Source organism: Ptychodera flava, chromosome 10 (genome assembly GCF_041260155.1).
Source record: "Ptychodera flava strain L36383 chromosome 10, AS_Pfla_20210202, whole genome shotgun sequence".
NCBI classification, from domain to species: Eukaryota; Metazoa; Hemichordata; class Enteropneusta; family Ptychoderidae; genus Ptychodera; species Ptychodera flava.
Window position 1 is genome coordinate 31,499,682 of NC_091937.1, and position 119,213 is coordinate 31,618,894.

The window sequence follows — 119,213 nt, forward strand, 5'->3', positions numbered from 1 at the left end:
CGACGCTCACAGAACGCTACTTCATTTCTTCGCATGAATGGCATAAGTATGGCGTTTGGGTCTATTGACGCTGAATTACTTCAAAAAGGTCAAATAAGGTGAGGTCAGGGCAGTGATATCAAAATTATATGACTATACTGCTATACCATTGTAACAACACTGCTATCCTTGACCTTTCACTTTATAACCTGGTTTTAAGAGAGCTATCCACCCCTTACATTACCGTGACAACAATTAAACATATGTTTACTGTAGAAATCGCATGTCAGGTTGACATTTTACAAATGGGAAAATCCAATATAAGCGAATTCTCGCCAATTTTTGTTTGGTTACGGTGGATACAAGTAAATTTGTGTCTCTCGTTACATCTAATTGTGTCTCATCATATTTTATTTTGACAAATCATCTCATTGTTGTCGGGGTTGTCCGGTCACCCGACCCTTTCTGCAGCGCACGCGTTATGCTCACGATTAGGGTCAACCCCAGACGGACCCTGCCCTTAAGTGTTTTACAATTATTGGAGAGCGCATTCACAGCACGACTGCAGTAACACTTGGATAAGTTACGTCGAACTGTCCTCAAGGACCGTTCATAAATACGAATAGAAATCAGGGGTGATCAATACTATATATTATTGCCTGAATACATGGGTTTATGTGCCCGAGAGCAGGGACAATTTGCCCGACGCCAGGAGGGCAAATTGTCTCCTGCTGCGAGGGCACATAAACCCATGTATTCAGGCAATAATATTTTTATTACATGCCTCTTCACAGTCAATGCTATATGCCATTTAGTTACATGCAGGGCATTTTCAAGCAATTTTACGATTATCAACTAGCATCAAACAGATTTTAACGAAAATCAAAATAGAAGTTCGCGCATGGATATTTTACATCTAGCGTTAAGCGTCAACTTTGACGTCGAAAACGTCGAAGGGCTTCACTGGACCGGGTTACCATGGAAATCGGTCAGTACATCGTTCACCGGCCCGCTAACTCCCCGGATGTTCCTATTCAAATCAATGCACTGATTTGCACTCACATCGAGGCATGTAATAAGCGAAAGTTTGCAACTAGACAAAAAATTACCACAAACTTACTCTCTATGTTAACTCCATGGGGAAAATTAAATTTTCATTTTTCACCGAGAAAGGGCGACGAAAACTGAATTTACTTGACAAACCTGAAAATGATTTCACAAAAATAGCATATTTTGAAGCGAAGTATTGTAAAAAAATAAGAGTTCTGTGATCGTGTTGTATTCTTCCCTTCACAAAGTTCATCAGAGCGCACTCAAACTTACTGACGAAAACCAGTGGTCCCAGAAGCGAAAGAAGAAGACTGCAGTCAGGAGAATGAATCATTTCATTAAAAAAAACAGAAAAGAAATATTAAATCACAATATTGTTCATCGAAGGGGACGGATATTTTTCCCGATCGATTCCTCGTAATTTGCTGCGCATGAGCAAACCCCGCACAGCACAGGCACAGATTCTGAAAAAAAAGCATTGGCACCGTCGTCACCATGGAAACAAAAGCGAGCTTCTTGATCAGCTTGGTTCAAGTAGCTAGATATACCAATATTCACCAAATGTACTGGCAAAAAAACGACAGCCTATTACTCTGGCCTTGTCACAAAAAATCAACATTTTATCCTAGAAGACAAATATCATTTTACTTTGGGATGGTTTGTGCACACCTTTTAAGAATTACAGAATTTTGACTTGAACTTTAAAAAACTTCATTTTTACCGGTGTTTTTGTGTGTAGGTGACTTGCCAACTGACTTGCCAATATTTTATACTCTGATCTATTTTACTGACAACCATTTTCTTCATTATATCGCATCTATAGAAATTTGTATTGGACGTACGGAAATCCATTCATGGATGTCTGATTATGAGCAACAAGGTTCTCAAAAATCAGACAAAGCACTCGGCTTCTCGACGCCAGCAAACAGAATGTAAATCTACGGTGAGTCATTTGTAACCACGGAAGGACTGTGTCTTGTACAAAAAGTGCTTGTGGGCGCTCTTGTGAAAGTCCGAACTATTTTATACAATGAACCATTGGCAATCATTCATATTGTATGCAGAGGGGAAGTTCTAGCCTGGCCCTAAGTCGCTTGGCTTGTCTCGCCATAGCAGTTACCGTCCGGTCAAGCATGTGGGCAAGGCGTTCACTCCACGATCTAAGCACCAGACTACCACCCAGCCTTTCAGTCTGCTGCGGTTCATTCCTTGAATTTATCATGATATTTATATGCCCACAGACTTGGAGCAAGTCTAGGGAAGTTCTACAAAACACGCAAATGCACTTAAACTTAATTCGATAAACTTTATTCTACAATTATGAATATATATATATTTTTCATATAGAAGCTCATCAAAACTTTTTGAAAAAGCAAAACTTATACAATGCATATTAAGATAAAATTCGGATAAAGACGTTCCTATTAAAAATAAAAATAACCCTCTTTTCTGATTATTTATATCACATCGTCAGTAAAAATGAAATTAAATTTTTGATATTCGATTTACCGCTACTTGATACAGGAAGACTAATTTTACTTCGACTCAAAAATTAAGAAATGACCGATGGTGGCGCTCAAGTCAGCTACATAGCTATTTTCAGAGGCGGGAAACAGCTTCGCAACTTTATACGAAAACTACATTAATCGTCCGCTTTCTATCAAAAATTTATGAAAATTAGTTTTTTTTCTTACTCGCTACATAACGGCAAAGTTGCTGAAGACACTTTTAAACGACAATGAAGACAAGCAGATGATGTGATTGTCATTAGGAATTGCTGCTGGGGTGGAGAAAATGAGAAAATGCCCATTATGACGATGACAGCGTACAGGCAGGTCCTCTGGTCTTGTATGTCGCGCATGCGCATACATACGATTGATAAGACATTAGTCTCAACCATAGACCCTCGAGAAAAAACTCGAGGGTCTATGTCTCAACGGACGGTAGGTCATTGCAGAACCTCAAGTCTATGGACATAATATTTCGTGGAGAAAAAATGAAAACGAGGGTGGTAAGTATTAAAATTAATCTTGCTATTAGGACAGTCCTGAAAATCCGCGTCATTTGCAGAGCTTTGAAACACTGTGCCTGTAAGCTTGTTACTCGTTGACAACATGATTTATGTACGTCTCTAAGGCGCATCTTGTCGGTTTCTGCTACCATCCTGACAAATTTACGATAAGTGAGTAATCGCATGCGCATATAGTCCTTTTTTCGTTCTGCTCTCTACTTTCTAAACCCGATTCATGTCCTGAAAACAGGTCTGTGTATAGTATCGTTGCTAAAGCATCTAATGTTCCTTTACAGTTGTTCGATGTGGTTAAATATACGCCAATTTGGTTTCCCACGATCGAAATATATTTTTGTCGATCTGGACGCAGAAGGGCAGTAGAGATGAGTGTTCATATACCGACAACGTTGCTCCATTTTAGCTTCTTCAAACGTAGTTTATCTGATCCTAACCTCTTTCAGCTAAGTACATTGATCTAAAGACATTTACAAGTGTAACAATCACTTGCCGCGCAGCGTTTATAACCAATTCAAGTTTTCAACACTAAAGACGGAAATTATGTTTACATTTTCAACAAATAATATTGATATAGAAATGGCAAAAAACCTGAAAAATTAACATTTCACAGCGTCATGTTAAAAATCAACAAGATAGTCTAATTTTATACAGTGATCATTATTGCTGCTACTAAAATGCTACAATTTCAAAAAAAGGAAATTTGTACAAAGAATGTCTTCCCATAGAAACCTCGTTCTCGGATTGTGAGGTTACGCTATGAGAGAGAGAGAGAGAGAGAGAGAGAGAGAGAGAGAGAGAGAGAGAGAGAGAGAGAGAGAGAGAGAGAGAGAGAGAGAGAGAGAGAGAGAGAGAGAGAGAGAGAGAGAGAGAGAGAGAGAGAGAGAGAGAGAGAGAGACAGAGAGACAGAGAGAGAGAGAGACAGAGACAGACAGACAGACAGACAGACAGACAGACAGACAGACAGAGACAGAGACAGAGAAAGACAGACAGAGACAGGGAGAGACAGGCAGGCAGACAGACAGACAGACAGGCGGGAGTATACGGAGAGACAGAGACAGAGAGAGAGACAGGGAGAGACAGGGCAAGACAGACAGACAGACAGACAGGCGGGAGTATACGGAGAGAAAAGACGTACTGACTGACAGGACAAAAAGTACAAATATTTAACTTGTGAAACATATAGCACGACAACACAAACGCATTGTGGTCGTACAAAATTATACATCGACAAAATTATATAACATTCGTACAAATTGCAAACTCTTTGAAGAAAGAAATATTCTGTGCTGGCAACGAGAAAGTTACTTTACGTACTGGAAGGGCATGGCGATTGCCATGTCCTAACAAATTGGAGATCTTCTCTCCGACAGCAATTTCTTAAAGGGGTAAAACGTTCCACTGAAAAAATTTACCCTCTACGAATATAATCAGCCATCAAATACCAAAATATACACATTACAGCTGCACCAGATATCGTATAAACTGTTTTACAAATGCGAAAGTCGATCTCTAAAACAATACACATTGAAATATTTCACAACCTATGAATAAAACACTAAAAGTTACTTATAATCCATCGATGACTTCGGTTTTCGAGGTAGAATTAAATGAACTATATTTTACAAAGCTTGTCTCGAAAGTTCTGCGGTTACTTGTCGTTGGGGGCGCGCGCCCTCCGACGCAAAGTGCTCACGATGATACAAGTTCCGGAGGATAGCTAGACTTTTCTCCGGCAGTTTCTCAACTTTCTTATTTGTGAACGATGAAAGATTTTCAATGAGCGATTGGCAGTGATTGATTAGAAAGAAATTACAGTAAACTATGATTGCAATAAAATAACTGGATATCAGTTCTGAGAGAAAACATAAAGAGTTCAGATACAGATAGCAAAACTGATAAAAAATGAGATTCTGTGTATTGCTGTCTGCGTGGTCGAATGAATTCATGCACTTACGAACACATGTTACAAGACAACTGTTTATACACTGTGTACGTGCAAAGTCAGGTGCATTAACTATTTGTGGAACGAAGAGGCTTTGACCATAGACCCTCGAGAAAAACGTTTTTTCTCGAGGGTCTATGATTTGACGTAAGCTTGTAAGAGAAAAACACTGGAGGGAAAAAATAAATCAGTTTTTGAATTGCACTCTACGGGATGCAGGCGATCAATGGCGTAGTTGTGGTCTATTGTACCATTAACGTAAAGACTAATCACATATTCTATATCTGACCTACGATTTTACTCCGTGTTTTGAACCGTGGAAACAAACAAAAAAGACAAAATTTTAGAAAAGAAAATTTTCCCACTACCTAGAAAACTTCAAACGAGTACGACGCCGCGAGGGTGTGACGCTCCAACCGCGGGTGGAACGAACTCGCCGGTCAAAATTTCCGACTAAACAAAAAAAATTCAGCCTCAACCTTCACTCGTTAATTCGATCAAACAAATTTGCATGATACAACTACCATTGATAAAGTATACGTTTCTAAATAGAGGGCGCTCAATCGGGTACGACTGAACCGCTATCGTTGTTGAGATAACACAAACCCTGCACATCTAAAATTAAGGCTGCTTTCGCCATCACTAGAAGCATTAAGCTACAAACACCGATTTTTGAGTGATTTTGATCAGGCAGGTGTTGCTATTACGAATTTTGAATCGTAGGTCTGACCTTCGCTGCTGAGAATATCTCAGGCGTCTTGAGAAGTGTGTCTGTATGAAAAAAAATTCCTTGATTCGTTATAGCAAACGTGTTTGACACAAAAAGACTAGAAAAAAATAAAAATACATTTGCAGTACATCGTTACTACGTGTTAATACCTTTGTAAGGTATCCGTTCGAAAAATGGTCAAGAAGATAAAACTCGTTCAAGAAGTTCTCGTGTGCACCTACAAGGAAAACGCTATAAGAATAATAAAAAACGCTCATGACTTTTTAAGTCAGTCGTGACATACAGATAGTGTATATACTAAATCAACCATACACTGAGTTAACTTGAAACTACGATGCAGTTAACGAGCCCTCACGGGTAGTAGCGGCGCTACTTTTGTTTTATATTCACTGACAGGTTTGATACATCCATTTCAAGCAGGTGTATACATCGAATTAATTCGTGCTGAATTATATGTGTGTGTGTATGTACGTATGTATAATATGCATACATTACACATACATACACACACACACACACACTATATATATATATATATATATATATATATATATATATATATACATATATATATGTGTGTGTGTGTGTACGTATGTATAATATATATATATATATATATATATATATATATATATATATATATATATATACATATATATATAACATCGTGCTATCACTGTAATATTGATTTTTGATCGCAAATCTGAATATTTACAATTTTAAATTTTCAATGACTGGAAATATTAATTGTGCTTTTGACTTCACAACGTTCGAGTCTGGTTTGGTCTGCCTGTGATAGTGCGTAGTGGACTGATGTCATAGTGGTGCTCCCTAGCATCGCGATTGGTCGGTGACGGCCAAAAAGCCGTTACGCACTTCTTATTGTCCATTGCCCTAAGCTTGGGGCTGCCAGTTATAGGGTTTGGTAGATATCATATTATTATTTACATGGAATTGTTCTGTCGGGTTCATCTGTTTGTCGTATACTGGTTTCAATTGGGAGACGGAGCTTCACTGTGCGTTGGAATGTGGCAACCAGGCCATGACATAGGGAGAGCTGCCACTCGAAGCGGAGCCTGCCGCAACGGCGGGGGTGTGAGGATGCTGGGCCACGGGACTGGTCACAGCCGGTGGGCTTGCCAGATAGATCTGCGGCACCAAAGGGTACGCGTATCTTGGTACGTAGGCGTACATCGGTGTGAGGCTGGGAGCTGTTGGCGACCCAACCGTCGTGGAAGAGCTCGTCGACGAAGCGGGGGACAGAATACTGCTCAGCCGGGCAGCCGATGGTGTGATTGGAGTCGGGGCGGGTAAGCGCTCCGTTGAGCGAGGGTGGCCGGGGCGACTGTATAGAGAGGTCCCGTATCAATCCTGAGTTCGCCGAGGGTCGTGGCGGGCAACGTCCTTTGTGGCTGCGGAACGTGAAGAGGCGGCAAAGGTCCCTGGTCCGAAACAGGGCATTGCCGACGGAGCGTTTCCTGGTGTGGTAATGCCGGGGCGTCGCTCCTTGAAAACGAGAATATACTGGTGTGTTCTTGCATGGCTGTGTTGAACTCCAGCGTACCTTGAAGCTTCTTCAGATGGGCGGAGAGTCGCGCCACCAACGGATGGTCAGGTGAGAGGTGCTCCTCCTCGACGAGAAAGCGAATGGCTTCCTCGGCGCATTCTTTAAAACCCGTCAGCATGACATCGTTGGGGGACAGCTGGAACGGGAAGTCGCTTGTTTTCTCTCGCAGTTCGTCATCCGATGACTTGATTTCATCTGAAAAGCGAAAAATGGTTGAAATGTTTTAGTTTTTTAGGTCCTTAAATCATCACATATTTCAATCGATAGAACGAACATCTCAACTTGAACACCAAGTACGCGCACTACACACTTGAACGCTCACACATTTTCACATTCTCGGAACCATTGCCAAAAAAATCGTTTCATAAAAAAATTGACTTGTCAAATGATCAGACATATCCGGTGATTATTTGTCGTAGCTTGTGAAAAAACATCCAAGCATGACATTGTTTGAGGCGTAAAGAAAACAAATTGTGTTTCTGTTAAAGGTATACAGTCACCTGTAATCTTAATATGCCCATATATGGTCAAAGGGGCGTTCATTGGTATTGCTATTCAAAATGCCCATTTGAGGGTGCTGTTTTTAAAAAGCAGCCACCCGCTGAAAATCTGTGATTGGTTAGATTTTCACTTTTCATTGTAACTGTGGCAAAATTGGAACATGACAGTATACCTTTAACAAGCCCTAGGAATTGGAGTAAGTCGGGAACCAATTTTATTTTTTAATTTTTATCTCACTGTGACCTATTAAAAAAGCAAATTCGGCAAATCATGCGTGATTTTCGAAAACGATAAGAGTGCCATGGTCGAAAGATTCTTGAGGAAAATGTGAGCGAAAGTTTAAGTGTTTTAATTTCGAGGCGCATACTACCTTAACTCCTAAAGTCACGTTGAAATGCGAAGCCTTCGACTGACCAATACAGCCTGTGTCTGCGCCATATGTCTGATGTTATTGTTGACGACTCAATTTAAATCGTGACTGGAGAATTCATTTGTCAACAACAACACCGCATACCGTCAACAATGAATTGTGTTTGAAGGAGGGGGGCTTTAATGCTTTATCGTCGAACGTTAACGATACAAAACTAAGCCAATCATCACAAAAAATCAAGAGTTGCGTGGCGCGAAGAATGGCAACCTACTCTTCGCGCGAGCACATTTTTATCATGACCCGCAAACTACAGTAGCGCGGTACAGAACGCGCGTTGAAGTTGTAGTGGGAAGAGACGACATGGCTGATTGGTTGCTCGCAAACCATAAATCACGGTATTAAACAACCACAAGAACTTGACAGCCTTCTGTCTAATTTTTGACAATTTTAAAACTATTTCGTTTGTTTAGGTAAATATATGCGACACCAAGAATTTTACTTTCTCTACTTAAAGCTCTAAAAATATAATGTCATTCGCAGCTGCCCCCCTCCCGTCCAAGCGCCACCTGCGCCGACGAATTACTTTCTCTTCCCGACAAATAAAAAAAAACGGTTGTCTAGGGGTTTACCGAATCACTGTAGCCGACAATTGTATAGATGTGACGCAACATATGGTCGCAAGGCATTAGCCCAGCACACATCTTTGTTCAGGCATAAAGACAGCCCACTGTTTCAGAAGAGAATCAAATTAGGCCTTTATTTGAAGATTGAGTCTGTCTATAGGTTTCTCATTAGTTTTGTTGTCTGTTTGGGTGCGCTTGTTTGCTTCCTCGAGAGCCAGTAAGCCGTCGCGCTGACGCAAATAGCCGTATACATTCATTGATTACGTTGACGCTGTCAATGGGTGATTGATTTTGAGGTTCTGCGAATCCTACTGACACAAGCGTTGCATTAATTTAAAACTCTTAACTCCGAACAATAAATGTATGTGTCCAGGCACAGATTTAACACTTCAAATAGGAGAGATCCCTCTTCCATTGTCGTTTGAGCAACCGCTTTTCCCGAACGGTAGGAATATATTTCAGAAGACGTCGCTTTCCAGCTGGTATTTTCGTTAAAGCAGAATGCGCCCCCGGGAATTCAAACTTTTTCAATATTTTCTGATCTACCACTTGTGGGGGTTCATTTTGAAGCCCTTTTAGTAAGCAAAACTTTCACCGCCTTTGTTTTTTGAAAATCGAGAATTTGATTTTTCTCCATAGAGTTAACTCAGGGATGGCGGCCATTTTGAATGTCAAATATCGGTAAATCTTGGGTAATTTTTACTGCGATTCCAAAATTTGTACGGTGACCACCAATTTTTATTCTTGATTTTGAAAGAGAATGGTTGAAAGATTCCTTAAGAAAAACTTGAGCAAAAGTTTAAGTCATTATCTTCGAAGCGACTACTACCTTAAGTCACAAGTCACTCGAACTAACGCCTTCAAGATTCCACATCCGCGCTCGTTGTGACTAAGCTAGCTCGTGAGTGTTTCAGATAAACACATTTGCACTCGTTACTCTAAACAACTTACAATGGCGCGCTTTCTACGTCACGCGCTTCCGGTTTTACGGCGCGCTTTACGGAAAGGAAAGTCATTCTCAATGGACGGCGCAGGACTGGTTCACGTTGCCCTGGACATATACCCGCGTGTATTAGGCTTACGTTTATACCTGTACAGAGTTCAAGATCAGTAAACCGGTCAATTTTGAGAGAATTTTATCCAGAGTTGTTCGTTAATCTAAATTTACCCTCCTAAGGGACTGGTCAGTTTCTTCAGCCTGGGGGGGGCCGGTGGATTCATGGGGGGGGTCACCCTGTTTTTGACTTTGGTGATAGGGGGGGTCACCATGTTTTTGAAATACCCAATAGGGGGGGTCAGTGTGTTTTTGAATTTTGACACAGGCTCATCATTGCCTAAAATGCTAGTGTCAGCCACAAATTTCATCATTCAGTTGTATTTTTCGGCGCGCCCTTCGGGCGCGTAACTTTAATAATCAGTCATATTTTTCAGCACGCCCAACTTTAACATATCAAGCATACATACATCAGAGATATCTGTATGTTCAATATTTTTCAGCGTGCTCTTCAAGCTCATTACTTTAATATATCAGACATTTTTCAGCATGCCCTTCAGGTGCATGATTTTAATATACAAGGCATATATATCAGAGATATCACGATGTTTCATATTTTTCGGCGCGCCCTTCGGGCGCCATACTTTAATAAATCAGAGATATCTTGATTTTTACAAAGTGGAAGTGTACATTATGAAATCTGCATTTCATATGAAAAGGATGACAAATTCCTGATACTTTTCTGTTCTCTCTATGAGAATTCAGTATGAGAAAGCAACATGCACAAATATTTCACAATATATATTTGATACAGTGACTTATTTTAGAGATAGAAAAATGACAAGATATCTTTCCTTCTCATTGATGCAATTATTTTCCTTTGTGTCAGAGGTTTTCTGTAGAAAGATGCTTTTTTATGAACAAAATAACAGTTAAAAAAGGCAGTTTTTGTCATTATTAGCTGTGCTTTTATGGTTTCAATGTTACAAGAAAAGGTCCTCTCAGACACTGTACACATCAGATTTGGCTAAAAAAGCTCTCTATGGCTCCTCAGGAGATTTGATTGGATGGTTGGCAAGTCTTAACACCCATCAAAGTTTTTGATTCACTGCTTTTTCCTCTTTGATATTAATGATTGACATCCATTTCTGTACAACAGTTCAGGACATCTGGTTAAGCATAGAAAGTGTGAAATACATTCACAACTCATTCAAAATACAGCTCATTCAAAATGTACTGTATTCAAACTTTAAGATTGACACTTTGAAATTCCTATCTTACAACTGACATGTTAACAATTTCATTATAAAACATAGAATGACTATTTAAATATAAATATATGTAAAATGTAAAATATAATATATATACGTATATATAAATATATATATATATATATATATATATATATATATATATATATATATATATATATATATATATAATTTATGTCCACCTTTTGTTTCACCTATGTCGCGTGCGGGGGGGGGGGTCACCCTGTTTTCGAAATTTGAATAGGGGGTCACCCTGTATTCAAAATTTGGAATTGGGGGGGTCAGCCACTTTTTGACGTCGGCAAAAAATAATCCACCGGCCCCCCAGGCCGAAGAAACTGACCAGTCCCTAAGATATTTTGAACATTGAAGTTGGAAGACAAAGTAAAACTTACTCAGATTACTCTCCCGACAGAAGTTGAAAACTTTGCCACTCGCCATCTAGTTTCCCATCTCCTTAACAGGAAACCTCAGCGCTCCCTCTCTCCCAACTGATGGAAAATCTCCCTACTGCTCCTGACCCGCTACAATATATAGCCCCCCCCCCCGCGCAATGCATTCTGTGTGTCGTGCGGATTTGCCTCACTATCAGTGCACTGATGGCAAACTTAAACGATAAGAAAATTTATAAAATTTATAAAACACCGAACAACGCTCACTGTCTGTCCATATGACTTTGACCGCTGAGCGAAAAGATGCACCCCCTCCCCAATAATAGGGAAAATGCCTGCCTGTCCACCAAGAGATCGCCTACCTACGCCCCCTTTCACGAAGAGCTCATTTTGGCTGACCCTGGAAGCTTACACCGCTTATGATTTGATAGGCCACGAGAAGTCATATTCGTCGCCGAAAAATTCATTTTCTGCTGTCTGGTTGTGATCGTTGAGGCTAAATTACGAAGGAAAAACTAATTCCTTATGGCCCGGACAGGGTAGGACAATGGGAATTACGCGAAAGCCGCTTTTATCAGAAAGTTGCATCTGGTGATGTTATTTACTTGACACAATCAAAAACAGCTCAATAAAGTGGTATTCAATTAGCGATCCGAAAATGATGTCATTATTGCTATAAAACGTTGGTATGGACGAAACAAATTACGAAACGTCGTGATTGCGCGTGATCACTGACAACCGACAATCGAACTCCGAAAGCAACACAAAACTTAGCGCCACTGTGCTGTCGATGCGATAATACACAGTAGATGTCGAGTCTGTCTGTGATGCAATTCCACGGGTCTTTAACCTATTCGTAATCTGAATAATGTATGACAATCAGTTATGCAATAGGCGTCTAAAAGAGCTTTGCACAAATGACAAGATAATTCACTTGACGAAAGTGTCAGTGAGAGAAAATGCGCTCAACCGTTGCATCATCGACTAGAATAAAGCATCGTCTTGGGACGGAACTTGTTTTTCCAGAGCACAAAGTGACATAAAAGGATAAATTGAATAAGTTTTGCACCAAACGCGCCAGAAACTCTCGTCATTGTTTTTCCGCGGACTGCAACGTAACTTTTTTTACTTCGAACTTTACATGATTAGTTGCTGCGGACTATTTCAGTATGATGTTTTTGTTTGGCGCGTGTTGAACGCGACGACTGAAACATTGCTGCTTGAGATACAAGTGAGTCAAAACCGCAACACGTGCACAAACACTTTCGACGCGTGCGCTGTTGCGTAGCTATCACGAGGAAAACCGATCGTCAATTTGCATTTCGAATTAACAGCAATTAGCCATGCAGCGAGGAGGGGAGAAAACGGTTTGGGGGACCGCCCTCTCAAAGGTCATTCACCTTCTGAAAGCTGCCAAAGATGTCAACGGTGTTCATAATTCCTTCTTTGTATGCACTTAATTAGGACCCTAAGCATCGAAGATTTTAAAATCTGATGTTTGCGACCTTGCCCTACAAAACTGCACACCTTGATTCTTTCACCGCCAATGTCCGACAGTCAGCTGCGTTCAATTAGAAATAACTGAGGTTCAATTTCAGCTATCCTCTGGCATTTTAAAATTTGGCACTGCCTTGGAAGGTTGCCCCTATCTACCGAATAGTTGCATTCGTACTTGCTACAGTCAAACAATAAAATAGGGAAGGGCAAAAAACAACCTGAGTAAAAAATTCCTCTACTTCTCATGTTCCCGCTGCGTGCGCCGTCACCCACACTTTCATGTGGCCCGAGCGGGGAAATCAAACTGGCAACCATGCAAGTGTGGCGCTAGCGAAGAACGCGACACACCGCGGGGCGCTGGCCAGTTCCAAACGTTCATACACATTTAGCATCCCTGGAGAAAATCAAAACTAAGCGGGCCACGCCTAATAAAGGAGAGTGGTTATCCGTTTGTTTTTTCACTACTGAAAGACTGGTCAATTGCGCTGACCGTCCTGTGCAGTGTCTACTAAACCAATGCTATTGTCATTCATGCATTCAATGAGGAGAGTGATCAGCCCATCATCTGATTGATGTATTAATAACAATGTATCCAGCTGTCGAATGTGACCAATTGGGCCCTATATCAAAATGCATTCAGTCTGTAGACAGATGAAAAGGTGGGGGGGAGTGAAGAAGAGGCAGGGAAGGAGAAAGAGAGTGAGACCGTTTCTTTACCGGTAATCTTGTGATACACAGGCCTGTGCACATGGAGAGAGACAGAGACGGAGAGAGATAGACAATGTTAGAGATGGTGAAACAGAAACAGAGAAAGATAGAGGTAAACAGAGAGAGACAAACAGACACAAAGGCAAAGACAAACAGGTTTACAAAAAGTTAGGAAAAAGGGCGTAATCTAGAATACACTTTTCGATTATAATCAGAACTGAGACTGGGCTATTGTTTGACCACAGATGAACTAACTTGATATGCGCAGATACATCGTTCCTACAGTTAGCACAATAGATAATTGCACATGTTGATTACGAATAAAACTGCAAGCTCTATTGAGCGACATATTCTGCGAAATGCTCATGCGGTTGGCCGGTACGTAAAGACGAACAACGTCAGGCCTCTGCACAAACCAAACGAGAGTTTGTAAAAGACGGGGACATGCCGAGTTCAGGATACCAAACCATCATCATAACAGACATGAAATGCCTTGAGAAAACAAAGCAATCTGTGACACTATTCTTAACAAGCACGTTTGATCCGGAAATTCGGAAGCTATCGCACCTCGTTATTACTGTCTTCGCGTATTGATGCAGTGTCTCCGGCAAACATGAGGCATTAGGAAAACAATTGTTTGTTTTTATTAACAATTGTTTGTTCCCATTGACGATCAGGACATGGGGTAGGTAGTCGGCACTTTTTTTTCAAATTTCTATTTATCATGCGTTCTTTTTGAAAATAAGACCAAAAAAGTTTCGGGGGGTTAATGGTAGATTAGGTTAATTCAGCGTCTATATCGAAATTTGCCGGACACAAGTTGCGATATAACATTGTGTTTCAGTCAGTAGCATATCATTTCAGGCAAGATTGGGGTACAAGGGTGCATGGTTGTGCAGTCCCCCTCCCTCTCCCCGCATGAGAAAAAATCGGTGTCAGCGATCAGCAGTCATTGTTTGACAAAGTCACGTGCCCCCCCCCCCCCGACTCAAATCGTAAGCCAATTTGCATGACAAGCAAGACAAATTTGCAAGTTTTAGCTAGCACGGCATCAGAATAATTGTACTGTCTGCTGAATTTCGTTGCAAATCTATATATATATATATATATATATATATATATATATATATATATATATATATATATATATATATATATATATATATATATATATATGCGAACTGTTATCATCAATCTCACAAGATGCATACATTTTTACTCAAAATTTTGCCAATCAACGCATTTTTAAGGATCAGATTATCTCAATTCCGAATCAGTAAACAACTTGGCGAAAGGGCGATCCGTCGCATCGGGGTATACCTTACAGCGACGAACTGTCATTTTTCAGTAGGTCTCACAAATCGAACTTGAAGGAAGGGTTTGTCTTTATCGTCATCACACTTAATTAAATACACATTAATAAACAGAAGAGCATCAAAACGTAAAAGTATTAATTGTGACATCCGACGTTGTGACGGCTGTCTGTGTGTTGTGTCGTTCACGCTTTAAAGTGACACTGTCAAACGCGCATGAGACCTGATTCACCTTAGTGACGCACGCGCACGTGCCACGGTCAAACGGACTGAAAAAACGTGCTACGGTTGTCTGGCAACAAGTCGATGAAAAGTTCTGGGCCACTCATTGGTTATATAGGCGCTATGGACAAACAAAGGCGGACGATAAGTTGAGGGTATCGGAGAGACCACGAGTGCATTTTCAATCATATCTTCATTACAACCACATTTAAGACCCCAATGTATACTTTTTGATTGTTTAGCGAGCGATTTTGAAGTTTTACTGTAAATCGCATATTCATGCAGAGTACTTGGTCATTTGGTGTGCTTTGTCCGATATCAGTAACTGTTGTTGGTGTTTCGAAATACTCTATGTGCCTGTCTGTGTCTTTCTATGTGTCTATCTTTTTCTCTATCTGTCTGTTTGTCTCTCTCTCAAATTAGGGACCCTAGAAAAAGAGTCTTTTTGTCTGTCTATCTTTCCCCCTCTCTCCCTCTCTCCCCCTTCTCTCTCTCTCTCTCTCTCTCTCTCTCTCTCTCTCTCTCTCTCTCTCTCTCTCTCTCTCTCTCTCTCTCTCTCTCTCTCTCTCTCTCTCTCTCTCTCTCTCTCTCTCAAATTAGGGACCATAGAAAAAGAGCCCATGATAATCATACCACCTACCATTCTCCTTTTCGCTGTGGTTCCCGTTACAGTCCCCGTTCTTTATCGAGTCGCCGTGGTTCTGCACCAGCTTCAAATACTCTATGGTCATCTGCAGAAGATCAACTTTGTCGTTCTTGACGCCCTGGACGGACAGAGCGTAAGGAAGAAGTTCAATATCAAAACCATTGAACAATTTCAAAAAGTTGAATCACAACAAAAAAGCCATCATATATTGCATATATATAAATTGATCGCCAATTCTGCACAGCGCATGTACGCGTTACTCAGCAGTTGCTAGGCGCAAGCCGCACATCTGATCAAAACGGCGACGCGCATTTTCGCCAAATCGATGCCTCTTCTCTCATAGTCTAGTTTACGGGTAGTTTATTCAAAGGGGGCTCGCATCAAAGAGAAATCTTGCCTATAATTTCTTGTATTTCGTCAGAAATAAATATGATGCTAGTTTTAATTGGCTAGTTTTGAAAGCGACGGTAATGTAAAGACAGAGACGATGGGCGTGCAAGACTTATAAGCCTCCTCGTTCGCGAGGCAAGACTCGATAACGAACGAACACATCTGTTCGAGTCAGACTGTTGATTGGTTCACAACATTCAAGTATTCAAATCAAGTGGGGCTCGGCACAAAATTAAATATGTAACCTTCAATTTAATGTTATGATCAGAAATAAAAAAGTTGTTCGTGGCTAATAACCTATCTTGAAAATGACTAAAATAAGATGACACACTCAGGTTTGAGACACGGGGACACGTCAAATGTTTACCCCCTCGTTCACAAGACAAAACAGGCGTATGCATCTGCCCACGCACAGTGGCCCGCGGTAGCCAAAATTATTATCTCGTTAGCCAAGGGCTGACAATTTAGTATGTAGGTTTTGCGAACTTGGAACGTTCAAAATAAGTTAAAATATAACGCGAGTGGTATTGCAAAACAGATGTACATCCAAAGTGTTTCTTTAAAAAAAAGTTCGATGCCATTTAATCGATTACTTGAACCAGAAAAGACTTGCTTGTAAAGTGGAATTCATACAGTTTGCGCCACGGGGGGCCAAAGCCAAGTGTGGAACGGAGATATCGACCGACCGATACGCAGAGGGGGTTACCGGAGCACATGTCCCTTTCATTCCGATCGAGTGGGCGATCGATTTCTGTTGTCTAAACACGAAACGTGTTTTGCCCCATCTGTTCAAATTTGGTGGTCCCTAGAAGGATGACAGCGGTCGAAAAACGTCTGGAGGCTTTTCTCTCTACTAAATTATCTTCGGGGAGAATGCGACTCAATGATGAAAATAGCGTTTTAGAATATGTTGAGTTTCCGGCCCGCATTACTGTTAGCATGCAGACCATTTACAATCCTATGTTGCATAAGTCATGTGTCGGTAGTGACAGCGGTGTCGCACGGAAGACGCGTTAAAAATCATAAACGACAGACCTATATTTTTTTCTTGGCCGCCTGCAAATGTTAAAACAACCTCCCCGTGCAAGAATCAACGAAATATAGATTCTGGGACGCACAAACAAATTCTCTGAAAAGAGACACAATTCAAATATATCGAGTCGAAATTTTGATTCTCTCTAACCACGGTAATCGATGACAAACTTCTACGGTCTGGTAATCAGCTGACTACTATACAGTGTGAAATTCTCCTGCCATCTAACTTGTTGCTACATCTCTGCGACGATATGCTGGACTATCTCGTTTACTGCAGTTGGATATAGGGGCCCGCTTTCTTAATTTCGTCAACAATTTCTTTGATTTTTTTACAAGGAGCCCACATGTATAGGTCTACTCATAGACAGTCTATGTAGTGGTCTACTATAGTTATTTTTAAGTAGCCTCGCAGTGGTGATCTCATTAGCATATGAATACAGCGTGCGTCTAACCACCTGTTGGCTTATTATGTCTCACATGCAACACACACATATAAGCTTTCTGGTTTTGGAACCAAACTGCTTGATGCAAAATACAAATTATGTAGGCATAATGGCCAACGGTAACTTAAGCTCAAAGAAACTCCCGGGTGGAGATGCAAATATACGGAGAACATATTGAGCTGTTTTTCCAGCCCTTAAAATTGATTATAAGCACGGGTAGTATCAATCCTTTTGAATTTGCCATTTCCTGAACATACTGTCGAGTTCAGGGCCACTTTTAACACTTTAAGCTTGACTAATGATACGTTTGACATTAGGCACTTTGGTTTCTGTCGTCAATACCCGTTCGTCCTTTTCATCGCGGACAGAATCTACGCGTCTCCTGTTACAAAAGTTTATTTTTGTCGTAAACAGTAAACTTGTAAACTGACAAAACGACAAAGGGGTCGGGCAATCTGATTTTTACGATCCCATCAGGCATCATAAACGTACGCTATGCCGAAGAGTGGAATTGGACACTGAACGCGCTATCGGTTCGCGCGAAACTCGCGCCTCAAAATTTGACGATTATTGCTTGTCTGTGGCTGGCTATACCCGGGCAGTTTTAGAGTCTCTGATTTGCTTTAGCCAGGTCCGTTGAATTCACGTATTGCACTATTGCTTGTGAGATTTGCATAAATGAGATGAGAAAGGGAAAAACACCGTGCAGAAACAATGGGATTTTTCCACACATTTGCCGCGTCTCGCGACGGACCATCATCACTAAACCGACCATCATCACTAAACCCCTGTAAACGCCCGCCTTCGCTGCGCTGCGCAGCCATAACGCCAATTCTTTTCAGCATCTCGGCATGGCATTTGAATTGTCGTGCTCCTTGTCCCGTGTAATGACAAAAACAAACAGCACAGCGCGCTGATCGACCCGATTCTCAAAACATATCGATCAATGCCCGGATTTAATCGAGTCTGGACGCATTATGGAAGCGCCGTTAGAAAACAAGAAGAGATTTGACCGCTTTTCATCCGATGTGCGTCATAAGTTCTCTGCTCATGATCGCCTCGTCTCAACACCCGCGGGTACGAAGACCCCACGCTCTCAGCTCATGCTTTGAGAACTGAAGAGCTGGTGGCAACTTTTATTGCATCCGCCGCACGCACAGAAGCGTGTGCAACCAATAATAGCAGGCTCGTGACCCCAGTGAAATGCGTTCTATAGATAGCGTAGACAGGCCTGTCCAATATATCAAAGGCCCGAGATCGTGATCCTACCTGAGCTCTGCGAGCAGCTGGCACCATCGCTCGAAGCTCATCCAGACTTCGGTTGATCCTGTCTCGTCTCCGTTTTTCTATCACCCGGTGTGGGGTGGCCTGTTCCTGGGGGAGGGAGCACAGAAGGGATACGTCTGTATTTATTGATGTCGAGAAAGCTGGCTTTTATTGACACGACACGAGCGCGTCTGGTACCTCGGAGTCTTTTGGAATGCGTGGATAATAGCCTGTGTGCGTTCACCCATTTAGGCGCAGAAGCTGCTGGAGGAAGTGGACACAAAGGGCCACGGAGGGCTGCATAAAGGAGGCCCTGTGAATGTTGCGGCATGTAAAAAAAGTATAAAAACCAAGTTGTTGTTTAAAAATGTTCGCTGTACTCACCCCTGCCCTTCTCTTCCTCGTTGGCTTCATCCTACCGACCTCAATCTCGCCGTCAAAATGTGAACTATAAGAAAAACATATATGTATCAAATATTATTATTTTTTGATTTCGGAATTACTGTAGATTTGCAAACCTTTGGGGTGTTCGTGCGTATTTCGGCTTGGGTTATGACTGATTGAAAGCCTGCGAATTAAAGTTGTTCAAAAAGCCTGTTGATAGCGTGGAGAGTGTTTCATGAGCCGGTTGCTTTTCTCAGTCTAATAAGCGACTTATGCTATTCCGTGCCCATTTGCTGCGCGCATCGACAGTACCTATAGCTTTCTCCGTATTCACTGTTATCATCGCTGGAGTTCCCCTCCCACTTCGGTTCCATATTTTGGTGGCACCTATCCGGGAGCAGGCGTCAGGGCGTGAGGGGAGTTACAACGACGATAAAGCTTTTCTCCCTCTCCCGGTTTCTCTTTCTCACGTTGCCCCTGTATAGTGAAATTAAGCTCCTCTGGATAAACCGCAAGACATGCGCGCTCTCCAGCAACCCAGTTGCATCGATTGCCAGGGCAGGAGAAAGCGTTCTGTCATCCGGACTTTTCGGAGAGTCTCGCCTGACGATTCACCAATAGCTGTCCGACTTGCTGATGGCGTTGCTCCTCGCCAGCCAATAGGGTCGGGTGACAGGGGGGCTCAGCACGTGTTTCAGTGGATCCTCCTCCTTACGCGTCACGTGCGCCGTAACCCTATTCCATTGTGCGGGCGACCCAAAATGTACATAAATTTCCAAAGGCAGCAGGACCCCCTAGACTACTTTGAATGGGTCAGTGCTCCCACGACCGGCCGTACAAACAATTACAGCGCTCGAATCAAATGATGTCGACAGGCACCCTTCACGTTGAAAGTTCAGAAGTGATTCAAGTCTTGTAGCAAGTTGCCATTGTCGTAGACCTTTGGCGAAAGTGTGACTGCAAACGCATTTATATGCCACTTACTAGATCCACTCTATGTGTTTATATAACGGTGTTATCTTATTCGGATACATGTATAGCCAATGTCAACAAACTTAAGGAGCGTGTTATTCAATTTGAGACCGTGACTGGAGAAAACGGTTATTTCGAAACTTCCGACCGCATATGAAATCATTATGAACTTTTGTCATGTGTTGCGTCAGCTTTTATATTTGCGAGTTCTAAACTGCAAATAATGACCGGTTGGCATAATATAATGTTCATCAAATCCTTGTAGAGAATCTGAAACGTCGAGTAGGCTGCCAACATCAGCAAAAACTCTTTGCAATTTTGTGCAATGAGATGGGGGTGCGCGAGTGTGTGTTCTGACAGTGTCTGCATATCTGGGCCTAAGTTTATGATATTAAAAAGCATAACGTTTAAATGAAACTGCTCAAGGTAGGAAAGTCTTTTCCCCAGATATATGTTGTGATTTAACATACACGAAACTATCACTGTTGCAAACATATAGCCACCAAAGACAAAGTCTAGAGACAGAAATGAGGAAGGATACGTTCAGCGAGCGCAAGAAAAGCCTTTAATTAAGCTGCTTACGGAGTAAGCCTCAATTCAGCAATGCTATTGTTTCTATAATCGTGTGGATGCTGGGTTTCCTCAAAGAATGATGTCCACCCGACCGTTACATTGCACTATATAGGGCAAAATACAAGAACGTGAGCAGTGTTTGTATCTCGGCACTGCACATCAGCATACGTAGAAGAAGAGTGATCTTGGCCGGCAGACACACGCCATTCTCTCTGAGTTCACCTCCAGTCATAATTTGTCGCTTTGGTAACCGTTTCTTTCCTTAGTGTCCAAGGATGCATGGTGTAGAGAGAACACCTCCATTACGTCTTCCTTTGCAGTCTCTTGCCACACATAGTTAGAGTACCACTGCCGATTTAAATCTCGGGGTCAACATCATCAAATGCATGGGACGGGCTACTCATTTCAACGGTCGTGCCCTGGATAAAGCAATTGTTCAACTTGAGTGGTACTTACAAAGGATGCCTTTTCTCGTTGACGAAGGTCAGACTTCTAGGCACGGTTGACACTGAAAAACAAACCCGTGGAGTCGTTGGTCAACCCCAAATTTCCAGTGACCTTGGCAAATTATCGGTCGCTGATCTTATACGATGTGAAATATACGTGAACGAATACATTTGTTTCATAATTTTCCCGCCTTTTTTGCACTGACGCTGTCGTTCGGGTGTTATTTCCGGTTGAAAGTTATCTTTCTTCGTTTTAGGTACCCCGTTCCGGAGAAAACATAACAGAACATTTATTTCCTTATCCATGGCACGTTCACGCCGCATCTTAAATATTCCAAAGATAATCTATCAACGAAATATGGGTAACCGCATATTTTCCCCTTTCGTTTATAATCGCGTTTTCTCTACCCCTTTCCCGTTCAAAATGGCGGACCTATACTTCAGTTTTCTTGGAAGGAACGTGTCGTATAACAGTTGATTTCAGCTGTAAATTCTCATTTTCTCAGCCAAACTTTGCACTGAAAGTTTCATGACGAATATTCTGAAGACAGGGACGTCGAGGCTCGGTGCAACGCCGAGTTCCCTGCGTGACCTTCCAATCATCACCATATGTATTTGCATTCGTATCTCAATGCCGCCGTCCATCAAAACCGCCGGTTGGCAAGCTCTGTTATACAGCGTTTCACCATATTCCAGAAGTGGCATTTCTTTCTGAATTAAATTAAGGGTAAGTGAGAACGGGGCGTACCCCCTCAAACTTACACCTCGCTGACCTTCTCTTGTTTTGCAGATTTTCAAATTCCGAGAGGTCAATGGTGTGAACAAGGTGACGTAAATTTGGCGTCTCGTTGGCAGGTCAATGTCACGAGGGCGAACAGCATGCAAGCCTCAAAACGTAACTCAAGGGGCTCAAGATCTTGCCAAAATCTTGACTAGAAATCTATCGGATACGTGGGCAAGTCCGGATGTTGACTTCAAGATGATCATGAATTTTCAAGCCTCAACAAAATTCGAAAAATGCTGTGGTATACGGTCCTGTTGAGTTTTCACTAGTTTTGCAGTATAAACTCTACAGAGTGATACAAGTGTTCGGTTTTCGCAAACTGAATCAAAGAATCATACGGTGGAAACTTTATTTACTTCACATGGCTTTTAGATGATCAGAGTCTGCAAACTAGAAAAGTATCATAAAATTACCCGCATGCGCAAAACTTGCCCCGTTGTAAGTTTTTAATGTACACGTATAAAAAGTCCTGCGTAATGCCGCAAACTACTGTAGAGACGGATTCCGGCGACAAAGACTGTTTCCTACAGTGTAGGATTCCACTGTCCCTCCACAAACGTTTGTGGCGGGACCGTGATGATTCCAATCACAGCGTGAAAGAAAAAAATATGGAAAAGTAATGCCAGAAATCAGACCTATAAAACTTCTATTAGGGGAACACCATTTGATTTCTGGGGGGGGGTATGGAGGATTTTGAGAAAAAAAAATTGTCGCCAGGTGAGATAGAAGAAAAAAAAATTGATCCTGTCATGGCCTGAGAAAAAAAAATTGTCATAACAGACAGAAGTGAAAAAAAAATTGTCACAATGCAGTTGAAATGAGCAAAATTTGGAAACTTCATTCTCATGTATTCTTTGCTGGCATGCTTCCATGGGCACGTAAATGTTTATACCACAAGCAATTCTTATGTGTTTTTTTTTTCCAGCACTTATGATATAACCATTCACTACTCTCAGTGCACTCGTACACTCATGTTTTCCTTCCCTTTTCTGACCCAAGAAATCATATTTCAGGATTTCTGTTGCAATATCTCAATGGCATAGGCACTATCTAAAGGGGACTTTTTGACTTCTGTAAATTGTGAAAATTTTAAAACACAAGACAGGAGTCAATAAACTAGTGTTAAAATCAATATATTATTCTCTCAATATAAATATATTAGGAAGATGTACAAGTTGACAATGAAAAATTGAGGAACAACAAATATAATTAAAGCTGCAAGCAGCGTTGGCGGGGCCCAAGTGATTAACGTGGTGTCCAATTCTTGCACTGATGCTATTATGTGCAAAATTTTAGCTTGAAAACTGTTAAGTTCTTGTAAAGAAGAATTTTGAACATCATCTCATATTTGTCTGTTTCATGCAAAATACGATATGGGGACAAAACCATGTGACCGTTCCAATTGCCTTTCACAAACTTGAAAGAGCTCTCACTAAGAAGGACAAAAGTGGAATTTCACTTCCATCAGTGTTTTGGTTCTGGAGAAGAAGATTTTTAGAGATAAATTGCGATTTTCGCGAAATCAAATATGGCGTCTTAAATTGAGCACGATTACCTACCAAAAATTTGTTTCAAAAGTACAAGACATATATGAATTAGATGCTACTCAAAATTGACAATACTGGAAGGTTAAAATATTCCATCAAATGAATGTATTCATCTCTGAAATTTAGGCCGTAATAATTGCAAATTTGGTTAAAAAATAAATAATTCCATTTAGTCATATATTTTTTCATTTCATCTTTACTGTTCAAAGTTTTACTTTTGTATAATTTTATGACAAGACTGTGAAAATTTAGAAAATCAAGCATGGTGACCCCATCTTTTGTCTTTAATATTTGATTATTCTCATATGCCAGAATTCAAAAATTTCCATGTGTTCTTCTTTGTGGTGCTGTGTGGCCTGATCTTGTTTAGGTAATGTTTCACTCTCATGAGCGTCATTTGACACAAACTCTTCTTCAACTACCAGTATATCAGAGTCAGAGCTATGTCTGTCACTGCTCACGTATGCAGTAACAGTGACACTACAGTAGCAGGGCGGTATCTGATAGTGACAGTTGCCAATAGGCAGTAGCTGTATTAACTTGATAATTTTGACAATATTTTTGTTCAGTTTATTATACAACTGTGTTCTTGTTCTACTCTCAACAGCATGTTGAACTGTCCAGTATTCAGCTTGCTAGCACAGCCTGCGCTGTGTATGTGTACCATGCATCAGTGCTGACAACTGACTGTCAGTCTGGACTCTAATTAAACTATCACCTAATACATATTTATATATACAGGCTTTGTCGACAAACTGAACATTGTGTGTGTTGAGCTGCTGTAGGGAGACCGCAAGAAACTGTAGTTGATATATTGGATAGAGATTGCAAAAATCATCAACGGTTGCAGCTTCTGCCCTGTTACTAGGCTCAAGTTTGATGTTTTTACGACAATCACACATGTTTAGATTTTTTCAAGATAAAGTCATGGAATGTGACAAAATGGTTGTAGATTCTGTTAAATTATTACTAACATTACAACATTTGAATGACATAAAGATGGTATTCATTTTTCATTAAATTACCTACAAAAAACTGGAATCGGAAAATGTAAAACATATAAAGGACCAATTAATTTTCAAGTGCCCCCCATACAGGTAGAGCAAAATTTTCAAGCTCCATGAATTTGGCAAGCGATGCTCGGACAGCGCACAGCGTATCGATGACACTTGGGTCAGGGGTCATGACCAAAACGTCAGTTCGTATTCACGGCCAGCTTGAATCATGCCACGGATCACGGAAATCACGGATCATAAATCCAAATGTTCATGTCTATCAAACAGAACCCTAAATATAAAACACATAATGTTTTGATATGGAATAACATCTTTTTGTTTCACTGACGATCAAGTTAAATGCTCAAATATCGCGACAAGACTTGCGCATTTGCACGACATGAAGTGCGGAAGTACGTCGACTCGGCAGATGAGCGAGCGCCTTCTCTGATAACCTGATTACGATATCACGTCACAGTACACTGAAAATCTTGCGAATTCATCATTAAGGAAGCCAATTCACACAAGTTTCTAAAGTCAGTAGGGATATTTGCTTGTTCGCAGCAATATACCACCTACATTCGCCGTTCAGGAGTGCCTTACTTGCTCTTCGTTGTAAAAAAAGCCGTATGCTTTTGACGTGACCTAACTTTGCAAATTCACATAGACTTTCCGCAATAGTTGTTGGAGATTTTGTTCAATATATCACGCGTGGTGGAAACCGCAATTATCCATAATCACACAGGCACCTACAGCCAAACACGGATTTCCAAACTTATCCGTAACTTGAACAGCCTCTTCGAAAAAGTTCAGTGACTCCAACCCGTTTGGTGGGTCAGCGATCACATCGGAATGATCGACACCCGTTGCACTGATACACTCAGTGTGACAGTTTTTGGACAGGGTTAGTGAATTTCGCCCAAAGTCGTTTCGTAATGACCAGCAATACGAAATCTTATTACCATACCTTTCGAAACTTTATTGTGGTTATCCTCAAACTCAGTTGACACGACGGGAGTGGTATTTCGGGGTCAAAGTTGCCAAAGTTTTGACCCCATGTTGAAGGCGTAATAATCGGACTGCAATCCCAGAAATCGGACGTCGTGTTTGGAATGTGATTAGGAGCTAAGTATTGATAATTTGAAACTTCAAACCACCGATTTTTAATTTCGATGTGTTTAGAAAACTGTATATAAGAATATTTCATGATAATTAGTTATGTTTAATCCATGGACGACTCAACTATATTTCGACGTGTATAGCGCTTAGATATTGGATACGGGCTGTCTGTGTGTGTGTGTTGCTTTCGGCACCTTGTATTGTATGGTGTGGCTAACTTCGCTAAGTTTGTTCAGTGAGTATTACTTATAATTGTTTCCATTGCATATTTTGTTTATATTAGAATCGCACAGGCATTATTTAATAAAAATAGCGAGTATATTTCATCGTATGGAATTATTACCTGTCAAGTTTTTTACGTGGTAAGTCACTTACTACGTTTACACATGTTAAATATTGTCTGTCCGAAAACTTGTAGCCTACACTTCTTACGTTCACTAAATGTACTTTTTTTCTCGAAACAATTGCGCAGTTCTCGTTAAAACTACATGCAATCGTAGCGAACAATGGAAAGAATATTTTCAAAATCATTATTCTCCCCCACATTCAAAATTCAATGTAAATCAGGACTTTTGTCAAAATTTCAGTTACTTTGACCTGACGGCAGTATGTTGACAGTATCACTGACGCGGTGTCAGACGACAATTTGTGACCGCCGCTCAGCGCCCTCAATGGCTTCTACCAAAAAAACCTATCGAAAACGGGACAACAGTGTCACCTGACTTAATATGAGTGTCACATGACTTGTAAAACGCTATCGATACGGAGCGAAGTGAGTGTAACTAACAGCATGTCACTAAATGTCCGAAAACTGAGGTCGTCCGAAAACTGTCACACTGAGTGTACGTTTGTCATCAAGAAGTTTTCTTATGATTTCGTGTTTCCTTGGCTGCCGCCTTTGTAAAACTTGTTATGTTGTCGACAACTCTGGTGCATGCGTTCTCGCACTGGTCTATCAACCGGCTGTTAGGGGAAGGACACGGCGACATGCACTTTTATTGATATCCGATAGTTAGGGGAGAACCATTTGATTTTTTTTGGGGGGGGGGGTATGGAGGAAATGGGTATGGGAGCAAATTTTTTTTTCCTGTCACAGTGACAGCAATTTTTTTTTTCTACTGTCAGAGCTGCATCAATTTTTTTTTTCAAATGGAGTAGCAATGCAATTTTTTTTTCTTTGTCATCAAGTTTGTGATGCGTTGTATATAAGGGAGCCGTCATTATTTACGGCCTGAAACTCAGAAATTTCAAGTGACACCACCACCCCCCCCTGTCAACCATGATGAATTTGAGTAACTCCCCTTCTCTAACTCTGAAATTTGACTGATCCCCCCCACTTAGAAAAGTTAAATACAAATACATGTATTTGTAAAATTTACAAAATACAGCAATTTAACAGTAAAGACCTTTGAAATCCTGATGTACTCTGCTAGACTATCATCAGTTATCTCATGATGGTTCAAAAAAGGTGAACCCATCAAAATGAAATTGCAAGTCACAATAAAATAAAGATATAAAAGCTCACGCAGTATCTAACCATATAGTATATTGTTTAATTTGGATGGGTATTATGACAAGGTTTTCACTAGGATATCTGACCGGGCAGAATTTGAAAGTACAGGGGAGAACACGTGAGAGGCTTAGGGGGAAAGTGTCACAGGGGCTTTCCCTATCTTGCATGGAAAGTTTAAGATATTGATGTGTGCAATGGTGCAGTCTGGTGCGATCTGAGAGGTGTTTTTTAATTTTTTTACTAAGTGAAACTGTTAGAACACCCCAAGGGGGAGAGCAACGAGAGGGGGTTTCCCCCTCTCGTATTGGAAATTTTGGGAAATTGATGTGTTTAATGGTGCAATCTGAGAGGAGTTTCAGGTTATTTTGCATTTGGTAAAACTGTTTGAAAATGACATTGAACACTGCAATATTTTTTTACATTTTATGCATGATCAGTGTTTGTGTCACAATATTCAACAACCAAACATGACAATACAATTTGTGAAAAACAGTTCTGTTTGCCAGAGACTGAAGATAAATAAATATACAGGAACGGAAAATTTGTGACCTTCTTGTGTCATTTCTCCAGCTGCCAGCTTCTAATGAAAAGCATGAATATGGTATGTTTCACTGTCAAAATGGTCATTGAACTGAGGTAAATGAAAACATGTTTCTGTGATAATAAAGGATGAATTCACAACAGTTCAGTTTTGTCCTAGATCCTGTGAAAATTTTGAGAAATTGATGTGCGCCACGGTGCAGTGTAGTGAATCCGATAGGTATTTTAAATTTGTCTTTTACCAGTAACACTGTTAGAAGAGCCAAGGGGGGGGGAGAGCACGAGAGGGGGTGCCCCCCTCTCGCATTGAAAATTTTGAGAAATGGATGTGTGCAATGGTGCAATCTGAGATGTGTTTCAATTTATTTCGCCAAATAAATTGAGTAACCCGTCCCCATTCTTCCTCTCCACATTTGGAGTAACGCCCCCTGAAGTTTTCAATTTTTTTAGTGACCCTCTCCCTTGTATTTCATTACATTTGTTGTTCCTCAATTTTTCATTGTCAACTTGTACATCTTCCTAATATATTTATATTGAGAGAATACTATATTGATTTTAACACTAGTTTTATTGACTCCTGTCTTGTGTTTTTAAATTTTCACAATTTACAGAAGTCAAAAGTCCCCTTTAGATAGTGCCTATGCCATTGAGATATTGCAACAGAAATCCTGAAATATGATTTCTTGGGTCAGTAAAGGGAAGGAAAACATTGAGTGCACTGAGGTGTAAGTAGACCTATGTAGTGCATGCTTATATCATAAGTGCTGGGAAAAAACATAAGAATTGCTTGTGGTAAAAACATTTGCGCCGCCTATGGGGCGCGCGCAAAAGAATACATGAGAATAGGGTTTCCAAATTTTGCTAATTTCTGGTGCATTGTGACAATTTTTTTTTTCACTTCTGTCTGTTATGACAATTTTTTTTTTCTCAGGCCATGGCAGGATCAATTTTTTTTTCTTCTATCTCACCTGGCGACCATTTTTTTTTCTCAAAATTCCTCCATAACCCCCCCCCAGAAATCAAATGGTGGTCCCTTACGGCTAATAGACTATACAATATCGAAGATAGATTGGCTCGCTAGATCTATTAGGTGGTGAAAACAGATTCTAGTATCGTCTAGTGTCGATATTAGAGTCCCCAAATCACCGATAAATATCTGGCAAATATTGGCGATTTCACAAACCTTGCGTGCCGAGGCACAGGGCAAGTCATTCTAGTGTCGTCTACTATCGATATAGAGTCCCCAATTGCCTATAACCATGGAGTAAATATCGGCGATTTCACAGATCTGGCGTACCGAAGCACAGGGCAAGTCATTCTACTATCGTCTAGTATCGATATTAGAGTCCCCAAATCGCCGATAAATATCGGGTAAATATCACAGATTTCACAGATCCGTCGTACCGAGGCACAGGGCAAGTAATTCTAGTATCGTCTAGTATCAATATTAGAGTCCCCAAATCGCTGATAAATATCGGATATATTTCGGCAATTTCACAGGCCGGGCGTGCAATGGCAGAAAGAAATTACAGTGAAATACAATCAAGCTACAGAACTTCATAAAACAAGGTGTTGTTTTAACCGATGTGTATCAGCGATTTTTACGACATAAACACACTGGGCTTGATGTGGTCTTGTTTACATCTTTAATCAGCTACATGCTCTCAGTTACATAACGCACAAGGGCCACTCCATGCATGTCTGATAGATAATCATAAACAAAACACCACACCTTGCAATGTCATGTATCTTTCTTTTTATTCGTGATGGATAAGTGAGCATGCATTCAGACACCTACATATAAAATTACCCGAATAGCTTAATTTATGATCCTTGACACTCACATATCAGCTGTGCGTAGACCCCAGTAATTGTGCCCTGGCGGGACCTTGTCCCACTCTTATTCAGTCAATCACACCAGTCGGCCACCCCTTAAAGCTAGTGGCACACTCCTCTAAGTACTTCCGTGGCGGTATACTTGACAACGTCACCTGGCGTACAAAAGCTGGCCGTCAAAGTTGCCTTACACAAGGGGCCGAGATTAGGGTTCGTGTGACTGCTAGCTGACTTTGACAGCGGGCATTGCAGTCTGTTGTGCCGTCTTTAACTTTCAAGTGTACAATATAACATACATCACTGATCGATCTTCTGACTGACGAGGTTTTAAACTGCTGCCTTATGAACATTGAGGCGACTTAACCGATCCAAATGCCTCTCGCAAACTTGAAAGTGCTCGTACTAAGAAAGACATAAGTAAAATGTCAGTTGAATCTGTGTGTTGGTTTTGAGAAGAAGATTTGTTAATGATTAAATTGCGATTTTCGCTATATCCAATACGGCGAACAAACTTCTGACTGACCCAAACGCCTTTCGGAAATTAAAAAGACTACCACTAGGTATTATGAGTGTACAATTTTAGTTCAATCTGTGTATTGGTTCTGGAGGAGAATGTTTTTTAAAGATTAAATTACAAGTTTGCAAAACCATATACGGCAGCCAAACCATGTGACCGATCCAAACGCCTTTCGCAAACTTGAAAGAGATCACACTTTAGATGATATACATAACATTTCAATTGAATCTGTGTGTTGTTCTGGAGTAGACGATTTTTAAGAGTAAGTTACGATTTTTGCAAAATTCAGTATGGCGGCAAAACCAGGTGACCTATCCAAATGCCTTTCACAAACTTCAAAGAGATAGCACTATAGATGATGCATGTACAATTTCTGTCGATTCGGTGTGTTTGTTCTACAGAAGAAGATTTTTAAAGATGAAATTACGATTTTCGCAAAATCCAATATGGCGGCCAAACCGAGTGACCGATCCAAACGCCTTTCGCAAACTTGAAAGAGATCACACTTTAGATGATAGATGTAAAATTTTAGTTCAATCGGTAAATCGGTTCTGGAGAAGAAGATTTTTAAAGATTAAATTGTGATTTCACAAAATCCAATATGGCGGCCAAACCACGTGACCGATCGAAATGTTTTTTTTGCAAACTTGAAAGAGATCACTGTAAAGATGACATGAGTAAAATTTGAGCTCAATCGGTGTTTTGGTTCTGGAGAAGAATATTTTTAAAGATTAAATAACAATTTTTTGCAAAATCCAATATGGTGGTCAAACCACGTGACCGATCCAAACGCCTTTTGCAAACTTGAAAGAGATCACACTTTAGATGATAGATGTAAAATTTTAGTTCAATCGGTGAATCGGTTCTGGAGAAGAAGATTTTTAAAGATTAAATTGTGATTTCACAAAATCCAATATGGCGGCCAAACCACGTGACCGATCGGAATGTTTTTTGCAAACTTGAAAGAGATCACTGTAAGGATGACATGAGTAAAATTTGAGCTTAATCGGTGTTTGGTTCTGGAGAAGAAGATTTTTAAAGATTAAATTACAATCTTTTGCAAAATCCAATATGGCGGCCAAACCACGTGACCGATCCAAACGCCTTTGCAAACTTGAAAGAGATCACACTTCAGATAATAGATGTAAAATTTTAGTTCAATCGGTAAATCGGTTCTGGAGAAGAAGATTTTTAAAGATTAAATTGTGATTTCACAAAATCCAATATGGCGGCCAAACCACGTGACCGATCGGAATGTTTTTTGCAAACTTGAAAGAGATCACTGTAAGGATGACATGAGTAAAATTTGAGCTCAATCGGTGTTTTGGTTCTGGAGGAGAAGATTTTTAAAGATTAAATTACGATTTTTTGCAAAATCCAATATGGCGGCCAAACCACGTGACCGATCCAAACGCCTTTTGCAAACTTGAAAGAGATCACACTTCAGATGATAGATGTAAAATTTTAGTTCAATCGGTGAATCGGTTCTGGAGAAGAAGATTTTTAAAGATTAAATTGTGATTTCACAAAATCCAATATGGCGGCCAAACCACGTGACCGATCGAAATGTTTTTTGCAAACTTGAAAGAGATCACTGTAAGGATGACATGAGTAAAATTTGAGCTCAATCGGTATTTTGGTTCCGGAGAAGAAGATTTTTAAAGATTAAATGAGTATTTAGAATATCCAATATGGCGGCCAAGGTCACGTGACCGCATGCGATTATATTTGCAAATTCCAAAGACCTTAGGTCATGCTTGCTATACAAAAAATTTCAAATCGACTAGACCCCTAGGTCTTTTGGAGAAGCCATCTTTAGGTTTTTTGGAAAATCCAATATGGCCGCCATGTCACGTGACCAATCAAAATTTCAAGGGTCAGGTGCACGAGTACTAATTAGCTCCCATAAGCCCTGCAAGTTTGAGAAGTTTTCGTTCAGCCGTTCGAGAGATCTAGGTGAGCAAAGAAACGGCAGAAGAAGAAGAAGAGGAAGTCAGTAGAACTTGAGCAATAACAATAGGGTCCCAGCCGGTCGGCTTGGGCCCCTAATGAAATACAAGGGAGGGGGTCACTAAAAAAATTGAAAACTTCAGGGGGCGTTACTCAAATGTGGAGAGGAAGAAGGGAGCGGGGGTTACTCAATTTTTTTGGCGAAATAAATTGAAACACATCTCAGATTGCACCATTGCACACATCCATTTCTCAAATTTTCAATGCGAGAGGGGGGCACCCCCTCTCTTGCTCTCCCCCCTTGGCTCTTCTAACAGTTTTACTGGTAAAAGACAATTTAAAATACCTATCGGATTGCACTACACTGCACCGTGGCGCACATCAATTTTCACAGTCAACTAGAACTGTTGTGAATTCATCCTTTATTATCACAGAAACATGTTTTCATTTACCTCAGTTCAATGACCATTTTTACAGTTAAACATACCATATTCATGCTTTTCATTAGAAGCTGGCAGCTGGAGAAATGACACAAGAACGGTCACAGATTTTCCATTCCTGTATATTTATTTATCTTCTGTCTCTGGCAAACAACTGTTTTTCACAAATTGTATTGTCATTGTTTGGTTGTTGAATATTGTGACACAAACACTGATCATGCATAAAATGTAAAAAATATTGCAGTGTTCAATGTCATTTTCAAACAGTTTTACGAGTGCAAAATAACCTGAAACTCCTCTCAGATTGCACCATTAAACACATCAATTTCCCAAAATTTCCAATACGAGAGGGGGAAACCCCCTCTCGTGCTCTCCCCCTTGGGGTGTTCTAACAGTCTCACATAGTAAAAATATAAAAACACCTCTCAGATTGCATCAGACTGCATCATTGCACACATTAATATCTAAAAATTTCCATGCAAGATAGGGGAAAGCCCCTGTGACACTTTCCCCTAAGCCTCTCGCGTGTCCCCCCTCCTGTACTTTCAAATTCTGCCCGGTCAGATATCCTAGTGAAAACCCTGTCATAATACCCATCCAAATTAAACAATATACTATATGGTTAGATACTGCGTGAGCTTTTATATCTTTATTTTATTGTGACTTGCAATTTCATATTGATGGGTTCACCTTTTTTGAACCATCATGAGATAACTGACGATAGTCTACCAGAGTACATCAGGATTTCAAAGGTCTTTACTGTTGCTGTATTTTGTAAATTTTACAAATACATGTATTTGTATTTAACTTTTCTAAGTGGGGGGTATCAGTCAAAATTTCAGAGTTAGAGAGGGGAGTTACTCAAATTCATCATGGTTGACGGGGGGTGTCACTCGAAATTTCTGAGTTTCAGGCCGTAAATAATGACAACGCATCACAAACTTGATGACAAAGAAAAAAAAATTGCATTGCTACTCCATTTGAAAAAAAAAATTGATGCAGCTCTGACAGTAGAAAAAAAAATTGCTGTCACTGTGACAGGAAAAAAAAATTTGCTCCCATACCCATTTCCTCCATACCCCCCCCCCCAAATCAAATGGTTCTCCCCCTTATATGTTGCCAAAGTGGAAATTCACACAAACAAGAGTCTTACATATCATGTCTAATAAATTTGTCAGCAACACTGTCCTTCTTGGGTACAGCTTATTTTCGTAACAACATCCTTGATTTGGTTCATTGTTACTTCAGTTGGAATTCATACCGAGGCAAGTGTTCGTCAACGTCGCTCTAATTGTGGTGAGCATTTCCGAGCAAACGCTTCGCACAGTCAGAGAAAGCGTTCAGAATTCACACTAAGGCGTTACGTTTGCGAATCAGACACAGAAACAGTGAGGGAGATAATCTGATAAAACATAGCCGACAGGAAACGCCTTCGGTCAGTGTCGCTAATTGTCCTATGATGCCAGTCATAAGTTGATAAAATAGTTCTGATTATATCGCCAATATCTCTCACTGACTATTGAATCACTCTCAAACCCGCCATCTTGAATCGCGCCACCACACTTCCAATGCTCACGTGGCTGATAAAACACTTTTGACATTTTAATACGTGTTTTTCGCACTACAGTACACTTCGACTTCAATTAATTTCATTATGGCGTGCCTTTATCTCTTTTTTCTCACATGTTTTCAAATTTATGAGTCACCACCTTGGCAACAAAGGATTGCGCTTTGTAAGTCCTAGGTGACGCTGGCACATATTTTAATTAGCGCGCAAACAGGCGCTGTAATTAGCTGTCGATGGGGGTGTAATCACAGTAACGCCACAAAAACCATCGCGTAATCTGTTAATTGCTGCCTCGTCACTTGGGTTCCAATTATTGGAGTTTTAAGCCTGTATGGAATGTCTGCATGTCACTGCGGCACGAAAATCCAAATTTTTAACCATACACCCTCCAAAAATTATGTTTGAACAACGAGAAAAAATCGCACAAATCAATGCAGTGACCTCTTGAATATCTTTTGTCTCCCACACTTTCGGACATGTTCGGACACTTTATTACAGGTGGTCATTAATCTAACCTGTCCGCATCAAAACTTCCAACCGACATGAAAATAGCCAACATAAAAAGACACCCTGTTGAATTTTGAAACTGCCACGCGCGGCGTTTCTCAGTATTTCGAACACCTTCACTATACACCATGGGATAACGGTATGTCGAAATACATGTAAGCCTATTATATGGTTTCGCAATGAACGCTTTTTTACTTTCCCAAATCAAACAACATTATCATCAGGATAGTTAAAGACTTTCGAAATGCTGCACATGAAGACACAATTGCTTTTTGTTGTTGTGTATCTGAGCTATAATTATTCCGCAACTGTTAAGATTTCACCACTTTCGCTAATTATGCCTGCGCGTTCGCGACCCCACGCATTGTTTCAGAATATAATTACGTTACGCGTATGCACCATTAGCCACAGGTCGCTAATGGTCAAAGGCGGGAATTTCTGAAGCAAAATGTAGGCTACAAATACCGATGGGAGTGACAGCATGTCACAAAGACAGTTGCTGTGATTTTCTAAGTTCACGCAGGGAAAGTTTGAGAAAAAAATGTTAATCTCTTAGTTTCGAGGCGCGCTCGCCAATACTGTCGCTGCAAGATGGGCACATATTGCCCAATGGCAAATATATGTGCCCGAACCAAGTACCACAGTCTTATGACACGCGTCTGGGGAAAGCAAAAAAACGAACGCGGCCTCACTGATCGGAAGTTCCATGGACTCATCCCCTGATTTTTAATCTTGACTTCGAGAGGGAATTGTTTAAATTTTCCTTGAGGAAACTTTGGAAACAGTTTAAGACCTTCACTTTCGAGAGGCGAGCTACCTTAATGTCCATTGACAGATGAAAGTAAATTTCTGCATGGTCGGTCTTGCTTGCGTTTTGTCATTCACTGTGATCTACGCATTGCTGTGGGTCTTCAATTAATCTTAAAGTAGAGATATCTACCAACTACAATTTGATTATTCTGGATGAAATCCGTTTTTTCAAACGATCTTGGCTTTGGCATAATTTACAAGTAACTGCTAAAGTTTATCTTCCACGATGATATAATTCCCTTCTCTCGCCTCCAAGCGATAACCGTTTTGAAACAAATTAAGTGTTAGCCTGTTGCACCACGGTCAGTGATAGAGGGGCCGTGGTCGCACATATCTACAATGGAGAGGGAGTACTGATTTTCATGTGAAGGCAATTGTATTCGCAGAAAACTAGCCAAAGTTTCTAAAATGCGTAATTTAATATACATAACGACCGGTAAATGAACATCGTTATGATGATCCTTGTCAGCCGGGGAGGTCCTTGTAACGAAGTAAGCGCTACAAATTCACCAAAAAAGTTAAAATACTATTCAAAATCGTGGGCGTTTCTTGGCTCTCCCTCGTGACGTAACATCAGGGACAAATTGGTCATTTGGACGGAGTCGCACATTGACCATAATAGATAATGTGGCTGGCCTCTCACAACTGCTACAATGTCCGAGGCCAGAGATTTCTTTGAGCCCGTGCCAAATGAAGGGGTTCTTAAGTTTGTAAAGACATACTTGATGATGGCGAAAGCTCGTCCATTGAAAGTTAGACCCAAAGCCAAATTGACTGTGATTTCTGATTTATTTTTCACTTTAATTGTTCTGCTTAAAAATTTAATTATCTTACTCTCAAAACTACAACGAAATATCCAGGGTTCACTTTGTCACACAGCCCTGTGTATGCTCAATGATATTATCTAGTACGGACTAGAAATCATTTGTCAACAATATATGTATGTTTCAATGTATACACAAATTATTGTGTTGGCACTACTAAAACTTATCATTTCAACATAGACGAAAAAACCATAAGCTAAATATTTTGAAGAACTAAATAATGATAAATTGTCAAAAGTTATAGATACAGTCCCTACAAATCCCATTCGACCACTAAAAGATTTCTGTCTATTTAGATGCCTGGCGTCCATTTCAACTAATTTTGACAACAAAAGAGTTACTGCAACTCAAGACCGTACCATTATTAATGGCGGGAAAGTACACGACGAATCGAAACAACGTGATGTCGGCGATTTGATCATACAATCCAAGTCCATCCATTACGCCGTAGATTTGCTTGCGTAAATCCAAGATTATAAGTTTACCAGAAATTTGAACGTGGCGGAAAGACGATTATGTGTGAAGTATGAATCCGTAATATAAGGAATAATCTAATTTAACCTTTTTTTTCATCTCTTCGGCGATGAATTTCCCGTTTCAATTGTTTAATTCGTTGATTGCGGTCTGCAACAACGTATTTCTTTACGAGATCATTGTGAGATACACCACGTGCGGCGTGATGATGTCAACGTGAATCGCATGATCGCGGTAACACCCCCGGGGCAGCAGGTACACGGTGGTTCAACTTGTAGGGATAAAAATCGAGAAAAACGCAGGAGTTTGTAGATGAGATGATGTGAACTGATCTACGCATTGCTATCATTCCGGATGAAACCCGTTTTTCCCAAACGATCTTGTCTCTGGGCTAGTTTTCAAGTAACTGTTAAATTTTATCTTCCAAAGCGATATAAATTTCCCTTCGCTGGCGTCCAATGAAACAAATGAACTGTTAGCCTATTGCACATATCTACAACGGAGAGAGCGTAGTGCATCCTCTAGCGTGGTTACAAAACCATTCTTCTGTGATGTACGCGCTGTCAACATCTTGTGACTTGGTGGCTTGTCCTTGGTTGTCGACAAAGAAGTAGAAAAAGTAAAAAGGGCACAATGATACATTTCCCTACAGCAGACACTTGTAAAGATTTTCAAACTAGCCAGGCTAATCCTCTTGACGCGCGAGCTCACATGGTGTGCGACTTCTCAATATAAACCGTATGGTCAACTTTATCTCCATTATACAGACTTTCGGACCAAATCTAGGATTCGACTGCGGTTTCCAGTCAACGGTATTTGTAAGACACTTCATAGTGAACCAGACCGAGCGACAGGTGCGTCGTGAGTAGATACAAGTCACCCGGCTGAAAAAAAATGGTCTGCTTACGTGTGTATAATGATGTTGGCCCCGGGCCAATCGTGTGAGTTTGTGTGACTAGCCGATAAGAGCAGAAGTGGCGAACTGAGGGCGACTTGGTAAATACACGAACTAAGCCGATCACTATGTCATAGGGTCAGGAAAAGTACCAACACACGTGCAGATATTAAGGGGATAATTTTATGCTGCATAAACTAGGAACATACACTACATGTATAATAATTTGAGAATTGGTTTCTGAATCGATTATTTACAAGTGCTACCGGGGGCCTTAAATTGAATAAAAGTCGTAGCAACTACTACCAAGGGTGTCTCACACGACAGTGTTCGCCATCCTGTTTCAATTCCAATGGAAATAAGTGAAAATGTCGACCTTCAGGCGAAAACGATACTTTTTTTAAAAAATCCAAAGTCTAAATTTATGTCGTGCTGGAAAATAAGCCCCGCGGTGTTTCAAACATAATGTCTCGATCCAAATGAAATATAACCAAAACAAATTAAAATCAAATCAAATCTAGTTAAATCATTGTTTGGATTGAAAAAAATTTAGATGAAACAAACACATCAAATCAAGTCAAGATCAAAATTGAACCCTGTTGAGATCAACGCAAATATATTAACATACTGGTGAAAAACAAAGTTACAGGAAGCGTACATTTGTAGTATTTGTAATGAATGTTCATTGTGGAAAGAAGTACCTCCGAGTCGACAGAAAACGACAGAAAAGGTCTCTCACGTAAATTTTTAGAACCAAACCGCACTTGACCAGTCATACTACATCTGATGAGAATGATGTGTCATAGTTCGGCCGACAAACTTTTCTGGAAGGTCGGACGTGGGCCGGGCCGTTTTTAAATAATGTATTTTCATATTTTTATCACGACCGCACGTGATTAACCGTGTGATGTTGCTAAATTTGTCATATTTCACATGACATTGTCATGTTGCATATTTATGGATCGTTTCGGAGCCAATAGTTCTAGGATAAGAGGAGATGAGAACCGACAATGGCGACCCCGCCGCTGAGTGTTAATCGAGCATTTAATTTTTTCCCGGGCCGGTAAATGTCCAGAATGGGACCCTCGCATGAATCTCGTGGTCATCTGGGCCTTTTCACAAATCCGGGTCATTAAAGTCGGACGGATAACAACGTTGAAACGGTTCGGTTGAGTCGGAATTGTACATCGTTTATGTGTTCTGCCCTTCACGAAAAAAAAGGAATCCTTTTTTCCCCTTCTTTTTTTCCGATTGACATTTTGCAGGGCCATGATCGATGGGTACGTGTATTGATGGATGACAGGTAATGTGCGCACGTGGGATGGACGGCTTGAATGGATGCAATGGCTTTTAAAGTGCTCTGTCGGCTTCTTCACAGACGGAGGGGGCGGGTTGCTCTCAGCTTGCCCAAAACGTGTAGACGGATTGCTTGGATGAACACGGGTTTTAAATGGATGGATTTGGACACATTGGATGCTTGCATTGATCGCTGGATAAAGAATGCGTGGCGTTACTGGATAAAGTGTGCGTACTGTACAACATCGTTTATGGAGACTGCAATACTGCTCAGTTGAGCGAGCTCGACAATATGCTGTGTGTAGCCGACAAGGGGATTACATACTGACCGAATTTTCTATTTTTTTGCTAAATCTGCCCCAGAGAGCAGTAATGGTGCGTAATACAAACGCGCGCAAGCTAAGGGTCGCTCTACCACATCTTGCGCACAGCCTAGTGCACAGCCAGACACATCAACTGTCCTGAACTGCTCGCTCAATTATCATTATCACCACGTTGATATGCAGTCTTCAAACTTAAAAACTAAAGAAAATTTCAGTCTTATTTTTTCTCTGCATAGATTTCGCCAATCATGTCGCGACCCCCCCCCCCCCCCATTACAAGATGTACACCACACCAACACAACCGTGGGTCGCTAAACTTACCCCAGCAAGGTCACCGTGACAAAAAGTCGCGGGACTTACGTAATAGGCCGACCTTGATTGTCGCATGAGGACAATGCTATCCCGAGGGAGGAATCACTGTCCAGAAGAAGTGTTCCGTAACGGAATTTGTCCTAATTAGGCCACCAAAAGCAAATAAATCTAAAGAAGAATGGTAGGGAACAGCAAAGCCAATTAAGCGGAAACTTGACTGGTGGCATGAATGAGGGAGTAATCCTGGCCGGATAAAAGCCGTGCGTATCCTCGGTATAAAAAGACAGAGCTGCCGTACAATGTACGATATTTTCCCCCGTGGCACTTACTTCACTGCCGGCATTCAAAATGAGATAGGAACCCACAAAAGGCGGTGTAAAAGTGTGGGAAAGACCGCCCAGGTATTTGCTGTGCGGGAGGGGCATTTTTACGCCCAGGTACAACAAACTCGTGGGCGCTGAGCTATCAGAGAGTGTGGCTCTAAAACGCACGCACCATTAGGCATTTTCGTTCACAAATGCGGGCCTGTTTTGCCCCTTCCTTGTTCGGTGACTATCATTCCCTGTTTTTTCTCAAATGTCTGCGACAATTCCATTAATCTCTCCTAAAGAATGTGCCACATGTCCGAGTTTGGCCTTGCGACTAACACAGGAGCAGATCCTTTCCTTTTGTGGCGCACGTGCAACCACCGTGAAAGCGGTATAATGCTATGAAATGTTTTCACCGAAATACATTCATTGAGTTTGAACCTGCGCAGAAACACACCCTACAGCCCGAGTTTGCTGAGAACGACTTGGCTCTGGGTTTCACAAGAATGGACGATGGCCGTCCTGTTCAGAGAACTGTCAAAAATCACGTGGTTCAGAGCTCTGTAATCTGACTTCCATTTTCGTGAATTTCCAAAGGCTTTTCACGCGATAAGCTTTCTTTCAAGTAACAACACAGTCCCTTGCTGCAACATATTTTCGGCGACTTTCGTGTGTTTTTCAAACTTCTGCTGAAACTAACCCATACTGATTTACGTCATAATCCCTTACTTATTGGACGTATTGAAGAAAACTTCGCCAAATTCAAAGAACACGGGAGGTCCAAGAAACCTTATATAAACATCTTTCTCTGTCTCTGTCTGTCTGTCTGCCTTTCTGTTTTCTCTGTGTGTTGTTTGTTTGTTTGTCTGTCTGTCTTTCTGTCTGTGTATGTATGTATGTATGTATGTATGTATGTATGTATGTATGTATGTATGTATGTATGTATGTATGTATGTATGTATGTATGTATGTATGTATGTATGTGTCTATGTATGCAAGGATATACTAGTAGGCCCGTATCTGGATTGAAACGTTTATTCTGAGTCTGTCTGCCAGTCTATTTCTGTCTCCGTCTGTCTCTCTTTTGCTGTGTCTGACCCCTCTCTCTCTCTCTCTCTCTCTCTCTCTCTCTCTCTCTCTCTCTCTCTCTCTCCTTCTCTCTCTCTCTCTCTCTCTCTCTCTCCCTGTTCGGATGATGACGGAGGACGACGGACAAGTTCATTCTGTTTTAGACGATCGGTTTATACCGACAATCACGCTTCCTTTCCTGCATATATCTTATCAGATAAGACCACTTTCGTTCCGCCCTCTTTCCAGTCGACAGCACCCTCGGGACACCACGTGACAATGGGGTTACCGAGCAACAGTTGCTATGCGCGTTGTGTCGAGCTTTCATTTCCAGTGCAGCATTGTCTCAGCGTAACTGTTTCAGACCATATAAACTAAACCTCTTTCTTCTTCCCTCTAGCCATAACATTGTAAAAGAGGTAGCAGGGGACAATTAATGACGTAAAGGATAATGCAAATGATGATAAAATGAGGAGAAATTTGACAGATTTATACAACCTTAGTGCCCGGAGTGTTTGCACTCGTATTATTGTGGGAGGAAATGAGAGTTGCCACTTATATTCAAAGACAGTTTGGAAAAACCGAACAAAAGAATACATTGCTGTCGTTTGGTGTCGCTGAAGGTTAAATATCACGGATAGATTCTGCTTCACCGCGCCAATCAGCAGTTTTCAGCGTAAATTTTGACGACCTATGCAAATAATGAAATACCTCTTCCTATCACTTAAGTCATGTACTTCACTCCTGATGAAATGAAGTTGATCAAAAGATTGCCTGCAAGAGTGCAGCCTCGCGGAGACTAGACTGTAAAATGCAGAGCGCCTGGTATGTAGCTTGCTTTTTCCAAGTACGAATTGCATAGAAAGACAAGTGCATTATTTGGTATTCGTACGTAAAAAGCCGAACACTTTGTCAAGCTATTTAAGTGAACGATTGAATAAATACATTTTTATGTAAACTATGAACATGCGAAGAACACGTTAAAGAATTCGAAGCAAATGTCTCCAACCCGACTGCCCGATTTATCGGTACGTTATTACAAACTCGACGGCCGTATTGCACACTCTTCCCGGACACTTTGGTCGCAGTGAGCAAAAAATACTAGTAGTTAGATTTCATTCGAAATTAACGACACGCACCTCTACAATCACTATGAAGTGTTGTTACATGCACTTTCATTTATCATTTGGAATCGCCAACGCGGCACACTCTGTCTTGTTAAGGTAGAACGCGCCTCGGGGACAGATATTCGGACTGTCAAATTTTTGCAATTCTTTTCTGATCTACCACTTGTGGGGGGTCATTTTAAAGCTCTTGGAAAAAGAAAAACTTTCATAGGCTTAGTTTTTCGAAATCCAAAATTTAATTTTTCCCCATAGAGTTAACACAGGAGTGGCGGCCATTTTGAATTTCAAATATCGCAAAATGTTGGGTGATTTGTTTCGCTAGTTCGGAACTTTGCACGGTGACCCCTGATTTTTATTGTTGATTTGGTAAGAGAATGGTTGAAACTTTCATTCAGGAAAGTTTGAGCAAAAGTCTTTCACTTTCGAGACGCACACTGAAATTTGCATGGTCAAGTTTCGATGTCGTGACGTAGGATTGCATAAAACAAACGAATTTTTAAACTTTGCGCGTCGAGCGAACCTGGTTATTGTTTTAGAAGTGATAAAGAGGTACCTCTTGCATTGTACAATCCTATAATAATCGGTAAAGTCTCTGACTTCCAAGAGCCTATTGATAACCAATTGTTGACGTTGAGGGCGCACTATTACATAAACCCTCAAATACTGCATATTCAGAGTTCACTTGCGACCAGGTTTTCATTATGAGCATATATAGATTGCAGTCAGATAAGTCATGTTTTTTCTAATCAGAGTTTATAATTTAGCTCCAGGGTCAACCTTTTATCAGTTACCATGAATCGTGTGTTTGTTTAATGACTGGTAGAAATGTTTCGTACAACATCCTTGATTGCAGCCGTAATCGTTGTACAGCTCTCAGCATCATAAATACAAACTGGGAATGCATTATATACATGTCATTAAATTTTATACTTCTAGTAGGCATACTGTATTTAAATACTTAAGCTGAGGGGAGTGTCAGACTTTGCGCCCTCAGTCGTCCGTGAAAGGGAAATTCTCTCGACCACTAAATGAAATAAAGGTGTGTCCGTTTTTGCGATGTGATAATTTCGTTAAATTTTCCACCTGAAAATACTTTGAATTTTTATCCCCATTTTATTTTTCGGTTCATCATACAAATGCAAGTACTGTTATCAAGACAATGCGCATTTTACAATTCAATTATACTGCTATGCGACGTTGACAAGCATTGCACAGGTAGGGCCAGTGTATGAAAAGAATCGGAAACGTCTAAATGAATTAAACGAATGATACATTCTCTTGTCCACCGTAAAGTGCAAATCACGGCCTTCATGGCGATGATCATAATGATAATGATGATCGTGATTATGACGGCCGTCGTCGACGACGATGGTGCCGATGGTTGCGGAGGTTATCGTACGTTGGTGGTGGTGGTGATGATGATGGTGATGATGACGACGACGACGACGATGTTGATGGTAAAAGTGACAATTATTATGGTTGTGATATCAATTATCTTCTAATCATACACTTTTGTAATGTTTTTAGCGCATTCAGACGAACGTAATCCATGGAAGATTACTGGGGAAAAATGTCTGACAAAGCACATCACGCGCCAGGGTTCTCAGGCGTGGTAATCCCACCTGTATTTATGAGCGACAATTTTACACAATAATGATGATTACATAAAGGGAGGAGTTGGTCTGACCCTCTTGACCTTTGAAGTGCATTGTCAGATTTTAATTTATAATATCCACTTTTCAGAAACGCATAAACTGTTGCAATCATCATGTACATGCACTCCACCACCAACACGGAACTGACGGACGCGACCTCTCTGTGACCCGCGTGGGTGGAATTCGAGGGTGTGCAAACTACATGTACATCAACGCCTTATCAAACACGGAAAGAGTACAAGTATGTGTTTGACTTAATACTAGTACAATACCAGGCGAATTTCTAGGTACTGAAAGCCACAAGTTTTTTTCTTGAAATGCTTGATACTTCTGGTAAGACGTAATTCAAGAATAGAGGCGGACACGTTTATTCATACTATTGCTTACGTCATTGCAAGTTTTGCACCACAAGTCGTCAAAATAGCGAGAAAATTGAGATCATACTGAAGGCGTTGCTTTGCAAATTAAGACGCTGATCGTCAAATAGTATTGCGTGTTTTGTTTTGTTTTCAAGGCAGCTAATGACCCCTCGGTGTGGATGAATTGTCAATTTTCAGGGGAAACAGACGCTAGAGAAAATCGTAATGTTCCCTTAAGATTTTAACCTGCAGCTGAGTCAGCGCTAGATTTTGGTAAAACAAAGCTTAGAGATGATAACCGATGTTCTGTGTAACTTTTTTCCTGATCTTCTTTCTCAAAAGTGCGTTTCCGTCACCTTCATAAGCTATCTTCCGTTTTATTTTTTTTAATTTTTCGTTATGTTTTTAAATACGGTTCCTTGTCCTCTTCCCCAAACCGTGTCCAAATGTCCAGTGTTCAACATTTCAACACAATTTGCATGAGTGAAATAAGACCCGAAGTTACTGTCGATTTCTTAGTTTTAGTCTGGGCTGGAGTAGTTTTATTTTCAACTTGTCGTGTTTGCGAAAACACTTAAATTTATTTCATGGAGAAGAAGAAACAAGTGATGAATATTATGTTTGTTTATTTTTAAAAGAGAACATTATAAAATAAAGCTATTGCCCTTATTATAAATTTAAACTTTTGCTTAACCCCAACGTCAAATTCACATTTATAAAATACACCACAGTCATTTTTTCTCAGATTTTTGCCAAAAGTTTGATAAAAAACTGTAGCCAATAAAACATGATGTCCATTTGGTCCAAAATTATCAAAAAATTTCAGAAAAATTCATAAAAGATTGGTGAAATGTGGCAGTAAAAATTTGATGGGACAAATTACAGCACTCAAAGGGTTTAATCCATTTGTTCACAATCATTAACCAGATATGAACTGAAAATGCTCACGTGTTCATACAGTTATGTGTAAATTTGAACCTTTGCCACATGTTTGCAACTTCATTGAAAGTATTATGATCAACATAATGAACAATAATCACCGCCGATTAATTCTCAAAGGTCATGAAGTATACAAATATGTAATTAGCTGAAATAAAAATATTAAAGTTCTTTGACTGCTGTCATTGTATCACCATTTTATATAGCAAGTGTAATTACCGTTGGCCAAGTCCTTCAAGCCATATATGCCGAGCTGTGAAAGCTCATTAATATGCAAATTGTAAATTAGCTGACATGAAAATGTGAAATGACTTTCGATATTGTTTTAACCAGGTATAATCATCAATGTTGTCATGTTTTGCCAACTTTGATCAAGTAAATCCCAGTATATATCCCTAATAAGCAAAGTTCATTAAATATGTAAATTAGGAATTGACTTAAGTAAAAATGCTTAATGATTGTCAATAATGTTGTATCATGGTATCTGCAATATATGTAGCAAGTTTGGTCAACTTTGGTCAAGTCAATTCAGATATATATCTCTAATTAGGAAAGTTCATTAAACATGCAAATTAGGAATTGGCTGAAGAGAAAATGCTTAATGACTTTCAATAATATTGTATTACAGTGTCTGAAATGTACATAGCAAGTTACATCAATTTTGATCGAGTCAATTCAGATGAATATCCCTAAGTATGAAAATTCATTTAATATGCAAATTAGGAATTGGCTGAAGTAAAAATGTCTTTTGACTTTCAATAATGTTATATCACAGTATCTTTGATGTATATAGCAAGTTTCAATGACTAAAATCAAGTTAAATTGTGTTGCTAAGTTATCCCTATATACCAAAAATCAGACCTCTAGCTCTATTGGTTGGCTCAGAATTAGATATGTGCATAATTAATTAGGTACAGGATGTGATGTCATAAGGTCTCCCATCATACCAAATATGAAGGGTGTAGCACTTGAGGTTACTTAGTTATGGCCATATATGTATATTTGAGGTCAAAGGTCATCAGGGTCACATGACATTTTGTCCAAAAATTGTATTGCTAAGTTATCCCTATATACCAAAAATCAGACCTCTAGCTCTATTGGCTGGCTCAGAATTAGATATGCGCATAATCAATGAGGTACAGGATGTGATGTCATAAGGTCTCCCATCATACCAAATATGAAGGGTGTAGCACTTGTGGTTACTTAGTTATGGCCATATATGCATATTTGAGGTCAAAGGTCATCAAGGTCACATGACATTTTGTCAAAAAAATTGTATTGCTAAGTCATCCCTATATACCAAAAATCAGACCTCTAGCTCTATTGGCTAGCTCAGAATTAGAAATGCACATAATAAATGAGTTGCAGGAAGATGCCAAGGTCAAAGGTCAAGTGGAATCCCCAAAATTGTGGAGAGCAATTTGGTCCCCTACTGGCCATTGTCCAATAGAAGCTGGCTGTCTTGGACTTTAACATACGCCAGAATAAGCCATTGCCATAGCTTAGCTGCATAGGTATAGGGGAGGTCAAAGGTCATAGAAAAATCAGAAAAATAATACTTTAAAAATCTTAAAATTGGCAAGACCTGTGACTTTGATATTTGGCATGAAGGAGCAAGGCTATAAGGTCTAACCAGGGTTACGTTGGTAGCAGGTCGAGTTGACTGGGGTCCAGTTGGTTAGGGGTCGAGATGTCCAGAAACCATGGTCATCATGCTTCCCATAGACTACCATGTATCACAAAAATTAAAACTGTGATAACTTCATTAATATGCAATTCACGCCCACCAAAACCTTTTCAGTTCTAGCCATTTGAATTCTGAAGATGTCTATTAAATTTGACTGAAATATGTTCAGCCGTTTTTGAGATAATGGGGATACAGACACACGGACACACACACACACAGACAGACATGGCTAAACCATATGCTCACGTGTGTGAACACGTGAGCAACAAATCAGAGGAGGGATCGTGTGATTTTTGAGAATTAGAAAAATTAAATTACCTAAACTTACTGATATTTTAAAACACAAAACAAAGAGCTAAACAACTGTGTTAACGCTATCGAGAAAGTTTAAATTTTGGATTTTCACAAAAAAAGAGGCCACTGAAAATTTCATTCACTTCGCGGGCTTCAACATGAGTGTACACAAGCCGGCAATGCAGCGGGAAAAGTGGAGATATTTGAGTTTCTCCCTTAACGTAAAATGACAGGAGGTTGTGAAATTCGGTTCAAATGATTCGAGTTAAACCACAAAAATTCACTGTTTTTCGGTGTTATTTTGTCCTGTGCATACGAGAGGTGATCCATAACCAGCAGATAGAGCTGTGGTTTAATACACCCCAAAAGTGAAAGACTAAAATGTTTCTCAAACTTTTCTCAATGGAGCTTTTAACCATTTCTTACCGAATCAAGAATAAAACTTGACGAAAACCGTGCAAAATTAAGTACTAGAGAAACAAACTACACGACACAAATATTTGAAATTCAAAATGGCTGCCACCCCTGTATTAACGTTATGGAGAAAAATTTTAAAAAATCGATTTTGATGGTAAAAAACATGTCTTACTCCGAGAGCTTCAAAATGAGCCCCCACAAGTGGTAGATCGGAAAATTCTCGAACAAATTTGAGATGCTGAATGTCTGTCCCCGAGACCCATTCAACCATCAAGGTAGAATGTCCGAATATTTGTCCCGACACGCACTCTACCTAAGAGTAGTATGCTCCTGACCTCTGGAACAGATATTCGGACGCAAAGGTCGAGTGGGATAATACTGTTTAAAGCTCTGATGACTCTATACGGTGTGAACTCTTTCAAGACAAAAAAAAATTACACGCTTTTGGATGGAAAGGGGTATTGTTATATAGGCTTAGTAGCTGGAAATATACAAAATAAAGAAGCAGCAAGCCGACTATCTATCTGAGATAGACCGACCGAGAGTAGTTTAAGGTAGCATGCGCCTCGACAGAGAAAGACTTCAACTTTTGCTCAAACTTTCCTAAATGAAACTTTCAACCATTCTCTTACCAACAATAAAAATCGGGGTCACCATGCAAAGTTTGGAACTAGCGAAACAAATTACCCAACATTTTGCGATATTTGACATTCGAAATGGCCGCCATCCCTGTTTTAACTCTATGGGGAAAAATTAAATTTTGGATTTTCGAAAAACTAAGACGGTGAAAGTTTTTTCTTTCTCCGAGAGCTTTAAAATGAGCCCCCACAAGTGGTAGATCAGAAAAGAATTGTAGAACTTTGAGAGTGCGAATATCTGTCCCCGAGGCGCGTTCTACCTTAATAATTGCTTTGGTCGCTGTGACCGATTACCGTAAACGAACGCACCTTGTCTTTTTCCAAATGATATCATCTACGCATGTATTTGCCTGTACTAAACTCATTCCCGGCACTGATAAGTGACATATACTGGCCTCACAGTATTAACCAAACTTGAAGAAGCGAATTCAGATTGATTGATTGAATGATATATTCAATTGTTGCAAATACTTGCCATAAGTTGTGCAGGCTGAAATGGTTGAATTTTTTCTATTGATCAATGCACCGTGCCAGTTTTACTAAATATCGAACATTTCATTAAACTGAACAATTGGTCACAGACTTATAAATCTGTTCTTTCTACAAACGAAGTGATTTGACGGGTGTATCGCGGTGCTTCGTGGTTTGCAGCTGCGGTTGCATCAGCCGGCAGTGAGCCCACTCTGCTGGACGTAATAAAAACCATGCGGTCTTGTGTCGTTATTGCCGTAAAATATATCACATGTAATAAGCACGGTGAGTGGCGAGAAATATGTCGTCGATCGATGAGAGGCTGACGTGCGAGGGTGTCGGTAAGTGGCTGGCGCCAATCAAACATTGACGGTTTGCCAATAAATATTTGAAATAATGTGATACAGCCATGGCAAATCTCCCTTCCCGCCAGGAAGCTCTCAAATATATATTTCAGCTGAAAGCGAAAAATCTCTACCATTCTGCCATATATTATCTCATGGAAATCTCCATTGTGGTATCGACATGTACGAAGCTGACAAAGTCATACTTTCTCGTGACGTATAATAAGAAAGCAGTCGTTGACGCGGGAGTTTTGTGACTTCCTACGTATTACATTGCCACTATACGTTCTCTTATAATATAGCTGGTAGCCAACTGATGTATAGCATGATCAATATTTTATCAATGTAATTAATATATGGATACAAATTGATATTTTTGCCATATTGGTGGAATCACAGTCAAAAATATGCGGCTATCACGACGCTAAATGCGGGTTTTGATACATTTTCTGCCGGCGGTCGCGACGGGTGTGTCCCTCAGTGTCACTGAGCTAAAATCGCCCTCATTATTTATGAGACTTTGATCGCCTTTTCCCTCTGATTTATGCTCCGTCGTGTCTAAAACGGCAAAAGCCTGGTCTCTTTTGAGTGATTCATTGTATACTCAACTGATAAGGCCTGTCACGTTCGAGTGAGCTCATGCGATGGCCTGTGAGCCGGACGATGTCTTTGACGCGATCCATTCGACGAAGCGATAACCCTCTTTCCATAAATCGTCGGCAAGGACGTGGAGGTTCCGTGGTTCGACGCATGTGCAACGGCCTGGTTAAAATTAAAATGTAGTTCGCTTGACGTCATCACGCCCTAGGGTACGAGTCTGTCGAGTGACCTGTACATCGCAGATACTGCAACTCGACCGAATTTTATCTATTTGCTGGGCTTAAAAGGTTTAATTAGAACTTCAATAGCGGTTGTAATGCTACCTCTTGGTGACAAGTCAGATGCCTCTTATAGTCAATGAGACCAAAGATTACAACTTCCGAATTTGAATATTAAAATATGCTGTCGACTCGTCAGCGTTGTTAGCAGCGACGGATTCTTCCCAATTTTTCTATTGTCTTCGGTGCGCATCAAAATGTGTCAGTGTCGTCGGCCACTAGCGTCATCGTCACAGAATGATCCTTACCAGAGTGACCCTTATTTCTGTAAACATTTCTTATCACACACGTGTACTTCAGAAGGCTTCGCACCAATTTTAGGGACAGCCGGGGTTCGTTCGAAAACTGCCTGGCTGCGTTTCCTCTATGAAGAGAACGGGCAAATGTATTGTTTTTTCGCCCATGCAACTATTCATACTGAATAAAAGTGGCTAGTGACTTTTTCAAAGAAACTCAAAATCGCCGCATCGTCTCTCCCATATTAACCTAGTCATGTGAGTAAACTACAAAATTTAAATACCTGAGTGAATGTTCATTCAGAAAGATTCCGTAGAGAATGGCTGCCATATCACCTCCGTGGCTTGAGGACTGGGGTAAGGGCTCTCGGTATGCCTCCAAGGATGCGGCCGTTCTTCTTGCATGACAAGTTCCGAAAGTTTCATCTCTCCATCCCGTATTAGGACGGGAGGTATTCCTACAACGGCACTCGGGCAAAACACTTTCCTGTGTACAGTAAGGCGGTTCTTGCAACGCCGCAGATACCTTTTCATCGCCTGAAAATGACCCATGGCGACAACTCCATTTCTGAGGACGCGACCACGCCCCGCAGGCCTCCATTTGAAAGGAGGGCCCCTCCACGGAAAACAGCCGGTTCTTAAAACTTTCTTACTCCGCTACCAAGTGGTATCGTGTAAAAGTGTTCGTGTTCAGTCACCAGTAAGTCAAAACAGAATGGCGCGCTGTTCATCCAATGGCAACGTGATCGTCCACATCAGGTAAAGGAAGTTCCGATAATGTTTTCCTCTGCCGCTCTCGCGCATGCTTACTGAAGTTGTGTCGCCCGTTGTAATTGTCAGACGATAGTTTGTTGCACTTTTGCCCGCGAAGTTCCAAACCCAACGTTTCTTTGTTTCAAAACTTAGAAGACCTCCGATTATAGACTCCAACTTTAAGGCTGTTTTCTAAAAAGTTCTTCTTATGAACGTGTAAAAAATAGCCTCAGCATGATTTTCGGATTACTGGTGCCCGCTAAAAATTCAGCCTTGACTTTTTTTTATCACTCTCAAAGTCTAATAACTTTGGCCACGGACGTTCAGCCTTGCCTGTGAACGTCACGTGACTCGAAATCAACGCGAAACAACCGTTGCCAGGCTAGTCTTCATATGTAAATTAAATTTAAATAAACTTGAACATGGATTGACCAAAATTTTGTTCTAGTAACACTAAAAATGTGAATAGCGACTGTACACTCTTATAGGGGAGTCGTGATTACTTAATAGATTGCTGACTAACTATAACTCGATTGAAAAATGTGATTTCGTACCTATATTTTGCAATTTGAAGAGTAAATTTACCTTAGAATAAAATGGCAGACGACAGAAAGGTTGATGTTGCCGCCATAACCTTCACAACTTTCTTATTATGCGTGCCTCGAAATCGCAAGACTTAGACTTTTGCTCAAACCTTTCTCAATGATTCTCTGATGAAATAAAAAATAAGGGTATTATGCAAAGTTGTGGTATAAAAGAAACAAACAGCCTAACATTTAACGATATTTGAAATTCAAAATGGCCACCATCCCTGTGTTAACTCTATGCAGAAATATCAAATTTTCGATTTTGGGAGTTCAAATATGTGTCCCTTATGGGGAAACAGATGTGAAAACACAGTGAACTTGAGTCGTATTCAAGACAAATGAACAAGGACAGTGCTCTAGTTGGCACTGCAAACGGATTTTTTTTATTTTAAATTTTGGGACATTGATATCGACTTGATGAACTGGCTTATCTTATCAGTAGATAAAAGATGTTCTTAAAAGGGACAAGGTCGCTATCATTACAAAATTATTTCGGTTATTTTTGTTTCTTATGCACAATTATTCGTGTTGTACTGCTCACTGAAACATGCCAACTCGCCAGATCTCTATTACTTCCCTGCTTGTAGATACAGCAATGAATTCTCCGATGACATAATTTCAGTCCTTAAATGACCTAACTTTAGGTACGTACAAGGTATTACGTCACCCGCACATCGTGACGTACATGTTATGTGTATACGCAAGGTGTGAGTAGAGCTCTGATAATTCAACATATTTCATTAAACAGAGAGCATGAACAGCATTAATAGCTTCTCACCAGAAACAAGAAAAGCCGAAACAACTTCAAAATATTGTGACCTTGTCCCTTTAAGTCGTGTGACGTTCATTATACAAAGTCCACGTCCTCGTGACATAGCGTGTGCTGGCACTGGCGGGACGCACGAGCTCTCCCCTGCATTGTTTGCTCAGGCTGTGCGACCCTTCAACTGCTGAAACGCGCACTGGCGCTGTGTGTAGCACGTATAGACAGGCGACTCTTTTGTCTGGTCAATTGATATATTTTATTGGTTTCCGCGCGCAGCAGACTATTCCAATTTTTCATAGAAAGGAATATGTGCACTATAAACAAAACTCAAAGGTCGTAAAACTACATGTATTTGGAAAAATCATCGATCCAGGAACATTAGGAAGATACCAAATGGCGCTTCTTTTTTCAAATTGCAAATGAAGATTTCATTTTGCCCTGAGAACAAAATCGAGCCAAGCTGAAACAAGTTACGGTGTTCCGGGACTTTTAACGGTAGTAAGGTTCATTGATTTACAATTGAGTTCAATGTGTCTTCGCTCACTCACAAATCATTATCGACTGAAATTACTGCCTTCAGACTTCAACGGTTTATCACACTCACCGGAAGAAGACAATTTATAGATATACTGTCACCTGTTCCAATTTTGCCACAGTTACCATGGAAAGAGAAACTCTAACCAATAACAGATTTTAAGCGGGTGGCCGCTTTTTAAAAACAGCGTCCTCACAGGGGCATTTTGAATACCAAGGAACCATATATGGGCATATTTAGATTACAGGTGACTGTATACCTTAAAAGGGAAGCGGTCGTCGGAACTGCGCGTGTGCGAGTTTCTTGTTTACAATGTGTTCAATGGATTGTATTTCATACATGACATTTAGGTGCATCACTTCAACATAGCTGCAACATTTAAATTTTAAATATTTATTGTTTATTTATTGTTAACACACATGTTTTAACTTTCATCAATCTCCAACGTACCACTCTATACTGTATTTACATCGGTCGTAGGGGTCCCTGGCAACCTTTGAGCAGAGCTCCGACGACTGCCTCCCTTTAAACTCACAGGAAAGTAGGAACCGTAGATTATAGTTTCGTGTTCATCTTAAATTCGTGTTCTTCTTCCTAAAGTATGCTGAAATACAAAGGGTGGGTCTTACAAACAAACACTGCAAACCATATGTAATGTTAGCGTCGATAAAGGAATACTAGTATGGACTAACACAAAATTGCCACCAATAATAGTAGACGTGTATAAATACTGGCCGCGTTGGCTAGTAAAATACTCGACAGAAAAACAAACTAGTCTAGAAACCTGTACATTAAAAGTTATAACCAATGGAGCCTAAGATGATATATATAGGCGACGGAAATCATTCAATTTTGTCAAAGTATTGTCAGAAATGCCGCATTCAACCTCTAAATCGGACACTTGGCTTATCCACGGTCTCTCAATTTTGTGGAGGGACTGTGGCTTGTCTTGCAACTCTGGACGGTAGATGAGGTTTTTAAGGAGCCTCCATCTTTTAGATCAAACAGAGTACTCCTACTTTTAGTATACCCATATATCTTGTTTGTAAATTATTGATCTCCAAGGGGTCTCACTTCGAAGTATCTCGCATGGAAAGCGGCGTTTCCCGTGCATTAGTACCCTATAGGATCTGCAATTTGTCCTATGTAAAGATATATAACAAACTATGTCCAGTCCAAACCTCTTTCTATTTCGCATAAAAATTTTTAGCTCTAAGTGTTGAAATTCTAAAGGATTACGGCAATTGTATTGTTGCATGTCAGATCAACTTTCATCGAAAAAAGGTATACAGTCACCTGTAATCTAAATATGCCCATATATGGTCCAAGAGGCGTTCTTTGTATTCAAAATGCGCACGTGAGGGCGCTTTTTTAAAAAGCGGCCACCCGCTTAAAATCTGTGATTTGTTAGATTTTCTCTTTCCATGGTAACTGTAGCAAAATTGGAACACGGGGACAGTATACTTTTAATGATATAGTTGAGAATTTCATAGCAAAACTACTATACAGCAAGAGTTGAGTGTCTTACTTTCGAAACGTACACTCGCTGTGCCACAATCCAACTAAACTTTTCCGAGAAACTGAATCTCATACGTCCTGTGGCTTAAAATTCCCAACCGGTTACCGATAAATGTTAATGCTGTATAAACGACAGCGCATTGACTTTTCCTCGAGTCCCTTCGACCTTCTTCGATAAGATTTACTAGAAAGTTAAGGTAGAACACGTCTCGGTGATAGATATTCGGACTCTCAAATTTTTACAATTCTTTTCTGATATACCACTGGTCGGGGCTCATTTTGAAGCTGATGGAGTAAGAAAAAAATGCGCAGTCTTAGTTTTTCGAAAACCGGACATTTTATTTTGCCTTTTAGAGACAACACAGGGATGGTGGCCATTTTGAATTTTCAAAATGTCGGTAAATTTCATATAATTTCTTTCTCTATACCAAACTTTGGAAGGCGACCCCTGATTTTTTATTCGTGATTTTGTAAGAGGATGGTCGAATGTTTCATTTAGGAAAGTCAGAGCAAACGTTTAAGGCTTACACTTTCGAGGCGTAAAAGTACAGAACGCTGAGCTTATTCTGAGCTACAATTTAATACTATCCCGTGGGACATGCTTGTATTTACCAATCATGAGGGGCGTCCTTAGACAAGCTGTAAGCAAAGTAGGCCAGCGTATACCATCCAGTTAAACACGGTTCATTTTCTGAGAAGTGAAGTAAACAGAATTTACCATTTTCAAAAGCACAGGACATTTATTGGGCAGTAAATAGTACAATGATATATGTCTACTTGAGACAGGCCACACCATAAGCAAACATATTTGAATTAGTTTTTGAGTGATGAAGAAGAAGTTCACTTTGGCAAAATTCTGATGTATTTTATTCATAAAAGAGCTACTTTATCTTGTTTCTAAATTCTCAAAATAGAACGTCCACTTCCAGACAAAAGATATTACGTGATTTGAGTTCCTGAAAATAGATTAAGTGCTTTTTGAAATGTTCACATCACACTCGTATAAAAAAATGCAAGACTGAGGCAATGGATCAAACAAATGAGACGCATTGTAAATATTTCATGTTACCATATTACTGTGACTGCTTTGTATCAGTAGAATTTTTTCTTCATTTGGATATTTATTGCTGATATTGTGAATTTAATTTACTGGACGCAACATGGTCAATACATAAATGTCGATCTTTCTGTGTCTTCGTGATTCAAAAATGTTGTTTCCATCCTTGTGCGTAGAGGGATCTTCCGCTGAATCTACATTATTTACTGACATTTCTCCGTATCGAGATTTTCAGATATTGTAACGTCTCGCTGCTTGTTCATATTTGAATAGTAGAAATAGCAGAAATTATTTTCATAATTCGTTTTTTCAAAGAGCTGCTTGTGCCAATAGATTTGTACCAGCAAAGATTTTGTCAGGCAGGACTGTAGAAATTCGCGATGCCGGCGAGATCTCGCGAGACTTTCGATAATTCCAATATCGATCGGTTTGCCGGCCGTTCGAAACTAGTCAATACTTGTATGTCAGTGTTTACTGTGCAGGTAATAACGGAAATTAGTAAACTTTATGCAATCCTAAACACTGAACCTTTAATACGCCGTTTACCCACTGTCCTAAGACAACACCCTCCATACATGAGAAGTTCGGACAATCTCGTAAAATCTCGTACAAAAGTGAAAAAGTACGTCTTTTGAAGGTATATTCTCTCCGTATATTTTTCTCGTTCAATTGAACCATTAGTGTCTAATTCCGGCTTAAACTTGCGATGTTTTCCATTATATGTATTTCCCCATTTAAAAAACGATTTGTGCGTATGGTGTTTAATGAGAAAGAGTTATTACAAAACTGAAAACAGGAACTGCTGTGAAAACGTGAACTTTATGAAAGTCTAACAGATGTCGCAGGGTAACCTGACGGGGCGACTTTCACCAGGAAAATATCACACAGAGAGGTTAACACACTGCAGCTCTGATTTTGATGTTTTCTGTATTCGTTCAAACGATTCGTCATACGAAAAAATGCTTATGCTGCTACTCGACCCGTATCAGTTCTGTCATTTGTGCTATTCGTGTGACTCGAGATGTAGATAAACGCCCGCAGTGTTTGCTTTGCGGCGCTAGCGCACGATTCAAAGGTTTAAGCCCCACTTCTCGTGTGCAGTTTGACTGAGTGAAGAGGGGAACTACAAAGCGAGTGTTTCAAGAGTATCCCATGAAAAAACATGGAATGCACCGTTTATGGCCCTACGAAGAACATTTTGTTTGATGAAACCCCAACAAGTTGATACTTAAATCGAGCACTTTTATATCTTTTTTGTCGTTTAGGCGTCGTCTCCTGTTATGTTCACCTACTTGCAAACTCGACCAGAGAAAAACAAACGCGACGTTTTTTATAGAGCAAGATAAGGTATCCAGCGGTGTGTCGCACTTCAAGTGCCACAACAAACGCGAACAGTTGCCACAACAATGGACGCCAAGCCCGTGATGCCTACTCAGACTGGCATCGCCTCACACGACAGCCTTCCCTTCGCAAAACATTTCTCTTCACTTTTATTCCCGGTGGTTTTTGAAACGAAGTAATTATCAACCCTCGCTTTGCCATCGAAGTGCACGACAGGCGTCGCCCGCAGCTTTGATAGACCATAGTCCCTCCACTGTGTATGGAGGGACTGTGGATAGACGAATCGTACTACTAAGGCGACTTTTAAACAGTACTCGAAACAGTAGCGAGGTATATATCGACAAGCGATACGGTATCTCCTGGTCATTTGTTTTATGAGGCCCTCATTGTTTGAACCACCCCGTCTTATCATATCAAATAACATCATGACACTTGCTACACAGGAATGATAACAATTTTCAAAACTTATGCAAATATATTTTCTCTTATATATCTATATGACTACTTCTGACCATATAATTATAGAGAGAGAGAGAGAGAGAGAGAGAGAGAGAGAGAGAGGGAGGGGGGTAAAAAAACTTAGTATCAGCAACGCTTGCCAGCGCAAAGCATCGCTCACAATGTAGAATGTTATCATTTACAAATGAGTTTTGTTCGCACGAAATGGCGGGGAGTTGATACACACTGCTTGTCTTGACAAGCTGAATACCGTGTACTTCGACAACAAAGTTTCGTGGTGAAACTATCGAGAACTGGGATATATATAGTCAATATACTGAAGAAAAATATCGGAAATCATATCACAGCCTTGTCAATACTAGTGAAATTTGTGACGTCATACCCTCAAATTATTACTGATAATGTATCCGATTATCCAACAGTGAGGCCAAAGATGTTTTCTACATCTACGAAGTCAAATCTATAAAAAATAGCTAGGATGTACCGCCCTCTGGCCTATAATGGACGAAAGCAAACTTTGCACTATACTCGGCTATGCCTTGAATCGTGCATTATGTCGTACAAAGTTTTCGTCCATTATGGGCCGGGAGGGGGTTACTGACGCTTGTGGGATTTCACTTCACTGTCGATTTTCTAACCTCGTGGAAGATGACACCATGCTTTTGAACAAATCAATTTGAGCCAACCGAAATCGTTTCTATGGTAACTTATCCCTCTATAGTCGAGTTGACGTTTCTTTTCGTTTCCTGTAAAAATGTTTGTGTCGCTTTAGAGACGCGCTGCTAGTGTTGACCGCTTCAATACACAATACGACAAAACGAAACAGGTCATCGTGAATCTCGAAGCTGTACGTTTGCGCTATCTTTTGTTAAAGCTCCAAACAGTTTAAATGGGGACTTTGACATTGTATAAGTAGACGCTGGGCGCAAAAAACATGTCTTTTAGTATGAAAGAGGTTTTTTAGACAGTCCAAAAATGCGAGCTTGAGAGAGAGGAACGGAGAAAGATGGCTTTAAAGCACAGATTAAGCGATGACGTGGTTGAACAGAAGGAGTGTCAATCGGCTCGTACGAAATTCCACTTCACGCGGATTTATTTGACGTGAAAGAGCTTGTCGCGTCGCTCTAGAAATCGCATCCCCCCTGCGAATAACCACTTTCTAACAGCGGGATTTTGAGATATGAATTCCGAGGTATTTAGAACTCTCGGTTGACAAAAGATGAGGCAAGTGTGCGTGAGGGCAAGGCGGAACGAAGCGGGTCTTTATCGATGAATGAAACCGGCCTGTTTGTTTTGGGAAGGGGGTTTTAACGGGTGCTTAGGACGGTACAAACACTAAAAATCATTTGAGATCGAGTTACTTGGTAGGTACACATATTGGACAACGGTAAAGTACGGCGGCTACGCTACAGAGACTACCATAGTAACTAAGTCGGGGGGGGTGAGGGCCGAAAATACGATCGCTGTCGGGGTTTGGGTATAAGGGTGAAATGATGTTGGATGAGTGAGAAACGGGCAAAGAAGAGAAAAATCAACTTTCCGCCAATGATATGAAAGTATGAGGAACTTGCGCATTTCTTGAGTCATGTAAATGCCAAATAACAGAAAAACGAGGAAATGATAAGGGGATATAAGAAAAACAAACATAAACAGGTCAAAGAACTGAGAACAAGGATGGAAAGAAAGGGATGGGGGGGGGGGCAAAATGCCCCTCCAAAATACCTCAACAACAAAAAAATGCGTGTATATATTCAGAATAACAGTACCAGGCATGGACAAAAATGCTGGTTTAGCAAATCTTTGCTCCGTATATCTTGGCTACCGTCAACCTTGTTTCGAAACAATAGGAGATGTACGATGATCCATACAAGACTGAGGGATATTTGATTAATCCCGACTTGGTGTCGACATGCCTCCGGCATCATGGTGAGCTCGTTATGCGGGCATGCATCGCTAGACAACCCCGTGCCTCGGTTTACACGAGCGACTCCTATTAATCGTCACATGGCTGTGTTGGCGGCGTGGTTATTAAACGATTACGGTGACAACTGCCTTTCGGGGTAGTGCCGAGGCTTCTCGCCCGCCGCTTTGGGTCTGTGCTCCCTTTTTTAGCTAGGGACAAATGATGAGTCACGCCCGGTACGCGGCCTCCTTTTAACCGGAGGAAAAAAAATATATGTGCCGTTATCGCACGACCTACCTCTTGCTCAGGTATTGCATGTCCGTCGTCATACTGTGTAAAGTGCTCAAATAATCCACACATGGTAGTGTGTCGTTGTGGTAATAGAATCTGTAGTCTCCTCGGGACATCGTCGGTTATCAACTTCAGAGAAGTCTTGTCGGGTTGAAAACTTTAGGGAGGGGGAAATTTTCTCCCTTGCGTCGTTCACTTTACATATGTTGCTCAAACACGGTCGGTAGGGTTTATGACAGGTCCCGCGTTGCCCAGGTGTGATCGATCAGACCCCCTATGTTGGCTGGCGGTAGCAACAAGTGGCTCGACGTCATCCGGCCGAGATTCGATTAAATCTAACAGAAACCCTCCCTCCGCTGGTAAAATGTGCAAATTTGACCTATTTTGCGTGCACGGCTATTTCTGTTACTGATATTTTCAATATCTGCTGTAATTGGGAGAGGTGAACGGTTTGGAAGCTGGCAATAAACGGACATACTAGGGCGACATCGAATTGATCTAGCGTGCGAACCTTTACACTGCGAAAATGATTTATCACCTGCAGTGTCAACACACTTCACGTGCCCGCTGACTAAATATCATTGTCACCAATCGAGAGAAAGAGCCAGCCATAACTGTTCAAGAGTGGGTCTTTAATCTATGACCACTGTGCACCAACATTCCTCCGCCTCCCGGCATCCTCCGATGACCCGTTCGGCGTTACGTGCGGATTGACCGAGTCAGCTCGCCAAGCCAGTCACCCCGAGTAGCCCTGCACTCCCCGAGAGTCGAGTGCCCTTGGCTTACCACAATGCGCACGACTCGCAGGCGAGTCCTACTTTCCCTGGTCAGTCAAAGACTCATGGGATTCGTCCAGTATTAGATTAGGACTAACTCTAGAAGCCGACAACGGATTGAAAACTAAAATTCATTGTCAAAAAATATCCGTTCTCAAAGGCATTTCTGCCGGAATCAGCGGAATGGATAAATTGTCCACGCTCTTCAAGTTCTCGACCAAAACTTGTCAACCTCATCATCTATACCCATAATTCAGCTCTGCCTCTCTCATTTGAAGTAATCGGCGGACACAACTTTACCACTGCACACAAAATAAGTCCGCGCCCGTGTGGCCGTTATCCACTGCCCCGTATCATAGCAGAGTTCGCGCATGTTTCAAATCTAATCGAAAACAACTTTACATTGAAATTGATATGCAAACAAAATGTAAAACCAGCGACGTGCACTATTGATATACTATGAATTAATTCTCCGTAAATTTTGCACAGATGATCAAAATATTGATAGTATACACAGAAAATTGCCGAATATTGCATCATGCACCGTTTTAAGAGATAACGGAAATCAATGACGCAATACATGTACGGTGCCCTCGCACGGTTGATAAGCATTATCGATGGAATTATCAAACAAATGATGCTGACGTCTTTCCCCACCGTCCCCATGGTGACAATGTCTCCTCGACTATTGATAATTCATCCCTATCGCCCTCTCAATTGCCATTACGAACATCATATGTGTCCTGTCCCAGTGTCATTGTATATGCATTGTACACGACTCGTATTTATCAGGAGCAGTAATGTATGTATGTATGTATGTATGTATGTATGTATGTATGTATGTATGTATGTATGTATGTGTGTGTGTATGTGTGTGTGTGTGTGTGTGTGTATGTATGTATGTATGTATGTATGTATGTATGTATGTATGTATGTATGTATGTATGTATGTATGTATGTATGTATGTATGTAATTGTATGTATGTATGTATGTATGTATGTATGTATGTATGTATGTATGTATGTATGTATGTATGTATGTATGTATGTATGTATGTATGTATGTATGTATGTATGTATGTATGTATGTATGTATGTATGTATTGTATGTATGTATGTATGTATGTATGTATGTATGTATGTATGTATGTATGTATGTATGTATGTATGTACGTATGTGAATGTATTGTATGAATGTACGTATGTGTATCTATGTATCTATATGTATCATATGTATATGTGTATCTATCTCTATGTATCAATGTATGTATCTATGTATGCATATGTTCCACTATTTAAGAGCTCTATTTGTCATTTGCCAACAAGGTACGAGTGATTCTCGACCTTGTCTAATTGATCGAGTCACGCGGGATCGATCGAGTCGCACACGAATGGTCGGCTGAGTTAGGTAACAGCTAAAATCCTCAATTTGGGGCAAAAGCGGCCCCTGTCTCATCGTAGACTTGTCTCTGTACTGTTTATTCAGAGACTGGCTGACATCAAAACACGAAGAGCAACTAAAACCAGCATCTTGAAGAATCTTCCCATACTCTTCTTGCTGTTGTCTTCTCGCCTCAATTTCTAAATTTCTGACCTGACAAAGTAACTGTGTAAAGCACAGACAAGGAGCTCCCTGCCTGTAAGTATAGACTTTAAAGCTTCTGCCATTGAAAAATATACTGATTTGCTCCAATCTCACACTTCAGGGCGTTTCCCGTGATAATGTGAGGCATGTAAGGAGCAGTGAGATAAATAACACATAAATGTCAAATAAATTATCCCCAAAGTGATATCACTACTCGATCACACGACGACTGCACCTAAGCTGCATAAAATGCAGACACACTTGCGGAGAAAAAAGGGCTTTGACCTTGATATGTATCTCGTGTGACCTACATTCTGAATTACTGGCCGCGCCTAAGTACGCGATAATTATCACTAGCTTGATGTTTTTAAACATTTCCGCGCTTTGTTTACTTTTTCATTTAGCGCTCACCTGGATCAGAGATAGGGTTGAAATAGGCGGAATGGCTCTGTCATTACGGATAAATAGATAGGAAAGTACTATCTATTCGTTCTCATCTACATTTCGCTCAGTTGTGATGAAGAATTGTATCTCTGCATCACCTGACTCGATCTCATTGTATTTCTATTATCGATATACTGTTCTGTCTCTTGTGCCTATCTGCATGATTCAAGATTGATAGCTGTTTCTTCACTTCTTTGTCTCTTCTCTACCTCTCTGTATCTCAGTCCATTTCCCTGTTTCTCTTTCTTTGTCTCAGTCTGTCTCTCTGTCCGTCCTCATTTGTCCCAGTGTCGTTCTCTGTCTCTCTATCTTTCTGCCAGACTCTATCTCTGTCAGTGTTTCTTTTTGTCAGTCTCTCCGTTGCACTGTTCATGCCTCTGTAACTGTCTGTTTTCTGTCTCGGTACGGTCTCTCCCATTGAACCACTCTCTCTCTCTCTCTCTCTCTCTCTCTCTCTCTCTCCTCTCTCTCTCTCTCTCTCTCTCTCTCTCTCTCTCTCTCTCTCTCTCTCTCTCTCTCTCTCTCTCAACTTGTAGCTTTACAAACTTTTCTGTAACATACCGAATGAGAGGGATGGTATTTTAATAAACCTAACACGTTTTTCGTTTCAGCCACAGCGTATTGTTCCAATCCTAGACCGAATAGTATCTCCGCCCTTGCCGAGTCTGTGAGCTCGTGCTGTTACTGCAATATGCGATTATTTTTTTTTACAAAAATTAACTTTAAATTACAGCGTACAGGACTTCAATTGATAAGAAAAGTGTCGTACCCTTCAAAAGTTTCATATCACATACTTTGAAAACATTACATTACCCTCGCTATAATATGATCTACATGATAAGGTCATGCTCTACATGATAAGGTCATTCAAAGAAAATTCTTCGTTTGCCGTCCTTCGATTTTTAAAAAACCTACCAGCCAGGGGGGGGGGGGAAACAAACACAGACGAAAACACGTGTATTAACATATAGCTCAATTTTGCTTGGTTTCTTTTGGAAAAATGATACCTTTATTTGTAATAGTGTTAACATTGTGTTTAATTTTCTCTGAAAATCTTCCAGCACGCGCGGACGGCACACAAAGAATTTTATTTAAAGCGCCCAAATGTGTGAAAGAAATGAGTGTACTGTATTTATTTTCAAACATTGACCGTTGTAACACCTGCGCTTATGATCTCTTGACAGTTAAATTTGCAACCGCGTAAAAACCCAGTAGGGCTACTTCTTGAGAAATAGTCGATACAAATTTTATCTACTCCGAATAAAACATTTCAGCAGTAAACCACACCCAGTGACGATATACGAGGTTTTGACCCGTTCACGACTTCATGGAGTGAACTGGTCAAAATCGAGTGGTATACCCGTTACTGAGGTGGTTTTACTGCCATTATATCATCATAGCAGAATATTGAAATTCTGGCGGGAAACGTGAACACAGGAAGTATTCTCTTGCTGACAGCTCGCGCGTGTTCTAAGGCCAAAAAAACCCCAAACGTTTCTGGTCAGGTCTTTCTTTAAAAATGGTGCGGCGACGCGAATTGTATTTTTTTCCCTCAAGGGAGGGAGGAGGGTCAGTTTTATAGTTTTATCAATATAGTCACATGACATGCAGTCAGTAATCTAGCCCCCCCCCCCAAAAGAATTTTGTCTTTCTCTTCAGCCATTTTGGTTTGGTGTCAGCCGCCGCCGCCGGCCACAAACAGAAAAAAAAGGGTGACGCGCTGTTGTTCAAGTGACGCGCGCGCTGACCAGTAACATTTCTCTCTTTTTTTTGGCCTAATCGTGCTATATCGCGAAATTCTGAATACTTCACTGTTATTTTCATGCTTCTACCAATCAGATGGCTGTATTTGCGGCAACACTATACTGCAAGCTATAATTTGTTTTATCAAGTCCCGGATTCACGGGCAACAGACGATATATATCTTTGTGTGTATACAGTATGAGAAAATACCATATCCATCGATGCGACGGGGATCTGCTGTCGCTATGGTCGGAAAGAAACGTTTGGGGTTGATATGTAAAACTGTTCTTTGTGCTTTTAATTGTTCAATTATTCATTTTAATGGTTGATATATTTATTTGTGCAGGTTTGACATGTTTAATTTTTGACAACTTTTAACGACACCTCTTGTTCGATGATAGTTCAACGATTTGTGCAGTTCTTCCAAAAATACGGACATGCAAATGACCTTGTTTTATCTTTTTTTCTGACTGAAAGGCAGGTCAAAGTTCTAGCCCCACTTTTAGGCCATCATTGCTTCGTGTTATCGGTGACTAGTACTTGTTGATCGGCGTGTGATCGATAGCTACTCTTGCTCCCAGTACAGTTGTGATCAGTGACGTAAATACTGAGAACGAGAACTCTTTGATACCGTGTTGGTAAGAATATGTTGAATGACCTACACGCAGGCAGGATTTGAGCCCATGAGTCCAAACCACAACACACGATCGGCTGTGTGATTGCGCTCAAATTCCGGCATCGAATAAAACTGACCCCGGTTTGCCACGTCAGATAGCTCAACGTTATAATTTTGAACACGAGTGATTGTCACAGGTTGTACTTGCAGTCACATGGCGCCAATTCTTTCTCAAACTTTCCGCCCACTCACTTTCTCGCGAGCGTCCTCTCCCCTGTCCCGTGTAGCGTTGAATGAAAATCATCGGACTTATGAGGGCGCTTTAAGAGGCATGTGTGGTTTGCATGTGGGCATCCCAGGAAAAGAAATCCACACAACGAATAACGTGATATAGCTTCAGTCAAACCATAAGTTTTCTTACCCTGAAAAAGCTTTGAATTTTTGGCCCAATATGAAATTACATATTTCATCTTTGTTTATTTGGTCATTTGTTCATAGGTCATTTAAATTTTTTTAGGTCACTAAAATTCATTTGCGAACAAAAAACAGGGATATTTTACTCGATGCGTCGTGCTGGCAAGGCAGTAATGTGAATTTCAACATATACTACGGTGGCCCAAAACTACCTGTTCTCCGCATTTAAAGTCTGCGTCGCATTCAATTGTTTTTCTCTCACATATGTCTCCGCATTCAAAGTCTGCGTCGCATTCAATTTTTTTTCTCTCACATATGTCTCCGCATTCAAAGTCTGCCCATTTTCCACAACAAAAATAATTAAAATATTATTGAAAATAATCATAGCTATCGTCCCGTCGAAGACTTCACATCGTGAATTGAAATATACAAGAGGGAGAATGTCTGCATACATAAATTTCATTATTTCTTTACGACCATATGCTCTGGTCCAAAAGGAAAATTTGTGATGTTTTCTGCTCCATCCTCCGTCACGACCAGGATATCGTGCTCCCTATATCCACCTGCTCCTGGCATACCCTCTGGAAGCATGATCATGGGTTCCATGGAAAGCACCATTCCTGGTTCTAGGACCGTGTCGACATCTTCTCGTAATTCCAAGCCTGGAATAGAACAATATGGTGTGGGATTTCATAGTTGTCACGAGCAGTGTGGAAAATATAGGTGGCCAATCACAGGTTCGAGACAATATTGAGTACGCCATGTCTTCTGGTATTTTTAGGGGTGTGTTTATTTTATGCGGGACCCTTTCTTAATTTCCTCATGCGTAGGCTTTAAGCCTTGGGACTACTTTTGGCCCTCCCTGCCATCCCCCCCCCCCACTTCTATACACTTTCATTCTTCATCTTACCGGCCTCTCTGCCGTAATAGTGACAAATTACACCCATCGAATGTCCATAACCAAACATCCTGTACTGCAATAAATCGTGTTTCTTGTAGATCTCATTCAGTTCGGCGGCGATGTCGCAACACCTGCTGCCGGGCTTGATCAGCTCGATCCCCTTGCAGTGAACTTCGCAGTTGATCTCCCACAATTCCAAGTGGCGGTCGGAGGGGATGTGGTCGTAGAACAGGGTCCTCTCAAGTGCGGCGTAATACCTAGGTAAAATATCACGGAGATAGGGAGTCATTCTCAAAGACTGCAGTCTTGTTTTCTTCGTGTAGTCTGCCACGGAATACTATTTTTTTTATTCAACCATGGACTGATATCCGTGTGTATTCCTAAATGGGGCGATTGGTTGACCTTTTTGAAACTGTGACGGGTGTGATAATTAAAGAAGTTGTTACACTGTGACAACTTGCGGCCGGAGACTAAGGAAAAGTGTATAGACGTATAGACTTTGAGAAAGCACACACATATATCCGTGTTCTATCAACTCCTAAAACCAATATATGACAGAATCTCGGTGCGCGAATTAAATTGCATGCGTCCTTCTTGCACACAAAAGACTTACTGGTCCAAAATCTTAGTTCAGCGACTTTGAGTTGAACGTCAAAAAACCCGAGTGTCTATGGTTCAAATCTCTCTCTCTCTCTCTCTCTCTCTCTCTCTCTCTCTCTCTCTCTCTCTCTCTCTCTCTCTCTCTCTCTCTCTCTCTCTCTCTCTCTCGTACACTTGATTGTCTGTGATTTGAGACATTTCTCGTTTATTTATGATAACTTGCGTGAAACAATTAAAATAGGGAACTACGTGATACAAGATATTTATACTCAGAAAGTGGGAGGAAATGTCCATTCCCTTCAGCCCTAATGCGCAGACTCCTCAATTAGTTCCAAATCAATATCTTTGGCATAACCTTGCATACACAAGAGCCCCTCGCTTGCCCAAGACGAGAACTTGTTTGTAACTAGTTTATGCACTTCTGTTACTCACCCAGCTATCATTGGAAAGCAGTTTAGATTGATGACGTCACCTTTCTGAATCCGTCTGCTCGTCACTGCGTTGTGAGCGCCACCAGTGTTCGGTCCGGACTGGCACCACACCCAGGCTGAATGAGAAAGAGCAGTGATATGACCAGCCGTTGTAGTATATGTATATAGGATTGCAAGCCTAGTTGCTATTTGCTAGGATTTGTCTTGCTGCGGATCCGTAGCCCTACCACTCCCTTTGCACAACCAGCAAAGGGAGTGGTAGGGCTACGGATCCGCAGCAAGGATTTGTCATGAATGTAATTATGCGAAGGGGGAAAGTCGAATATTACTTCTTTGCCACTGGCCGGGCAGAAGCACTGCAGCCGGTATAAGGGGGAAAGTCGAATATTACTTATTTGCCACTGGCCGGACAGAAGCAGCCGGTATCGTGAGGCTAGACAAACAGACAAGGTAATTTTTCTCCTCGTCTGTGCTACAAGCGAGTCTGTTCAACTTATGATACAATGGCAATGATTGTGATGACATAAAATTTTGTTTCATGATGTTCCATTGCTATGGAAGACCGGTCACGACATGCGACATGCGAGTTTTTAAAACTGCGATCTGCGGTTAGGGCTAGGGTTAGGGGTTAGGGTTTGGGTTAGGGTTAGGGGTTAGGTTTTCTCTCGTAAAAAGCCTTACTTCGCTCTCAACCCTGGAGGTTAGGCCAAGGGACAGAAAAATTGTAACGGCATCACTTAGGGTTAGTTAGCGTTAGGGGTTAGGGTTAGGGTAGGGTAGGGTTAGGGTTAGGGTTAGGTCGCAGATCACATATAAAGACGCAGGTCGTATGTCGCAGGTCTTGACCGGTCTTCCATACATGTCGGAGTCCTAACGTGGCCGCTATTTCTCCCAGGATGTATCCATTGTAGAAGTATGTAGAAATAAGCTCGCCTCTACCTCTGTAATCCATCGTTAGGAGGAGAACGAAATGACATGTATGCAAACGCCATATTAGTTTTGCAACTCGCACGTCGCAGTTTAAGAACTCGCATGTCGCAGTTTAAGAACTCCCAGGTCGCAGTTTAAAAAAACTCGCATGTCGCATGTCGTGACCGGTCTTCCATACATTGCATTTTCAAAAACTCTTGAACGCGGTTGTGTCGCCGAGAGAAATTCTACAACACATTCGTTTTCAAATTTCTAGTTCGGTAGAGACTTTTGAATGGATGATCGGTACATTGGAGGAAAGATACTCACTATCTCTTAATTCTGCATGTGGAAAAGTTTCAGCGATTTCGCGAACCATTGCCTCGGTTCCCGCCAAAGCAACTTCATGTTCACCGACACCTTCGCCAAGAGCATCCACGCACGCCTGGCCCCCTAAATCTGCTATGCGAGCGCCCTCTTTGGCCAGAGCAATCTCTTCAGGCGACTTGACCATTCTCATTCGCATGGTTGGGTCGCCGACATCGACAAGTGGTCGGGATGGTAACGCCTTTTCCAACGTTTTAAACTTTTCAAAATCCACGTGATCGAACTCCACGCCGACTTTGCCAACGTGGTCTTTCAACACGCTGCCGACGGCGTGGTAATAATTGTCCTTGTGCCAATCGGTGTAGATGACGTTGTCGGCTTGGCCAGCGCGTCGCCATGCCAGGTTGCCGTCGACATTCGAGGACACCAGGACGGCCTTGTCCATAGTTACAATCAGACCGAACGGCCGACCGAACGTATAGTACAAGAAATCACTGAAGTAATTGATGTTGTGATGTGACGTGAGCAGACTTGCCACAAGGTCATTGTCTTCCATGTGTTTGCGTAGTCTTCCGAGGCGAGTTTCCATCTCCTCCCCGGAGAATGTTGGTACGACCTTAGAAGAGTAAGGTAATAGATTAACACAATCAGAAAACCAACAGGCGTATATTAGAACCTGCATGCAACAGACCCTGAGAAGCAAACTCTGTTACAGGGTCTGAAAACTTGGAAAGATTCGAGCATTGTATGAACTGAACTGGATGTGGCCTGACAGTACAGCTCTGTGAACTCGTGACTGAAACATGAACGTGTGTAAAGAGCAGTGTCAGGTATAGCAGAGAGTGGCAGGGTTGTGCAACATAAACAACCACGGTTCTACACAACCATAGTTTATGGTTGGTCACAACCATAAGTGATGTACACGTTGAAGCTTCCCGCTTGCTTTTTTGTCTTCTTGTTTCACAGCCACCTAGTAGTATGATATCTTGTTCATGTTACTTCAACACCATCGGTATAAAACAGCAACAATAATCCTAACAAAATGACAAGAGCATGACAAAAACAATGACGACAGAAATGACGACGGGACCAGAACTCGCAACTATCGCACTCACCTTCGGCCCATGTCTTATTTCTACCAATCTCGGCATATCCCTGTTTCGGGCTTCTGCGTCGGCGCACTGCCACCTGGTGGCGGCAGACAAAGCTGGCGGTATCCGACGAACAGCGGCTTCTCCCAGAATCTGGTGGATCGGTGAGCGAGCGTGTAGTGCTGTCCGCAACATTTCTGTTCTGAGTTTGTACGACCTTGAAGATGGCATAGTTGAGGAAATAAAAACTGGGTGTTAAGACCTCAAATGTGTACCTGACCTCAAACATAAATGCGTTCCTTAAATTTTTTCTGAAACAAAAAAGGCCCCTGCCACTTCCCTTTATCATGTTTATAGAGTAGGTATATCTTATATAAACGCTAGCCATGTAGAGCTATCACGGGACAAGACAATAGATTAGTCAAAAGGACAAGTACCAATGTACACATATCGTTCAAACCACAGGGGATGGCCCGGGGTATTTGGGGCGGGTCACTATTTATAAACCTATCTTTGGGGGAGGGTCACTTTTAACAGAAGCTGATTTTACTGCTAAACCTTGGATTGTCCATGTGATGTTTCCCAAATAGGTAATCACCGTCGAAATACATTGATTCTTTTAAATTCGTACACATGATCCACACGCTTACAAGCAAAGACGATGCAGTGGTATCCTACATTAAAACTGATGAAAGGCAAGAGACAAAATCATATGGTTAAAAGTGTCCGTGATATTACAAGTGGCAAAGTGTATATCAAACGTCTATAAATGCCCAGATATTGCTATTTTATATTGGAAAAAAATGTTCATAGTTTTCTCTTAGACTACCATGTAATGTGGATCAACATTTTTGGTGAAATTACAAAATCCAATTTCTTGTACACATATGCACTCGTAACCATCCTACTCTAATCAAGCACATTTATATCAATTAGCAAACGTCTATAAATGCACAGATATTGCTAGTTTTATATTGGAAAATAATTATCTATAAATTTCTCATAGACTACTATGTCTAGTGAATCGACATTTTCGATGAAATCCAAACATCGAACTTCTTGTACACACATGCACCTTTTACTTCCCACTTAGGGACTGGTCCGTTTCATCGGCCTGGGGGTGGAATATTTTTTGCCGACGTCAAAAAGTGGCTGACCCCCCCCCCCCCATTCCAACTTTCGAAAACAGGCTGATCCCCCTAGGGCCAGCTTTCGAAAAGAGGGTGACCCCCCGCGCGACAAAGGTAAAACGAAAGGTGGATAATTCAGATATATATATATATATATATATATATATATTATATAATATATATATATATATATATATATATATATATATATTTTTCAGTGTATATATATATATATATATATATATTTTATATATATATAATTTAAACATTTAGTCATTCTGTATTTTAATGAAATTGTTGTCATGTCAGTTGTACGATAGGAACTTAAAAGTGTCAATTCTAAAGTTTGAATACAGTATTTTGAATGGGCTGTGAATGTACTCCACTCTTTTTATGCATAAAGCAGATATCCAGAACTGTTGTTAGAAAAATGTGATTTTGAAATATTAGTGCATGTTGCTTTCTAACACTGAATTCTCATAGAGGAAACACAAAAGTATCAGGAACTTGTCATGCTTTTCATATGAACTGCAGATTTCATAATGATCAGTACACTTTGCAAAACAGAGTCTGACTTTCAATTCACAGACATCAAGAAATATCTGACATAATATCTGTGATATATTAATTTACTGCGCCCGAAGGGCGCGCCGAAAAATATTAAACATACAGATATCTATAATATATATACATAGCTGATATATGAAAGTCATGCAGCTGAGCTGAACGGCATGCTGAAAAATATTGTTCGATATTTTAAAGAAATGCGCCCGAAGGGCGCGCCGAAAAATGTTAAACATACAAGTATGTCAGATATATATACATGTCTGATATATTAAAGTTTTGCACTAGGGAGGGGCTCTGAAAAATGTCTTATTATTATTAAAGTTATGCGCCCGAAGAGCGCTCCGAAAAATGCAACTGAATGATGAAATTTGTGGCTGGCACAATGCAGTTTTCGCAAGTATGAGCCATGCCGAAATTAAAAAACACACTGACCCTCCCCCCCCCCTTATTTGGCATTTCAAAAACATGGTGACCCCCCTATCACCAAAGTCAAAAACAGGGTGATCCCCCCATGAATCCACCGCCCCCAGGCCGAAGAAACTGACCAGTCCCTTAAGCTTAAAGTAAAGCACATTTGCATATATTTTCAAGCATATACCCTCCCCTGTAATTTCTGTCTAGTCCTTATGTTACATAACAATTACATCAATCGTTATGTAAATTAGCCGATACTGTTTCAGAAATTGCATGGGACAATATACTGAAGTGGTTCGTGGGAGGGTCAAGTTTTAAAATGTTGGACGGAGGAGGGTCACACTTTAGATACGATTATAGGGGAGGGTCACATTTTATAGTACAATTCTTACACATGCACTATGTAGAGCATGTAGACAAATTCGGTCTGTCAGTGTTTAGAGGGACTGTGGTGGAGGAGTAAGTATTCGGGCATTTCTGTTTGGTCTAATCTTGGAGGATTCCATAACTGATGCTGCCGGTGTAGCATGCAGGATCAAAAGCCGCCGGTCACCATTGACCGTTGGTCAATGTTGGATCACACGACTTTATAAACAACAGACGTGACCTTTGACGACAAATAATGCACATGTTTTGATGTGCACAGTTCCTACCTCGAAATGCTCCAGATATCCTGCCGAGGAATCACCCGACGTGTGAGCGAGGTCGCCGTCTTCCTTTACGCCCTCTTCTCGTCTTTGACATCAGCAGCGTGCTGCGCCTAGCAAAGCCACGCTGCACTGTACAGACGGAAAAGTTTGACTCAACTGAACGGCGAGTTGCATACGGAGTAAAATCGGATGATCTGGATTACTGCGGGCGTCGCTTCATCGTTGACTGCCTCCCCCTGTTATGTAATCGCCGATAAAGGAGCATTCCATTATTACACCGGGATGGGTAGACAAAGTCTCTTTATGTCTCGCACAACTCACTTAAACCCCTTGCACGAGCAGTTCGTGGCATAAAAAATACAATACGTACATAACGTAGCCAGGTATATATTGACTTTTAAAATGTCGTGCAAATTTCATCATCATTTGCACAAAACACGAGACAGACATGCCTGGTCGGGGACCTGTAAACTAATTTGAAAGCTGTTCAAGTTGGACTGCGCATTTTACGAAAAATTTGATTTCTGACAAAAGATAGAGAAATCTGCCCTAAATGTTGCAGGTGTAAATGTCATAATAATTTGCATGGTTCAAAATTAAATCGCTCTCAGAAACCTATCAATACTATTTACAGCTATTGCACCAACAGTTCTGAAAAATATTATAATTTTTGACCAAAATGACAAAAGTAGGCTAAATATTTACATATTTAAATTCCTTGACTATTTAGATATATTTTATTCAGATCATCCTAAACAATCTAAAATCAAAATTAAGACCTATCGGACAAGTCGTTCCTGAAGAGTTAAACTTTGTACAAAAATGACCAAAAAATTCTAAAAAAAAGTACAAATATGTAATATTTTTTTAATTTAATGCTAACTTGAACTGAAATTGAATGCATTGTCCCAACCTAAATGTATTCCAGTTGGCATGGAAATATATGTTGGTCACATTTAGTTCAATATCTTTTTTAGGTTATGAGCCAAATTTGGTCTACAGACGGGTGGACAGACAGACAGACTGATGCACAGGCTGACAAAATGATGTCGGTAGTCCCCTGGAGTGCCTCTGGTACACGGGCATCAAAAACCACCAACAAAATGCGTGCTGGCAACGCCAGAAATACTCTTAAAAACAACACGTTTCGATTTAAAATACATTTTATCGACAAATATGTTTGTGTAGTACGAGATCTCCAGCTTCGTCACCGAAAATAGCTGACATTACATTTAACGAGATAGACATGAGAAAGATACAGCAACACGCAGAGTATTGGAGACGATTAATTTCTGATTTTCATTTGAACGCATCACGAGCTCGACAAATTTATGTCGAACATCAACAAAATGCATCCCACTACCAAATTTTCTTTGGAATCGTCTTCTAAAGAAATCTATATTTAGACCTGAGTATGTATAAAGGTCATCGATACAACAAGGAGAAAACTGCTGACATCAGAATACACACACAAACCAACAGCTACATTCCACTTCTTTCACAGAAACTCATGCCACCCGGGCCCACAGCAACATTCAAAGGTATTACGCGTAGAAAACGAACAAAAGGGTGAACTCAGCAGTTTCCGTATAAAACGAAATTTATTCCAAAAAAACTAATTGCTAAGTCAGGGATAGAATACAAACTGTAAAAGTGTACAGACTACTTATCTCAGCTGGGACGGCAAAGCTCCAGCCTCAGAGTTGTAACAGTCAGTCCGATGAATGAACAGCCCTTTGGCTTGCAGCACTTTTGTGGAGGGACCGTGCTTGCAGGCTTGAATTTGCACAAAGTCCACAGTATAAATCCAGCGTGACAGTGAAGGTCTTGAAAAGTCTTGAAGTTAATACTGCTGGAAGTTTCCAAAGACTTTAAGTAACACGCAAGAGACACAATCCCAAAAGTCTGACTGAAGCTGTGCACGCCCCTATTTATACCCATGTGCTTACATAAGAGCATATAAGAACAATCTAGAACTTTTATTGACATGCTAATTACTGTTCTAAAATTATCTCTCTTACACAGCTAATTAAATTTCCAGAACATTCCAAACATGACTAATTGAATTCAAGGTTGTGAGGTAGTTAAGACAGTGACCCTGAGAATATTGTAGACTAAATAAACTAAGGTCATGATGAGTGGGGGAGGGGGGGAATGACATACCTAACAAAAGGCCTAATTAAAAGTGAAATATTACGACACATAAGAACATAATGCTTAACAGCAAAGTCGATTCCACACCGAAAATAACACAATTTAGTGAAAAACTACGAGATCGACGATGCAAAAACAGTGAAACAGAACAGATCGTCGAAGAAACCAAACATGAAGCAAGAAGATGGCGACTTGAACACAAACGAACAAACACAACCACAGCGTGCAGTCCATGCATCAGAACTAAGAGAATCAGATCTAGACAAGACCTGACAGGGAAAAGTGTAAACTGGGAAAAGACGAAACGCTAAAATTTTTTTTCAAAGGCAACCAATAATTGCATAATAAAGAAACAGAAACATATGCCAGACACTTATAAACGCCATGCAGACTTCACAAAAGCAACAACAGTCCATACTCCGAACTAAGATGAGCATATACATAATCACCATCAGGTCGAAACAGAGACACTCTAGCTTCCTCTCTTGAGGAACAAACTCCAGTAGATCACCATGGTAACACAACAGGATGAATTTTAAGCGACTGATGAAGGAAACTCGAAACGTTTTAACACAGCGTCAAAGGGTCATATTGTCACACAGTCTCTATTCTGCCAGTGGAACCTGTGCGAAGACATGTTAGATTACGGCTATTGTCTCGCCATGGCAAATCATTCTTTAAATAAAACAGCCAGACATGATGTACACTTACAATACACACTACCACACAGCAACACGAAACATAAACAAAAAGATGAACGATGTGTGGAGATGCTTGCTTTTCTGCTTTCGTTGCTACAAATATATCATGGTCGTAGATGAAACAAAAGTTCCTTCACTTGAAAAGCTTCCTGAGTTATTGTGATTGTATATTGCCGAATGCCTTGCTTATTTAGAAATTCCTTCTGCATATTTTAAGTCGACCATTCAGAGCATAATGAACCTTTCTACCCATTTCTTGATTAATCTATTTACATTGAAGTCTAAATACAGAAGCAAACTGAAAACAAAACTTGCTTGAACATTTTGAAGAACGTCTTGACTTTTCCTTGTGTCAAAGATTAACTTCGATAGTTCGATTATAGTAATAATGGAAATAAAACCGTCATTTTTAAAACTGAATTGACAACATTAAAATTTTCGTTATACAACCTTATAAACTGAAAGTAATTGTCTGAAAATAATTGGCATATCAAGCACGCAGTCAGGGTTGAATGGCGCCCTCAACGCCGCTGTTAAATCATAGACACTCGAATCGTGAATGGTCATTGTATGCCCCAGGATCTGAATTGTGGCGAACTCTAACACTGTTTGATAGACTGTCGACAGATGTTTTCGACATTTTTGTCATTGCAGTAACACTGGACACGGCCTACCTCGTCAGCGTATGTGCGAGAAATCATACCAATAACAGAAAGGAAAGGCACAATGGCCTCTGGCAACAGTCAAACTTTAGTAGGAAACTCTGTTGAGTTTGGCCCCGGTCTGGTATCAGAGTAACACGGGTAGTTGGGCTTTTAGCAGGCATCCGTGGTTGAATTGGCACTCTACATCTACACATTCCAGGCCGAACAATCTTATATTTTCTGTAACCATTTTTGTTTCTTTTGTAAAATACAGTTCATTTTTCCTACGTGTAGAATCAACTTATTACTTGTCAATACAGCCTGTCGGCGTGTACAATCTCTGAATGTTATTGAACTATTATCCGGGCTAGAAATCAAAAGTCACAAAAAATATGGATATTGTGTGCATTTTTGTTGGCAAGAGAAAAGCATGTTTTCGTTTTTTAACTAAAACAAAAAAGTTATGACAGCTGAATCCCGTGAATGAATTTACATTGTGGATACAACTCGTTTCATTATTTCTTTACGACCATATGCTCTGGTCCAAAAGGAAAATTTGTGATGTTTTCAGCTCCATCCTCCGTCACGACCAAGATATCGTGTTCCCTATATCCACCTGCTCCTGGCATACCGTCTGGAAGCATGATCATGGGTTCCATGGAAAGCACCATTCCTGGTTCTAGGACCGTGTCGACATCTTCTCGTAATTCCAGGCCTGGAATAGAACATAGTTGTCATGAGCAGTGTGGAAAATACGAATGACAAATCACAGGTTCGAGATATTATTGAGTACGCCATGTCTTCTGGGTTTTTTGGGCGTGTTTAGTTTATGCGGAACCCTAATAGCTTAATTTTCTCATGAGTAGACCTAAAGCCTTGGGAATCCTTTTGTCCCTCCCTTCCCCCTCCCCTACCTCCGTACATTTCATTCTTCATCTTACCGGCCTCTCTGCCGAAATAGTGAGAAATTATACCCATGGAGTGTCCATAACCAAACATCCTGTACTGCAATAAATCGTGTTTCTTGTAGATCTCGTTCAGTTCGGCGGCGATGTCGCAGCACCTGATGCCGGGCTTGATCAGCTCGACCCCCTTGCGGTGAACCTCGCAGTTGATCTCCCACAATTCCAAGTGTCGGTCGGAGGGGATGTGGTCGTAGAACAGGGTCCTCTCCAGTGCGGCGTAATACCTGGGTAAAATATCACGGAGATAGGGAGTCATTCCCAAAGACCGCAGTCTTGTTTTCTTCCTGTAGTCTGCCACGGAATACTTTTTTTTAAAATTCAACCATGGACTGATATCTGTGTGTATTTCAAAATAGGGTGATTGGTTGACATTTTGAAACTGAGACAGGTCAAATTGCGGCCGGAGACATATATATCCGTGTTCTATCAACTCCTAAAACACACATAACAGAATCTCGGTGCGCGAATTAAATTGCATGCGTCTTTCTTGCAAAAGACTTACTGGTCCAAAATCTTAGTTCGTCGGCTTTGAGTTGAGCGTCAGAAAACCCGAGTGTCTATGGTTCAAATCTCTCTCTCTCTCTCTCTCTCTCGCTCTCCTCTCTCCTTCTCTCTCTCTCTCCTCCCTCTCTCTCTCTCTCTCTCTCTCTCTCTCTCTCTCCTCTCTCTCTCTCTCTCTCTCTCTCTCTCTCTCTCTCTCTCTCTCGTACACTTGGTTAAGTCTGTGATTTGAGAAATTTCTCGTTTATTTGTGATAACTTGCGTGAAACCATTAGGATAGGGAACGACGTGATACAAGATATTTATACTCAGAAAGTGTCCATTCCTTCAGCCCATATCTTTGGGATAACCTTGCATACACAAGAGCCCCCTTAGCTTGCACAGGACCAGAACTTGTTTGCAACTAATTTATGTACTTCCATTACTTACCCAGCTATCATTGGAAAGCAGTTTAGACTGAGGATATCACCTTTCTGAATCCGTCTGCTCGTCACTGCGTTGTGAGCGCCACAAGTGTTCGGTCCCGACTGGAACCATACCCAGGCTGAATAAGAAAGAGCAGTGACAGGTCGTTGTAATACATGTATATAAAGGATTGCAAGCCTAGTTGCTATTTGTTAGGATTTGTTACGAATGTAATTATGCGAAGGGGGAAAGACGTGCATTAGGGACTGGACATAAATTACAGGGGGGGTGGGCCGGTGTTTTTCGAAACACCGCTGCATCAAAAATAGTGACCCTTCAAAAGGTCATGCACAAAAATTAGTGACCCTCCCCCTTATCCGTGCATGGAAATAAGTGACCCTCCCCTGTTACTCAATACCCCCCCAACAAACCCGCAATTGTTATTCAAAAGTTGTTCGACCTGAAGCTTCCAGTTTTTATTGATGACATTTTGCACTATTCCGAATAGTTTGTATTCTGTCAATGTCCCTAAAAAATGAAAAATGTACATACAGCTTTATGAACATTTGACACCTACCTATACCCAATGTATTGTCAATGGGAGAATGATATCAAATAAGTGATCTCCAAATTGTTATTGAAAGCGTCATTATAGGAGACAGTTTATATGTACAATCACAGTCCCTTAGAGGGACTGTGGTACAATAGAGGAGTTGGATAAGTAGAAATCATGACAACTTAAATCAATGTGGCTGCTTGGATCATCAATACATTGTTTATTAAACCCTTAAACTTGTGCCCGAAGGGCGCGCCGAAAAAGGAAATGACAGAAAATGAAAGTGCCAGGAGGCATTTTTTTCTTTTTTCTTTATTCCATATTCTTTAATACGTGCACATGAAATTTCAGCTTTGATGCATAAAAAAGGTGACCCTCCCCCATAGGCTTGCACAAAATTTTATGACCCTTCAAAAACGCTTGCGCGAAAAATGGCGACCCACCCCTGGTCCACCCCCCTGTAATTTGTGTCCAGTCTCTTACTTATTTGCCACTTGCCGGCAGAAGTAGTCACTGCTGGTATCGTGAGGCTAGAAGCACAGACAGGTAATTTTTCAACTTGTCTGTGCTAGAAGCGAGTCTGTTCAACTTATGATACCATGGCAATGATTGTGATAACGTAAAATTTTGTTTCATGATGTTTCATTGCATTTTCAAAACTCTTGAACACAATTGTGTCGCCGAGAGAAATTCTACAACACATTCGTTTTATAATTTCTCGTTCGGTAGAGACTTTTGATTGGATGATCGGTAAATTGGACGTTGCAGCTCACCGTAAATGAAAGATACTCACTATCTCTTAATTCTGCATGTGGAAAAGTGTCAGCAATTTCGCGAACCATTGCCTCGGTTCCCGCCAAAGCAACTTCATGTTCACCGACGCCTTCGCCAAGAGCATCTACGCATGCCTGGCCTCCCAAATCTGCTATACGAGCGCCCTCTTTGGTAAGAGCAATCTCTTCAGGCGATTTAACCATTCTCATTCGCATGGCTTGTTCGCCGACATCAACAAGTTGTCGGGATGGTAACGCCTTTTCTAACTTTTTAAGCCTTTCAAAATCCACATGATCGTACTCCACGCCGACTTTGCCAACGTGGTCTTTCAACACGCTGCCGACGGCGTGGTAATAATTGTCCTTGTGCCAATCGGTGTAGATGATGTTGTCGGCTTGAACGAGGCGTCGCCATGGTAGGTTGCCTCTGACACTCGCGGACACCACGACGGCCTTGTCCATAGTTACAATCAGACCGAACGGCCGACCGAACGTATGGTACATGAAATCACTGAAGTAGTTGATGTTGTGATGTGACGTGAACAGACTTGCGACAAGGTCGTTGTCTTCCATGTGTTTGCGTAATCTTCCGAGACGAGCTTCCATCTCCTCCCCGGAGAATGTTGGTGCGACCTTAGAAGAGTAGGATAATAGATTAGCACGATCAGAAAAACAACAGGCTTATATCAGAACCTGCATGCAACAGACCCTGAGAAACAAACTCTTTTACAGGGTCTGAAAACTTCGACAGATTTCAGAATTGTATGAACAAAACTGAATGAAAATACAGCACTGTGAACTTGTGACTGAAACATGGACGTGTCAGGGCTCGAAATTAACTTTTTACCTTGGTAGTCCACTTGGGCTACCATTTTCTGAAGTTGGTAGCCCAGTGACAATGGCTGGTAGTCCATGAATTTTTTGGTTTAGGGATACTGTGCTCGTCCCAGTATATGCCCCCGGTTCAGCAACACAAATCAGCAGTAACACTAGGGGCTTCTACTCGAGAAACCCCATGTTATGTGTCAGAACGTTTAATTTATGCTTATTTTTGTACGTGTGTAACACTTTCTATCAGTTTCTAAATCGATTTATACATCCAAAGAAATTGTGACTTTAGTAAAGAAAAACAGAAAAAATATTCTCATGATCTTTATGAACTGACATGCCTTGTTACACCCGAGTCTCTCGGTACAGAACGTAATACATTGATACTGATCGACAACCATAGATAAAAGACAGCGAAACTCAGCCACGATTTCCAAGCACAGTCTTTTATATTACTATTTCAAATCAAACTGATTACACAATCTCTTGATATAGAAGTGAAAGTTTTGTAAAATTTCAGCATCAAAACCCCAAAACTTGGCACAAGTACGTCTTGTATGCTGCCGATCAACAGCATAGTGCGAACTGGCATGCAAAGACTGCAGACGGAATAGCAACTCAACATTCTAGTATCAAACGCTCTGCATCTTGTGAAAACAACAACTTAGCAGTGAAAATTGTAATAGTCACCAGAAAAAAACTCTTTACAGATGAAAGGATAATTGCTTTAAACAAATGAAGCTACATGCTGACTGCATTTAGATCGTCCAAAAGTGACGGACATCGCACGCCAAGTATTTCATGTCCCAGGCTTTGGTAGTCCGTGTGGGCTACCATTTCATAGACTTTGGTAGTCCCAGGGAAAAGTTGGTAGTCTGTGGACGCGGGACTACCGCTAATTTCGAGCCCAGCGTGTGTAAAGAGCTGTGTCAGGTATAGCAGAGCGTGACAGGGTTGTGCAACGTAAACAAAACGTGGTTTTACACAACTATCGGTTATGGTTTATGGTTGTTCACAACCATAAGTGCTGTACACGTTGAAGCTTCACGCTTGCTTTTTTGTCTTCTTGTTTCACAGCCTACAGGTAGTATTTTTATCTGGTTCATGTTACTTCAACGCCATCGGTGGAAAACAGCAACAATAATCCTAACAAAATGACAAGAGCATGACAAAAACAATGACGACAGAAATGACGATGGGGCCAGAACTCGCAACTATCGCACTCACCTTCGGCCCATGTCTCATTTCGACCAATCTCGGCATGTCCCTGTTTCGGGCTCCTGCGTCGGCGCACTGCCACCTGGTGAAGGCAGACAGAGCTGGCGGTATCTGACGAGCCGCGGCTACTCCCAGAACATGGTGGATCGGTAAGCGAGCGTGTACTGCTGTCCGCAACATTTCTGCTCTGAGTTTGTACGGCCTGGAAGATGAAATAGTTGAGGAAATAAAAACTGGGTGTTAAGACCTAAAATATGTACCTGACCTCAAACATAAATGCGTCCCTCAATTTTAGGGTAGGTTTATATTTGAAACAAAAGCCCCTCCCCTTGTTAATTTTGTCTCGTGCCCTTAATATGGCTTCAAAATTTCCATATGTTTATAGAGTGGGTATATTTTATATAAATGCTAGTCACTTAGAGCTATCACTGGACAAGGCAACAGATTGGTCAAAAGGACAACCATGATATGTATATCATCGCAGTCTCGCCACCCACTGTGACATATAAGGGATTGGTCAGTTTCTTCAGCCTGGGGGTGGGGCGGTGGATTCATGGGGGGTCACCCTGTTTTTGACTTTGGTGATAGGGGGGATCACCATGGTTTTGAAATGCCCAATAGGGGGGGTCAGTGTGTTTTTGAATTTTGACACAGGCTAATCATTGCCTAAAATGCTAGTGTCAGCCACAAATTTCATCATTCAGTTGTATTTTTCGGCGCGCCCTTCGGGCGCGTAACTTTAATAATCAGTCACATTTTTCAGCACGCCCAACTTTAACATATCAAGCATACATACATACATCAGAGATATCTGTATGTTCAATATTTTTCAGCGTGCTCTTCAAGCTCATTACTTTAATATATCAGACATTTTTCAGCATGCCCTTCAGGTGCATGACTTTAATATACAAGGCATATATATCAGAGATATCAGGATGTTTCATATTTTTCGGCGCGCCCTTCGGGCGCCATACTATAATAAATCAGATATATCTTGATGTTTGCAAAGTGAAAGTGTACATTATGAAATCTGCATTTCATATGAAAAGGATGACAAATTCCTGATACTTTTCTGTTCTCTCTTTGAGAATTCAGTATGAGAAAGCAACATGCACAAATATTTCATAATTTATATTTGATACAGTGACTTATTTTAGAGATAGAAAAATGACAAGATATCTTTCCTTCTCATTGATGCAATTATTTTCCTTTGTGTCACAGGTTTTCTGTAGAAAGATGCGTTTTTATGAACAAAATAACAGTTAAAAAGGGCAGTTTTTGTCATTATTAGCTGTGCTTTTATGGTTTCAATGTTACAAGGAAAGGTCCTCTCAGACACTGTACACATCAGATTTGGCTAAAAAAGCTCTCTATGGCTCCTCAGGAGATTTAATTGGATGGTTGGCAAGTCTTAACACCCATCAAAGTTTTTGATTCACTGCTTTTTCCTCTTTGATATTAATGATTGACATCCATTTCTGTACAACAGTTCAGGACATCTGGTTAAGCATAGAAAGTGTGAAATACATTCACAGCTCATTCAAAATACAGCTCATACAAAATGTACTGTATTCAAACTTTAAGATTGACACTTTGAAATTCCTATCTTACAACTGACATGTTAACATTTTCATTAACTTAGAATGACTATTTAAAATAAAAATATATATGTAAAATGTAAAATATAATATATTTATACGTATATATATATATATATATATATATATATATATATATATATATAATATATATATATATATATATATATAATTTATGTCATCTTTTGTTTTACCTATGTCGCAAGCCGGGGGGGTCACCCTGTTTTTGAAATTTGGAATAGGGGGGTCACCCTCTTTTCAAAATTTGGAACAGGGGGTGGGGGTCAGCCACTTTTTGACGTCGGCAAAAAATAATCCACCGCCCCCCCCCCCAGGCCGAAGAAACTGACCAGTCCCTAACATTATCACCACAGTCCCCCAAAAAGCTCGCGATTTCTTAAGGAGCCTTCAGTAATTACAAGGGGGTAGGCCGGGGGAATGGGGGTCACTTTATAGAAAACTGTCAAGGGGGAGGGTCATTTTTGTATGAACCTATCTTGGAGGGGAAAGTCACTTTTAACAGGAGCTGATTTTGCAGCCTAACCTTGAATTATCCATGTGATGTTTCCTGAATAAGAAATCATTATCAATATGCTTTGTGGGAGGAAAAGTGTTAATAATTTGCTAAATAGATTCCCATGTATTATGATTTGATATTTTTGGTTGAAGCACTATATCAGCAATACCTTGCCGTCTTATAGTTGCACAAAAAATGGTGACCCTCCTGCAAAGGCATGCATGAAATTTCATGACCCTCCAAATATGCTTGCGTGACAAATGGTGACCCCCCCCCCCAAAAGGAAGAAAACCGGGCCTCCCCCTGTAATTTTTGCCCAGTCCTTAACTTACATCCAAACAATTAAACCGACTGTTACGGAAATTAGTTGATACTGTGTCAGTAATTATTAGGGAGAATACTGAAGTGGTTGCGGGAGGGTCAAGTTTTAGAATGTTGGACAGGGAAAAGTCACAATTTAACACGATTATAGGGGGAGGGTCACATTCTACAATACGGATGTGCCCTGAATTCCCCCGGCCCACTCCTCTTGTAATTACTTGCGACACTTTTTCTCTTTCTGGCCTTTGTGTCCGTGAGTCGAGCTCGTACAGGGCTTTACACAGTGAGTATATCTTAACAGGATAAGTGGTAGCCGGCCTGAGTAATGCTACACCGCTTGGAGGCCCCGTAAGGGTTTCTGACTTAGTGGTACCTGCCGGCGAAGTTCTGCTGGGGTTAACGGCCCAACCCAGGCCAATAAAACACCGGGAGTCGTGTATTACAGCTCTCTGCCATTTGGCTTATATTCTTTAATGGTTAAATACAGCATTCAACAGGAACTACAGCAACAGTTTACTGGAACTAAAGTGACAGCTTTACTGCTAAACGGCTACGACTTATACTCTCTGCTATACACTATACTTTACTCAGGATAGCACGTAGCTCCACCCAGCAGGGAATGAATGTCTGGAATGCCAAGTATGCCCACTGGAACTATTCGACAGCAACGGAGTACTGGAACGAGGGTAAGCCTAATTCATGTGCCACGTGCCGCGTGCCACGCGCCGCGAGCCAGAAGTAGGTGCATTTTCACTCCAATTTAATTCATTGATTCATTTTCATGAATAAATCAACATTCGTGCTTTAACGCCGCCTTCTAAATGCATGATCTGGGTATATCACCCCTATTTGTAACAATCAACCCTATTTGTAACAAAACTTAATTTTCAAAAAAACTTTGCCGTATTTGTTGAAATATTAATAAAATATGCATATTTGTGTGTTTGGGGGCAATTTCCTTTTTTTTTCCTTGTCAAAACTCATTTTTCCGAAGCTGCTTTTGTGACAAATAGGGTTGATTGTTGATTGAGGCTGCTTAGGATGTCAGCTGTCCGTTGCGAACAGTATTCGTATATTGTCCAGTCCTTACCAGATATCCGAGGTACCACGGGATCGTAATACTTGTGTAATTGAAGACGAACACGCCGGTAGAATTTAGATTGATGGCTTTATTTACTGCACGGGAACTCAGCCCGAGTTACAACTTCAACTCTCCCCTCATCGTCTCTCATCGTCCCCCATCGTTCCCCCTGAATCAATGTCATTTCTCATTTATCACAATTTGAAGCTTACTCTCTTACGTAATCTACCTTTACTCAAACGGTAATACACATTGTATTCTATTGACACACCATCTCGTGATACAACGAAATGCTGACTCTTCATGATATGTTGACTCTGCAAACTTACAGTCATTGTCGGCACTTTTATTACCACCTGGATCGTCACCTTGAAACATCACGCGTTTTACATGTGTACAATCGCGCCACTTTCTTAAAGTAAAGATGCTGACTTGTAAAATGCTGACTTGGAAGATATTACAGCATAAATCAATATCATAAAACCCTGTTCGTGTCACTCGGTACTAGGTGGAAATATACGTTCGATGTGAGAAATTTATGACTGTGACACTCTCTCACATTTTTAAAAACCAGCGTCCTCGCTAAATGTACCAGATCTAGACGATTTAACCTACAAGGCAGCAAGGTCAGCCACGCATACACTCAATCACACTGGGGCCCATCTCATAATACTTACATTAGTGCAAACGTCAATGAATCAACCACGTGACCCTTGCAATACCTTGTTACAATACATTTTATAAAGAAAAACGAAAGTTCTGAAATTAAGTAATTACAATATCTGCACTAAAAGTCAATTTACAAAACTCAAAAAGAATAGTCGATACTTATATACTTTTATCGGTACGAAATTATTCGTCTCTAGTATAAATTCGCTACCAAGTTAAATACGTCTCTAAACTTTATACATATACTATGGTTATCACGAGGTCATTTTTCCGCCAGTCTTTGATTGTTTCTTAAGATTGTACAATATCACACCGTTGAATATCCCGTACTCGATTATTCTCATTGAAATCTTAACCAAAAATTAAATAAAATATCACACTATCTCTTATCTCCTCAAGTACGATTGGAGTCGATGACCTTCACGCGCCTTGGCCACGTGAGTGACGCTTCGAGATAAAATCCTACGGGGAGGGCGTTACACTCTCCCACCTTTTTAATAACCAGCGTCCTCGCTTGTCAAAACGAGTGACGGAGCACGGTGAAAGCTGACAATTGTAATCTATTTAAAATACATGACAAAACCAAGTTCAACTATTCTACATAAAATAAAAGAAAATCGACTGAAAATCATTCAAAAATGCGTCATATCATGGATTATATTCTTTAATTTGTTTGAAAGATGAGTGAACAGGAATACGGTGGACATTGAGAAGGATGACGTAATTTTGTTCGGTGTATTCTGATATCACTGTCAAATGTTTAGGGTAACCATAACAACGACCGATAGGCATCACTAGACTGCAGCAAATAGCAACTTCGGTGCCAAAGTGCGAGGCTCTTTCTATCTCCAAAAATAAAACAACAAAAACGAAGCATCAACATAGAACATCATCGAAATTTCAAAAACTCCAAAAATAAACGCGATAAACCTCAATATCGCTAAAAAGTCCATTCCTCAGGCCGTTCGGTCAACTAAGGACCATTGTATCACTTGCGGATACACAACAAAACACAAAACTCCTGTACGCGTACGTCATCAACAACAAAATACAACTTCAACACGTCATCAACAAAAAAACAACACTTCTAAGAAAGAAAGATACCTCGTTTGCATACAAGTCCAGAGTATTAACCTAATAAAAGGATGGTTTCAAAAGTACCAGAAAATACAATCAACAAAACTGAAAGTCATGCATCTTCTACGTTATTGTCGCACTTTATGGGTGGATGTATTCCGAAATTCTGCTTCTTATCATTGTCAGTTCATTTGTCACGTAATCAGTCCGTGTATTACAAAGCCGACTGGACGGTGAACCACAAGCATCGCTGACGTTGGCTGGTTGTACTTGTTCTAGACTAAAATACATTTCAAACTTCTTCAGCCATTTCTGTAGACAACCACTCTCTCGTCCGGTGTATCTTTCGAGGTATGACGTTAACACCAACATTAATAATGTCACATTGCCTACCTCGCAAGGCCATGTCTGCAACCTGCCCTCGTCTCTCCTGTCATGGTTCACTTCCATCCGCTGAAGTGCATTTTCGATTCCCTCCTGCATACTTGTATCACCACACAGTCGCTCGTGCTGCTGGTTCAGTGGTCCTTCAGCGTATTCTGCCATCTCTCGAACTCGTCGCGTGTTGACGGTAGCACCAGATCTCACAATCCTTCAGCCGTGCTGCTTAGCTACCCGGATTCTCCACCAGTGTCGCAACTCTGTTCCAGCTTCACTCTGGATCTTACTGGGGGAATTGCCTCAAGCTGTCCGTTGCGAACAGTATTCGTATATTGTCCAGTCCTTACCAGATATCCGAGGTACCACGGGATCGTAATACTTGTGTAATTGAAGTCGAACACGCCGGTAGAATTGAGATTGATGGCTTTATTTACTGCACGGGAACTCAGCCCGAGTTACAACTTCAACTCTCTCCTCATCGTCTCTCATCGTCCCCCATTGTCCCCCCTGAATCAATGTCATTTCTCATTTATAACAATTTTAAGCTTACTCTCTTACCTAATCTACCTTTACTCAAACGGTAATACACATTGTATTCTATTGACACACCATCAGGTGATACAACGAAATGCCCCTGACTCTTCATGATATGTTGACTCTGCAAACTTACAGTCATTGTCGGCATTTTTATTGCCACTATATGATAAAACGCAGGGCCTGAAAATTACACTGGTCCGAGGTCCCGGACCAGTGATTTTTTATCGCGGACCAGCATAAAATCACCCCTCAAAAGTCCGCGGACCAGTACGAATGGGAGCCAATTAAATTTCGTTTTGGGAATTTCCCTGATGTCGGGGTCAAATGTTTCACTGCAGCAACTCGAACTCAAAAATAAAAATTAAATCACCGTTACTTGGCAACGGAGGCGGGAACGTTTCCCTCTAGTGCCTACTACGTCATGTGAGATGCTTTGATCAGCGAATAGTACTGGTAGAAGTAACGCCCATCTTGGGCTCGCAAATGACGTAGGAAGCAATCACAGATACAATCCCCGTTGATTGGTTACTTTCATTATTCATAAGTCCAAATATGGAAATCCAAATGATCTCTCTTTGTTTCCTTCACATTGAATTTTTCGCTCATCGCGCCGTGCACCTTACCAAGCTTTTTGAAAGTTTCCTCCGAGTTAAAGTATAATATCCAAAATTGTTAGTTCGATAGTAACATTTGAGCGACGTATCCTTTTTATTTTGAAGAATAAATGCAATGTAATGTAATACAAAGGAGTCACAGAACGTCATTTTCGTATATATAGGTAGACTAAATGTCATAAACGGCGGAACGGCGGAAAACTGTGATTGTATCATTTGTATCAGTTTGCAACAACATCGTCAGACGCTAAGTGCAAACAATGCAACGTCATTTTAATCGAGCACATGTTCACTGAGTGAGATATTGCGATCTTCAAGCGATCACGATGAGTTTGTTCAGATTCGGAATAGTGAGAGAGGCCCGTAAGTCCACTTTGGACAATAACAATGAAATTGGGAACCCATCTAAGAAGACAAGGAGCGATAGTGCAGAAACCAGCACAGAGACACTTTCTAAAGACCAGCGGTATGACCGTGCGAAACGAGTACGAAAATTTCAAGAACACTGGCCCCAAACATGGCCATGGGTGAGATACGATGCGGCGGGCAACGTGATGTATTGTTTATACTGTCGACAATTTCCTCACATCGCCGATAAACACAGTGCTCTGATACGAGGATCATCAAATTTCAAGGTCGACTCATTGAGATCGCATAGTTCTACAGTAGAACATTTATCGTGTACTCTGCATTATCAACGATCAATCAATGATAGGAAGGCTAAGGAATGTTTGACAGCCCGACCGACGACAGCTTCATGTTCAACGGCTTCAAGCTCGATGTTGGATAATCCCGTCGCGAAGGCATTTGCAAAACTTAGTTCGATAATAAAGACAGGATGAGATATTTATTCAACACTGCCTACGCCGTAGTACAAGCTGGTAAGCCGTTCTCGGACTTTGAATTTCTCTGCAATATTCAGCTAAAAAATGGCGTCGAACTTGGAAAAAACTATATCAATGCGCATGGATGTACAATTTTCATGCACTGCATTGCCGAGAATTTAAGGAAAATGATCACGTCTGAAATCAAAGAAGCTAACTTCGTGAGTGCCCTTGCCGATGGCAGTACCGACAGAGCTATCATTGAGCAGGAAATTGTTTATGTTCGATACGTTCGCGGGAAGGACAAGTTACCAGTCACACGACAAGTTTGCATCGTTCCTCTTGAAAGTGCATCATCACAAGGCGTATTCGATGCGCTCGTAACAGGATTAGCAGCCGTTGATTTGAATTTATCACAACTCCATCCTGGAAGCGGATCGAAACCATCACTTGTATGTTCTAACTTTGACGGGGCATCCGTGAATATGGGCAAAAAAACTGGCGTTGTGTCAAAATCAGAGAACTAATACCGTCGATAATAGCTATTCACTGTGTTGCTCACAAACTGGAACTTTCTATCCTGGACGCAAGTAAGGATGTTGCGTGTATGGCTGATTTTGAAGAAACCTTGAAAGGCATATTTTGCTTTTACCATATTCACCTAAGCGTCGTCGTGAATTGTCCGCGATTGCCAAATTATTTGATACAGAGTTAGCACATTTTTCTTCGGTAAAGCAAGTGCGTTGGTTAGCTAGTAAACAAAGAGCAGTGAAGGCACTTGCCACTAATCTTACGTCAGTTGTCCTACATATGGAAAATGCTAGTGCTACTGGAGGTCGCCCTGATAATGCAAACCGTGCTAAAGGTTATTTGAGGAGTTTGAAATCTGTAAAGTTTATCAAGATGTTGTACTTCTTGTTAGATTATTTACCCATTGTTTCTGATTTGTCCAAAGCCTTTCAATTAGAAGACCTGTTGATTGTTGAAATTCCAGACAGACTTGAGCAAACTGTTGTGAAACTAAATGCACTAAAATCTGTTCCTGGCAAAAATATGCAATATTTTCTTGAAGTGTATAGTGTTGATGATCGTAAATTTGGCAGTTTGGAGATCACTGGCAAAGCATTGATGCCAGAATACACTGGTGATGAAGTCTACGTCAATCTCATAAATAATACAATAAGATATATTAATGATAGATTTGATAACATGAGCCAGTCACCACTCAAAGAAATGCAAATTCTTGATTTCCATAAATGGCCTTTAGGTGAGGAATTGTATGAATATGGTAATGTTGAAATGCACAAACTAATGTATGAAACTCCTGTTTCCAACTATTTCTCTGATGCAGAGAGAGAGTCAGTTTGCAGTGATTGGCTAGCAGTAAAAATCTATTGTAGAAACTTCAGAGCTAACTCTCTGCTGAGTGTGTATTCATTAGTATTGCAGTCAGTTCATGTTGTTGGTGAAGGCATGATCAAGTTGTTAGAATTTGTGTTCACAATTTCGCCCAGCACAAGTGCATGCGAAAGAGGCTTTTCAAAGGTAAACAATATTAAAACTGAGTTACGTACATCTATGACTCAACAAAATTTTCAAGATCAGCTGTTTATTATGTCAGAAGGGCCAACCCTTCAAAGATTTGATCCAGATCCTGCCATAGCAAGGTGGCTGATTACCTCTGAAAAAGGTAGACATGTAGAAGGACACAAACTCTCGGGTGCTCGTAAGACAGACACTACTGAACAGGAACTTGAGAAATCTGCCAAGTAAAAGTATACATGTATGCAACATGTCTCTGTATGTGCATCCCAAGCAAACCTCACCGAAATAAAAGCAAATTTGAAATGAGTATTAAAGAGAACTGAATCATTTGTGTATTGTTATGCAAATTTTGTGGACCAGTGGATTTTACCTTGGGACCAGTGAAAAAAAAATGGTCACTGGTCCTGGGACCAGTGAAAAAGAAGGGAAATTTTCAGGCCCTGATAAAACCCTGTTCGTGTCACTCGGTACTGGGTGGAAAATATACGTTCGAGTTCAGAAATTTAAGACTGTGACAGTATGACTTCTCTGCCAATCAGAAGCTACTTTTGCACACGAACAAAGCCTTAAGCCAATGACATACAATATCTTGCTAATTATGATTGACTAATCTGCATATCAACACCCCTACTTAATATCATCTTAATACTAATACTGCCACGTTGGCAAAAACAACTGTCAGAAGAAGTGATAAAATACTACACACTCAAGGACAAAGAGACGCATTGGAATGCAGTCCAGCATGGCATCGGATATGTCTACTGACCTCTTAAGTGCATGTACCAAGGACACTACGCTACTCGCTACTATAATTAATGTAAACGCAACGATTAAAAGGCACTTAACTAATTAAGAAACTGTTACAAAGACGTTTACACATCCAGAAACGTCACATAGGCCTGTATGTCTGTGTAGGGGGATTGTGGTGGAGGAAACATTGACCCCTTATCATCTATCAGTATTCAGGCATTTCTGTTTGGTCTCATCTTGCAGCATACCATGCCTGATCCTGTCGGTGTAGCATGCAGGCTTTAGGACTCCAGCCGCCATTTCGGTGGCCTAGAATCCTATTCGTCCGCTTGCCTCCGTACCTCCGACGTACGGAGGCAAGCGGACGGATAGGATTCTAGGCTACCATTTCGGCCAATGTTGGATCACACGACTTTGTAAACAATAGACCTGAGCTTTGACTGCTTTGAAGAAAACAAAAATGTGCATGCTTGGATGTGCACAGTTCCTACCTCGAAATGCACCAGATTTTCTGCCGACGAATCACCCGACGTGTGAGCGAGGTCGCCGTCTTTCTTAACACACTCTTCTCGTCTTTGACGTCAACAGGGTGCTGTGCCTAGGAAAACCACACTATGCGGTGCACGGTTTAGCGAGTAGTTTGACTCAACGCGAGCTTCCTCTGAAGGAGAATGGCGAGTTGCACACAGAGCACAATCGGAAGATCTGTGGGCGTGGCTTCATTATTGACTGCCTCCCCTTTTAGGTTTTGCTGATAAAGGAGCATTCCATTATTACACCGGGATGGAGTGGCAAAGTGTATTTGTGTCTCTTCGTGTACTAACCAATTCGTGGTACAAAAAAATATAGAAATGAAGTAACCAGGTATATCGACTTTTAAAATATCATGCAAATTTCATCATCATTTGCACAAAACACGGGGCAGACATGCCTTGTCCGGGACCTGTAAACTGACTTGAAAGCTGTTGGGCCTTTTAAAGCTATTGCAGCTACAGTTCTAAAAATATTGTAATGTTTTGACCAAATAAAGACAAAAATAGGCTAGCTATTTACTTTTTCAAATTTATTCATTATTTAGATATATTTGAATCGGGTCATCATAAACAATCTATTAAACTCAAAATCAAGACCTATCGGACAAGTTTAGTGAAAAACTACGAGATCGACGATGCAAAAACAGTGAAACAGAACAGATCGTCGAAGAAACCAAACATGAAGCAAGAAGATGGCGACTTGAACACAAACGAACAAACACAACCACAGCGTGCAGTCAGTGCATCACAACTAAGAGAATCAGATCTAGACAAGCCCTGACAGGGAATTGGTGTAAACTGGGAAAAGACGAAACGCTTAAATTTTTTTTCAAAGGCAACCAATAATTGCATAATAAAGAAACTGAAACATAAACGACTCACTTGTAAAAGCCAGACTTCACAAAAGCAACAAAAGTCCAAACTCCGATGAACATATACATAATCGCTATCAGACCGAAACAGTGGATCACTATGGTAACACACAACAGGATGAATTTTAACCGACTGATGAAGGAACTCGAAAAGTTTTCGAAACACAGCGTCAAAGGGTCATATTGTCACACAGTCTCTATTCTGCAGTGGAACATGGGCGAGGACACGTTAGATTACGGCTATGTCTCGCCATGGCTAATCATTCTTTAAATAAAACAGCCAAACATGATATACACTTACAATATACACACTATCACACAGCAACACGAAACACAGACAACTAAGATGTGAACGATGTGTGGAGTTGCTTTCCCAATATTGAATATTGAATATTGAATATTTTATTTCGATAACTTAGGCCACCAGCCTATCGTTACAAAGTCTTACATAAATTATTTTCCTGAAGTCAAAGGCTTACAATGTTTTTACACGTGTCATACAAAAGTGTACAGGAAATTCTGAATTGATGTACTGGTTCGATACATTAAAATACTGCAATTACAATATTTGTTTCCTTTTCTCTATGCTTTTCACAATGAATTTTGCCAGAGAGAGTAAAGCCTTTGTGTTTTGACTCTTCATTAGTGTAATGAATTTAAAGTATGATATATCCTGTAAAAGTAATAATGTAAATATTTTTGTCTTAAAGTGTGGTTCAATGCACATTCCAATATAAAGTGATACTCATCGTCTATCCTATTTTTATCACAGAATTTACATAGTCTTAGACCCCTATCAATTTTGTTTTCACGGCCTCTTACCATTTCTAAATTAGTTTCTGTTGAACACCTGATTCGAGCAATTGCAAATACAAGGTATCTTTCTGGTAAAAGATCAATATACCTCTCTGGTTCGAGAGTAGATTTAAAGTTGACATAATTATACAGAGTTTTATCATTCAAGACATTCGTGTACCATTCTTGGTTTGAGGTTTCAATAACTCTCATCATAAAAGTTGACAAAAAGTAGTCTGGATCTCCTATTTCTTGAGACAACCAAGCAAAATTAAAACCATGGTTTTGTAAACAAAACTCTAATATGTGTTGCCCAAGTTGTTTTACCATTTTCATCTAATTTAATACAACATATTAAATGCTCTGCGGGGAAGTCTGTGGTTTTCCATATATATCTTTAACCAATGTTTTATCATTTTCTTTGTACACTTAACGTATACTGGAAATCGTCCGTACTCCCCAAGTACAGCACAGTTTGATGTACTAGATCGTACCCCAGGAGTTTCTTACAGAATTTCATTTGAATTCGTTCAATATTGACGTAATGTTTAAAACCCCAAATCTCTGCAGCATAGCTAAGAATCGGGGTAACCATGGCGTCAAAAAGCTTGAAGTACAATGAAAGACTTAAATTATTGACTTTACTCCAAAATTTACGTACAACACCCATATTTTTGCTGGCTTGCTGTGTTAACGTATTCACTGCTTTTCCCCAGGTGCCCCTGCAGGAAAATAGTAATCCTATAAAAACTGACACACACAATCCTTTTCCCCTCATAATACCATTTTTCAGATCTTGCCAAAGCACCCCCTGATTTAAAAACAATAATCTTTGTCTTTTTCATATTTACTTTCAATTTCCAATCATTAAAGTACTGCTGTAATATAAATGAGCCTTTGTAAACCATACAATGTATTTGAGAACATGATCACATCATCGGCGAATAGAAGCAACAAAAGATCACACATATCATCAATTTGAACTCCAGAATACCCAGAATCCAGTACCATTGATTGTAATTCACTTATGTATAGTACAAAAAATAGAGGGCTGAGCATACAACCCTGCCTTACTCCAATATTACAGGAGAAAAACTAGACATCTTATTATCAATCTTTACACATGATTTCACATCTGCATATATGTTACGAAGCATATTCAACATTTTGTACCCAACACCTGACATTGAAAGCTTATGAAATAATTGTTTGTGATCCACATTATCAAAGGCCTTTTCGAAAGCTACAAAAAGACAGTAAAATGGCAATCTTTTTCTTGAAAGATCTTTCTAAATTAAAGCATTTAAAACAAAAAAGTTATCTGTAGTGCTATAACGACGTCGAAAACCAGCTTGCTCTTCTGGAATCTTATTTGACAACTCAGCCCACTTATAGAGTCTTCTATTGAGAATACCTGTGAATATTTTACTAAAAACACTGAGTAGAGTAATACCCCTGTAGTTGTTTGGTTTGTCTACATCACCTTTTTTATAAATTGGAAGTATTATACCTTTAGCCCACCCCAAAGGAAACACCCCTGTGTCATAAATCTTATTGAAAATTTTGTTCAATACAGGGAGTAGGTCAGACTCGGCTGCTTTGAAAAATTCCCCAATGATTTTGTCAAATCCAGCAGCTTTCTTGTTTTTCAGATTCCTAACACTGTTTGTTATCTCACTATCTGTAATCTCACTATTTAAAATTTCATCACCCAGGGAATCTGACGAGCTGTTGGCCTCATTATTTCTCGGTATATCCATATCACAAGCCAGTTCCCTATCCCATTCTGTACTCAACAAACCTGAAAAATAATCTTCCCATTGAACCATCTCTATATCATTTTTACATCACCTTTGTAAGTAAACTTTTTGATGGATTTCCAAACAGAATTCAAACTATTTTCAGCATGAAGTTTCTCATTCTGTTTGTCCATAAAACCTCTATACTTTTCTTTACAAAGCTTTGAATACTCATTTCTCACTTGTCGGTATTGATCATAATCAGCTGGGCTCCCTGAAGCTCTGAATTTATTCAACCAATGGAATTTGAGTTTTCTTCTGTCATACCACTGATCATCTGTGCGTCTACGTGGCTTAGAAAGTTTTGGCGGTTCAAACATGTTACATTCTTTTCCCACCTCTTCAAGAACAGCTGTCAAATTATCGACCGCCTTATTTAAGTCCACATTAACCAATGACAAAACACTTTGAATTTTAGCCTTGCCATATTCAGTTGCAAAGATTTTTTTAAAAGCCACTCTTTCTTCTGGCTTCCACCTGTATCTTCCAGTATTACCTGGCAGTCTTGACTCAGACTGCACATGTGATTGCAGAAAATTACATTTCAATTTACATATCAATGGAAAATGGTCAGAGCCAACCATTGTTGGGATTTCAAAATGAGTGATATACTGATATAACTTTGTTGAAACACAGCAATAATCAACTATACTTCTACCCTTGTTTGCAATACAGGTAAAATTTCCACACTCGTCCCCAGGAACTCTTCCATCTAAAAAAATGAAGAGATAGTGTACAGCACAAGGATAACAAACTTAAACCAAAACTATTTATTGTGTTGTCCTTTGATTGTCGTGGAATTGAGAAATCATCCGACTCATAATTTTCTGAAAATTCAGAAAGGAAGTCAATATCGTCATCTGCAATATAATCAGACAGTGTAGTTGACGACCTTGCATTCAAGTCTCCCATTACCATGTAGTGTGAATTGCTATTTTCAACTTGGATATTAAGCAAATTATCCTCAAGATTTTATATTCCATTGCTGAAATTCTTAGTATCATATTGAGAAGAACCTTCTGGTAGTACATAAAGTAACATATAAAATAATATTTTTATCAAAATCAAAAAACTCATTTTTCAATTTTAGTACAATAATTTCGTCTATTTCAGCATTTATTCATTCTGGAGATTCCTTTTTTTCTATTTTGAATTCACAAGTACAATAACTCCGCCACTGTGTCGGCCTTTTGCTGTCATTCTTTGTCGTACAAAACTATAAACAGAGTAACCAGGCAGACATCTTGTGAAATCAAATTCATCTTTAGCCCATGTTTCCACAAAATCGATAACATCAAAAGTATTACAAAATTCAATAAAACATGGTTGGTTCAACTTTGATTTCAAACCGTGTACATTCCAGTATCCTATTTTCGACGAATTTACAATCTCACCAGATGCAATACATCTGTTCAGGCCTTGGCCACACCGCTATTGATTTTCTGAAATACACAACACTTCATTTTTTTCTTCGTTATATTTATACACCATAGATTTACCATATTTGTATACAATCAATTTATCATATCGCACCACAGTTTTAATTGTTTCATCGTCGTTCAAAATTTCTCGTCTTTTTGCGAAAAGTTTCTTTCTAATTCTTCTCGTTCTTTGAGAAAAATCTTCGTCGACACATACAGTTGTGTCCTTTAACTTGAATCCATTTCTCAGTACAAGCGCTTTATCTTTCCAAGACGTAAACATTACGACAATAGGTTTCGAACCTCTCGTTGTCGGCGCATTTATGATCCTGTGGGCTCGCTCTATCTGTATATCTTTCTCTATTTTCATGCTGTCTTTGATAGTTTTCTTTACTTTCGTTTCTGTGGTCTCCCACGACTCTTTCCCGTCTTCTTGATCAACTCCATAGAACAATAAATGTATTTCTTCTGGTCTGGTTTTCGAGATCATCTTTCTGTTTCACAACATCCTGGATTTCTTTCCGTGAATTTCGCATATCTCGTCTAAGATTTTCCATTTCATGCTGTAAATCTTTGTTAATTCTCTCTAGACTTTCATTCTTCTCCTCTAGACTTTTCACTTCTGAGTGTAAGGCGTTCATTTCACAATTCAAGGCACCTAACTGGTCCTCCATTTTTATGTCATATCTCCTATCATTTTGTGAACACCTTCCAACTTTACATTCATTTCTTCCTTTATTTCTCGGAGTTGGCTCAGTATGGTTTGTCCTAAAGTCATATCTATGTCTCCTTCTACAACTGTTTTTCTACTCATCAATGGGGACCCACCTGGTGACGAAGGAGTAGAATCAGGAACAGAGGCTGCGGCTGCCGTATTTGTACTTCGTAGTCTTCTGTGGATACTTTCTTTGTCAGTCTTATCAGATTTGGGTCCAGGGTTTGATTCTACATCTCCAGCACGTAACAGTAAAACCGTTAGTGCCGAAAACACCAGCAGACAGATTCCAAACGGGGGCCCATGAGCTCCGTTGTTGTGCGACCCACGTTTTCTGCCTTTGTTCATGGTATGCTCATCTGCATGGCCACGTCTCCAGCTACTCGGCTGGACGAAGAGGCGAAGTCTTGCCCTCCAGCAATCCACAGAAATGCTCATTTTGATAATTTCTAGCTTGAAACGGTTCGTTGGTCATTCACGCACATACTACCAGTCGAGTAACATGAAATTTTACCAAACCAAATTTTACCAATATTGCTTTTCTGTTTTCGTTGCTACAAATGTATCATGGTCAGAGATGAAACGAAAATTCCTTCACCTGAAAAACTTATTGAGTTATTGTGATTGTATATTGCCAATTGCGTTGCTTATTTAGAAATTCCTTCTGTATATTTTAGTTCGATCATTCAGAGTATAATGAACCTTTCTGCCCATTTCTTGAATAATTTATTTACATTGAAGTTCTGAATACAGAAGCTAATTGAAAACAAAACTTGCTTGAATATTTTAAAGAACGTCTTGACTTTTCCTTGTGTCAAAGATTAACTTCGATAGTTCGATAGTTCGATTATAGTAATAATATGGAAATAAAACCGTCATTTTAAAATTGAAGTGACAACATTAAAATGTTCGTTATACAACCTTATAAACTGAAAGTAATTGTCTGAAAACAACTGACATATCAAGCATGCAGTCAGGGTTGAATGGCGCCCTCAACGCCGCTGTCAAATCATAGAAACTCCAATCATGAATGGTCATTGTATGCCCAAGGCCAGGATCTGTATTGAGGCGAATTCTAATACTGTTTGATAGACTGTCGACAGATGTTTTTCGACTTTTTTGTCATTGCAGTAACACTGGACACGGCCCACCGCGTCAGCGAATGTGCGAGAAATCATACCAATAACAGAAAGGAAAGGCACAATGGACTTGCAATGTCGTAAAACGTTTCTAGGAAACTTTCGGTCCCGTTTGGCCCCGGTCTGGTATCAGAGTAACACGGGTAGTCGGGCGTTGAGCAGGCATCCGTGGTTAAGTGGGCATTCTACATCTACACATTCCAGGCCGAAAAGTATTAAAGCCTCTTTAAATACTATAGCCCCGATCTTTTGATTCTTCTGTTATCATTTTTGTTTCTTTTGCGAAATACACTAAGTCTTCCTTGTCCTACGTGTAAAATTAAGCTGAAATACTTGTCAATGCAGCCTGTAAGTGTACAACCTCTAAATGTTATTGTTGAAAGATGAACGCTTGTCCGGATCAGAATTCATTTGTCAATAATATGGATATGGTGTGCATTTGTGGTCGAAAGGGTAATACTATATATTTAATCATATTTTATGAGAAGGCAAAAGAGCATGTATTCGTATTTTAACTAAAACAAAAAATATCTGTCAGAAGTTACAGCTGAATCCCCTGAACGAATTGGCATCGTTGATTTAAAAGTAATCACAGGGAGAATGTCTCTATAGATAAATTTCGTTATTTCTTCACGACATTGTGCTCTGGTCCGAACGGAAACTTGGTGATATCTTCACCTCCATCCTCCGTCACCACCACGATATCGTGTTCCCTATATCCACCTGCTCCGGGCAGACCCTCTGGAAGCATGATCATTGGTTCCATGGAAACTACCATTCCTGGCTCAAGAACGGTGTCCACATCTTCTCGGAATTCGAGGCCTGAAATGGGGAAAAAAACATTGTGTAGGATTTCACCGCTGTTATAGTAAATATGGAAGACACATTGGCTGATCGATTAAAGGTTCGTACTGCTCGTGTGCGCACTGCCTTCTCGCACTACAAGGGGAATAAATTTGTTACTGTATACGGGGCCCTTACATTTTTGCCGGGGAACTTGGCCTTCGGTTTTTGTTGTTGTTGTTTTTTTGGTTTTTTTTTGTTTTTTGGTTTTTTTTTGAACTAGGTAAAGAGTCAAGCATTATCTCCCCGGACTCCATCTCTGTATGTAATTATCCTTCCTCTTACCGGCCTCTCTTCCATAATAGTGGCACATTGTCCCGAAGGAGTGTCCATAACCAAACGATCTGTACTTCAGTACGTCGTGCTTCCTGTAAATCTCGTTCAATTCGCCGGCGATGTCGCAGCACCTGCTGCCGGGCTTGATCAGCTCGATCCCCTTGCGGTGAACTTCGCAGTTGATCTCCCACAATTCCAAGTGTCGGTCGGAGGGGATGTGGTCGTAGAACAGGGTCCTCTCCAGTGCCATGTAGTACCTGAAAAAATACAACGACAGATAGGGGTGACCATGTCGAGATATCGATGCGGTCATCGCTAAGCAATACAGTGTCGTTTGCCATGGAATGTCGATATTTTTGAAATCAGAAGAACTGATATCTATGACTTCGGTGCAACCAAAGAACACTGCATGGGCGCAGTCTTTTTAAGAAGACAATACGTTATTCTTATGGGAAGTCCAATTGTTTTGTGAAGCAATTGGACCCCCTAGGATTACGTTGTTTTATGGTTTATCAGTTTTAGCCAGTGTAAGTGTTCGCCAATATTGGCATGGATTTCTAGATTGTATAACATTTGAGCTTGGAACAGGTGTGGTAAGGAAAAAAACGGAAAACGCTCTGCTAAACATAAATTAAAAAAATAAAACCAATCTGCAGCCTTGCCGCTTTAGCAGAAAACGATTGCAGACTGCAAAACGGCACTGTTGTTTGATCGGACAGAGGGCACACATATGTATGCTGTTTTATCCACTCAGGAAATATACATAAAGATCTCTGAGCGCGAAATGAATTGCATGCCGCCTTTCTGATGATCCTGAGTCTTTTTGTCCAAAAATTTATCTCTTCCGTTTCGAATTGGATGTCGACATTCTGATGCAGATTTAAGGATAGCCATTCGGATAAACCGGAATATCTCCTGTTCAAATTAATACTTGTGGACCAACTCATTTACGAGAGGAGACTAAGTGAAGTCTGTGATTTGAGTCATTTCCCATGTAGTTGTGACCATTTGCCTTAAGGTATTTGAGTAGGTTGGACACAATAAAGAGCAGCTATACTCGAAAACCGGGGCGGACTAGATGCATCACGTTCAGCCCTACCGCGCAGACTCCACTCTCATTACTCCGTCAGAAGCTGCCAGCAATATCTGCGAAACTCGGACAGTTTTGCGCGGAACACAAAGATATGCATGATAGGCAGCTTTGGAGGATCGAGATGTATCTGATATTAACCGGTTTGAACCAAGTCTACCCCGAGAGTTCAAACCTTCAACCACGGGAGTGGGTGTCACAAAATCAGCGACGAACTGAAACAACCAAATCATCATACTTGTGTCCCGTACAGGTAATCCATTCAAAAGTCGTGCCATAATCACGCTGTTTTAGTATAGGCTTTCTCAGACACTGAGGCAAATGTTTTTTTTTTCATATCAAAATATAATAGTATTATCTTTAGATAGCAAAATGACCACAAAGCCATTCCTGGTTTGCGACTACTTTCCGTATTTCCATTACTTACCCGGCAATCATTGGAAAGCAGTTTAGACTGAGGATATCGCCTTTCTGAATGCGTCTACTAGTGGGTGGGTTGTGACAGCCATCAGTGTTCAGTCCCGACTGGCACCACGACCAGGCTGAATGAGAAAGTGACCAGCACAGTCACGTGTTTTCTAAAAATCCGCTCTGCGCCTACGCGCCAAATAGACGCGTGTACATATGCCTGAGAGGAAGATAGATGAACTTGCTATTTTTCACAGTAAAATTGAACGCCGAAGATGACAAGGCATGGTCCTAGCCATTTAGTTTCCTGACTTTCTTCTTCTTAGGCATATGTATATACGTCTATGGGCCGCGTAGGTGCAGAGCGGGATTTTAGAAGACAGGTGACTGTGTAACCATCCGTTGCATTGTACAGAATTGCAAGTCCATGGGTTCTCTTTTCAAAGAGTTTTTACAAATGTATTACTGAGCGAGCGGAAAAACCCCGGATGTTGCTTATCTGCTACTGGATATCAATTAACCAGAAATCGACATTGCTGGTATTGTGAAGCTAGAAGCGAATTTGTCGTTGACTTTGCTCATAAGGAACCGTGACAATGACCGTGATAGCATATAATTACCATACCAAATGACACATGGTCTTGATACAGCGTGTCAGGGAACCACAAGTTTGGGGTAGCTATAACCACGGTCCCTCCACTTTTGTGGAGGGACCGTGCTATAACTTAGGAGTGTTTTGCTTCATGTTTCATTTTTTTGTCATTTTCAGAAACTCTTCTAGGCTATACATATAGAACTAACTCTACAACAATGGCAACGTCACCGATAGAAATCCGAAAACGCGTTCGTTTTCAGATTTCCCGCTTTTTAACGATTCTAATGAGTACTCGGTACTTGTACTTTGCGGTTTCCTTTTCTTTTGCAGTTTACCACTTCGTCCATGACATGGTAAGATACTCACTGTCCCTTAACTCTGCATGTGGAAAAGTTTCAGCAATTCCGCGAACCATTGCTTCAGTTGCCGACAAGGCAACCTCATATTCACCGACGCCTTCGGCAAGAGCATCCACTCCTGCCTGGCCTCCCAAATCTGCTATACGAGCGCCCTCTCTGATCAAAGCAATCTCTTCGGGCGATTTAATCAGTCTCATTCGCATGGCTGGTTCCCCGACATCGACAAGTTGCCCCGCTGGTAACGCCTTTTCAAACTTTTTGAACCGCTCGAAATCAACGTCATCAAACTCTACGCCGACTTTGCCGACGTAGTCCTTCAACACGCTGCCGACGGCGCGGTAATAATTGTCCTTGTGCCAATCGGTGTAGACGATATTCTCTGCTTGACCGGCGCGTCGCCACGGTTGGCCGCCGTCAACATTTGCGGACACCAGAACGGCCTTGTCCATAGTCACAATAAGAGCGAACGGCCGACCGAACGCATAGTACAAGTAGTCGCTGTAGTAGTTGATGTTGTGATATGAAGTAAACAAACTTGCGACGAGACTGTCCTCTTCCATGTGCTTGCGCAATCTCCCCAGACGATTTTTCATCTCCGCCTCCGAGAATGTTGGTTGGACCTTGGAAAAGTAAGATAGTAGATTAGACATAGACTGTGTGGAAACATAATTCATTGCGTTTCAAGGCCAGCATAGACTGTCTGGCAAACATAAAATTTGCTTCTCGTCATCGTATGATCACTTTGAGACCAGCGCGTCATCTCTCTCCCCCCCCCCCTTTCTACATTGGCACGTTCTGAAAATACCCACACAATCATAAACAGAGAGGAACCCCTCCCCCTTATAATATTCCTATATGGTCTAACACAACATGCAAGAGGGGTTTAGGATACAAGTGACCTAGCGGCCGATATAGTGTCGCTATTATAGGTTAGTTTTTATGAAAACAATTACAGAATCACTGCATGACAAAAATCACATTCACAGAAAACATGAAATAGCTAGAGAAAATTGACGTCCTTCTTTGACGTGGATTAGTCAAGTGGTAGGTCGTTCCATCGCATCGGAATAGTGGGTTACCGCCACAAACGCATTCGGTTATGCAATGTAGTGCAGGCTACTGATTGTGGTATTCGCTTATAGCATAGTGGACGTCGTACTAATGAAAGGGGCACATTTGAAATTTCTGATGCTAAATAATTACGAAGTGATTATGATCATAACATTAATGGCGCATCCCTTGAGAAATAATATTGAATTTCCAAGTTCTGAGATCAGTGATATCACAGACAACCTTGTCTGTGGTGATATACTATAAAAGCGAATTTTTGTCTCAAAACTTCGCTTTTATATCACCACAGACAAGGTCGTCTGTGATAGACTAAAGAAGAGAACGCTGGCCTAAAAATGATAATGTAAATTTCAATTACGACGACGACGACGTAAACAACACAACGTATCGCACTCACTTTCGGCCCATTTCTCCTGTCGACTAATCTGGGCATGTCCCTATTTCTGGCTCCTGAGTCGGCATGCTGCCACCTAGCGATGGTCGACAGCGTTGGCGGTAGCCGACGAGCCGCAGCTGCTCCAAGAACCTGGTTGATCGGTGAGCGAGCGTTTAGTGCCGCTCGAAACATTTCTGTTGGTACTGTCTCAGTGTCTGTAAGGTCAACAAACAGGAAATCAAATATGCGGGTCCGTCATTAACTTGCTCGTGTCTCCGCAATGAATAGACCTTTCAAGCGACCAACAGTACCTGTGGGGCGACGCCAAAGGTTCGATGTCTGATAAAAATACATCTTTTTAAAGTTTTGCTCCACCCCCCCCCCAAAAAAAAACAACTTAATTGTTGAATGTTGATCATGGGTTCCCAAAATTTCCTTACTGCGATACTTACAATCATATTTACACATACTCAGGATGGGGAAATTGCGAATAACAACAATATTCATATGAAAAATAGATTAAATTAAATCAATTTCTGTTATCAGTAAGATAACAATCACTGTAAGTATAAACACCGATAACAAAGTGTCCCCGCCGGTGTCCTCTTCGAACAACAACAACACAACAACAACAACAACAACAACAACAACTTTCTAGATGTAATAACAGTAATGTGTTTGATTTAGCCCATGTTGCACCAACACGTTATTCGACATTGATGGGGGAGGGGGGTAGCGGTTGTTGACGTATTATCTCCTCCTTTGTGAGGCGACATTTTTGATGCTACCTTAAACGGATACAGTCGTCGGAATTGAGCTCAAAGGTCCATACGACCAATGTTAACACTTTATTGAAGATACGGTGGAGATTGATGAAAGTTAAAACATGTCTATCATAATCTGCATCGTATGATTTAAATGTTGCAGCTATGATGACGAGGTGCATCTAGATACCGTGCACGAAATGCATAGTTTGTAAACAAGAAACTCGCACAGGCGCAGTTCCGACGACTGTTTCTCTTTTAAGTAACTCGCTATGGACGATCTTTGGTGTGAACTCCACACATGTTCCAAGTCTATTTCGGGAAAACAAATAAATCTCTGCAAGATTTGATTGAAGTTACTTAAAGTTAGTGCCAAAGAACGAAGTGCACGCATTCAGCTTGGCTTGATCTGGTATCGAGCGCGAACGTTGACCCAGCGAAGGAAAACATCTGAAGCGAAGCGAAGCAAAATAGAAAAACGCTTAACATGAATAGGAGACTGAATCGTTTTAGAATCATTTTACCTTAAGAAAACGCCAAGCGACTCGTGGGCTAGCGTACGTGACCTTGTGAGCTGGGAAGTTGCGAACTCTGAATAAACGACCGGCTATCACGTTTAAAGACTTTTGATCGTCTGAGACGATTGGCAGAATTCTGAACTTTGGCCCATGATTTTCCCAGGTGCTCCTTTCACTAGCCCTGCGTACCGTGCTGTGTGTTCCCGGCGTTCACAGCCTCCCCGGGAACACACAACACGGTACGCACGGCTACCCCGTCACTTATTCGTAAACTTTGAGATATCAGTAGATAATACGGTGGTGAGGGGAACCATGATGGCATTTCAGTCGCACTCACTGTATACCCACCTGCAGCGATGTCCCTTTACAGCCAACACGCTAAAGACGACCTAGCTGCGTTTTCAAGTTGGTTGGTTGAGCATAATCGGTTAAAAGAACTGCACGTGACGTATTAAAGGGCCGCCCCAAAAGGAGTTGTCGTTAGGGAGCGTTCAATTATTATGGCCGGGGAGGGCCGGCATTTTCTTCCTGCGCATCAGTTGAAATAAGTGAACCCCCCTACCCATTGCACCAAAAAATTGATGACCCCCTTTTAAGATGACAAAAATTTCATGACCCCCCCCCCCACATGGCTTGAGTAAAGTTGCACAAACATACACCTCTGGAGGGGGGTATATTCTCAAAAACAAGATTCTCAGATTTTTTCAAATGACCCTCCTTACAAACTCACAAGGTGTTAATGTTCAAATTTCCCCTTCTGACTTGCTATAATTTTGAAATTACCCCTCAAAGGGATTGGACAGAAATTACAGGTGGATCGCAATATTTTTGCACAAGTGTGTGTGTACAAAATTTTGATATTTGGATTTAATTGATAATCAGCTGTTGATAATGTTGATTCACTATACATGGTAGTCTATGAGAAAACTATGTAATACTTTTTCAATACAAAACTATATCTATGCATTCATAGATATTTGATAATTGACATAAAAGTACTTAATTGGAATAGGGTTGTTACAACTGGTATGTGAACAAAAAGTTTGACTTTAGAATTTCACCAAAAATGTTCATCAACTACGGTATAAGCTTACATGGGAGTCTATGATAAAATTGTGAATAATATTTTTCCAATGAAAAACTTGCTATAGTTGTGCATATACAGACATTGAATGATTAACATAATTGTACTTGATTAGAATATGATGGATAAAGGTGCGTATTATGTGTACAAGAAATCACATTTTGGAATTTCACTGAAAATGTTCATCCACTATACATGGGAGTCTATGAGGAAACTATGAATAATATTTTTCAAATACAAAAATAGGTAAATCTGTGTGCTTATGTACTCTCGATTATTAATATAAATGTACTTGATTAGACTAGGGTGGTTACAAATGGATATGTGTGCAAGAAATTGGATTTTGGAATTTCCCCAAAATGTTAATTCACAATACATTGTAGTCTGTGAGAAAACTATGAATAATTTTTTTACGATGCTAGACTAAATGAATTTGTGCTTTTATAGGTGTTTGATAATTGATACAAATGTACTTGATTCAAATAGGATATTTGAAAGTTCAGATGTCGACAACAAGTATGATATTGGAATTTCACCTAAAAGTATAATTTAACTTTTCATGGTACTAGTAGTCTACAGGTAACTGTTAAATAATTTCCCTGACAAAACTTGCTATATCTCTAATATGTAAGTAATAGGAATTGTTCATTGCCCTCAGTGAGCTCGATTTACAATAAGACAAGCCTCAGAGTTGCCTAGTCAGATGTTCATTTGACAGATAATTATTCTTTTGTTCAGATTTACACTTAAATGACTTCAGAGAATGAAATCATGCAGCGAATCATTTTTATCTTCCAGAATATTTCTGAACACTGAAACTGCTTTTTGACGGGGTGGATACTCATGAATATTCAAGTGCCCCCCCCCCCCTCTGAGCTGTTTGAAAAATACATGACACCCCCACCTTTGCAGTTTTCAAATTTAAGGTGACACCCCCCCTGGATTTTGCCGGCCCATCCCCCCCGCCCGTATTAACTGAACGCTCCCTTAGTCTGGCTAAAGATGCTGCACATTAGCCCCGTTCTTACGCTGCGCTGTGCCCTCCCAATGGACAAGTATGGGTAAGCGTAAAGCTAGCATGATAAGCATGAATAAACTTTCAAACATAGGCAAGAATCAACCTATTGCGCTCACTGCACCAAACAACAGAGAGGTCGCTAGGGCAACTGATGGAGATCATTTGTCATTCAAACTAACGACTTTTAAGTACGAAAACAATTTTGTACAACGTTCGACCGACTGTAGTGCCCGCAAAACATGGGCCACCTTAAGATCAGTTTTCTGGCATTTCTATTTCGTCCAATCTTGCAGGATCCCCATAGCTGATGCGTTCTGTGCAGCATGCAGGTTCTATGCCTCCATTTCGGTCAATATAGGACACCACAGGCACAACTTTTTCGCGGGGCAGTCTAGATTGCAGTATAACCAGTGTTAATAATGGTGGGCCGGATTTTGAGCGTGCGCGTTTAACACACCGGAGATGTAACCGAATGTTCTTCCCGAACGGTTATTTAGGGCAATATGACGAATCTTTGTGTTCACAGCTCCTACCTCAAAATACACCAGACTTTCTGTCGACGAATTTCCCTACCTGTGAGCAAGGTCGTCCGTCTCACAGACATCAAGTAACTTGAGAAATTGGCCAGCACCATACCCCCTAAGTGGCTCAAAATGAACCGTAGATTGACTGTATCTTATTAACCCTGGTCGAAACTAATCTCCAAATATACTTCACGCGGGGAAACGAACACATTGCATCCAACTAAATCTTTCTCGAATCTATCAAATTTCTCAAAATCCCAAAATATTCGTCGAAAATGAGTAAATGGAAGTTATCACGAAAGTCACACACCCTCTTGACATATTCACTGTTTGTCACCCTGTAAACAATCGCTGCCATCTTAAGGGGTCGCAGATGAGCCTTGCTTCTGACCCGCCTGGCTTCTTGTGACGCTGATTGTAGTCCGAGTGGGTCAAATGAATGCCATCGTATGCTTTATGTTAATTCTTTTCGGGCTGCGTTCGCGTGTGAACCGAGTATGGTGTACATTTCATCTCACTTGTACGATTTCTGCTGTTCTATGCACAGTCACCTGTGGTCGGTCTATTCCGCTCGGCGTCTGTGCTCCCATAGACGTGTGTACATATGCCTGAGAAATAGATGTACGCACGTCTATGGGGACATAGACGCCGAGCGGAATAGACCGACCACAGGTGACTCTGTTCTATGGTACATGCAGTCTATGGTAAAACATGCCACGCACTGGTCTCATAGAAGGAGATAGCGGGGTGGGGTGTCGTACATTTAATGGCTTCATTAAGAATACGCCTCGGGGACAGATATTCGGACTCCCAAACTTTCTCAATTCTTTTATGATCTATCACTTGTGTGGTTCATTAAGTAAAAGTGTCACCGCTAAATTTTTTTGAAAATATGAAGTTTTATTTTCTCCATAGATGTACGAACACAGGGATGGCAGCCATTTTGAATTTCACATTTCGGTAAATTTTTGGGTAATTTGTCTTTCTAGTTCACAAATTTGCAACGTGACCCCCGATTATTCTTCGTAATTTTGAAAGTGAACACTTGAAAGATTCCTTTGGGAAAATTCGAGCGAAAGTTTAAGTCTTTCACTTTCGAGACGCATACTACCTTTAATGAGATGGTACGATGGTCTCGTCAAATGATGACATAACATATGGTAATATGTTTTACTCTAGTCTCATTGAAGGCTATTAGTATTAATGTGATTTACATACTAGTATGCTCTCATTTATGCGATATCTGCTAAACAACGGTCTCGATGTGTAATATGCTACACACTAGTCTAGTTAAAGTTCCATTAGCTGTATCTTCTGGCGATTTTTCCCATAGTTTTGATCGAAATGATCACCGGCTTATGTTGAATAGCCTGTCAAATAACAGAGAATCGCATATTATTCGGAAACATTACATGCCCTACAACTAAATATACATGTGATTTTACAACGAAAATTTCAATTTTTGTCTGGACAGAAATACAAACTCTGTTGACACGCGGATTGCAACGTAGGCATTCTTCTGCACCTTGGCGAGCCATTTACAGCAATTTCAAAATAAATATTCATTACTTATGCCCGGTACTTACGTCGTAGTCCATTGTCCGAGCACGTTGCGTAGCCAGATGCATGACAATCCACGACGCAATGTTGTTTTGATCCCGCAATAAACAAGAACTTGTACAACTCGCGTGATCGCGGCGTCACCATATCTGCGTTCTCCCCAGCGCGCTGAGCATGCCAGACGTCAACAAACGAGCTCGGAAGGGCAACACGTTTGAACAAAAATTAGCAGTTTTATGTGGCTATAACATCACTAATCATGTTTGTTTCTTCGTAAAATAACATTTTGCAACAAATATGAGCCTCCAACATGGAATTTTCCGAGGTAAAAAATGGTCAAAAGTTACAGATAATGGCCCTTTAAGTGCAGTGGTATATGATAGTACTTTTCTCATGGAATGAGATATATACTAGCAGTCACATTGAATGAGAAATGGTATATATATATATATATATATATATATATATATATATATATATATATATTATATACATATATACATATACATATATATGTGTGTGTCTGTGTCTGTGTCTCTGTGTGTCTCTGTGTGTCTATGTCTGTGTGTGTCTCTGTGTGTGTGTGCCATACGAACACTACTCTCATTGAATGAGATAATTATGGTGCATATGTCGCCCACTAGTCTCATTGAACGGGATATGTCGTACGCTACATTATCCTCATCGAATGAGATATGGTGTATCCGTCGTACACTTGTCCCGTTGAACGAAATATGGTATATATGTTGTACACTAGTTTAATTAAAAGCGTTGACATATGATGTACATATACTCTCATTAATACGATACCTGCTAAACAACGATGTAATATGCTACACACTAGTCCTGTTAAAGGAGAAGGTTAACCTTCAGTATTTTTGTTGATTAGTTTTCTGAAAAACACGGTTCAGAGTACTTTACTTTATTTTGCCGATAGCGCAACAGCTTCGCTTTTTAGCGAAGCATTTAGGCGGAAGTGACGTAGAGATCTATGCGAGGCCAGTTGACATAAGCAAATGATCAAGGAAAGATCTAGACCTGATTAGATTTTGGTGATGAGGTCTGCATAATTAATACGCATTTGCATAATTAATAAAATTATGCACTAGGCTTTATCTCAAGAGTAACTCCACCAATTCATTTATATATTTATTTCTTCTCAAACCAACCGGTTGCCCAAATCACAGGTTCGTTTGAAATAAAATATAATACAAAGTATGTAACTAAAATAGACAAAAGATGAACAGGACATTTCACATGAAACATCAGCAGAACCATGACAAAAAGACAAAGAAACATCCAGACAAAATAAAACAATTATTCAGTAAAAAGCATCTTGTAAAATGCATGTCGGAAATATGTGTAGTTATTAAAAATATCAATATTTTGCATGTTACAGATGGAGTTAAAATATGTCTTAATAGATCTTGATAAAAAAGAGCGTTTCAAAATATTCGTACGTGCTGACGTTGGTCTATAAAGAACAGTACGTTATAATTAATTTGTGCAAGTACATCTGGTACACTATAAAAATTTTATGAGCAGGAGATTCTTACAACTAGCTTATTTGCATATTTACTTAATTTCTGTGATTATATTTCTACTATATTAAAATAGTATTTCTCCAGAGCTTGACAGACAAATAATTGCAACGTTAGATGTCAATACTTCAATCAAGATGAAACACAGTTATTATGAAATCGAGTTATAAAAGCCGACGACGTTTAATAACCAAATATAGCTTTTTTGGCGACTTTCACTTCTGGGGATCATAGAAACGAATGTGAAAGGAGCTGAATGAAACAAAACATCTGTAATATCTGACACACAAGTATAGATTTGACAAACCTTTGTTGTTAATCATACCAAATTCACTAATATTGATCTGATCATATCATTACCCCTACATAATTTGAATTGCATAACAGTCCTGCAATACAACCCATCTGGACTCATTCATGTCACAAAAGCAATAATTCCAAAGTTACACTTCACAAGTTTAAATTTCTCTAACTTTTACTGCACTTGTTATGTAAATTTCCTGGGTTGTTCTTTTTATGGCTTTGTACATTGTTACTAATGAAAACTGCGTACTGATTAGCGATTTTAAAACTAATATGTCTTGCTTCATTTACTCAAATAAAAGAGGGTGACTAATTTTCATAGGCTGCAATCAGTGTCATTAGAAAAAATATTTTGGTCTTCCTCCAAATCCATGCAACTTCAGAGATCCTTCTCCCATGCTTGTCTGTTCATCCTCAAAGTTTTATATCATAGGCACACAATTTATTCTCTCTCAATGGAGTTTTATATGAAAGATTTTTAAGATGTCCAATTCAGTATGTTGTATTTCATCTTGCAATTTTCATCTATTGCCGCATGGGCAACTAAAGTTTTACTTTGTATCGAGTACCCGGTTGCCTTCGCCTTGAACCTAATCAGAGAAGCGACTGTGGTTTGAATGCCACATACTTGCTGATCAGGGTGCATAAGCCATATGGCGGTAAAAGATTATGCCATTATGAAGCTTGTCAACTTTTCTCTCAAAACCCCTCCGCCCTGTTCTCGGGAAACTTGGAAACGCCGCCTTAACTGCCGTTGCACGTAAGAGTCTGTTCTTGTTGTGCAAGAAGCGTTAGTTCCTACCAGCACAGATTGAATGATTCCTATACCTACATAGATAAATTTGCTGCGGATCTGATGAGGGCGTCCTTTCTGGGGAATTTATGCAGCTGCGTCATCGAAGTCGTTGAACAATACTGTGAAGAGTTGCAACGGCAGACCTGTCCTGAACTTGATCAAATTTACATGGACAATACAAAAAAAGATACATACACACAGATACACATACATACATACATACATACATACATACATACATACATACATACATACATACATACATACATACATACATACATACATACATACAGACAGACATACATACATACATACAGACACACATACATACATACATACAGACATACATACATACATACATACATACATACATACATACATACATACATACATACATACATACATACATACGAGGAGGGTCTCCCCTTCCTCCTTGATGCATTTTAGGACAGTTTGACGTCGGGCAGCTTTTATAGTCAAATGCTTGCTGCAAAACACATCATTCTTGATTAGTTCAAAGTGAGTATTTCGTAATATTATGCAAATCCGTAGATGATATTTCACTGTGATTATCACTGAATATTCAAATATCAAGGATCATACATTATGTGTTTGAATAAATCATATCCTACCACCAAGGACTGCATCTTAATGCGGCCAAATTCACAATTCTCTGTGTGAAGTTAACGGACAGACAGAGCTAGACAGCTATACTCACAACCATTGAAGTTGTATAAACACATACCAAACGGTAGAACTGTGGTCGCTAGAATTACAAAACTATATCACAATTTATTACTTTCTTATATATTTTCATAAGTCATATACAAATTATTTGCGAAATTTTTCGAAAATAGATGCATTGAGTCATAAATTCACAAGAGCAATATTCACAATTCATAAAAAATGTGATTATTGAAGGTAATGATTTCGGCTGACTCGCAGCGTGTTTGCAAGGTTATATCTGATTGGTCGATTGTCACTATTCACAGCCACTTAGGGAGTCTATTTGTATTGTTTTCATTATATTGGTAAGATTCAGCCACCCAATTGGATAACAGCTTCGAAATCGCTGCGAGTCGCCCCAATAATTTCTGCTATCTGCATAGAAAAAGCTTAAAACATTTGTAGAAGATTGAACAAAATGTCTTCGTTCGAGAAATCAATCTATACTCGTCGATAATCCGATGACATTTCATAATACAGACATGATTTACAATTTTACAACTGTGTTGTATAACAAACACAACTCGGCAAACTCGCCATCTATGACCGCCCTAGAGAAAAATCATCTGTAAAAATGTCATAATAGATATTACGGTAACTTTCTGACAAATGGTAAAGTACTGATATGGTAGATTTTGATGATTAAGTGCATCAACGTTTGTCAATAAGTTCTGTCAATAAGTTGGCGAGTTCAGGAAATTTTACGCTTTGGTTAGATTGAGATAACTGGGTATCTCATATCCAAATAATTTAAAATCTTTCTCATATATGTTGTATAGTTCTCGTATTTGCTCTTTGGTGAGGGTGCTGAAATATTTGCGTAAATTGTCAGATCTCGAACTGTTTGTTCTGGCTGGCACGAAGTTTGGATATTCAAAGTCGGCGCTCATCAAGTTGAGGATGTAGGCGGAGTCCCTGGTAACGGTTTCCAGGTGCCCGATGATGTCATAGGTGATGTTGCAGGGATAACAGAGGTAATAGATGGGTTTATAGTGTATGTTCCAAGTTTCGGTTGAATCCTTTGTCATAATTAGATACCGCACGAAGTCTGGGAAAGTCAAAACTGAGGAGGAATTCGACGCTGGCGTCACTCCCAGTGTCTTCAGCATTTCGGCGATCAGTTCCATGCTGGGCTGCTGTTCAAACTTATTCACGTAGGCCGAGAGGAGGCGGTTGAACGGGTGGCGGACGAACATAAACTTCTTGTACTGTTGGAGGAGTTGCAGTCTTTCTGGGTGCAGGTATTGACTCAGCCTCTTGTAATGATCGTACACTTTGTAGATACTGGACCAAGGGATGGTGTCGTTGGCTGAAAACTCGCCTGCCAAGATCAGGAAAGTGCGCAGCCAGTTAGAGCTGCCAACCTTTTCCACTTGGCAGTACATGATGGAATGCGCGGGGTCGACCAGAATACGTCCGTAGTCGATTTTTTCAACCAAAGGCACATTGTCATTGCGGCACACGTCTTGTACGAGCCGTCGTCTTTGTTCAAAAACCTCATTTATGGGAGTCTAAAAGATAGTATTAAAAACAACAACAATAGATTGAGAAAAAAAAAGCTTTATATCAGCTGATACTACCTTTACTTCACAACCTCTGAGTTGACTATTTCTTTAAAAAATTGCGTAGATGTGCTTTTTCCTGGCAAGCAGAATTCTACGTGCGTTTAAGGTAGAATGCGCCTCGGGGACAGATAATCCGACTCTCAAAATTTTACAATTCTTTTCTCGTCTACCACTCAATGAAGGTTCATTTAAAGCTCCTAGAGTAACAAACATTTTTACCGTCTTAGTTTTTTGAAATTCGACAATTTTATTTTCCACATAAATTAACGCAGGGATGGCGGCCATTTTGAATGTCAAATACTGGTAAATTTGGGGTAATTTATCCACTACAAACTTTGCAAGGTGACTTATTTTTATTGTTGATTTGGTATGAGAATGGTTGAAACTTTCACTGAGGAAACTTTGAGCAGAAGTTTAAAGTCTTCACTTTTGAGACGCATATTACCTTAACAGACCACGCTGTACACTTCAGAGTACATGCACAGTCCCTCCATACACGGGGGACTATGATATACGGTATAGAAATGAGCGTCTGTGGACGTACTATTATGGTTGAGGGGTGGGGCTGGGGGTGGAGGGGTCAAAATGTGACGATGAATATATTAATTGGTTGAGTTTGATTAATCCTCAGTTTTTGATTGTTTTAATTCCCGATGGATCAATAATGGTTAATGGTCCCTTCTTGAACAGACAAAGTCAACATCTCCCCGAATTATATCGGACCGGTTGATTTTTTTTGTTTCGTGTGAACAACCATTCATACTATCCTGCTCACTGAAACACGCTGAACTTCAGTCGTCATATTCTGCTCCCTTCCTGCTTGCAGACACATCAATAATGCATCCATACCAGGTTGTCAGCAGATTTACACATTACGTGCAGACTCAAGATGTGAGTTGAGCTCGAATGATTGATAATTCAACATGTTTCAGGCTTCGCGTTTGCAAAGCAGCACACAACGTAACTTCGCAAATGAAACAAAATTGACCGAAAAAGAGCGACTTTGTGCTTTCACGGATAATACACTTATATTGAAATTGAAAGTATATTGAGAGAAACGAATTTTCAAAGACAAGACGGTGATGCTCAAAAATTAAATTCCCCTACGGAAATCATATTCAGGGATTCTGTATCGAAATCAACGTTAAAATTGAATAAATTTCATACATGTCGTCAAGCTGCGCACTAGGCATTCGACATGAAACTAGAAACCGCTGCACAATCAGAACAAAAGATAAGGGAAAGCACATCGAAAGTTACAGCTATCAATAGAGCTGTGTACCAACTTACCGCCATGGTTGTCGGAACTGGGTAATAATCGTCCCTGGATCCGCGGGAAATACTATCTCCCTTCCTCATCTGTGTCAGTTTCACTGAAAATGAAGGTTTTTGAACAAGTTGAGTGGGCAAGGAGCATACAATTGTGCCTGCAGGATGTTCGTAACAGGCTGTCCACAACATATATACTTTGTTGATCAAATTCGTTCGCCAAGCCTGATAAGCGCGTACGAGCTCTTGAAACAGCTCTTTCGGGCTCCGTGTGTTTTTGCTAAACACTCTCTGTTGGTTTGTTATGAGCGCATGACAGTATTTCAGATTTCCTCACTCGTTACTTCAGACAACTACAAGTTTGAGTAGTCACGTATGCGAATTTCAAGTTCGGGGCACCAAAACCATGTGATATAATGTCATAACCAATGCCGCCGAGTGCTGACGTTTACAAATGTTTTTCTTTGCATTGGTGGTTATGCAAAATTAACTTACCTGCATTGTAATGGATGATGAACAGACACATATTGAATCCTACCAGCAGCTTCAAAACATTGAACACTTTCTTTCCAAAGAGTTTTCGCATTGTTGTCTGGGAACCGTGGACAGTCTGATATATTTCGTCCTGGAAGTGGGGAAACATTGAAAGCAGGTATATGTCATTGTGAAAAATGTGTAGGATATTACAAGTATAACAAGCAAAATATATCATATTTGAAAACCGAAAATGGGTGATGTTGCTAAAGTTCTTCAACCGTTTTTGTTTATCTGTGGATTCTGTATAAAGTGTGCGAACGGAATTCTCACGACTGAGTGTATAGCTGCGAAACGAAGCTACTGTACTTCTGTCATTCTTGTATACCAGTACGGAGTCTCTGTAGGACTACGGGTTGCAGCACCATCTTTCGCTCGTTCACGTCTGACTCACTCTATCAAGTTGAGAAATCGATATGACACTCGGCCAAAACAATCCAAATTCTAACAGAATCTGGTTAAATATTATGTTCTTTTTCTCTTCAAACGAATGGTCGATCTTATAATGTGTTTACACAGAGTTCCCGATCGCCGTCGCGAGAAAGAATTCTAGCACTGACTTGCAGCAAATGCATATCACATGGTTTCATAATCATTTTGTGCGTAATGCCAGGTTTGGACGAAATTTTGAACAACATTCCGGGCCGACGATTGTCCGGAGTTGCCTCACGCTGAAATAATTCGCAGTTTCTTGACAGCTCACAGCTGAGTACTTGTTGACGATTTTAGGCTGGAGTGTCCATACTTGTCTTAGGATCGTTGTGGTGCAGACTGCAGTCCACCGCGTGCGATCTCGCTGAAGTGAAGTAGGTAAACAGTACAGGCACGGTCCAGATTCTGATCACTGACCTTGCTGCACGATATCTCGGTGTCTTCACACTTGCACGGGATCTTCTGGTAGCCTGGTTCGATCAACACCAGCTTGCGTCAGACACTGCCCAAGTGCCACGGTCCCACACGGTTTGCAGCGTGTTCGATGCCCGGCGGACAAAACTGCGAATGATTGCTGTCAAAGAGGCAAGAAAAGGTTTTCTGAATAGGAAAGCATCATTTGCATGTTAACAATCCAGAAAAGTAGTTTTGCATCTGACATTTTGAAAGTTGCCGGGTGGTATGTAGTTCGATATGAATACTTGGCGGGAACATGCGGCTATGTCTATATCTGGACGAGTTTTTGTTCGAGAAGCAATCTCATTGGTTGTAAGTTTTACGCACCTGTTGTACATCTACAGACACGCATTGACCCACAAAGATAGAAGGGGTGAAAATCTATCCGTTATACATAGTCTCACATCCAAATCTGTATGCATCGATAAACTTGAAAAATAAACACGGCTTGAAAATCTATCACAGCACGTTCTAACCATCACAAGAAAGCCACTTGCCACGCTGAACGTCGTCGTTTCCTTTATTATATTTGCATACACACGTATTCACAAAGAAAGGAATGGGATTCAGATAGCCCTGTAATGATATAGCTAGTATGCAGCGCACTGGTTTAGGGCGTTTGGGAGGGGCATTCTATGGAAGACCGGGATCATGACATGCGACATGCGAGTTTTTTTTAAACTGCGACCTGGGAGTTCTTAAACTGCGACATGCGAGTTCTTAAACTGCGACATGCGAGTTGCAAAACTAATATGGCGTTTGCATACATGTCATTTCGTTCTCCTCCTAACGATGGATTGCAGAGGTAGAGACGAGCTTATTTCTGCATACTTCTACAATACACCGTGGGAGAAATAGCGGCCACGTTAGGACTCAGACATGTATGAAGACCGGTCACGACCTGCGACATACGATCTGCGTCTTTAAACTGTGATCTGCGACCTAACCCTAACCCTAACCCTACCCTAACCCTAACCCTAACCCCTAACGCTAACTAACCCTAAGTTAAGCCGTTACAATTTTTCCCTCCCTTGGCCTAACCTCCAGGGTTGAGAGCGAAGTAAGGCTTTTTACCAGAGAAAACCTAACCTCTAACCCTAACCCTAACCCCTAACCCCTACCCTAACCCTAACCCCTAACCCTAACCCTAACCGCAGATCGCAGTTTTATAAAAACTTGCATGTCGCATGTCGTGACCGGTCTTCCATATCTGATACAGGTACTTACAGGTACTTACAGGTACTTACAGGTACTTACAGGTTCTCTTCTGACTACAGGCCTTAATTAGGCCTCTAATGTCAGCTCTGTTCGGTTTTGTCGAGTAGGTAACTCCTCATTTATGTTAAATTTAAAGGGTTGATGTTTCCACAATTTATCCAGTCTATTTTCAAAAACTTGTACTGATTTTGCTGTCACTACTGCTTCTGGTAAACTATTCCATAAGTCCACACTTCTATGAATAAATGAATATTTCCTGATGTTGAGCCTGGTATATTGTTTGTTGATTTTGTACAGGTGTCCTCTGGTGCCATGAGCTGATCTATGTAGTTGGATGAAGTTGGATACTTCACTGTCATATTTCCCAGTTAGAATTTTATACAACTCTATCATGTCACCTCTGACGCGTCTGTATTTCAGCGTGGGTAGGTTTAGTTTCCGTAATCTGTCTTCATAGGAGAGATCTTTGAGGCCTGGTATTAATTTTGTCGCTCTGCGTTGAACGTTTTCCACTTCTATTTCCTGTTTCCTGAGGATAGGTGCCCATACTTGGTTTGCATACTCAACATGGGGTCTTACAAGAGCTTTATAGAGTAAAAGAAAAGACTTTTCATCCAAATATTCATATGTCCTCCTTATGAGTCCCATGATCGAATTGGCCTTATTCACCTTGTTACTGAGATGCATCGAAAAGGAGAGATTTTCATCTATATATACACCTATGTCTTTTTCAACTGATGTACGCCGAAGTATATGCCTATCTTGGCCCATAGTATAGTCTTTCCTATCTAAGTGTGATTTCCCGACTCTCATGGAGACACATTTGTCTGGTGAAACTTCAGTAGTGAGTGATGAGTCCAATTGCACATTGCATCCAAGTCTTCTTGTAGTTTACAACAGTCATCTTCTTTAAAGATACCTTTGAAAATTTTAGTGTCATCCGCAAATAGGAACATCTCAGAATTTGTTATCACTTCTGGGAGTGAGTTGATATACATCACAAAAAGAACTGGTCCAAGAACTGTTCCCTGAGGTATACCACTAAGTACTTCATGCCAAGGTGAATGCTTCCCATTGACAACTACCCTTTGCTTTCTGTTCAGAAGAAACTGTTCTATCCAAGCCAGCACTGGTTTACACACACCATATTGTTGTAATACTTGTAGTAGTCTTCCATGTGGTACCTTATCAAACGCCTTCATGAAGTCGCAATAAATGACATCAATACAGCCACCCATATCAAGGATTTCTGTCCATTTATCAATTACTTGAATAAGTTGTAGAACAGTAGAGCGACCTTTTACAAAGCCAAATTGTCTGTCACTTAGTATGTTATTTTCTTCAGGTAGTCCATTAGGCATACATTTCTGAGGACAACATTGTAGTTATTCGCAAGGCGAGCAGTTTGAAAAATCCAACGCATCTGAGAGCATATAGCAACTTTAGGACAAATATGAGGCGTCTCGGTGGCTTTTAGCGGCAACATTTTAAAGTGGTATAGCCACACAATGATGACGTCAAATCGCCGTACACAAAACACAGATGCCTCCTAATTACGGCACTGCGTACTGTATATGGTGATTTGACGTCATCAGTTTGTGACTATACCACAATGATGCCCTTTCAGCCAATTAGTTGGCTGAATCTAATCGTTCTAAATGAATTATTTCCAAACAGCCAATCAGGTAGAGAATTACCCTGGTTTCAAACTCCTGCAATTGCGGTAAATAATGACAAACCACAAGTATCGATCAGATACAACCCTCCGGGCCGCTGTACAAGGCCAGAAATTGCACACATGCGATCAAGACAAAAGCCCATCCATAGAATTTCCACGCAGGCCCCGTAGATGTTGGTACAGCTCAACAGACTGACGACACCTGTAGCATAACACCAAATTCTTTTGGCAGACTCATAGGGCAAAGTTGCAGTGTAAACTTTTAATTGAGAAATACAACAATAATAAAACATCGACGTTGGAGCTGATGCAAAAATACATATTAAAGAAGAGACTTGATTTGTTATGCATTTCAATAGATAAAATAGAAGCATAGACTCTTGGGGTACGGTGGGGTATATGGTAGACGCGAGGGTTCTTCAGCTCGTGAATTTTGAAGCCACAAAATTTGCAG

At 40.5% G+C, this 119,213-nt stretch overlaps 4 protein-coding genes, 1 long non-coding RNA gene and 1 pseudogene across 7 annotated transcripts; 1 reads left to right on the forward strand and 5 right to left on the reverse strand.

The window, feature by feature from the left end:
* Positions 1-4,027: 4,027 nt before the first annotated feature.
* Positions 4,028-4,264, forward strand: LOC139142516 (uncharacterized). Its single transcript, XR_011554411.1, has 2 exons — positions 4,028-4,089; positions 4,146-4,264. It is a non-coding gene; the product is annotated as an uncharacterized lncRNA (long non-coding RNA).
* A 2,074-nt stretch (positions 4,265-6,338) lies between these two features.
* On the reverse strand, positions 6,339-59,461 carry LOC139142515 (hairy/enhancer-of-split related with YRPW motif protein 1-like; annotated as a pseudogene).
* Positions 59,462-62,989: 3,528 nt separating this feature from the next.
* LOC139142518 (creatinase-like) lies at positions 62,990-72,046 on the reverse strand. Its single transcript, XM_070712470.1, has 6 exons — positions 71,826-72,046; positions 69,086-69,278; positions 67,974-68,586; positions 66,736-66,850; positions 65,713-65,960; positions 62,990-65,464 (listed from the first exon to the last, which is right to left on the reverse strand). Exons 2-6 carry the CDS (start codon positions 69,254-69,256, stop codon positions 65,265-65,267), a joined length of 1,347 nt encoding a protein of 448 aa, XP_070568571.1. The 5' UTR covers positions 69,257-69,278; positions 71,826-72,046; the 3' UTR covers positions 62,990-65,264.
* Positions 72,047-73,404: 1,358 nt separating this feature from the next.
* LOC139142517 (creatinase-like) lies at positions 73,405-91,196 on the reverse strand. Its single transcript, XM_070712469.1, has 6 exons — positions 90,973-91,196; positions 80,577-80,769; positions 78,542-79,154; positions 77,217-77,331; positions 76,263-76,510; positions 73,405-76,036 (listed from the first exon to the last, which is right to left on the reverse strand). Exons 2-6 carry the CDS (start codon positions 80,745-80,747, stop codon positions 75,837-75,839), a joined length of 1,347 nt encoding a protein of 448 aa, XP_070568570.1. The 5' UTR covers positions 80,748-80,769; positions 90,973-91,196; the 3' UTR covers positions 73,405-75,836.
* A 6,123-nt stretch (positions 91,197-97,319) lies between these two features.
* On the reverse strand, positions 97,320-106,796 carry LOC139142519 (creatinase-like). Of its 3 annotated transcripts, none has more exons than XM_070712471.1 (6): positions 106,731-106,796; positions 102,795-102,988; positions 101,334-101,946; positions 100,392-100,506; positions 98,884-99,131; positions 97,320-98,577 (listed from the first exon to the last, which is right to left on the reverse strand). In XM_070712471.1, exons 1-6 carry the CDS (start codon positions 106,789-106,791, stop codon positions 98,378-98,380), a joined length of 1,431 nt encoding a protein of 476 aa, XP_070568572.1. In that variant the 5' UTR covers positions 106,792-106,796; the 3' UTR covers positions 97,320-98,377. The 3 variants fall into 3 exon arrangements, with proteins under 3 accessions (XP_070568572.1, XP_070568573.1, XP_070568574.1); XM_070712472.1 differs by having other exon boundaries at positions 106,691-106,788; XM_070712473.1 differs by lacking the exon at positions 106,731-106,796 and adding an exon at positions 104,404-104,531.
* A 4,852-nt stretch (positions 106,797-111,648) lies between these two features.
* LOC139142524 (carbohydrate sulfotransferase 11-like) lies at positions 111,649-115,977 on the reverse strand. The gene is made up of 4 exons (XM_070712477.1): positions 115,825-115,977; positions 114,937-115,066; positions 114,463-114,545; positions 111,649-113,118 (listed from the first exon to the last, which is right to left on the reverse strand). The coding sequence occupies exons 2-4, from the start codon at positions 115,025-115,027 to the stop codon at positions 112,309-112,311; spliced, it is 984 nt and encodes a 327-aa protein (XP_070568578.1). The 5' UTR covers positions 115,028-115,066; positions 115,825-115,977; the 3' UTR covers positions 111,649-112,308.
* Between the last annotated feature and the right edge of the window lie 3,236 nt (positions 115,978-119,213).

Bases quoted from the DNA above. Each gene is read 5' to 3' on its own strand.
- LOC139142518 (XM_070712470.1), bottom strand. From the start codon at position 69,256: ATGTTGCGGACAGCACTACACGCTCGCTCACCGATCCACCAGATTCTG. The intron at 68,587-69,085 runs GTGAGTGCGATA...TACTCTTCTAAG, and splicing joins AAATAAGACATGGGCCGAAG to GTCGTACCAACATTCTCCGG. The intron at 66,851-67,973 runs GTGAGTATCTTT...TTTCTCATTCAG, and splicing joins ACATGCAGAATTAAGAGATA to CCTGGGTGTGGTGCCAGTCC.
- LOC139142517 (XM_070712469.1), bottom strand. From the start codon at position 80,747: ATGTTGCGGACAGCAGTACACGCTCGCTTACCGATCCACCATGTTCTG. The intron at 77,332-78,541 runs GTGAGTATCTTT...TTTCTTATTCAG, and splicing joins ACATGCAGAATTAAGAGATA to CCTGGGTATGGTTCCAGTCG. The intron at 76,511-77,216 runs GTAAGTAATGGA...TATTTTACCCAG, and splicing joins TGCTTTCCAATGATAGCTGG to GTATTACGCCGCACTGGAGA.
- LOC139142519 (XM_070712471.1), bottom strand. From the start codon at position 106,791: ATGGTGCTGGCCAATTTCTCAAGTTACTTGATGTCTGTGAGACGGACG. The intron at 102,989-106,730 runs GTAGGGAAATTC...TTGACCTTACAG, and splicing joins ACGGACGACCTTGCTCACAG to ACACTGAGACAGTACCAACA. The intron at 98,578-98,883 runs GTAAGAGGAAGG...TCCCCATTTCAG, and splicing joins CTATTATGGAAGAGAGGCCG to GCCTCGAATTCCGAGAAGAT.
- LOC139142524 (XM_070712477.1), bottom strand. From the start codon at position 115,027: ATGCGAAAACTCTTTGGAAAGAAAGTGTTCAATGTTTTGAAGCTGCTG. The intron at 114,546-114,936 runs GTAAGTTAATTT...CTTCATTTTCAG, and splicing joins CATCATCCATTACAATGCAG to TGAAACTGACACAGATGAGG. The intron at 113,119-114,462 runs GTAAGTTGGTAC...ACTATCTTTTAG, and splicing joins CAGTTCCGACAACCATGGCG to ACTCCCATAAATGAGGTTTT.